We start from the raw sequence: 144,179 nt of genomic DNA, 5'->3' as shown, positions 1-144,179 counted from the left end.
TGAAAGCCAACATCAGGATTAATGACTTTGTTTAGGCTCCTATGGCGATAATCCCCTTTACTGCTTCAATAGCATTACCAATTTGAACTCAGATGGGGAACACATTGTTCCGGAAAAAAGGTGTCTAATAAATACCTCAGGCAACACACCGTCACCCCTATTCCAACTTCCTCCTCATTTTCTACCCATTTATCTTGTTTCATGCCCAGTCCAAGCCCAGTTCCACACCTGTTGCGAGACATTTTTCCCGGAGCTCTACCTAAACAATGGCAGACTTTCCCGAGCTCTGACAGCCAGACATCTGGAAAAAACAACTAGCTGGCTGTTGCCCCCCTTCTTCAGCGAATTTATAGTGGCATGCCATCAGACAGGCTAGAGCTTCTCTGTGAGGGATGTAGAGACTGAACGAGGTAGATGGTTATATGTCACCTTCCAATGTATATATCGGTAGGTTTAGTATTTAGTAGTATTCTAGAGAGTAACACTAATAGTTTTACTCCTTTACAACAATTGAGACGGTTTTAGGAATAGTTTTGTAATTAATATTAATGTCAGCTTAGTTAACAGGCTTATTGTGTAAGCAAAATAAAAGAAATGTGCTGGTAAAGGAAACATTCAACTCTTCTAACGTGAAACATGATCATTTTGATAATTAATGAATTAATGTCCGTAAACCCACTGCTGGTAATTTTGTGATCTGTTTGAGTTTGGTTACTTTGTCTTAAGCTTTGTGGTAGCAAACTGCACTGCAAAAAACATCTTCTCTCCATTTTAACCAGTTATACATTTTCTTTGTCAAGAGAAAGAAAGAAACATGAAAAACTGCTCTAGGACTAAGTGAAATTATCTCCCTAATGGCAAAATATTAATAGTTTTAAGAAAACAAGTCTTAGAGTGTGAATATGAGACTAAATGATTTGTTTTCCTTTGAGAGGGCAGCATTGTTTTATTTGATTTGAGTGTCAGTGGGCTGAAGTGCTTAGTCTTAGGTTTGAATGTGGCTCATGACCTTTGCATGTCATTCTTTCACACTATTATTTACTATATTACAAGTCAAAAACACTTAAGAAAAGTACAAGACGGAACAGCTGGTGTTGCTTGTGTTTGCAACTCTCAGTGGTGTCACATGGTTTGAATGAGACATGGATCCTTTTTCCTGCCAAAGGCGGTTGTTCATTGTTTTACCTCATGCGAAGGAAAAGTTAAAATAGCATTTGATAACACTTGAGGCAGACCTGTGGGAACAATAAGCACAACAATATGACACCCGCCTGCTGTCTAACACAGCACAAGGAGCATTTATTTCTCTAGATGGACTCTTAATACATTTTGAAAGGAGGTGAATGAAAAACAGGCTCCACCTGTGCGTCTGGGTATTTATAACCATTTCAAGTTTAAAAGATATATTCTTTGTCTTCCCAGTTTGCACATGGCAAACTCGCTTCTTTTTCTGGACATGAAAAATGTGCAGAATAAGAGAAAGGCTTTATCATCTGCAGCCAAACTATGCTTATTGCCTCGAGCTGACACACATGCTTATAAGCTCAGGCGCAAAACTAGAGCAGATACACAAATAAACCCATGACAGCATGCACATACACATATACATGCACACGTACATAGACACATGATAACAGTGCTGGGTTTTTTTCATACTATAAATACTCCTCGGGTAGAGCCTATCCCATTATAGACACGTGCAGCCTCCTCCCCGCACTCCCCCCTCTCAAACCCTCATATAGCTTGAAACCTTAAAAGATATGAAACGTCTCTCCTCACAGAACACATCATAAATACAAAATGTGGCAATCCATTTCACAGAGACATGCCTTATGTTTAGTTTAAAGTGGCTTTTAACTTTTTTAGTGGCTTGTTAATTTCAAAAACTTGCTGTTTAACTGTGACCATGAAAGAGTTATTACTTCAGAAGTATATTGGTTGATTTAAGCAGCACTTCAGGGTGTTTAAATTACAACAACCTCAGTCTAGTTTTCAGTAGAGATGTTTGTTTAAAACTTTAAAGCAGTCAGCTACACTGATCTGTCAAAAAAACTGAATTTTTCTGACAGATTTCTGCCCCTTGAGTTGTCCTGGTATGTCAATGCAATGGCTGTGACAGACAGAATGATTGGTGCCCTGTAGCAGTACTACATTAAAGAAAACAAAGAATATATTTTGAAACTGCTGTCCTTTTAAAACTACAAAATTATCACCCAGCCGTTGGCCTAATCCTTACTGTGCAGAAAACTGATGGAGGCAGATACGTCATCATGCGCCTGGAGAACAGACATTGTTGCATCCATTCATCTTTCATTAACACTTGCAGGATGCTGCAATACTGTCTGGACAACAGACATCTGTCATTTTAAAAATAAACATAAGTCACTGAAGGAATGAAATTGCCTGTACCACGTTCAGTGACAAAGGAAAAAAGTGGTTTGTCCATCTTCTACTTCTTACTGGTTCAGCAGCAACGTAGCCTGCAGTTGAACCCTTACCTGTTTACTCATTGCTGGTCTACTTAGATAAGAGTGTCAGCTACATGTCTAAAAGTAGTATGCTTATTGTATTTAATATGTAAGGTAGACGGTCAATAAATTCTTACACGTGTCAGCTCTGCAACTCCCTCCAGCTTTAAATAAGCACAATCTGAGCTGAGCTTTTGGGACCGCCGTCCTTCCTGCCATCTAGTCTCTGTTGAGAATAAAACTTCCAACTAAAACCACTCTTTCTCTCTCTTTGTCTCTCAGGGATCCACGCAGGTGAGGTGAGGACAAGGACAAGATCTGCATCTGCCCCATCTGTCCGTCAACGGACCAAGTGCCTCGGTGCCGGCCACCCTCAGGTCACCTCAACCACGACGGGCGCCAAACAATAAAAGTCTTGACCCAACGTCCCTCAGACAGCCTGCACAAAGCAAATATTTGAGGCCATTATATCTAATTTCTCCAGGCAGCCGTCACTGAAAAGATCAACAGTGAAGAGTGTTGTTGGGAGACAGAAAGAGAGAAGAAAAAGTGGGGGAGGAAAAAGTAACCCTTTCAAAGTGCACCCTGCCTGCTATTTCTGCTTCGCTGTGGGCAGGCAGCGTCTCATTTGGGAGTGCACTTGGCTGACAAAAAAAGGACTTCCCTCTGCCCTGCCTGCCTATCCGAATGCCTGTGTAAATACTGGATAGAGATATCAATTTGTCTGTGCTTTAGCATTTCCCAACAAAGAGACTGTAAGCTATCTATAGAAAACATTACAGCAAACTTGGACTCTCTGGTCTCCTGAATTGCTACCTATATTACCCCTCAAGGAAGATTCAAGAGCTTTTCTACGCTTAGAAACCTTTACAAACATTCTCACTTGGTTTAAAATTTTAACAGGGCCAACAACTGCTCTCTGGGGGACACCAGAAGCTGTCAGTCATTTTGAGGCTGCAGTTTTGATGTCTTTCCCAGCTCTGTGAATCAACATGAAGCCCCTAACGCCAACTGGATCGCCCTCTCCTCTGAGGCTCCTCAACAAGGGTCCAGACTACCTGCGCAGGCAGATAGATGGTGGAGGCCATGGCCGCTCAATCAGCGCTGTGGAGAGGCTTGAGGCAGACAAAGCCAAATATGTTAAGAGCCAGCAGGTGATCAACACCAAACAGGAGCCTGTACTTGTGCCCAGTGCAACCCCACCACCGCAGCCCCGGCGAGCTGTTGCTATTCCCGGTAGCCTGACACCTCATCTTACCCCACGCCGTTCATCCAACACTCCCTTCTCTACACTGTCTGGCTCCTTCACCTCAAGAGATGAAAATGAAAATGATGACTCCAGGAAGGAGAACAGACGGACTTCTGTTGACGTTGAGGCCCATAACAGGAGCAATGTAAACAATATAATGCCTCCCAACCCCAGGACTCCTGGAAATAACACCTTGGTAGCGCCACACAGTGCGCCTGTACTCAGAAGAAGCACGGGCAAACGCATGCTGAGGCCGGACTCTCTTGTCATTTATAGGCAGAAGAAAGAGTGCAAGAGTCCCAGTGGTGCAACAGTGGGAGAGAACAATAACATGGAGGTGAAGGGCTACAGCTTTGTCCGTCGCCTCTTCCAGGGCTCCATGAGGGAGAAGAGTAATGGGGGAGTCCAGAAGATGGTGATTGGTGAAGAGAAAGCACCATCACGGGATGGAGACTCCCGCATGTCTTGGACCAATGACAAAGACATTACAGATGGTGGACCAGGGAGCAGGAGGTCTAGTAAAACTGATCAAGAACGCAGCCCAGGGTCTGTCCCCAGCCCTGGGTTTAGCTGTACGCTTGAACGGACTAAGAATGGGATTACAAATGGTACCAGTGATGGAGTTAACAATGGTATCACCAATGGCAACCACTCAAGTAACCATGATGATGAGAATGACCCATGGAAACGGGCGTCACCACTACCAGCACCCAGAAGGCGGTTTGGGGAGTTGCAGCGCTCCAAGTCAGACCTGCGTCTGCGCTGCTCAGTAGCGTTATCAGAGCAGGAGCATTTCTTTGACTTCTGCGGGCTGGACATGGACATGATAGAGCGTCTAGGTCGAGACAATTTCCTGTCCGGTGCCAGCTCCATAGACACGCTCTCATTGGCCCTCCGCAGTGTAGGTGGGGATGGCTGTGGCGGCTCAGAGCCCAGCGAGTTCTCCCGGCACTCAGGAGACGGGCTGTTTCAGGAGGAGCTGGCTGAGCAGCTTCCCACTGGTGTGTCAATCATTGAGAGAAACGCTCGTGTCATCAAGTGGCTTTACGGGTGTAAGAACGCTGCTCGAGAGGGACCCAAAGAGTCTACTGTTTAATATAGGGATAAGGAACCATGTGCCGCGGAGTGGAGAGAGTCTGAAGGAGTTTTTCTTTCCTGATAAAACAGTAACACCAGGGGATCCGTACATCCTTACCCCGAGAGAAGGAACTAGTCAGTGAAATCATCTGGTATAGATTTAGCTTCTGCAGACCTTTACCCTTTGTGCAGACATTTGCTGCTGAAATGCACTACAACCCAAAAGCATTGAATCATCACTGAATTTCAAAAACATTCAGTATGGTCTGTGATTAGCTAACAATGCATCATAGAAGGAAAAAATAGGGCTTGGTTCTATTTTTGATCAGCAAGCAGCAATGCAGCCAGGAAAATATGATTTTTCTTTTAAATTTCAGTATCATTGACAGTCAACAGGTTTTGTTTCAGCAGCTAATGTCTGCAGATAGAGTTAGCATTCCATGGCACACGATTACCTTTAGTCCCTTGCTCTCTCTGACTCCAAAGAGACTGTTTCTTCAAATGAGAGGACAACTGGACAACTGTTACTAGTTATCTCCTGTCAAATTGATATATTGTATTTATGGATCCTTTTGTGTGGGTATAGACAGACCTTACTGGCGAATGGAACTATTTCTTCCTGCAAAATGCTTTGGTATCTGTGTGTGTGAGTGTGTGGCTGTGTTCAGAGTAGACATTGCTGTCCTCTCCATTTGTAGCTTCCTTTCAGTTATTGACTGAACTGGATTCAGAACTGATCTGAAATCAGCCCCTGTGACCCCTCACAAGGCACATAAGTGTTTGTTAGTCATGACACAGTGGACACAGTCTAGTGTCCTTGACACCAACACTCTCCCCTAATGACTAAATTCAAATGGAAAACCACTAAGCTATGTTTTTTTTTCTAAACTGGAAAGCTGTTGTGTGAGTGTGAAGTGAACCATGAGTACCTCATTCCGATCTGTCCCAGTTTAGTTTGTGTGTTGCTTTTTTTTTACTCCTTAAACGCAGGCGTTGGAACAAACATGCGAGACACCCCTGTGGGGTTGTTAATGCACTGAACTGGACAGAGAGAGAGGAAATGAAAGATAGATTTAAAGCTTTTACTCTGTGCAGAGATTCATCTCATATAACGTTAAACACTGAGCTGGATTCAAAGGAGCACCTGCAACGTGGAAGACAAGGACCAGTAATTTTCATAATTTTCATCTCATTTTCCAAACCCTAAAGAGGGTCAATTATCACACAGTATACACTGTCTAATAATCATGTGTGACACATTCATTGATTACCACATCTAATGGTTCATGCGTGCTCCGTGCTCACAGCTGTGTAAGCTATAGAGTTGCAGACATGATAAGCAGGGAGAAATTCCCGTGAGAGCAAAACTGGACTTTTGCAAGCAAATATATAACACAATTAGAATTTAAATCTCATAAAATAAGTTTCAAAAATGAAGAAAAATTCATAAAATAATATATTCACCTCCAAAAGTAAAGGAGCTAAAGTTGCCAAACCCTTGCTGCGAAATGTTTCAGGCTGTCACTTTTACCATCTGGCAGTTTGCAGACGTTTAACCTTCCCAGCTGGCTCAGACAGCCCGTTTCCCATCAAAACAAGCAGGGGAGGCTGAAGCCGCCCTGCTTTCTCTGATAACCAGAGATCCTACCTCACTTCATCCATCCTTCAGTGATTCTCACTTTATCTCCATGAAAGGTCATTTCCATTGCTTGGCCTGGAGGATGCCACTGAAATATGAACTGGGGGTCTGCTGAGGTATGCAGAGGTTAGACTGAGAGGCATTCTGGACTGAAGTATTATTGAACCCAATGGCACGTTACATTTGTACATGTGATAAATTAACACAATTACTTGCATCTTTGATATGTTTTTTTACTGTATTTATCATCAGCATGGAACACTCCTGAAAGCCCGTCAACCTACTGGACTTTTCTTGTTTTATATCTCCCCATTAAAAACAACATTTGGTTGCATGTTTACAAAGTGACTCCATAAAATTCTGAATCTCTTTTTTATTAGAAATATATGAGAGATTTAGTTTTTATTCCAAAGAGGTTTGTGTATGATGTACACAGCAAATAAAAAACACAAAGAAATATTTGTGTGAAGGTCATTTATTTGTTGTCTTTGTTGTGTTTTTGGTGATTTTAAGTTAGAGTTAAAGTTACTTTGATTGTCTCCCACAGGAGAAAACTGTCTTGAATTAAAAGAATTGGTGCATCAAAACCAGACATTACAGTAAAACACATTCAATAAGAACACGCGCAAACGTTCATCACAAGCAAGCACATTTTACACAATTCACAGTACCAATTACTTTATAGCACACATTGCAGTTAAAAATAAGCTTTTCTGCATAGATCTGCATACTTACAAATTCTAACATTGACTAGTCAATTAAAATCCTGTAAATATTCAAGGAATTATATAAGTATATACAAATATTTAATTGATAATACATTAAAGTAGAAAAGCTTAATATAAAAACATAGAGAAAAGGCTGTGTCTGAGTTGTTCTCTAATCTTCTTAGAGGGTAACGGTCGACTGAGTCAGTGTTGTGACGGTGTCTCGTCCTTGACTCTTTGTTGCCTCCCTCCACAACATCACGTCTCATTTTTCACATTATCTCAAGTGGCTACGCGCTAATCCTTTTAGCATTCCTTGCATAGTACGCTTTTGAGTGAGTTGCAGCAGGTTGTGTTTATAGACAAGGAGGCCTCTGTGTGGCCTGATGCTATGTCTACGCCGTCCGCCGACCCTCCACCCTGTCTGCAGACTCCTCCTGACACTCTTGGCCTCTTCTCTCCTTTTTAGACCTGAGTCAGCTTTTGTTTCCACCTGCATCAGCTCACAATGTTTTCAAATCTTAAGGGGAAAAAAATCTAAAAGTATTTTTATTTTACGCTGACAAGTCTACCTAAGCTGGAAGTCAGAGCTTGAATCTTGGAGTGAAAATATCAGGTGACACTTTTAGAAAATGTTCCATTGTCAGTAAATTGGTGACTTTTGGTGACATTTTTGTTTGAAGAAAAGTTTTGAGAAATATGCTTATTCACTTTCTTGCCGAAAGTTAGAAGAGAAGATCAACACCACTCCCATGTTTGTCCATCGTGTATGGAGCTAAAGCCAATAAGCAATTAGCTTAGCTTAGCATAAAGACTGGAAGCAGGACAGTTAGCCGCCCATCCCAGCCACTGTTCACCAAGAAATAGTTACATGTAACTCCCGGTAGAACCGCAACTTGTCGTGTTTAGATTTCTGTTTGTGTACAGATGAAACAAACAGGCTATGTTACATGCTTTATATGCTGAGAGGCAGAGAGAAGCTAGCTGTTTATCCCTGTTTCCAGTCTTGCTAAAGCTAGGCTAATTGCTGACTCTCATGTCTGTTGCTACAGTCAGCAGCCGGTTAGCTTAACCTAGCACAGAGACTGAAAACGGCTAGGGAAACTGCTAGCTGTCAGAAGGTAACAAAACCTGCTTCTAAAGCTCATTAACTAACACCTTATATGTAAAAATTAAAATTCAGCATTTGTTGCCAGGCAACTAGTGGAAAATCCAGGAAGTTGCTAGTCCCGCTAACAGCTAACTGTCGTTACACTTCAGTTTTTATACAGAGATGCTGCTAGGTGGATTTTGTCTTAGCTAATTGCTAACTTGGCTCCAGTTACTGTGCAAACATCAGACTATCAATCTTCTCATCTTTCAGAAAGAAAGCGAACAGGCCTACTTCCCAAGATGTCAAACCACTGCTTTAAGATACCTAAATTAGCTTTATTTATTCCTAGGCCTTACAGATGTGAATTACAAAATGTCTCCACATCCCAATAAAATCACCATGTCTGCTGTCGGGCTACAAGTTGTTCCATTATTCACTGTCCATGGAGCGGCTCCAGGGATTGTCTGAAGATGATTTCATCAGCTATTCAGCTTGAGGAGTGACAAATTCACAAAGGGAAAAAAATATGTGATTTCTATTTTAGGACGGACTTTCCCTTTTAAAGAAGCCCGGAATGGTTTGAGGACATTTAAGCATACAAACATCTGACACATTCCCTGGGCTCTATCATGCAGACACTGAACACAGTTTTGTTTTTTCAGATAGCTCTAAAGTCTTTACAGCACCACATGCAATGTAACTACACACATAAGCAAACACATACACATCCAATTTCTCCATCCCTTACCACACTTCCCTTTCCCTCTCTCTGTCTTTCCCAAAGCAGAACAAAACAATAGCCCTCCTGTGTGCCTGTGTCTATGTCAGTTAGTCTGACCGGAGGGCCTGCTGTGACATCCTGTTTTGGGTTCATAGGACAAGGTTTAAACATATGGTCATGTTTTGGGTTTGGCCTTTCTTCATCAGTCTGCCTGGAAACAAACAAGACAACAGCTGGCACAGTAGAGGACAATTCAGATCTTATTACTACAGGAATGACGGGGGTTTATGTTTGTCTAGCACTGAGCTTTATTTGGGGGGGAAAGTCGAGCTGGTGTACCTGTATGTGACTTTAGCGTGCTTGCAGAAAATGCCTGGTAGTTTTAAAAGTGGATGGTAAACTGGCAGGGATCCACCACTCCAGGCTTTGATGCTGCTGATGTGGTTCTCACTCGCATTAAAAAACACCACAGGGGGTCCAAAGACCTCCTGCTTTACACTTTTGCCCACCAGCAAATCCTGTCCAGCAAAGTTCTGACCCAATTACGACTTGACAGTTCAGAGCTTTTGCTGAATAAAGCATCTCTTGGAACACAAAGCGATAGCAATTTATATTTTAATAACCCATAAATGTACAAACTGTTTATAATTCACACAAGCAGTTGTGAGTTTACTTGGTTAAACTTATAAGAACCTTGCTTAAAGGTCCCTACTGCCACAAAAGCATAACACTTATTTGTAGGACAAGAAAATGAAAATTGGATTCCCTTTTTGCCTGGAGTTTTAAAGTCACTGTGGTCTTGAACGCTTCTGGCAACTGTCACATCGCACAGACAAGAAGAACATGAGCTTCTTTTGGGATAAAAACCTCCAGTCCAGCTGTTTGACAACAACTCAGGTCAAATACTAATATTTTTTATGTCCGAGTGGCCTCAAACTGTGATGCATTTGTAGCTGGAATTTTTCCTCCCTGCTCTGAGAAGCAATAATGTGTGTCAGGGTTAGCATGGGTTGTGAAGTGTGTCAAATCTGGCCTAGTTCTTCTGCGCCAGCAGCTTCAGCAGACTGTGGATGTCTACGGTTGAGAGAAGCTCGGTTCATGACTCAGGGACAGAGAGGCTGAACTCGCACAAAACTAGCACACAGGTCTGTAAGATCTGCCGGGACAAGAATAAAACACGTGAGCCAATTAGCAGCTGTTACCAAGGCACGGTTTCATCAGTGATCATCAAACATCAAAAAAGCTACAAGCATGGGGGACTTTGTAAAGCAGTGGTGGGCTGTAACTGAAGACACTTGTGAGGCCAAGAGCTGTGTCCCAGTTCCATACTACATACTGATTCTGACTAGTTTTCAGTATGTAGTCTCTAAACACTCGAAAAGCAGCTAAACCAAGTATACTACTGCTATCAGTATGCAAACTAAATGTGCTTGATGTTTGAATGTGCTGGTGATGGACACTATTGTACCACATCGCAATACTAAACTAGAAACTTGAGGACCCACGATGAACGGTAAAGAGAAGGATCCAGTATCCCAAGCATGTAGTATTACAGAAAAAAACATTTCATCATCATTTCAAAGGAAAATATCTTGTATAATTATTTTGAGCAACAAAGATTAGTTGTGTGTAGTAAAAATTTAATATTCAATCTGTAATGACCTGCTAGAATTCAAAATTCACTGTGTGTGAGAGCAACAAGCTGTCTGATCTATTGTGCGCCCTGTTGCTCTGTCTCTATTATCTCTTAATTGTCTCTTTTCTAACAGAAAAATGGAAAAAGTTGTGCTGAGCGGATAATCATGACACTAAACCATGTTAGAAGTAATGTAAGAAAGCATTTTGGATTCAACACCATAAATGGAAAAATGTGGATAAATCTGTTTGCTGACTTTTTTTTTAATTCAACTGTCTTGCAGTAACATTAGCTTGTCATTCAGAGGCAACGTGAATGAAGACGTTTAGGATAAGGCTACTACAAGGCTGTTATATGTGTTGTGTTCAAGGTCTGGAATCAAGGGCACCCAAAATGATTTGATACAGTCGCAGATTGATGTCTGTGAGATGAAAATAAAGTCCTCACAACTGAGTCCAAGGAATGACTGGAATGATCCAAAACAGCAGCAGTCGAATCTGTTATGTAATAATGTTCCAGAATCCAACAGCTGGTTTACATCTGGGCATGCAACCTACCAGAGAATCTGTCAAAAAGAAACGATTACTGTGTTGTACCTGCACACCACAAAGCAATTTCAAAATCCAGTTTCACCATTTCAGCTACTGCCCCTTTGACTCTGAGTGCCAAGCCTCTCCCTCTAAATGGCTGAAATCTTAAACCAACGTTGGCAGGAGGTGCTGGGGGAAGTTGCTTTGGTGTACCCCCACCTCCGTAACAAAACCATCCCTGAGCTGAAGGTATCCTATAGCTGCGCCGGGTCATAAATCAGAGAAGTGGCCCTTTTCATTCCCCTCTCTCATGCGTGACCTCTGCTTCCCGGGGGGTCAGGGAGATGGGCTGAGCCTCGGGCCTGTGAGAAACCTGACCAGGAGCCATGCACCCTCTTCAAATAACTATCTGACGTCAGGAGAGACTACAGCAGAACAACGGCAGGACTGCCGGAGGGGCTCTGGTTCAACCCCAACTGAAACTTACGGGAAAAAAAGAGTTTTATGTGTTCAGTGAGGTCAGTCGACCCTCTTTGTATTTACAAAGGCGAGGACTGACTACGCCTGGGCTGAACCGATACTGAATATTGAACAGCTTTCATTCAGGGGGTATTGACAGTTTCCCGGTTTAGGTGTTATATAGGTTGCTTTAACATTTGCAGCCTTGTGAACGAGTCCACATTGGTATGAATACACAAGACTATGCTTTTATTCCGGTTCCTCGTTGAACCACTACTAAGATCCTTCCAGTAACTAATAGCCAGCTAATTTCTGCAATCTTCTTGACACTCTGACAGGCTGCATTACTTGTCAGTAGAAAAATCTAATAATCAGATCTTTCTGGTCTTTTTTCCCCCAGAAAATAATGACAGAAATAGATTAGACTGCCAGAAGTAGTCTAGTCTATTTCTGTGCATGCCAACCAGAAAGCAAAGAGCAGTATGTTTGCATGCTACAGTAATATCAGAGTGAGTAGTAAAGCAATTTTAACCAATTCTTAACCCAAACTAGGTTTCTTGGGTGAGAATACTCAAACTGAATTCGTTGTACATGTACTGGCAGGGCAAAGGATTTCTTCATAATGAAGTCTTAAACACAATGTCCAGCTCTATAATACTCATGCCAGCTGTGAAAATCTACTAATGACATTAGCAAAGTTAACGCCACATTAGCATGCTAAACATTTACCATCAAACATGTCACATAAGGACAACTAGATTCTGACTAATTCCCTGTTATTATAGAGCCTCTGTTATATATTTGTTATACTGTCACAGATATGACAGAAGAAATGTAAACGGGTTGGTAAAGAGGTCAGCCTTATTATAAACATGGAACCCATTAACATATTGTGGGCAGCCACTACCATATAGCACGCTAACGTGATTACCCAAAGGCTTTTATTTGTTGTGACAGAAAAGAGAGAAATCGAGGCTGAGCTGGGCCAAATGTGCAAATAATCCTCTGAGTTTGTTTCACCTGCAAGGAGTGCAGATAAGCAGGGGTTACTGCATGTTTCACTATGAGAGGTTGGGTATGGATCTTGTGGTGAATGGTTTAGTTCTGTTTTGAAGAACATTAGAGAGGTCAGAGAAGATCTACAAAGACTTACATAATCATCATCTTGAAGATGATTGTTATCTGCTGTTATATGCTGATATTCAAAAAGCTAGTGACAACAACTGAACTGCTAAAGTTCATCAGATTCCCCTGCTTTCTTGTCTCTGTGCTGATGTGATTTCACGACAAAGAAGAGGGTTTCCATTCAAAGCTTTTCATTCTCTACAACCTTTATTCAAAAGACTATAAATAATGTATCAAAATTAAAGCCTGAAGACAGTTCTTCTGGCAGTATACCACAAAATAAATCTGATTTGTTTCTCTTGCTGTCAAATATGGCATTGTAAACACTAGCATACTCTTAGTGATTCCAGGTTCGTTAATTAAAAGTCATCCACGCTCGTTGGAGAAATCCGCAAGTCACTTTGAGAGCAGATACTCTGAGAGCAGATGTTCCTCAAAACAGGAAGTAAACAGGTTTATAATAAAACTCTGGAGGTAAATCAAAAATCCACAGTCTGCCACAACATGACATCTTTGTTGCAAACTAGTATTTTAGCTGCAAGAATACACAAAGTATTCTGGCATCCCTCCAGTCATTACTGACATTAATTGTTTGTAAAGTTCAGTATTTTCAACAGTGACCCAGTTTGAATGTGGGGTGACTCTCAGAGCTGCTCTGAACGCTTCGATCTTGTTACTTTTATCCAATGTCGTTATATATTCCCTTCCAATGAATTGACTTAACATACATAACATACATATAGTGCATTTAGCTGCAAATACTGCCTGATATCTGTCTAAAAGACTTGATGACCAGCTGTTGGTGCAAAGGCAAATAACTATTCAGGATTCCAACTTGAGAACTTGCTGTTACAGAGCAGACAGGCTCTATGATTACCACCAGACATACCACAGAGTCCAGAAACGTGTGAAAAATTCATGATTTCCACTCTTGTCAAAGAATTAAGTTGAAAAATGATTCCAATTTCAATACGTTTGGTATCCAAATCTATCCTACATCTTTTACAGTAACATTCTGCAATGTGGTCTTCACTGTGAAAACATTTTGGGCCACTGGGTAGTGAGAAAGCAGCCTAATCACACAGTCAGATCTATTCCCAGTCATGTGGGCACAAGAAAACATCAGGTCGACAGCTGGCCCTCGCTACCCGTCCGTATCCATGAAAACATTCATCTACACTTCCCCAGCTCTGATATCCGACTCCCACAAGGGCACAGAGTTCATAACTTAAACGCCACGATACAGTCCCTTTATTGGTCACTTTATTGCACCCCCATGGTTTTGTTTACTCTCTTTCACTTTCAGCTCTTGATGTTTTCACCAAATAAGATACCATATGTTCACAATATGGCCTGGATACAACCAATGACAGGCCCTTTCCTTTTTGGATGGCAGCTTTGATGTGTTCCACAGCCAGTTATATTTGTTTGGGAAAATGTACGTTTAAAAAGACAAATCATCCTCAACTTCAAATAGTCTCCCTCAGCACCTCCTCCTCCTCCTCCTCTTCGACACACAAACCTTCAGTGATGGGATGCAGTTATCTTCAGGTCAACAGCATAGAGGTTTGCAGACCTCATGGATTTCAGAGGAAGCAGCAATACTTTTATATGCAGGTAAAGTTCACTTTAACAGAGGCTGGTACAATCACAATGGGTCAAGCTCCAAAACCACTCAATCCTACAACTCCCACAATGCAATTCGATAGCATCTTTTGTAAGATACCAACATCTTTCAAACTCTACATCCCCAGTTTGTAACAGAGGCATTCTGTTAAAAATAAGTTGTTTCTGAGCTCAAGTCATTGACTATTTTCTGGAGTATAGTCTATTTTTATACAAAATGTCCACAAATTTTCAACTGTTTCATTATGGCAAACTTCATATCAGCTAATGCTGGCCATATTGTATGCCTTGTTGGAAGCAAATATGTCAATAGCAGTATTTTACTTCTACTACTTACTAAATTATAACTAGATAAACACAATGTACTATTATGTATTTTTCAAGGCGACAACAACCCCTGTAAGACATGTTCTGGAGGTTAAAGTGGAAATATTTTACAGATGGATGTTGACTGCAAATGTTCCAGCGTCCCTAATTGTTAAACAAATTAATTTCCTTTTGCTGTTTTTTTTGTTTTTTTTAGACATTTCTGCCTCAAGCATATGGGTGAGAAGCTTTTTTGCAGCACAGATTTTGAGCTCAGCTACAGACTGAGTCCAGGCTCAGACTGTAACCTTCAGACTGTAGAGAGAGAAAAGCAGTGGCAGACACTAAGACAGGCAGGACTGGAGAGCAGATCACCGTCTGCTCCCCATGTCTCTGTCTATGCCATATCGCTCGGCACATATGCCGTTTATAATAACGGTGGCAAACTTACCACTCGAAATGCGTAGTTATTTGTTAAACAACAGGTATTGATTTCACACACAATTAAGCAAAAGAAGGCTTCTCATTTTGCCAATTTGGTTGTCTGAAACACAGTCTTAGCGACAGTCGCTAGCAGATTTTATCAGCTGTAGCTAGCTAGCTAATTAATGCTAACTCCATGGGTTAGCTGAAAACTGCGTCTATAGCATGACTTTTTAATGTTTCTAGCTGAGTGGTTTTAAAACAAGAACAATATGAACGATCTTAAATATGCACTTTATGGCTGCTATGATGGAAATGAATTGTCCCAAGAATTGAATTAGTAGTATATTTGTTCTTCAATTTCAGTAGAGCTAGTTAGCCTTAGCATTATTGTACAGTATTATAGTAAATTATTAGGCTACATGAAAAATGTAGTTAAAATGTTATTTTGTTCTAACATAACCCTGTTTGGGTACTACAATATGTTTCACTTATATAACAGAAAAGATTCCCCAAATCCAATAAAGAGCAGGACAAGCTGTTAACATTCATCTGCACTCTGATATAGTAGCATCTTCGCTCCTACACAGTAAATGTGTTGGTCCTGAATGGGTCTTTTTCATTACATTAACTTGTAACCCCACATGGCTTTGGAAATAATGCTATGTTACTACTGTAAGTAGCCAGTTAGCAGGGCATGCTAACATTTGCAGCTTACGTTAATCCATTTGTTAAACTTTTGTTGTTGTGTTTTTGGTTTTAAAATAACTGATAAAAATGTAGATACTAAGTATCCCTCTTATTAAACATGCATGTAAACCGCCTTGGCATGAGGAGAAATCCAAGGCTTGCCAACTGTTGATGCAGGGGACAATTTACTAGATCTCACAGGGCAGGGGTCAAGCTGTGGCACACTGGAGGGGTTAGGTATCAAACTGCTAAAAAAGAAATGCTGCAAAACGTTTGCACAGGACACATGAAAACGAATGGTGACCTTGGACTAATATTTATGTGTCCCTCTCAGCTACATGCACATGAATTAGCTTGATCTCCACATGCATGTACACAACGGGAGCAACATTAGTGACCAGCAGCACTTGATCTGTCCTCTCAGGGTCTGTCAGGCTCCAGATGAAGAGCGTCTGTCTGCTGCTCTCTCCAGCCTCCACCATCATCAAAGTAGACGAGCGTTTGACCTCGCCCTCGTCTCCACCACAATTCTGGGGTTAGTCTTTCCTAATTTAACCTCGGTCTGGTTGCCAGGGCGAGGGAAGGCCCATCACCATGGCGCCACACTGGGCAGGCCCTCCCCTGAGGATTCGCCCAATGACCGCCCTAAAAACCACAGAGGATCCCCACCTGACATATCATCCTCTGAGGGATCTAATTGTATCGTACAGAGCCTGTCAATCATAAGCGGTGTGGGAGGTATCATTTTTAGACAGTTATTGCTAGGTTTTCAATCCGACTATTTTTTGTTTTTTCTTTGTCATGAATAGTTGGATTTGTTTCAACAAAGTGACTGACCGACTGAATTGACTATTTGGTATCTCTGCATACAGTAGCCCAACTATAACATTGATTTCAGCCTAAAACCCATCATAACCTGTCCCTCTGTCCCATTTGTTTGATTGGTTATCTGCTCTGGAATATCTCAAAACATTGTCTTTTTATTATTTAATTTTATTACTTATGGTATTACTTGAAAGTAGAACTAAAAGCAGTGAAAGTAGAAAAACAAAAGTCAGAGTGGCACCTTGTGTACTATCTGCTAGTTCATTAAACACTGGAACAAAGATTGTTTCAATAGTATTGGGAATAAACAAGGAATATCAAACACAAGAATAAACTCACTGAAGTAATTACTTCCGAAGATAACTATCCACAATGCTGATCACAACTGACAGATGAGAAACTTGAAAACAAATTATCTGTCAACGAATTACATGTGAACTGCCTGCTGACCAAGTGAAGTCTAATGTGATCTAACGCAGTCTGTTTCCTCTAATTACATTCTTCAGTCCGTCAGCATGAGCTCTCATGACTTATTGCCAAGATCCTGACTTACTGTGCATAGTCCGGTGAGGAATGCAGCTCCATGACGTACATAAAGCAGAATATTTAAGTTATGGAAAAGACGGTCTCCATTATTTTGTGATTATTATTCACTATAGGCAGAAAAGCTAAGAAGTCGAAGCAAACTCTGCAGCCATGTACAGTAGATCTATTTATGGATAAACTGTGCTTTTTTTTCACTGAAGCAAACTTTAGTCACTAACTTATAAATAACATTCTTATTAATCAGACTCACATACAGGAGTGTGAATCATAGAAGTAGCAGTGGTGCGGTCAAAATTACACATCGACTGTGATGTTCAACTTGTTTTGAAGTCAAAAATGCAGAAGAAATCTCACAAAGTGGCCTGACATTTTCCTAGAAACACAAGGAGACTGCTCTCTTGTGTAAAGCATTTAGCTTTAAACTGCCTCAGGCACAGCGCAGCGATACATGAAGCTCTGTAACATCTTTCACACTGCACGAGTGAGTGAAGGCCACAGCTGAATCTGAATTGAATCGTCTAAAACATGATGCGGCACTTGTATCTGACACCCAGCTTTGGGACTGGGTCATGCCCTATGACAGCGGTGTCTCGTAGAGGGGAACAGTGAGGGATCCAGGTGTTTAATTGGCCAATTAGTGTGTCACTCACACAGGTGTAAAGGTCCTTGAAAGGAACAATTAGTCACCCCATGAAAGGAGCTCCCCTGACTTCCAGAGGAGTTGAAAGAAAGGATTAGGCCTCCTGTAATCTCCTCTGAGTCTCCACAAGGTTTCTCCACCTGTGCAGACACAACAGACGTGACGCTAGACAGACAAAAGGCGAGAAAGATTTTCTCTTGGCATCAAAAGTAATTACATAGATTCGATTATATTAAAACTGTTTCCACATTGGAGAATCATTTTCAGATATTTATGTTTAAATCCATGGATCTCATATAGAGCAGTGTCCTGGAATCTAATCAATAACATCTATTCTATATACAGGCATTGGAGACACAAACTAATATGTGTACCGATTATTTTATGTTTTTCAAATTAACTAACACATTTTTGGATCACATTGACCCAAATACAAGATGGTTGCACTTGATTGATAGTATTATGAATCAATCCAAAATGCAGCTACAAGTTATGAAAAAAATTCTGTAGAAATATTTTTAGAAATAGTTTTTACTTTTTTTTTTCGACATTTATTTAGTAGTTATTATATTATTGTGTTATTTATCCAGTTATCCACTCAGTAATTATCAGTAAAATATGACGTTTAATGTAGAATATATGCAAAATTGATATGTGTATGGATGTGCATGCATGTGGGTGTGGGTCCCACCAGCCATCAGACATGCTTTTGTTTGTTGTGTTTATTTAGTTTCACCAAGAAATGGCTTGTGCTTGGATGTGTTGGCTGACTATTCAGAAAATAAAGAAATATTGAGCAAAAAGTGACGTTTTTTTAACCTGTTTATTTCATTTAGTTGTTTTATGTCCTCCTAAATGCCAACTCCCCACAACAGTGTCCCACAATAGCTTGGCCTCCTGACAGCCTCCGTCAACTCCTCATCAAGTGTCACTGTCTATTCCAGCACATCTCCTCACCCACCACCTCTCCAGCCAGACAGGCTGTGACACCCCAGATTCCCATGTCAGAAATAGAGATGGACAGGAGGACGACAACTAGAAAGAGAAGCAGCATGCACAGGAACGCAGGAATTTCTGTTGGGGGGGAAAGCAAAAGAATGACCAGCCGAAGGAGAGACGGAGGGGCTTTAATCACATCCTGATGACAGGCTGGATGGGGGTATGCAAGGCTCCTGCAGGAGCGGAGGAAGAGAAGGGTGTAAGACGAGCCATATGAGCTTGTATAGCTGTGAATAGATGGCTGCCCTGTTACGCTCCATCCCTGCATGTCTCCATACCTGAACTGATCATACATGATGAGAAACAGGAGCAGTGAAGTCTCCAGCTGTGCATCAATGTGTAATTTCCGACTTGGCTAGTTATGTCACGGGCCACTGGTTCCTCCAGTCTCGATTTGCTGGGCATGGATCCACGATCAGCCTGTGGTTACTGATGTGGTGGAAAAGCCCTGCAAATATCATCTCTTCGTTTTTCTTTAGATTGCTTGAATGTAGCTAATTTCATAGGCGTTGTGAGTACAACTATAGAGGGTTCACTATGCTTGAAATGAACTAGGTCGTAAGACATGTCGTCAGAGCACGTCTCGAGGTAAAAGTGTTTATACCTGTTCCAGACGGCCACGCTCGAAGGCATCTGCTGTCATAGCTTTCTCCTGGCTGCATTATTCTGCATCCCTGATCTGTCTTCAAGAACTCTGCGTCTTTGTCTCGATGCAATTAATCGTACAAATGGTGACAAGAGCCCACTGCCCTTCAGACTGTCTCTCCTCAAAGACTTTCATGGTGTTTCACAGAAAGGAGACAGAAGTCGTTGTGTTAAGAGAGAGAGCTTGAAAGAAAAGTTTAAACCTTTAAAGGAATGGTTTGGAAAATATGCTTATTTGTTAACTTGCTGAAAGTTAGATGAGAAGATTGATACCACTCTTATGTCTTATGTAAATAAAAAGTTGGTTAGCTTAGCTTAGTTTAGCTTTGCGTAAAGAATGGAAAAGGGGGTGTTAGCACTAGCCTGGCTCTGCCTGATGGAAACAAAATCCACTGACCAGCACTTTGAAAACTTGCTAATTAACGCATCCTTTAACACCTCCGCACATCTAACCAATTGCTGCTTCAAGTGGGCTTTGTTATTGGATTGTCCGATTCGTAAAGTTAGAAAAATGTACGCCATTAGACAATGACAAGCACTTTGTTTTAAGCGTACTAAGGTAGCAACTGGAACTGCTGTGCATTTGGTTCAAAAACCTATTAAGTATCTCAGATGGCAAAACGTCTTCTAGATAAAACAGCAAACCCAGTTACCTTTGACTTAAGTAGTAGTACTAGTAGTAGTAGTTGTTGTACTAGTAGTCTGACCAGTCGTAGTAGTAATGCTTCTCGACATCCTACTGGATAACAGAGAAGCTTCATATACTTCGGCATTTTGAAACTCATCAAAGCACTTTGATCAATTAAGAAATTGCAGTACAAGAGTTTTTGTCTCCATCATCCTCAGTTGACATACATTTTTTGAATGCCTTCTCAGTGTCTTGCTGGAGTCGGTTGGTTCTCACGGTGAGCTCTGTGTGTGTATGTGTGTGTTTCTGTGTGTGTGTTTAGGCTTAGAGGTTGTAGCTGCAGGTCGGGCGCAAAAGCAAAGAACAACAACCCCTAAACAGCTGTAGCAACAGTAACTTGAGCCTGACAGGGACTGTGGAAGGCTAAAGAATCGATTAGCATTCCAGCAACCACAATAGCCAAATATACAACCTAAAGATATCACACACACACGAGCACTTTTATTGTCTGAGCCACCACAACAACCAGTGGTCCATGACAACAACCTGACAATCCAGCTTTGAAAAGCAGAATGATTGATGAAGAACTGTAACCCTCTGGCATATCGCTCCCTTAAAAATAACTACAAACTATAATTTCGGAGTCAGAAACATCTCAGCTGCTCAGTTATATTTTCTATGTCATGTATGGAAATGCCAAGGCTCATGTTCTATAGGCTCAGCGGTCCTCTTGGTAGGTGGCCCCTGTTATGTGGAAATGATCAATGCAGCCAACAAATACAAACATGAATCGGGACAAAAAAGAACACACATATTGACTGAAAATGTATCGACTTGTGGTCATGGGACAATCCTTTTAACCCTGAGCTCTTGTTAGAGAGTCAATGGCTGTTGAAAAATCAATCTATTTACAGCAGACAGACCTACATTTGGAGATGGGTGATCAGATTTCAACAGAGATGGAGATAGATGATGGGTGGCACGATGTGTGTGTGTTTCTGTGTTTGTGTGCCTTGAGTTTTTGGTGGGTTGCGATGTGGCCAGGGGGGTGGCTTAGCAGAGAGATTACCCCTCTGCTGGGAAACAGAGGGAGTATAGGAGGCAGGTTTTCCTTTCTAAAGGGAGATTACAAAACTGAGATTGAGCCCGTAGATTAGAGGGATGAAACGTCCTGTGAGAACCTCCTTAACGTGAGGTGAGGGACTGAGGATTGTGGGTCTTTGAATAATTCACCTCCCTGCCTCCCTTCTCCTCCTCTGAAACACTATAAAAAACCTTTCAGAGAGGCTCCACAGTGGCATGCCAGTTAAATAATTACCACCACTCTTCCAATTGAAAACCAAAAGACTGACTTTTTTAAATATCTTGTGGTGAGTTCTCTAAGATGTTGTGGGAGTAAATCCAAATAATTTTCACTTCCAAATGAGACGTCCACCATTAAGCATCATTATATGTTGTTATGAACAATTTCAAACTCCGTAACTTCAAAATGGTCACATTTTTGAGGATTAATCATCCCGCGTCTGAATATTAAGTGACAAACATTTTGTTAAATTAAAGTTTAAGTGTGCCTTTTAAACCAAACCATACTTAGACAGGGATCCGCACATTATCACTTGAGGATTAACAAGGCTACAGGTTGCAAGACAGAGGTCATAATAACCCAGTAGAGAGTTGGACTTACTTGAAAAATCAAGCTGCCTCCTTCTTATCTGTGCAGACACACTGCAAACACTGGAGATTAACACTGCCGACTGCTGTGGCTACAAGCTGTTTGGGGGATCTCCTGCTTTTAGCTGATAAAACTATCAGAGTGTCGTCTGGTGCAAAGTTACAGCTAATCTCTCCCTCTCTTCTGCCGGAAAATGACCTCTGAGCAGTAACTGTAGTTGTGAAATGTCCAATCAGTTAAATATGACCACATTACTTTTGAGACATTTGTATAATTACTGTAAACAAGAAGAACCATTAGAGAAGAGATTAGCAGCCTCTAGAGATATTTCATATTGAGCGCCATGTTAAATCTAATAGAAATAAATGGACATTGCTTAAAAATGCTGCTTGTAGCACTGTTTAAGACGTTGAGCTTAATCTTTGAATGAAAATCAAAGAAGAGATAAGACTAATGCGAGGTTAGCCTTGTGTGTATCCTCGAGGCCTAATAAACATGACGAATAAACTTCCCTCCTCATTAAAACATTTGCAAAGCTGATTTTTGGAAGAATTTGAAATCTACATCCAATCTTTACATTCATTTTTGCTAGCTAGCAGACTTTTTCTACCTTGTCTTTGTTGGTGCATTGCTATATTTGTTTACTAACAAAACGGGAACCGACTCAAACATGGCTCCATAGCACTAGTGGTCAAAAACTTCACAGGGCTCCTTTAACTACAGAATTTCTTTTCCTTGTGGTTGCGTAGAAGATTTGTCTCTTGGCTGGTCTCAGGATTAGATGTCAGGAATCATTTCAGTTACATCATAGACTTATATCTGCTGGTGGATTATATGAGACCACATTTACAACATTTGTGTTGTCTCTGAGGAGTAGGACAATTGGACATATTTTGGTTCGTTGGCTCTGTAGTCCAGCACATAACATCTGAAATGCTTGCGGTCACCTTTAATTTGAGGGTGTTTATATCCACAGCCTTTTTTTTAGCAAAAATGTAAGAATGTAATATAGCTATCTTGTTTATTGTTTGGTGTCAAACTTCCATGGCAATGATCTTCTAGCCTTGTACGGCAGCCATCTTCACTTCTTGTTGTTTTGAGGAACTTTTCCCTTCAGTCTCAGCAGGCGAAATACTGACTTAAAAACATTAAACAGGCCCTTTAAAAACTCATTGGTTGATTTGTTTATCTAGAGTCATTGTCCTGGTGCATTGTCTTAAAAATTGGAGGCTATGTATAAACTACACAGTTCGCCCAGTAAAAAGTCTTTCTACCTTCATAGACATTTCATTTTAAATCAAATGTGCTGGAGGGGAAACAAAACAATGAAAATGTGTCTTGTTCTCCTCCAGTATTTTCAGACTGCATTGTATGTGTTTGTGTGTTTGTATGGTTTCCTCACACTAGTTGCCGCATTCTTGCCTCAAGCAGGTGTGGCAGTTGTAGGCAAGTATCTGAAAAGCCTTAGACACTGTTTTTGTGTACATCTTTGCACCGGCAGGTTGGTTTCCAGATGGGACTGCTGCTGGAGTGTGTGACTCACCAAGTCTGTTGAGACGCCCGCCGCACCGTCGTCATACCTGAGTGCTACCAGACATGTCTGTCTGGCTTTCATGTAAGAAATGTGTGTGTGTGAGGTTTAAATTCAAATATCACCTTTCCTGTTTGCTTTTACAGCCCCTTTTCCATAAGTTCACCTATAAATCTTCTCTCCGACTAACTTCTGATCTCAGATTTTACAGACAAAACAAGCTGGGGGCCGACGACGGAGAGACGACACCTCCAAATGTTTATGCATGTTTCTCACTGACTAATTTCATAAGCTTGACAACTTCGAGATCTTGAGCTGTAATCTTGAAGACAAACTTACCCAAACCTGGCACAGTCCGCTCACTTTGGCTGCATAATTTATGACTTGTGTTGGCCAAGAGGAGTCACAAAGGGACAGAAAATGCAACATCAACTTACAACATAATCATATGGTAGTTTGACCCAGATTCATTATACTGCACTACCCTCTAAAATGATTCTTCTTACATTCTTTTTTTTTTAGCACACCAATTGACAAAGGAATGAGTTTTGTGGATAACCATATTTCCCTCAGAGGATTAAGAAAGCATCTATGTATAGTTTTAATTTTTCAGCTTGTCTAAACTTATTTTAAACTTACATTTAGATTGAAAAAAACGTGATATAAAAGCTCTAATCAGAGCGCCAATTACCATGTATCATAGCCATACATCATCATAATTGCAAAGGTAAAAAGACAGTCAGATTTAACTTATCTTCTCTAACCACCTCCTGTCCAGATGAGCCAGCAGAAAGAAGGAAAAGCGTTGTGGGCCATGTGCAACAATTACAGCAGGCTCACACAACTTTGTGGGCTGCTTTTGTTTGAAGTAATTACAGTGTGTGGAACAGAGCCCAGGGCAAGGTGTGAAGCAGTTGAGTCATCAGCAGAAAAAAGAAAGTACGGCGTCACAATGTTTTTTGTGTGTGTGTGTGTGGGGGGGGGGGGGGGGGGTAATGTTTGTGCTACACCAAGAGCCAAAAGTGAGCCAAATGGCAAAGGCCACTGTGAGAAAGAGGGTGAGACACACACCTGTTTGAAAAGACTACAAATGAAGTGTTAGACAGTTTGGGGGCAGTGTGTGAGCATGTGTGCATGACAGAGTTGTATTTATTTATCTATTTTATAGTTTTATGGTTAAAAAGCTACTAGTGTTGGTGGTTCGATCCCCGGCTGCTCCTGACACAGCTTGTCCATGACACTGAATCTTAAACTCGCCCCTGATGTGTGTGTATGTTGGGGAAAAAACTGTAAGTCACTTTTACGTCTGCCAAAATGAATGTAGTGAATGTAGGTAAAATCATGTGGCTCTCATTCGGTAAATATTGTTTGTTTATATTTTTGTTTGATAACTGCACGGCAAAATAAAACAGCAGAGAAGAAATTATGTTGTTTATGCTGTAGTGAGTGTGATAAATAATTTACAACATGTGGAGTGCTGTAGTTAGCCTGATAGCCATATTAGCTCCTGCAGGTTATGTTTACAACCCTACCCACGTTGTTCCCTGTCCCTCCACCCTGCTTTTGGCCACACCACAGGTGTAAATATTGCCTGGTGGAATTCAGTTTGTCTGCACCATCGTTGAGATGCCAATCAAGCACAGCTTCACACAGTCCTGAGATGAGGTCTAATCAGACAGATTAAATGAAAACACCTGTGGGGGTGGACGAAGGGCATTTAGGCCTTCAAGATGGAGACACACTACACAAAAGGCTGATTATAACCCCACTTTAGCCCTGATAAGTGATTTTTAAGATGCTGATGAAGCTCTTTTTTAGACTACTACTGTGTAACATTTACTTGGTCACAAGTGGTCATTGTGAAATGGCTCAAAGTTATTAGGCATCCCAACCATAACCATAAAATATTACGAAAGCTGCTTCATTTAACTTGATTATCTTATCTTATTATCTAATTTTATCTAATTTCTTATTATCAGCATGACTGCTGCTCTAACTGATATTTTCATGTCAGCAATGGATCAAATTAGTGTAATGTGAAATGGAACATGTGGAACACTCTCCTACATTACCCAAAACGCAATTCAACCGCCAACACTCGACTATGTGTTATTCTAGTGGCAGCCACTGTCACCTCCTGCTGCTAGCCTCATGCAGAGATGAGGAGCGAGCGACAGAGATCTGATCAACTCACTTCTTTCTTACTCCTCACACCCAGATTTGTTTCATTTTCCAACTTGTAGTCACCAACCATTTATCAGACTTTACGCAGATCCGCCTGCAGCCACAAAAGCCCATAAACAACTTTATATCGATATTTCGCTCAGGAGTTGACAGAGACCAAGTGGACAAAAACTCAATTAGGCTAATTCTGCTTTAACTATTTCCTCTCGAAAGTAGTTAGGTATGATACTTAATATCTACTTAAAAAAGCAACTCATTATTTCAGAGCACCCTAAGACATATTTTGAATGTAAGACACGGCAGACTACTCATCCATGCAGTTGTATCTCTCTGCACTTTCCACCACAGTCTTCCCCTGCACAAACTGCCAACCATAACTGTGAAGTTTCTGATCCTTTCATGCTCCACAAACCCCATTTCAAGTGTTGCTCACTTGGTGCCATAAAACGGCAATATGGACCTGAGCACTGCACACAAGCATCAAATAGTCAGCATGCATCAGATTTAACCCAAACAAGTCACTCTCATGACCCCCAACCAACAAAACAAAATCAGCTTTTGTGGAATAGATTTCCATCTCGAGCTTGTTTTATGGTCTCTGACACAGAAACTCGGTGAGTTAGATAAATATGTCCAAAAAGCTGAACATGTCGCTGAGTTGTGAGCGGGGAAAGATCTGTTCTGACTCAAACAGCGACTGACAACTGTGGAAGTCTGGACAAAACTACTGAGGCTCACTGACTTTCACAGGATCCATGATGACAGCCTGAAATCTGACTGACACTGGAAACACATGGAAATAATGAAGGCCGCTCAGCTAAAAACAGCATGAACTCGAGCTTTGGGTGCATTTGCTCACGTAATCTTCACCTTTTATTAGGGTGTATTGTCAAATTCAAATGGAAATGTCAACAAACGCCCCTAAATTGAAAAGGAAACAGTATTGTATATGAGGAAACGTGGCACAGTAAGAAAGGAAACGGGTGTAGATCGGTGAGAAAACAGGAAATAAAAGAGAGATCAGAGAGGAGCATTTAAGTATTATTGACAGAGAATATGACCAGATGTATTTAATGGTGGCTTCTGTGTTGATGTGATCAAGAGAAGGGAAGTCAAACAAGGTAGAAGAGAGGAGACAAACGTTTTACAGTCAAAAGGTAAGGGGAGCCCCCTGCTGGTGAGAGGGACCACAGATTAAAATCATGCTATGGCATTTCTGTTGATTTTGCCCCAATTTAAATGTTGGATTAAAGAGCCAAATTACAACTTTGACAAAACTGAAATGGCCCAGAGCAAACTCAAGAAAAGAAAAGAGAAGGCCCTGGGCCAATTATGTAACGGCCCACTGGACAGAGCTTCCCCCAAACTAAACAAACCCAAAATAAATCCTAAAAATAGGGATACCAAAAAAAGTAGCTTCAAAATAACAAAGAGGACTTGGTGTTTGCAGGAAGCTGGTTTCACTCTCCTCTCCATCGTTCCTCTTTCATAACCTGAAGAATCAATCGGCTCGGGTGCACCTTATTTGTCTAGAGGTCAAAGACCAGCATGGGAGTGCCACATAACATATGTTAGCCCCTGTGTATTTTTATGTTATTCATGTTTTGTTTTATTGCAATGTGAGATGCCCACATACACTTACACTTGAGGACAAATTCATCCATGTTTTTGAAATATTATGTGCTAAATGTCAAGAAGCAAAGCAAACTTTTTACAATGAAACCTTTAAAATGGAGTAACTGTGTCAGTATTTTTTTGCTACCTTACAGTAAAGCAATTTCCGATTATACAGCTGATACTGTAGAGAGACTTTTTCCTTGAAACACACTAATTAAGTGAACTTGGTTTTGCTACACCCTGATGTTGGAGCAGTTCTCTTGTGACGGCCCACCCATCGGGCTTCCTGTGCTGCTCTGCTGTTGGCTGGAGTCCGGTTGGGTCGTCACAGCAACTGGCTGTACCTGAGAGGTGGGAGTGGCAAAAGACACAAAAAGGGCTGCTCTCCCAGGCTGAGCTCTCTCTTGCTGGATTGTCTCAGTATCTCAACACAGCTTTGTAGTTTAATTTAGGGTTTACATATATTACAGCGCTCACACGCATACTTTCATTCACACCACCAACTCCTTCCATAGCTCCACACCCCATCTTATTTGCCTTGTTAACTGAATAAACCAATTTGGCTTTTGAAACTTCCGTCTTGTTACAAGCCTGAGCCAAGTTTGTTACACTCTGGACAAGAAAATGAGTCCCTCAAATCTGTTAAGCGGGGCTGGTTCACTGTTTTTCTCAAGATAACACATGCCTGATGGGATAACGCTTGTTGGACAGATTGTAGGTCAGAATCATTGAGTTATGGATATAAAGTAGATGGTCCATGAGTCTGTTTCACTGTTACTGGTATTCATTGTAAGTGCATCTGTCTGTAATTCTTGGCTGATTTGATTTTCTTTAATAAAGCTGCAAAAACTGGTCAGATCTTTCCTCACCTATCCTCTGTTAGTGCAACGCCTATGTGTAAAAACTTGTGCATCAAACTGTTTTGTTCTGTCCTCATGAAAGCATTAACTTGTTTCTTGCAGTTTTGGAAAAGGACTGATTGCACTAATAAGAAGAAAGAAAATGACAGTTGCTTATTCATGCTTTGTCAGAACTTTTGGTGCAGCAGTCTTTATTGTAGCATACCAGAAAACAAAACAGAATAAAACATATAAGATCAAAACCAAAATCTGAGATGAAATAATATTCAATATTCATTTCTTTCATGTCACAAAATCAGGAATGTTTAAAAACTCACACTTTGCACATGTCAGTCTCAGTCACAATCAGAAAATTCAAGTCAGTGAAGTCATCATGTCAGTGCACCTGACGCTATCTCACCACACACACACACACACACATTCATATTTTACACATTTCATATAGTTGTGCAGCACAATTGCCCTTCCTGATGTCTGAGGAGAGAAGAAGCGGTTTATAAATGCTCATATTATGTAATAGTTATGTCGCCCGGCCAAAATCTCTTACTGAAATCCCCTGCCCTCTGCACAGGTTAAGTGAGATAATCCTCAACTAATCCAGCTATCTCTGCCTTTAATCTCTTAATCCAGTTTTTGCTAAACTACAGATTAGATCATGTTTGACGACAGGTGTGAAGGCCCCTTTTTGTGGTTTAAAAAGTACTTTGGGAAAGTAGATATCATCGTACAACCCCTAGAAAGAAGACTGTATTGTGTAGCCTACATACCAGGTTATAAAGTTATAAATCTCACCATCAAGCTGATCACTTGTTACACTTGTTGGCTACATGCTGCGTCTCAAGCTAGTAAAGAGACAGCTATTAGCTCTGTAGGCAGATATGCATAGTACACCCAGCTCATCTCCAAGGAATAATAAACAGTTTCAGCACATAGCGTAACTCCCTTTTAGTACAAGCAATTCTAGAAGTCCCCTTTGTGAAGTAAAGTAGTAGTATGTATTAGTATAGAGGGAACTTTGTGTCTGTAGGTGTGCAGACAGGGATATTTCAGGTTTGTAATATGCCATCATTCATAATATAGTCCCTCTTTGATCTTGCTCCGTCTAAAATGGGGTCATGGGTAAATAAAGGTTTAAAAGAAAATCTGGTTTATTGTAACTTCTGTTGTTCATTGTGTTGTGGTTGTAAAAAGACATTTATTGGAGACGGTGCATAAGTTCAATAGTTCAGAATGAGATAAAAAGGGACTTCTACAATAGCTGTACAGTGTAGTTACAGGACATCCTGTGTAAAATATACCCTCCTCCTAAACTTCCTCCACACTCCTACGTCTAACTCCCCTTCGTCATATTGTTTATATTCTCCAGATTCCTTCATCATGAGCAGCTAGTTGCCTTTGGTCTTCAGCTCGGCCAGCTTGCTGGTGACAAAGTTCCACTTGAAGGATGTGTCCTCGCTCCCTCCTCCCAGCGAGACGTATTTAGAGAAGCTGTTGTTGCTGCTCCGTCCTTCTCCTCCTCCTCCTCCACCTCCTTCACTCTCCCCTCCCTCAGTGATCTGCCCATCCTGGCTCTCCTCCCCTCCGGCCTCTGTCACCCCCTCCTCGCCCTGCCCTGCTGTCGCCTCGTTTGCTGCAGCAGCAGCGGCTGCAGCTTCCGCCTGCTTCTTGGCAGCCCAGTTAGCCGCAAAGCTATCCCAGAATCCTGAGCGCCTGGTGGGTCGAGGAGGCTCCTCCGGCTTCACTGCAAGTGGACTGAGAATTCAGAGAAAGTTGTGGGGTTTATTTTAGGAGTCAAATATATTCAAACAAACAGAACTGCTCTGAAGACAGAAACAATGAAGATAAGTTGGCAGACACACAGGTTAAAAATAAAGTTTGACTGCAGTGAAAAAGGGTGAGAGAAGAGACAGACTCAACCAGTTCTTGTACCATCTACCATCTAGTCTAGATTAAGGTAAAACTGGACTAAACTGGAAATTTTAACGGTTAAACATCAGGCGTCTAGGTAACATATAATTATTGTTTCAACCACATTTCAGTAACTATTTCAGTGTGTAGTGAGGAACCACTTCACATTCACAGTTTGACTTTCTTGCTGTTAGATGAGAAGATCAATATCGCCTTCATGTCTGTCCACTAAACATGACGCTACAGCCAGCAGCCGGTTAGCGTAGCATGGCATAAAAGTGGAAACAGGGGCAAACAGCTTGTAGAGGTGCTGGTCGTCGGATTTTGTTAACTGTTATCTCTTTATGCTAAGCTAAGCTAACCCACTGCTGGTGGCAGCTTCATGTCTAGCGGACACAGAGTGGTATTGATCTTCTCATCTAACTGACAGCAGGAGAGTGAATAATCAACATTGACTTTTCAGCCAAATTTAGCCCAGATTTGCACATCAAAGTTTTGCAATTTATAGTTTTAGTTATATTTTGATCAGATCTCCTTTTTTGCCATTCAGTTTGTCAGTGAGCTTCATTCTGCTCTAAATGTAACTTTATCTACAACAGTATTTGCTGAAGAAGTGCTGTATAATTAAAACTCCAAAAGAGATTTCCACTCACTGGTCGGCGACTGGCGGACTCTCAGTCTCCTCTAGAAGCTGGTGTTCATCGTCTTTGTTGAAGAGAGATGATAGCCTGTTCCAGCTTTTAGTCCCGGCCCCCTGCATCTGGACACACGACCAACCACACACACAGGGTCAAAGGCCAAAATAGGTATAGGTGGTTTCAGAGGATCAGTTGAACAATGGTCCTCTCTCATCCTTGACTTTACGACCACTTGTTATGATATTCCTCATTACTGACGCAACACTGAAGCTGTGTGGTACTTAATAGCTGCATGACCACATAATAAACTGCATTTGTCTTCTAGGGTTAACTTAAATACTTTTATCATGAAGCTTAAGTAAGAGCTGTCACTGTTCACATACTTTCCTGGCCAACTGGGATACAGCGTTGGGTCCCTCATCCTCCTGCACTGGAGTCATCATATCATTCTCCACCTCTGTGACCTGCAACAGCAGAAAAAAAAGACAAAATGGGTGTACCTTACCTGTCCACCCAGCAATGTCCTGAATTTCCTGATTTTGCCACAGATGCATACGATTTGTGCACATTAGTCGCCATCTAGTGCATATTGTGGATACTACAACCTGTAGGGACATTTTCTCTGAAACTTATCTTTTCATATTTCCAAACATTTTTTATGATTTGTTTTTGGTTTGATGTCATGACTTGAACAGTATTTCCACATCAGTATATGTTCTGACATGAGTTCACAGTAATACACTATAGTCGTCTCGTAATTCTCAAGTACATGTGGAGCAATGTCGACTCAAATAGCAACGATGACAACTCTGCACCTCCATCTAAATGGAAACTATCCCTCCAAACACACACGGTATTCCCTGTCGTCCCTGTAGATGCCCTGGACTGAGTACACCCCCAGGCCCCTGCTATCTGCCTCACCCCCCCACCCTGTCAGTCTGTCGGTGGAATGCCAACTAATCTGTTTGTTCAGCTCCCGTGCAGGATCGAGTTTCTCGGCCCTCCAGAGATCTGGGTCAACTCAACACTGCCTGTTTCTTTGGTACCAAACCCTGGATGGAGTACAGGTGTCGCAATGAGGCCATGAAAACCAGAGGTGGAAGAAGTAGTCAGATACGTAAGTTAAAGTACCAGTACAACATGCAAAATACTTCATTACAAGTAAAAGTCCTGGGTTCAAATTACTATTACTGATTTAACAGAGTGTAAGTAGCATTTTACTGTTGTAGCTGGTGGAGGTGGAGCTCATTTTAATAACTTTATATACAGTTTGGTAGTTTAATCTAGTGGTTCCTAACCTAAGGGTTGGTCCCCTCCAAAGGGTCACAAGATAAATCTGGAGGGTCGTGAGATGAACACAAATTTCTTTTAATTTTTCTCTAATTGTTCTCTTTTTTGGTGAATTGTTGGACACTTTTACCTCTTTGGGCCAAATGTTATTCAAATGAAACCATAAGAGGAGGTTACAAGGAGAAATGTCACTAGCCAAAAAGATTGGGGACAATTGGTTTAATCTTCAACAATGCACTTTGTTTTATAAATTTATCATCCTAAACTATTAATCTGAAAAGTAACATACTATAGATAAAACTTAAGATAAAGCATTGGAGGAAAAAGTGCAATATTTCTCTCTGAAATGTAGAGGAGCAGAGGTATAAAGTAGCAGAAACTCAAGTAAAGTACAAGTACCAAAATTGTACATAATTGTACACTAATGTTTCCCTGATTTACTTCGGTTACAAGCTGCTTTATTGGTTCTGTGAATACATCTGATACTGGGTTTCATCTTTGACACCAGAAACAGAAGACTTCACAGAAGATCTGGATGCCAATATTAACAAACACAGTTTTATCAGTTATTAATTCAGTCAACATTGACAAAATACATAAGGGGAACAATTTTGTAGGCCTAACTTCTGCCCTAAAGTTCCCTTTGCACAAAAAAACAAACAGCGAGTTCATCTGACCCTGTGATGAATAAAAAATGATCAGCAAACAAAAACCCCGGTGACTTTCTGACACTTTAATACATTTGAATCCGTAAGAGGAGCAAAGATGGAGAAGGTTGTAACTTCTGTACCTGTTCAGCCGTGTCCTCCTCATACTCAGGGTTAAGGGTCTTCAGCACTTTGCTCTTATATACCTTCCACATTGGATTCATACTCGCAGAAGTAGATTCTCAACACTCAGGGCAAGACCTGTGAAGACCTCTTTATGCCTCTGTGGTCCACCCTCCACCAAGTCTCCTCTCCCAGCTTCAGCTCGTCTCAGTTGTTCCAACTTTGACCTGTTTCCATGCGTGAAGTTCTCAGTAGCTTCTTACGGCAGGGAATCTGTTCAGCACCGAGGCCCTCACTGTTTCATAGCGTTTCTCCTGGTCAGATTATGTCTGTCTTGTCAACAGGATTGACAGCTGCTTTCGTCCCCACAGAGTGTCTGAACAGGTAAAGCTAGGAAGCTGTACTGCCCGTGCATACACCCACACACACACACACACACAGTAAATTCAGCGTCACGGTTGAGAATCCCTGCCTTGGTTACCTGGAAACAGGTGTAGATTTCCTCATGCATATTTCAGGGGGTCTCTATCCCAGAGCCAGAGTTCCATTGTCAGCCAGTGTTGGTAGACTGGCTCCTGTAACCCAGATGCACACACATACACAGTATTGACATGTTTATGTTCAGAAAGATAGATTTTTATGTTACAGCCGCTCAGTGCCTTGATCAAGTTCCTGTTTCTTATAACTGAGGATAGAACCTTCCTTCCAAATTAGCAGTTTCAATAAATTCTGCTTTATGAACCCCAGGACACAGAATATTAAAAAGCAGGAAGGCATTTCAGAAACATGCATTAATTCCCTGATCTGTAATTACCTTAACTACACATGCCTGCAGTTTATTTATGGAAACACACATTTAAACCATTTCACCAAACAACTCACTTATCTTCCACTGTTACCTGGCCACTTCCTTGCAAGTTCAAGTTCCTCCCTCTGCTCTCATTGGCTGCTCCAGCGTATCAGTCAATAACGCCAATCAGATTCAGGTGCACCGCAAAGGGTTTTTGTGACTGGGTCGCTTGGCAACCTGAGAGGGGCCGGCGAGTGTCACGTAGATAAAGAGAGATGTATAAAGCTTTGATGACTGATTGGGTTTCAGCAGGCACCCACAACAAGACAGCCGACCACAGAGATGCACACTGTTTTGCTTATTCGCTTAAACATGCAAGCAAGAAAATCTCTTTTATTGCAGCAATGATTATATTGCAAGAACTCTATACTGACTATAACAATGTAATATAGCACTTGTCAGCTTGCTATACATTTATGTAACGCTATCCAGTGTAGCCTCGATGATAGTCTTGATTATACACCAGAGAAATTCAATCTAACTTGTCCTATAGCTCTCCTGTTCCTGGTTTTGATTACCATACAGAGTTGGACAGTAATGAAGATGTAAGGCCGGGCACATCCATAAGATCAACGTAAATTATGAATGCAGTTCTATGGTCGGCGCGTCTATGCACACAGCCTGATGGATGCTGGTGATTGGAAGAGCAGCCAGTTTGGTTGTGGCCGGAGCAGCTCATGTTTCAGACTGGAAAAGGACACACCCAAGTATTTAACACACCAAGGCAGAGGATTGTCATGGAGGCAGCACGGCTTCTTTAATGACCTACATACAGTATGTCTTATCATAAACACAAAAAGGATTATATAATAAAACCGTTAAATAATTGAAGACCAGGGAAGGTTTTATTATTAAACTAAACATGCACAACAGTGAGGTTTTAAAGCATTATGCCATAGTTGATCACAGTCAGTCTGCACAAACCTGCAGGCAGTGGTGGAAGTAATATTTGCATCTTCTTCTTTAGTAAAAGTACAGAAGTATTGGCAACAAAATGTACTTGAAGAATCAAAACTACTTGGTAGTACACTTTCACAGTGTTATATTCATGTATATCTTGTATTATTGGATTACTATTATTGATGTATTAACATGTACAGAGCATTTTAATGTTGTTGCTGGTTGAGGGGACCTAATTTTAATCATTTCATATACTGTTGCGTAGTTTAATCTATCACATTGCCTCATTTTATAGGATGTCCATTATTGTTTAGTATGTAAAATCTGAAAGTGTAAAGTAACTATAGCTGTCAAATAAATGTAGTGGAGTAAAAAGAGCAATATTTCCCTCTGAAATGTCATGGAGTAGCCATAAGAAATCAAAAGTACCTCAAAACTGTGCGGTAGTACGGGATTCAGTAAAAGTACTTAGTTACTTTCTATCACTACTTCCAGAGTGTGTGAATGATCATGTACATAGTATGTGAGACATTTACAGACATAAATTAAAACATCAGTATAAATGCATGACAAAGTTCTTATCATCAAGTCCACTTTTCTGGAACTTTTGGCCATTCTACGTAATGAGCGATGTACTAGCTCAGATGTGGCTGAAAGCTCCAGAAAAATTCAAGTAAGTGGACCTTCAGATAAGAATTCTTTTGTCAAACTGCTGTTTTCAAGGTCAAGAATGAACCTTCAAGCTCAGTATAGAAATAGAATAGAAATATAGACCAGCAGAAAATGTCATTTTCACAATACATGAACATATTTTAAAATCTGTCATACCAAAACAGAGGGGTTCGATATATGATGGTATTAGAGAGTAGGACTACTGCATTGGAGCAAGAGACAACTATTCTCTCATTACTTTTTTTCACTTCATACTCATTCATTAATTGTCTTTGTGTGTTTTGATGCACACCCCTCGCTCAGATCTTGAGTTCTCTAACCTTGAAGTTGCCACATCCTCTTTGTTTATATCATTATTTCCATTCTGCTCATTTCAATGAATAATTCATTCATTTAATCTATTTTTCAATCTCTGCTAATATTGCCTGTCATGATCTGGACGTGATAATAGCATGCTGCATAAATAAAGACCTTGTACCAGTAAATCTTCCATATATCCTCCTCTTTCCTGGATCCTGTTTCACTCTCACTGATGTTTTTGTCAGATAAAAAGCAAATACAAAAGAGAAACATACCATAAATTTGTTTCAGGTCGTAGCCTTAGATTGCCACAAGGTGGCTCAAGAGTCCTTTACAGGGTTGAACATCTGGTTTTTGACATTGTGAGGAAGCAGTCATGTCTAATATTTCAAATGTGCAGTGATTATTAATATGATTTTATTGTCATGTAGCGATCTGCTAATGCTGATATAGCGTAGTTAGGTAAACATGTAATAATTTAGATGATGATGATGATGTCACAAGACAATATCAACAAACACACCATGGTTGTAGCAAACAGATCTGAAACAATGGGCTTCAATGATCATAAAGGCTTCATTGCATGGCAGTTTGACAATATCCTTTGTACATGTAGTTGCTGAAGTAATCTGAATTGTGATTACTTTGTTTGGTTTGATTTAACTTGATGTTTCTTGACAAAGTTCATCAAAGCTAATTATCATTTTTATTGCTGTAATCGTACTGTCTTCTGTCGGACAGTCAACTGTTCCAGTTTTGTTTTACAGTATCCAGCAAAGACGTGTCGTTGCTTGAATACCTGCAGTCCAAAGGTCTCAGTGAAACTGGGTCAATACCTTTGTCTCACAGCAGCACATGTCTTCATATCCATCTGTGCACGAGCAAACTATTTGTATTTGAATGTTTCCTTGAGTACCTTTTTGCTCCAGAAACTGGCAGAGGTGGGGAATACAGGCCGTACACATTAAAGCGCCCTCCTCATTATTATCAGCCGAGGATGTGATCGATCTACAATGTTCTCAGTGCTTCCTCTGCATGACCACTAATCACACAAAAAGAAAATAATTATCTGGGGTTGATTTCTTAACAACCACGAAGGATTCTTCTTTGGTGCTTACTTATGTGGACTTGAACAAATACTTCCCTCCTTTCCACCATTAATATGCACCATTAATAAGTCCATGCTTATGTCTGAGGGTGTCCATATATGCATGTGCATCGTACGCATGCAATGCATCCTTTTTTGGAGTTGTGTTATTACCCATGCCTCCCTTTTTTGACCACTAGGGGGTGACAGTGACAACAACCAGATATGGGACATACTGTACAGAACACAGTGTACAAATGCATGACTCCGTATTGTTTATCGCATACATCCACACGTGCCATAGTGTCAACATGCAAACTTGTTCAAAGTCGTCTGAGAGATCAACACCGCGTGTATATGAGATAATTTGAATGTTAAAGCACATGTGGTTTAAAGCAGATTCTGGTGTGATGCACAGAGATAATGAAGATTTTAGTTCAGTGAAAGCTAATCCTGTGGACAAAAGGGAGGTGTCCCACACATGAAGGCTGAAGCGAATCAATTCAACCCCCTTTTTTTACAAGCTGACCTCCCATCAGCACAGGGAGGAGAGCCGGATGGAGGGGAGTCTTTGCTGACCTCTCACATGGCAGACGGACTCTCCTCATCAATAAATCGAGACCAGCAGCCAAGAACAAAACCAGAGGAATGTCATTAGATAAACCAGGACATTGTCACATGAGTGTTAAACAGACACAAGTTATCATTCATTGAACTGAGCTTTGTACTGGTGTCTCCCACCAAGCAGCTCAGTGCCCATCAATGAGATGATATCAGCACTAATTTCAAGTATTGATCAACATGAAATGGTGAATCATACATGGAAACTTTTATTTTTGTAAAGTTCGTTCTCAAACAAACCTGTTGTCAATGATATTCAGATCTTTACTTAAACTAGCAATATAACAGTAGTTGAAGAATACTGAAGTCCAATACTTTAAGTATGAAAAATTACAAAAAATATTATCATATATTGTTTTAGCCCATATTACTGCATTTGTTTACTGATGTATTTACACATCTATGGTCGAATCATGGAAATGTTCACATCATTTACGTAAGTAAAGTAACAATACCAAAGTGTAAAAGTACTTTGTTACGAGTAAAAGTCCTGCATTCAAAATGGTACTTATGTTGTAAAAGTAGTAATATCAGCTAAATGTACTTAAAGGAACAAAAATAAAAGAACTCATTATACAGAAAGAAATGTGCTTTAATGTGCAAGAAGCATTTTAATGTTGTAGCTGGTCGAAGTTGTTATAGATTAAACTATATTCTTGTATTTTAATCTGTAACAATGCACTATATTTTACGTTTAAATTGAAACAAAGTTGATATTTGTATGTAAAATCTGAATATACAAAGTAACAGCGGTGAAATAAATGTAATGAAGTAAAAAGTACAATATTGCCCTCTGAAATGTAATGGAGTAGAACTACAAAGTTGTTCAACCTCCTGCGGCGACTTGGACTGGACGGTGAAATTCAGGCGTGTGTTGAGTGCGTGTGGGCTTCATAAGGTTGATGCATGTATAAATGCTCATCAGTCAGAATACTTCCTCCCCAAAATAGACCTGAATGTAAAGACAGAGCCATGGGAAGATGAAAACTGGCTGGTGTTCAAACACAATATTAGCCACGTGTTGATAAATGGGTTTGACAGGGAGCCTGCTGAACTTTGCTTTGAATACTCGGCTGTGTGTAGTGTCAGAAAAGTAAAATACTGTTTAGTGTTGAACGTCAAGGCAAACATGACTCGACATTTCAGGTTAAAAACATTCACTCTCACCTATAGGTGGATCGATCAGTTTGCTGATGCAGTGAAATTTCAGTATGTAGGTCAGTAGGTCAGACTGTCGGACAGCTGCTTGGTCTACTGTGCATGTACAGTTTGTCCTTTGGCCAATGTAAGACAGTAGATGAAAATAATATTATCCATTTCATAATTAAGGTAGAAATAATCGTTGTTCTCTCCAATATTCAGTGTACAGCAGAACAAAATTGCGTTTCTTCAGTGCTACAGTTCACACAATAAGAATAAATACAAGGCAAAGTGCAGTAAAGTGCATGTAGTATTAAGTTTAAAGAGTTGCAATCTATAATAATCTCAACCAGTGACAATGAATATGTCCCACACTTTTTCTTGGCCAACCGCATTTTGTTACTTTGGACAGAGCCAGGCTACCTGTTTCTACCTGTTTCTATCTTAGCATGGCCCGACTGCTGGCTGTAGATCCATATTTAACCAAAAACACTCTGTCCAAAGGTAACTTGGCGTCGGGCCAAAACATACACATAACCCCCTGTAAAACAACAATTTAAACAAACGAGATATCACATGTTAATTAGTGAGCTTTAGAGGTGCTGGTCGGTGGGCTGTCAGCACTGGACACAGCAAGATTAGCCAGTTTCAAGTCTTTATGCTAAGATAAGATAATTGGATGCTGCCTGTAGCTTCGTATTTAACAGAGCAACTTGAGAGTGGCTGCTCACATGTTGAATACAGCATATCGCTGAGCTGGTTGATGGAGCGTTTCATCTGATCAGCTGTTAGAGGCCTGAAGAGGTCAACCTTTCCAGTATTAGCAAAGATTAGTCAAAAGTCAGAGAAAACATTTAATTTAAGTAGCATAACAATATTTTTCTTCTTTAATGTCGTATTAATCATGTTTTGATCTCTCAGACTTATTTTCGTTCCTCCAGTGGATGTAAATATGACGTATTGGGGCAGTGCTGCAGAGAAATATTCCCCTCCGTGGGATTAGGACTAGGGTCATAATCTGAGCCCAATGAAACCACCAAAGTCTCTCCTCAAAATTTCAGTTCGTCCAACAACAATAAAACCTTTTAATTTGTGTTTGTTAAAATGGTGTCATGTCTTAAAATGAGTCAGGTGAAAGTCGGACCACGTGCAGTTTCTTTATGCAAACAAAAACATGGCCTAAATGTAAATGTCACATGTCACATGGCTTGTTGGTGAAGTGTGGTGATCTGCATCAATTTAAATAACAAAGAAAAGTCCCACTCAAAAAGTAGTAAATTGCCACACACTTGCTAAAACTGTCCGGACTTGTGTGTAAAGTCACCCAGAGAAGTTACCTGTAAATGGAATAACAGACATGAAAAATGGCAGATTAATATAACCTTGCCGTATTGGAGAACAGAGGTGCATTTGTACGTTCACGTGTCTGCATTTGTTTGTCCCTTTGTGTACACATATGCATGTTTAACAGCAAGCTGTTACATGATGCCATGCCGTGCATGTTGCATAAACACCTCTGCTTGCACGCATCACACATCCTTCTATGTTCTTCTCATGTTTTATGAGGCCCTGCAGACGTGGAAGTTTCGGCATCAGAGCTTCCTTTCGTGCCAAGTGCTGCGCAACACACAATAAAATGCCCGTTCACAGCTCCTCTCACCTTCCAAAACAGGATTTTACTGTTGTTATATTTCCATTTGCATCTTGGCTTCAGCTGTTTTACATAAGAACTCTCAAGGTCATTAGTCCTCTTCCAGTTTGCTGTGGTCGTTGTATCATCATGCACTACAGTGTGCATGCAGTTTAAGAAATGTACTTCTTAAATAAACAAATGTTCTCATTCTCTGAGCTCTTGAGATTGTGACAAATAAAACTATATAACTATATGTATGTTCTTAAATATATTGTCCCAGTGCATGCTGGCAGGCCTCTAATTGTTTTAAATGGAAATACTGATCATTTTAAGACTCTATCATTATTCCAAAATAGGCAATGATGAACCAAGCTGTCATTTCATACATGCACACATTTCTCTAGTTACTGTGAAGTATTAGATCAACAACAACCAGCATCACTAAAGTCTTTGTTATGAGCCTTAAGTCCTGACCTCTGCGTTGTGTTTCAACACACAAACTTGTGCACACAAACAAAACTTCTCCTCACACACAGGTCAGACTTCCAAAACATGCCACGACGAAAGGTTGATCTCTCAGTAAATAGTGAAGCATTCCAGTGACTGACTGGAGACACTGTGGTCTAAGACAGACGATTAAATCACCAGTCCACTGACCAGTTCAAGTCAGCTCAGGCAAACCTGTTCTTATCTTACCTTAGATCAGATGATTAAACACTGGAATTTATCAAACGTTAGTTATAGTGTTATAGTCAACGTTGACAGCAGGACAAAAAGTTGTTTCGACATGATTCATTATCATCCCATGAAAGTAGATTTAAGATGACGAAGTAAACGAAATACATTTGTTTCTGCTTTTGAACCTGCAGTTTACCAGGCCTGAGAGTGATAGGAATATATTCAGACCTGCTGTTGCTGTGAGGTGTTGAACTCACTGACCTGACATACTGTAAGAGACGCTCCTAACGCACTATAATCAAATGGCATGCAGTGGTCTCGTCAGTTCAAGGACTATCACATTGGTTTTACATGTTTTAAACATTACTGCCATTTTCCAAAGCATACCATATATTTTTGTTTGAATTCATTACATTTATGGAGCCATTGGTCAGCAACTATTGGATGCCATGATTTTGGCACACACATTCATGTTCCCACACAAGATTGTGTGATGACTTCTGGCCATCATAAAATGAAACTTAATTTGTTCAATATTTTAGTAATGACCAAATTATTGACCAAATACCTGCAAAACTAATGACATTCCCAACAACCTCAGCGGTACTTTGTGTTTAGTAAATGTTGTAAATGTTGGTATGCTTACATGCTAAACTAAGATGATGAACATGGTAAACATTATACCTGCTGAACATAGGCATGTTAGCATTCTCACTGTGAGAGCCTGCTGACGTTAGCATTTAGCTGCCTAATTGCAGCCTCACAGAGCCGTCTTGCTGTGATACAAAAGCTCTCAGTTAAGACTGTAAGTATCAAATAATAAAAAGGACTGGGCGAGCCCCCAAATTATGTTACGGCCACAAACACAAGATATTTGGCTCAACCTTGTGACCAGCAACATATTAAAAGGACGCCATTCCCGAGGTTCAGTTGAAGCAAAACATTTACATTTTATTTACAATAAAGATATTGCCACGTATTAACCAAATCTATGGGAGCCTTGAGGCCTGGCCAAACATATCAAAAGAATGGGGGAAGTCTGGGCCAGCCACCCAATGGGCCATCGGATCCAGAGCTTCCAACCCTAAACTACAGAAATGGGTAAACTAAGATAACGAACAAAAGCAGCGAAAACTGGACTACCAGACCTCCATCCTCAAAACAAGTAAACTCAAAACAAGGAGCAAAAGGAACTAAACACTAAGGTCGTCAGAGAGATTTCCTTCTCCTCCAGCCTTCTTTAAATAGTGGGCGCAGGGCCATCCACTGATCGCCAACCAGGAGCACCTGAGAGGGAGAGAGGAAAGGAGAAAAGATGAGAGAGGGACACAAGGAGGGAGCACGTAACTCCCTCTTGCTTTCCAGGACCAAGCTATATCCAAGAACGCAAGGCAGCAGTGCGTTGATGTCTTCATGTGAGGATAGTTCTGCTGTTGCAATGAAGTACTTGCATTTGGGGGGATAAGATTCCAGCAACATGATACAGATGGGTTATTTTGGAGTGGAGAATCAGGGGTCACACAGGTTCACAGATAAGCAGGGATCCTTATGAAAGCTGCTTGTTAGAGAATATAAGAGACAAATAATGCATTTACATGTGTTTGTGTGGTTGCTTGTGCACTAGCTAGTATAATTATACAGTCACAAAGTCCCCTGAGGACACTAAGGAGCTCTTTTTAAGGAGGTGCCCCTTCAAATTCCAACCCCTTCCTTAAACTGTATACGCGGTTGTGTGCATTTTTTTTTTTTTTCAGGATTTAGCCTGTTCAAACCGGCTGTGAAGCAGTTACAAGCAGGTTTTTTACTGCAAGGCTGGAGGCAGTTACCCAACAGCAGGCCTGCTGTTTCACTCAACAAGAATTTGAAGTTCACGATCAAGAAGAAAACACACATACAGGCTCACAGAGAAGAGTTTAAAACAGTGATGTTGTACGGATGTGATAGACTCTGATATTTCAAGCAGATATGAATTTCAAATGAAAACACAGGGCTCCATCTACACAGATCGCCAAATAACCGAGTTAAGAGCACATAGAAGCACATGCACAGTCGACACACAGGTAGATTTCATGGTACCTACAGTAAAAAGTTAGTTCGTTTCGATGATCGAAGGTCATAACAAAGTAACATGAACTCCTAGAAAGAAATGATCTTCATTTTTATTTTAAAAACAACACAGACCTTGTGATGTTGACTTTGACTCACTCACAGTTGACTTTGTAAAAACCCCAGAGCAACGTACAATAAAAACACCACACTGAGCATGCTCAGTAACAGCACAAAACAAAGACGAATAATATCAGAGAAACAGAGAACGTCCTGCAATGTAGCGCACAATTTACATGCATGTGTGTGTTAAAACAAACACGAGCATGTTCTGTGTCATGTAATACATGTATGTATCTGTACTTGTGTGCATGAACATGTGAGCATCATGTGTGAGCATGTTGGCGAGCCAACATGGGAAGTGTACATGACAGAGCCGTGAATCGTTATGCAACATCAGTCAGTTACTGTAACATGCAACCTCTCATCCTGCTTTATAGCATCAACTGTTGCTGCCATGATGGAGCACGCACAACTGCTTCCTCTCATCCTCGCCAATCCTCGAGCTTTGCCCTTAATATATCGATTAACGGACAGCTTTTTTGACCAACCGAGAGCCACTTTGGTCCAGAATAAAGTTTACGAGCTATAAAGTTTTTGGTGCTGAGATTCCTGGCAGTTCCAACTCGACGGCGTTGCAAAGTTTATGATCAGCATCCATATGAAGCTGCCTCAGCAGCCTCTCTTGCAAAACTGAGTCTCTCAGATATCCATTCACACCTGTCTTCATATGTTCCCTCCAGAATTAACCAACCTGACCTGATTTATATGAGCTAAGAAGAGAAGGGGCTGCTGCCAGGGGAAGATTAGATGGAGGGACGGAGGGATGCTATGAGAGGATTAGAAAGTAATAGATATCATTCAACTCTGCTTTCTCTTTATAGCAGTCTTGGGTGTGGAGGTCTGGTGTGGTCAGCTTCTGGTGTTGGCGGAACTTTTTCAGGTGCCAGATGAGTTATAGATACAGCAGTGACGGATGGGGAAAGAGGAGTAGATAGAAACAGTAGAGCAACAGAGCAGTTGGTGTTTCATTTGGAGCAACATGTGCGGCAGCAAACAAGACATTTGTTTAATGTAAGCCAAGTTACAACTTCTTTTTTAATTTGCTATGTGTACACACTAAATATGCACTCTAGCATGCAGGTGCATATATAAAAGCCCACAAAGATGCAGGTATAAGCAGGCCAACATGCTGACACAGTGACACCACACATTAGTAGTAGTGTTCAATACAGGCCCCACATCTTTGTTTACCCTCACTCAGCAGTTAGAAGCCCAGCAATGTATGATTCTAGGAAATCGTTGAAAATCTACATGGAGTCTGGTGTACCAAAACGTATCAAAGGTTACACAACGTGACTGAAAGCTTAGATACCATATATTATTTGTACATGGTGAAGTTCCTGGTTCAAATTCCTCAACCTACTGGGAAACATCTGGGCAGAGAGAAGTAGTAAGTAATACCTTTCCCTTACTCAGCAGCGTGATCAATTCCTAACAAGGTGCTCCTTCCCTCAGAAGGACAAATAACAATGACGTTTGGGTCAGAAATCTTTTGAGTTCTGCATGGCTGTGGAGAAAGAGGCAAACGTGTGTGAATACTGGGGATGTTGAAGTAAAATGGAAGGTCAAAACTGAACAGAGATTAAAAAAAATTTATAAAATAGTACAGGAGAGTTACACAAAACTTCCACAAAACTTCCCACACACACTTTTGTCCAACACAATACCAACACTTGAAGCACTCAAACAGACAGAGGCATTATTCTTTATTCTTTTTGTACAATTTCCCCCCGGGGATCAGTAAAGTATTTCTGATTCTGATTCTGATCTGATGAATCTGAAAATCTGTGAAAACACTTTACATGTAACCAGTTTGTTCAAGGAGACCATTTCAAAACAATTTCTTAATCCTCTCATGACAGAAATAACTCTCAGAGGGCAACAATGATGAGAGTAGTCAGAGTTAAAAACTGAGGGACTGAGAGTCTATTATTCCCAAACCACTGCCTATTCCCAGCTCTGGCTCCCACAGCCGCTTCTATTCTCACAAGCATTCCCCACCAATATAGACAGCAGGAAATCAGCAGCTCACTGTCCCTGCTCCCCTCATACAGCAGCTCAGCAAAAAATGTGCCCATCAAAACCACGTGTGGTGTTGAAACAACATTCCCAGGCTGTGGATTTTAATTTGCAACAAGAACGGTCTGAACTCAGACTGAGTGATTTATGTGAACCCTTCAAATAAGCTGAATTACATTGGAAAGTACTGAAACTACTATACTTCTCTATTACTACTTTTCTTACTTATTGTAAGAAAAAGCACATTTCCCGACTGGAATCAAGACAAAAAGAGTTGTTTAGATGCTCGCTTTTACATACCAGAAATAGACCTTAATGATAAAACCATCATCTTTATATTTATTTTGTCAAATGATTAATGTGTAGTAGGATGCTGCTTTCCATTTTCTATCCCCTACAGGCTGAAGGATGACGTCCATCAGTCAAACCATTCAACATGATATTAAGATTCTTGCATCATATATTTTCACTGTGCAGGCACTAATGTGCGTGACAGTGCCCATGTGGTTTAGCAAGTCACAGCTTCCTCCTCCACTGATTATTAAGTTTTGCAACAGGTTCTGCAAATGTTTCCTAGTTGCACAATGAAATTTGAACAGATGGCAGTGTTATGTTGTGTGAGCATGAATGGTTGTAAGATTTGAAACAAAACACCCTGTTAATAAGGTTAGAACAAGACTAAGAATCTACAGCCACACTAATGCTAATGTAAGCATGCTAACACACGCACAATGACAACGTTTACAAAGTTTATCATGTCTTTATATACAGTCTATTGTGTTCTCCATCTTAGTTTAGCATGCTAACATTTGTTTATTACCACTACACACAGCTGAGGCTGACATCATTAGTTCAGTAATGCTGTAAGCATGGCTAAAATGTTGAAATATACTCGATCCAATGTTATCTAAATCTGTACAATATGTAAAACACACTTAAAGTCTTAAAATTGTACTTGTTTGAATGTAGTTTTGTGTCTGTGGTGGAGTGGCAATACTAGTTAGTACCTTTGTTCTGTTTTCATAATATTCATAAAATAAGTGACACTACATTCTCACATTAAACCGTTTGTTACAATGCACAGTACTGAATAGTCTCTGAATAGTCAGAGTGTAAAATCCACATATTCAAAAAGAATTCAACAGTTTTGTCTGATATATATCGCCACACTCTCCTTTTTCTGTTTGCTCCGAATGGATGACATCAACTAGCAATAGTCACGAAGCAAAATGATCACAAACCCTGCGGGGAAAAACCTTTGAGCCCATAAATAGAGAAACAAACAGCCTTCGAGTCCAGAGATAAGCCGCTTTACAGTAAATCCTAATGAAAAGGGAGCCATAGGGAGATAGAAAAAAAATCAGAGAGAGATTAGGAGACAGAACATGGCGTCCCACATCACTGACCTGGCAGGTTAAAGGGCTGAGATATTGAGGTACTAACAAGCTGTAACAAACCTGTAAACTACAACTTTATAATTGTATAGCATTTAGCTTTTTATACTTGTTTATTGGGCAAACAAGACAAATTTCATGATCACTGAAAAATAGGCCTTTCATTATTAGAAGGGCTTTTTAAAAATAAAAGTCTATTTTTTAAAGATTGGAGGCTTTGATGTAGCAGCATATAAAAGCGGATGCTGCTGATTGTGCTGCAGGGCGGGGGTGTCTGGGATCTGAGATACATTGTGTTCTCTGCAGTCTGCACGTTGGACGCCAGTCACAACAACGACTCCCTGGGCAGAGGCCACCCCAGAGTGAACCTCCATCCAGCACATGCTCCAGCCGGGCACGTGCACGCCGCCGTCTCCTCAGCCTGACTCTGCCAGGGATGCTGAGATGTGACCTGATGTGGTCTGTGCACATAAACAGGACTGTGAGCTGCTTGTGCTTGTACATTTTGTGTGTTTCATACATTTCTGGAGGATGTCTGAGCACAGCAGAGGTTCACATTCTTCATGTGGGATTCTTAATTATTCCAGTATACTGTTTTATGAGCCATGTGCATAAACTATAAGGTGAGAAAGGAGTCATGTTTAAACTTGTCTCTGCTCTTTTTTCATTTGTCACTCAACTATTTCTGTCATTTGTCATGTGAACAACCGAGCGCAACACTATGAAAATGTGCGGCATTATCCTAAACAATATAACCACACCGGGTCTTCAGTCTGCCTTCGAGTGTGGCCGTGTTGGACAACGCGTCGTGTGAACTACCACCAAACTCTGTTTTTGTTCTCACAATTGACACAGCTAGAGGCCCAGAAATGTAAAAAAAATGGTTGTTAAACATTAAACCAATAATGCTCAAGGCGACAGGAAAATGCACAACATATTTTTTTTTAAAAACAACTGACAAAACCAGCTGACGATGGAAACAACAAAGAAGCAATCTGTGGAGTGACGGAGCCTGGAGGTGTAGCTAGCAAAATTAGCTACCTCGCTAACAATAACACTGCTGTAGTTTCTTTTGCTTCTCTGATGCCCTTGTTGTTGTCAGATGAACGGAGTCTAACTTTAAGCAACATGGAGATTAAATATGTGAGTCTCCTTCATTTGTCACCTTTAATCATTAGCAGCGCACTCACGTGAACTTGAATGGTTTGTTTTAAATTGATTTCTTAACCCAGCCCTGAAAGTACATACAATGAAGTTGAATATGGACTAATGTGTGTGACAATAGTTTATAAAAATACAGAGCAAATATTATATCTTCATGTCTTTATTTAATATAAACAGCAGTAAAACATATATTCAATATGTTCACAGGCTTCATAAACTGTGTTTGAATCAGTTCAAATATCCAAAACAATATTTCTTCATTATTATACAACCTGTCAAGCATAAGGTCATATTTAATATACAGGATGATACATACAGGAGCAACAAACCCTCCCACTGCCATGAAGATTTATCGTGCACACACAAGTTGAGCATATTTCTCATAATTTCTCTTCTGAGAGACTCAGTGATTTTGAATTAAAGGTGACATCTGAGAAGGAGCTTCACAGTCCTGTCGGTGTCTCTTGTTCACACCTGTAACTCCAAATTCCCCCCATTCCTGGAGTAATTGTTTTTTTGTTTTGTTTTTTTTCACAAAAAGCTTCCAAAAGGTCTTCACAAACATCTACAAAACCACCTCGTCTTTAAAACTTCACTTGGTTTTGACGGTTAAGGCCACCTCTATTCGACTGTAATCATACGTCCCTTTGTGAGAATTGGGTAAATGTTAAAATAAAATGAAGAGAGTGGAGCCCCCAACCCCATCCCAAATAATGATCCTCCCCCACATTCCCCACCAATGACCTTATCCCCATCCTTTTGTCTCTGGGGCTCAGAACCAGGCCGATTTTGGTGACGCATCACCAGTTAGCCAATGGGCGCCCTTCGTTTAGAGTTATGTCCTGGGCCTAGCATCACTGAGACGGCAAAGTGAGATTTTTGCCCAGTGATGTGCGAGGGGGACGGGATGGGGAGGGCGATGGGGAGGAGCTAGTGGTGTGGGCAGAAGGGCACGTGGCGCCCAACGAGGTCTCAGCCTGTCACAGGGCATCACATCAGACTCCGAGCAGGCATGCGCACTTTCTAAACTCCACGCCCCGCAAGAGAAAGGGAGAACACGCAGAAAGGCAGTCACCGATCTGCCTCAAACCTGTCTGTGCTGCAGGGTGTGATGGCAATCAAATGCGCAAACATCAGGAAATCTATTTTGTCTGGCCAACATGTGAAGTTCTCTCACACTTACTCATGTACCCAATGTTACTGAGGAAATATAAATCTATAAAACATGAAGCATGCTCCATGATGAAATCAATTATCCCTTTGAACACACCTTCCCACTTCGTTTTCCTCAAAGCTGCCATTTAAGCTCCAGTATAGAAGACATAGAAGACTTCTTGGAACTAAAATACTTGTTGAGCATGTTCCCCTTACACTTTAATGTTCATTCCTCACTCGCCTATTGCCAAAAGAATATCAAATTCCTTTATTACATGGACACTCAAGAGAAGCCATCCCTACACAACCCCATTTTTGCAAATTCACTATAAATTTGGGCTTGCGTGCGTAGAGGGCACAACAGCGGGTGGAAGAACCTCGCTTAAAAAGAGACATAACGTGTGCATCAGCCTGACCACTTCCTTCAGCATGCACCTGAGACAACAGATTCTCCGATACAGGAAATACTGTAGCTCTGCAGCTTCCAGTGCCAACTAAGGAACTGTTCAGCGATGGTTTTGATTTGTGGTGTTTTTGGATTCATCAGAGTTAGCTTTCAATCATTTTAAAACAAGACCACTAAACATCCACTGCTCATCTCATTCAAAATATTCACAGCTTTATTAAATCATTACAAAATAAAGTAATACATTCATTCATCAATAAAAACAAGACAGACTCATGAATTTTGCTTTGATTAAAAGTCTGCACACCCATGCAATGTTCAGTAAAGTTAAATGTTTGCACTAACATGTAGTAGATATTGCAGGAAGGGTTCTTAACCAGGGTGCTTATCAAGGTAGTCACACATCTTATTAACAGGACTTCATAGGTTTATGTTAAAACAGTGAAATCACAGAAAAAAAACAAAACAAAAAAAAAGGTAGTAAGTAGTTTTAAGTCCCTTTGCAGATCTGTTGTAGTATTTAAAATAATTTCTGCACTTTTGTGCAAATATTCACTGAATCTGACAGATACATTTCACAAGTATATATATGGAACACAGCTTCCGATCTGTTCACAAGGTTATTTAGTGAAGGAAAAAAAAAGAAGTACAGAAAACCTAAAAAAAGGGTTGAACTAACTTTTCATCCCTTTAACCCTGTTTTGTTCTGCCTGCCATCACTTCGTTACAAGGTACATCTCAATTGCAGTCAGCCTTCCCTTAAACGGCAATATTATTCATATTATTTAACCCTATTTGGACAAGCTTTGAGCACTGGCAAAATTCACAGTTATGAGAGCCCCCCCCCCCCTTTTTGTAGCTCAGAACAGTATTGACGGCATCTTGCAAGCATGTACCTTTGTAACGACTAATGTGCAGACACAGTTGGCCGTCAGCTGGTTTTGATTACCCACCCAAACCAGGCCATAAAACCAGTCCTATCCACGACCAAGTGAGCCATCCCCACAAACCCCTCAAGGTCCCCGACAACAGAAAGTATAGAAAACACTTTGCAGCAGCCCTGAAATCTCTGCGCAAGGTGAGTGAGGGATCTCAGAAATTCAGTGTCTGAGTGTGACTATGACTGTGAGGTGAGAAAAGTGTGGTCCTGGAAGACACTGCTGTGTCTCTGCTTCTGCCTCCGTGCTCCACCTTCTTCACTTCTCATTGGTTCATCCATTATCTCCACGATCAGAGTAGTCAAGTCTCTTCAGGGCGCAGGCTGGGCCTGGACCTTCTCCGTCATCTGTTTGGCGCTGTAGTAGGACAAACTCAGGCCCATGATGGCCAGCATCATGGCTATCTGGTTGACGGCACGGTCTTGTGGCTGCGTCTGCACCTCACCGGCGACTTGCCTCTGCAGAGACAAAAACGAACAGGTCAGAGGTGAGCAAACAGTGGAAACAATGGGCCATTCAAAATGTGTTTCTTGTCAACAAAGATGCTAAAGGCAATGCGTCCTCCGTAAAACACCTAACATCTGTAGCTTTAGCTCCACAGCCCTCTGCCATGTGACCAAACCTTTGGCAAGAGCAGTTATCAAACATTTAGGAGGGGAAGCCACTTTCGCAAAAGGGGAACACATTGTTCTCAGTACAAAAGTAGAGAATAAAGTGCACCCACAATCAAACAGCTTGTATTGTATAAAATGACTAACATTAGATCATGCCTACTGAATGTGGTTTCTAAATGTACAGCTCCTCCTTGCCCTCTATGACCCCTGTGGGGTCTGGAGCAGTGACATAGGAATGTCAGCATTTTAAAAGCTCAGGCATCTGAGACAGCTGCCCACGACCCCCTTCATTTAAAGAAAGTATACATACACACTATGTCAGCTAAGCAGTCTGTCCTTACGTGCAAAACTTAAATCCACTGAAAAAGTAGCCCTTGGTGGTAACTAAAGCATTAACAAAGAATAATTTACTGTCCCGCCAATGTGTCAAATCTTATGTAACACCAGTCACTTTTCTCCAGTCTGTTGAGCTTTTGAGTCAGTGTAAAGCCATGACGGGACAGCCTTTGTTTCCACATTAGTGTAAATATGCGAACAAAGACTTCACACAACAGCGGAGACATATGGAGGGTCGGGTCACTACTGATGAGTGGATTATGATGACTGCGGGAGGAACAAAAGAAACCAAGAGGAAATTATATCTCAATGATTAGTGTCACCCCTAATTATAATGGTGATGAAAGCGGATTGTGGGTCACAGAAGAGCACTGAGCCCCTTGTCTGAAAGCAGTTCAGATTAGAACCAGTGCCTATATAAGCAAAAGGATAAAGAGAAACTGACAGACAAGCTGAAAGCAAAAAAAATTTGTATTTGATGAGTTCAGTGTCATTTGTAAACTGTGGATGAAGCTGCACATACCTGGAGGAGGCGAAAATATCCAGGGGTCAGCCTGCCCAGTCTGATGATCATGGCTGTTGATGTGGTGTTGTGGTGTGACGTGGGTCGAAATGGAGATGGGATGGCTCTCAAGACCTGATAAGAAAAACGCAGAATTCGCTCAAGTAACTGCAAACGCTAACCAAGGATAAAGTTACCAACACAGAAACACACTAGGAAAACTAACCAGGAGAGACACGGAGTTGCATCTCCAAAACATGTGAAAAACGTAAATAAAAGAAAAAAGGTGAATTTTTAGTGATGTCTTAAGGGACATGAATCCAGGCATTGCTCAACTTTTATAGAAGCATCAGATACAAATCAACATTCCCTGTCGAACTTTCAATGAGTTTTTGAAAAGTGCAGAACGTTACCGTTTGCTCGCTAATAAACCAAAACCATCTGATCCATGCTTGAGGAAGGAACATCTCTCGCCTGCAGCCATGGCACAAAACTATGTGCAGACCCAATATGAAGCGGAGAAACCCAACATGCAAGTGCTTATATCAGACATTTCACATCTGGAGTCATTTTAGATCTGACCTACTTGGCACCATTTCTACCTTGAATGCCCCTAAACCCCTCTTGTTATTAAATTATCATGTTTGAACCAAAGCAACAGAGCCTCTATTCATGCTGCGTCATAAAGTGACGCAGTATTCATACATGATCCATCTGTAATTGATGAAGAATGTGGCATTTTACATAATTGTTGGACACCAAAGCCAAGCTTATGTGGGGATGGATGTCCGTCCAATCATGACTTTAAGAACAAAAAGTACCCAACAGGGAGATGCCAAGTTCTAACCGCTTTCAAAACTGTACAAAGTGGATCGTCTTTACTGGTGCAAGGATGGGAAAAGGTCATCTCAAAAGGCACCCCAGAAAGACCAGATGAAGCAGAAGAGGTAGTGCATTACAAGACACAAACCCCGAGGTGTTGGCTTCATAAACGACAACCAGAGAAGTCACTTTCAGCTGGGATTGATCACCGTATTTGTGATCAAGGTACCAGGGAAGGTGAGGAAGAGGATTGTGGAGGAGGTAAGACATAATGTGAAGCATTAATGTGCCAACCTGGTTAGAGTTAAACCCCTTACGAGGAAAAAAAAAAAAATAAGAAATGTAATCCAAGCTTTCAAAGTTGCTCCTTGTGTTAGTCTGCCTTATTCGTGAAAACCAACAACTTCCTCACCTTGCAGAGGACCTCTGATGGCTGAAAAAAAAAAAACACCCAAAACTGACCAGTGGGACTCTACTTCTCAGTCACGCTGAAAATCCTAACAGATGCCAAACAGAGTGATGAACTTGAACTACTGAGAGGGCTTCTGCGCTGTGCTCCGCCTTTTTATACAGCCCCACTCTCACCCAACCAGCTCTGCGAGCTCGCCTTCAACACACGCCCACTCTAAAACACATACACACCGCTGTCGAAATGCATTACTCACAGTGGGTCGCTCTCCCCAAAACACACCCCTTCCCACCTGCTCCCAAAACAAGAAAAACCCTTTATGAACTGTGGGATATGGACTTGCAGCTCAAGGTAAATAGAAATAATACAAACAAAAACAACACAGCGTGACAATGAGTTCTTAAAGCAGCATGCGTGTGAAGTTACATAACCAGCATGATGTGTCCATTTAATCTCATACTGGAGCAGAAATGAAATGTCACAGACGTCAGGACTGTCCATAAAGAACCTGACAAACCTCCAGATTTAAAACATGGGACAATAAGTTCCTCTTTTATACGCAGTTATTGGTTTTCATTGTGAGCCTTAATTGCTCCGGTGTTATATAAAGTTTCCATTTCACTGAACAAATAGTTGCAGTTACTCTTATGGAGACAAGCCAATGTTTTCATCGTGCAATTGGGTTCTTTGTTCGAGTGCTGCAACTGACAAAGCATCAAACAAGGCATTATCGGGATATTTGAGCTTCTTACAGTGAAGAGCTTAGTAAGCAGATACAAGTCACACCTTGAACAAACAAGAATTTGGCTCCAAATTAGCGTCCGAGTCACACCATCAAGGAGTTATCTAGGGCCACTAATTTCATTGACAAAAAGAAAACATAAGCTCATTGTTTGATGTCCTTACAGCACTATGATGAAGAGAGTAAGTCAAAGCTTGGTATATGACTCCAATAACACAATAATTTGATCTATGTAGCTTTCTGGTGGTTTTATAGTATAAGAAGACAACATGTCATAGACTGCATTTCTGTGTTTGGAAAAAACGGCTTACAGGTTACCCAAGGCTCTTAAAACTATCTCAAAGTCATCAACTGGCAGTCTAACGGGAGATTGGGTTGGATACCTGCAATGTGCCACACTACCAGCAACTGTGATTAGAACCGGTGATGTGGGCCCAAGCAAGCTGCCATATGACAGGGACAGCTCAGGGAATGGTGTTGCTTCATCCACACTACATCAAGCGCTTTCACCTTTTCTGTGTTTTACACTCAAACTGAAAATTGGCTGCTGTGCAACGTACGAGTTGCTGCCATTCAGACATTTGTTTTACTTCTACAACATACGGTTCCTCATATTCATCTAACAAATATACAAGCTTCCGACCTTCACCTGCTGTGAACTTTTAGTTTACTCGTCACAAGGACTCAGTTGGATAATGTCCACTGTAGCTCTAAATTGAGTTTTATAAAGTTTGAAAAATAAACCTGGTGTGAAGTTTGAAAGAAGGTGGCATTTAACACTTGCTTAAAAATTGTTTGAATCACTATTGTAATAATCTTCAACAGAAAAAAAGATGGAAATATTGTCCTTTTATTCAGTATCAAACAAGGACTGAAAGTGAGCTGTTCAGGTTCATATTCTGCAGGATTTCCACTTGCTCATGGAGTCTCAACTGTTTCTAGCATAACACGCCAAGATGATCTTAATCGTCATGAGCACAGGGGACGAGAATCACAAGTCGCCAGTCTGCATGTGGAAGATCCTTACTAGCAGCTGGTTCAGTAACCGAGTCAGTGTTTAGGAGTGGTTCACTACATGCTTCGGCAGGAGTCCAGGTGAATCACCTGTCAACTATTCTGGTTTATCTGAGGCCCGACATGAAAGAAAGAAGAGGGCGTTTCCCCATTTGCGTATCACTTGTGTCCGCATTCAGAATACCAGCTGCATACAGACTCAGTGAGTGACTTTGTAGGTAATGCAGACAACAAAACAGGTTGACACATCTAGGACTGACGTTTGCGTTCTGGCAAAACTATTTCCTACTTCTCTCAAATGAAAAAAGTTTTTTTTAGTTTGAGCAACACAAAACTGATCTTGATCCAATTTGTAGAGAGAAAATGCAGCAACGGCAGAAGAAATGCATTGCTTTTCCATCAGAAGAGGCTGTGAAAACCCCAAGAGGGTTGAATTAATTTACTTCATCGCTCCCACAGAGATTGTTAAAAAAAAAAAAAAAAAAAAAAGTCTGTCACTCAGCATTAGTGTCACATGTGCACTATGCCTCTAAACATTTACTGGGTACATTGTGTACTTAACGCCAAACAGCCAATGAAATATCAGCAACATTCCTTTCCTCCTCTCTTGGTCCCGCCTTCTCCCCTCTGCAGCCCATACGCCTACAGCAGGGGATCTCCTGTGTGAACGTGGACAATAGCCGCGCGAAAGATGGAGGCATCAGTAGCTGCAGCAGAGCCATCGACAAAGTAAAAGAGCTCCTGGCCGGCAGCAGCAGCTCAGGATTACATCATCAACATGACTGACTAGTCGTGCATTCGCTGTCTGAGCATCCTCTACATTCATGTCTATGGCATGTACGCTACCGTTGCCATGATTCGTCACCAGGGTGTGCACAAGCTTTTGCGATGTGATGTTGTAACCGGCATCTACTAAACAGAAGCCTATTCATGTCTGTGAGTTTTTAAATGAATATTAAAAACTTCAAAACCAAAGTCCATCATTGTGTGGCTAAACACTATTCACACCCACAACAAACACCAAAAAGTCAAGCAGAACTCTATAGAAACGCCTGTCACGAGATCCCAGAGCCTAATGTGACATCTTGTTGCTTGTGTTTTTACTTGGGGGGGAAAAGAAATACCTACACAATTAATCTATTTATCTATCAAAATAGCTGATTCGATGAATTTTCTTTTGATCGACTAATCGATTCAGCTCCAAATCATAATGCGCATGACATGTTTCCATTATAGTGCCATGTGAAAGCTTCAGCATGTGGCTGGAACATACAGGATACAGGTTTTTGGTGTACAATGAGGGCAAAAACCTTTCTACCAGCTAGTTAAAAGGGACAATTCAAGTTAACGTCAGGGTTCATACGACTAGAAAGACAACAAAATGGGACGTCCATTTAAAATACCACATTAAAGATAGCTTTCTCAATTAACTTGCATGTAACAATTCTTCATTTTAAAGCATGCTTTGTGTGTGCATGTGTATTTATGTGCATGTGCCTGAAATGATTGTTATTACTCAAGGGGTACGTGACAACGAAACACAAGCCGCGGCCTCCATTTTGGGCCCCAGCTGTGAAGGAGCCAACATGGCTGAAACAAAGGAAAAGTTGAGTTTGGGAGATTAACAGATTGAAGAATAAGGCTTTGTCAGTGAAATGAGCCAGACCTCAAGCTTTTTAATTAGCATTAAGCTTAAGTGTTTGCCCACCTACTGTTAAAAGCCACCCACTAAGCCGATACATGTGTAAATCTAATCAGGGAGGGAAAGTGACCCAAAAGTCCAGACTCTAATCCTACCTGCAGTGTGCAGATGACAACAGCTGACCAAACAGTGCTGGCAAAAAAATAATAATAATAAATAAATAAAAGCAGGAAGTAACATTTATGGGTTACTGTGTCATTTGAAATGCCTTCATGTTAAACATCACAAATCTTCATCCACACCAGATTAAAAATCTAAATTGAATCTACATTCAACTGATTCTCACCCCCCCAACTCAAACAGGCTGCACTTCCAAGAAAACACCGTTTGAAAGGAGAGAGACAGTGTCTGTTCCAGTGTCTATAGTGTCAGAGTACAAAATGTACAGAAACTAGCAACACAGACAACCTGAACACAAGTAGTAAACAGTCTTTTACGAGGAGTCAAGTTTTAAAATCTGCAGGATTTTTAGATGCAAAAGCAACAAGACAAAAGATTGTTAGAAGCTCACACTTGCAATGGTCACAACGAAAACCTGACAATAAAGATGAAAATTACACAACGAAAATGTTTCCTTACAGACATTTTAAAATCACTGTATTGGTACCAAATGAACAGCCACACTGGCCGATTACAAGACAAACATGCCTGTTTTAATGGGGGGGGGGGGGGGGGGTCTGTACATGGACAATTTGTTCAAGAAATCTGAAGAAATAACAGTAAAATGCTAATCTTACATTAGGCCCCAGTCAGCTGCAGAATATGCCAAAACAAACTCAGTCATGTCTTTTCTTACTTTTGAAAACATCAATGAAACCAGTCGCTCGACGCAGCTCTTCGGTGCGTTTTTCCCTTTAAATTCAAAATTTTCAAAAGCCTCACGGGCCAACATCTTATTCATTTATTATTTACAATTTAAAAAAAAAAAAACTTTGCTATATCAATAAAAGATCCCTCCTACAATCAGCGATCTACAAACCAGACGAACACAAACATTTTTGATGTTTTGTGATGTTTAAAAAAATTGAGGGGGGGGGGGCAAACAAAAACCAGCATTTACCCCCCAAAAAAACCCAATATATCACTTGTGAACACGTGGTTAAACAAAATTCAAGTTTTAAATGACAAAGTAAAGCTAAGAAAGGACAACACAGAGACAATAGGACACTTTTCTTTACACCGGGTGCTAACTGTTGCAAAATCAGCTGTGGACGCGTCTTCCTCGCCGGTCTCTTGTTTATTTATTTATTTATTTATTTATTTGTTCTGTAAAAGTAACAAATGCAAGTCTGAGCGCTTACCTACAGCTGAACTGGGCCTGGACAGTTTTGCTGACGGTCAGTCTGCGATGTGATGGATGGTACTCGGTGTTCGCGATGTAAAGTCTTTATAGGAAGCCGGCACACGTTCTATATGGACGGGGGGTGGGGCACTCCGAGTCCCGCGGCACACGCAAGGCATGCCGGTGTTCATGTGAAATGCATAGACCCCTACGTCGGGGAGAAATGAGCTCGTCCACTTCTTGTGCTGTCATATTACGCGTGTGTTATGTTATGACTACCTGGAGGCCTACATGTCATGTGTACACTATGAAAGCATGGCTTACAGAAAATGCATTTGTTATTTAACAAGACACTAATTTGACAACCTGAAGATTTCGGTTGGTTAGTCTTTGGAAAAACAGTCATGAGGCGTTTTGCATTGCTTGGCTACTGATTATTGTGCTGTTGGGACTAAAAAAGGCATTGTGCAGGCTCTAGGAAAGTGTTTGAGGTTGGTTATACTTGCAGATGTAGAGAAGTGTTTGTTGTCCACATTTGATATGAGGAACATTTCCTTAGTTTCCACAACAGTTTCCTCACATTAGTTGAGATTGAAAGTCCATTCTTGACCTTCGAAGCAGTTGCAGATAAAAGCAATCTTTAAAAGAAGGTCAGTTTTGTGGATGGAGCTTTCATATCACACCGTCTTCCTCGGCAGAAGGAGTTGCACGGTTGTCAAAATCCTGTAAATGTTCTTTCTATCAATCTCAACTTTCAAGCCAATATGGACGAGAAGTCCTCAAAGTGATTAGAAAAAAAAGGACATTTATGTTTGCAATGTATTTTTTGTAATCCTGATTGTCCATACTGTAAATGTACCATGTTGGTCTATTCTGTACACATGACATTTATTGCATGTCTGTTCCTCCTCTGTTGCTCCTCCTGAGGTTTCTTCCATTTTTTCCCTATTAAAGAAGTTTTTTTTGGGGGGGGGGTTTGTTTTTCCTCATCTGAATCGAGGATCTAAGAACAGAGGGTGTCGTATGCTGTATAGATTGTGAAGCCCCTTGAGGAAAATTTGTGACATGTGATATCTGGATATATAAATAAAATTGACTTGACTTGACATTTCCAAAATATAGGCTATCTAAAAGTATAGGATAGGATTGGCAGTTTATTCGTGGAAATGTAGATGTTCAAATTTTTCCTCCATGATTGAGATTGCAGATCTGCGTCTACGTTTCCATGACAACTGGGTGCTGGGCTGACAAACTCCATCTAATGAGGAAGACCATGTGACTTGATCACCCACCACCCTTGTGGAGAGATTGGTGAGTCAATCAGTGTTTCCAAAGCTGTAAAATTGTACCTTAAAAAAAGAAAAGAGAAGAAGGTGCAACAACTTTATTAACAAAACCAGAAATACAGAAAAAAAACAGAAATTACAGAAAAAGAAAGGGATTAAATGCCAGATTAATATATCAAAATAGGAAATTACATCTAAAACCAAAAAAAATTTGAATTGTGTCAATGACTTTTTGTAACATTTCCCATGTGTCTCAGACAACCTTGACCTTTTTGGCTAACTCTTACCTCATTGTGTATTGCTTATTTGGAGAATTTTCACCCATATATTATTGTCACACCTGAATCTTAATGTTAAATAGTCTGGTCAAAGGTTTCAAAACAAAACGCATCATATTTGACCCAGTTTCACAGGCTGTACAAGTTTAAGGAGAGGGAGACCCCTGCTGTCTGGTACCCTGCCTGTTTGCAGTGATGTGGCACCGCCCCCTACTGGTACTTCTGAGCAAAAACACTGAGGCTGGAAAGTCAACAAAGCACTTTAACTCAAGCACTGATTATTATTGAGATATTTTCACCTGAATATTTCAATTTTGTGCAACTTTATAAATCCACTTCACTTTTTCAGAGGGAAACATTGTACTTCAGCATCACTTCAGTCATCTGTTGGCACATACAGAGCATAAAATGAAAAGGTAAGTTCATAAAATATGTGCATTTATTAACTACTTGACAACACCTGTTGTTAAATTATCTCTACTGTAGTTTTACCACAGTGATGTTTCAAATGCAAGACCTTTTTAAAGAGGTTTACATTGTGATTGTTTTCATGTGGTTAAAGGATTTATATAATTTCCAGGACGGGCTTGTTTTTTTAATTTCAAGTCAACCTGCCTCCAGTCAAATACAATTACATTATGACAAAAATGATGTTGTCAAAATATAATATCAACACATCAGCAAGTTGAAAATAAAAGCTGAGCCTAGCGCCACCAACCTCAGTGGTGATAAGGAGAGAAAAAAAAACCCTGAGGTGAGAATTATCTTAAAATGGATGTCCTGCCAAGATGGAGGAGCCTGCAGTGGGTTTGGGATGAGTTGTATCACTACATGAAGGGACACTGCGATGGCCACTGTGTATCTATATGAAACAAGGCTACTTCCATTTTTCCTCGGATGAGGTTTTCATGTCACAACAAAGAAACGCAAAGAAGACATTTTGGACATTTTTAATCAAGAACATTTAGATCAACCACTGAAGTCAGAAAAGCTTCCTTTTCATCTAACAGAAACATAACTTAACATAACTTTTCATCAGATGACCAGGTTCACATCATATGTGTTTTTGGGATGTATCAAACTTTTGACCTAATAACAGTATTTTTTCTGTGGCATTATCAATGACTAGATCTCATGTCAACATACAGTGTTTCAAAGCATTTGGTAAGCAATTCTTTATTAGTTCAACATTAAAATACAAGGATAAAGGATAAATTCCTATTCCCCCTAAAAAAAAATTTAACAATATGCTTTAGCTGCCTTATAATGTTTAAAATCCAACTTGTTCGAAAATATCTATTACTCAGCAGTTTAAAAAAAAAAAAGAATTAGACAAACTAAAAATGCCACGTCTACAAGATATGGACGGTAATCATGTTTGAATTGATATGAATGTGACAACAAGGTTTTGTTACATCAAGTGCAAGCCCAAAACAAAACTATAAATGACATTTGTAATATAAAACTTGGTAAAAAATACTTATTTAAAACTGTACAATCACCAAGTACACAGAGTGAGCACATCAACCATTATTCATTTGGCTTCAGCAGCTTCAGCCTTTGGCTCCTGGGGACAGAAAATAAGAAAGCAGCACGTTACATGCATTGCTTATTTTGGCAGTACGACAGTAAATTCCCCTCTACTGTGATCATCATCATGTTATCATTTCATCCATTTCATCTTAGTTAGTATGCTGCAGGGTGCCTACAAGTTTCATGAAGTCAGACACAGCCTTTTCAGGTCCCATTTAATAAAAAAAAAAAATGGAAAACAATTTACCAACATTGTCAGAGACAGGACTGCATTTATTGACCAAGAACCACAACTTCAGACTTTAATCAAGAGGACTTGAACGTTCAGACATTTTCAGAACTTGCAGACACCTTGTGTTGATTTTCCTGAGCATTCGTTTGATTGGTAGTGTGTTTATTTAGGTTATAATTATAGGTTTGGCTCACAAGACCATGAATTTTTCTAATCATCAGATGCATATTATCCAAAGATCTCTGCATTTCTTCTTACACAGCCTCTAATTAATGTTAAGTAAATCCTACAAAAGGAATTAAAGTTACATCTCTCATGGCAAGCTAGCAGCTGTGTTTTGGTATAGAGAAGTAAAGTAGGAAACATATGTACAGTAGTCAACGGCGAGACACAAACCATTGACGATCCTACAAATACTGAGTTAATTCCTTCATATTAATATAGTTAGGTTATCAGATTCATAACATGTGTTCTTGTCCCCTCAACACTCTTATGATAGGTAACATAACTAAAAACACTGTGCTCTGATAATTTGCCGACATTAATTATTTATTAAACAGCACAAATTACCTGCAAAAAAAGAAAAGAAAAAATATGTTGTGTAAGATGTGTGGCAGAAGCTCTTTGTCATGAAAGAAACAAACCTCAGCCTTGGTGTTCCCATTTTCAGCTTGTTTGGTCTTCTTTGCTTTGGGTGCCCTCTACAAACAACACAACACTCAATTACTAACAGATTAGAGCTTTCCAGATAGTTACAATTATCACATGCTTCAGAATAATGAACAGAATCAAGTGTATGAAAACATCTAAATTGTTTCTCAAAGGTTTTCCCATGTGCCCTGGAACTAGGGCAAACTTAATTTCCCCTCAAGGAACTGAAGGCCATGAATAAGTTTCACATGTGACATACAGCATACAGAGATGTTCTGTTGAGATCAGCTTGTGTTATCAATCAGTTTCATACTTTTGCAACAGCCTTTTTCTTCTCCGCTGTTGCAGGTTTAGGTTTCTGCAAAACAAGGAGAAATATATTTTAAATAGTATGTAACAGTAGATTACACAGCAGAAGAGCATGGGCGACGGTGAAAAATAATGGCAGGTGACAATGAGCATGTTTGTAGTTCTCTAGTTCTCCATCTCTTTGTTTTATATTGTAATCAGAAAAGGTAATAGAAAAACAAGTACGGGATTTTGGTAAATTGATATAGAATGTAGCATGTATGTGCTATGCAAATAGACAGACAGTGGGTTTATGCACATTTCAATTTCAAGGTTTAAATTAATCCCCAGATGAAGCTGGTGTTGGGACACATACGTTTTGGATGAGGAACAAGATGAATCAAAAAAAGAGCAAGAAAAAAGCAAAATAGCAGTCCTTAAAATTAATTGATTGACTGTCTTTCTAAGAACTTACCCTTGCTAGACGCTCGGAAATTCTTCTCTCCTATTGAGATAGTAGGGGGGTAAAAATCAGTAATAATTGCAGTTGTAACAAAATATGATATTCACATGGGCATCGGATGACAAAAAGAAAACCACAATCTACCTAATATTACATTAAAGCAGCATTTAACCACAAATCTTAACTAACTATTCATCTACTGAAGTAAAATACAATCTATATTAATTCATGAGGATGTGCAGGTGTCCAATATTCTTGCAATAACAGAGCATTAATATAATATGAATAATGTAAACAAACAAGTTTTACAAACCTCAGGAGGGACAGTTTTCTGAAAGACAAAGAATAAAGAAACAATATTACAATTTGAGTATTATACATGACAACTCATAATAACTCAAAACAACAATATGATCTTAAAATCAATTACAATTACAACCATTTGTGCAGAGATGGTCTTGCACTGGCAGAAAAAAAGAAACTCAAGACCTAAAGACTAATTAGAAAATTTAATTAATTTTTTTTTGAACATCTTCCCGCCCATATTTGAATTCAAATTTAGGCTGTCCTGTCACCATGACACCGCCTTGGCGCCCTGACAGCTTCCTTTGTTTTGTATCAGTGCGCGCCGACAGACAGCTGTTGGGAAACTGATAAGATTACTACTTTACTAATCTGTAGCTACCGCCATATGATAGATGCAGCCAGACGCAGGCCTGCAGAGATTGCAAACAATTTACAATTACATTTCAGTTGTGCTTTCATAAATAAATCGTTTTTATTTTTTTTATATACATTTTTCAAAACGTCAAATTGCTATGTTTATAAATAGCACACGCCGCTACAGGATGTGTAATCCGACACGGAAAATTAACTTTAGTCTTAATCAAACAAACTATTCATAATTGAGACAAACCATATTAAATATTTCGCATGGCTGCATTTGTTCATTTACTGAAACGCACTGGTATACAGTTACATTAATTACAGCAGAGTTAGATGTTTAAAGGTCATTGTTGATTTAATTCCAACTAGATGACGAGATATTAAACCGGTTCTGAATCAACATGCATAAACATGCCTGACTTTTCTTATTCAAAACAGAGTAAAAAAAAAAAAAAATTAAAATAACTCCCCCCTCCCCCAACTCCTTCCTCAAATTTGCAGGTTGTGCTTGAACTTATTTTGATTGCTACATATCCACGCAGCATTAGTTAATTTAGATCACAAGTAATGCATTCTTATTAACCTGATAGCTAACTGCACATTTACAGCGCTTATCGAAAAGTTTGCTGTTGGGGGGTTAACCTGTCAAGATTTCCCCCCAACCTCCTGTCAAAGAGGGAAAAGACGAACGGTCAACGGTGCAGTTTTGCACAGCGCAATGTCAACGGCTGCACTCGTCAGGGCTTTGGCGCAGGACGTGAAAATATAATTATGTACGTTCTTCTTAAATCGTCTATAACGGATTAAGAGATATTTTCCGTTCCTGCCTAGAAAACAAACTTCGACAAATGGGAGGGTGCCTGGACAGGTCTCTGCCGTCGGACCGCCATGGCTGTAATGTCTGTTAGGGATGATGACGTTCCTCTGATGCAGAAATATCAAACGCAGCCTGACGTTAACCTCAAGTTAACAGCACGACCCTAATGCATTTAGTTAAAAAATAAAATAAAATAAAAATCTTACCTTCGTTTTGCCCATGTTGTTGATAGGAAATGAACAGAAAGCTCAAAAATATAACCGTAAAAACGGGCTTTTTTTCGGAGAGATAAGGGACGACAACCGACCAGTTGCCGAGGAAAATGGCGAATGTATAATGCAAACGAATGTTTTTGTAGTTTATACACTGAAATATAAGAACGAAACCGGTTTGAACCAGTTTTGTATTTCGATGTCTGTCATTGGATGCAAATACATCACGTGCTCCCAGGCACCACCCATTTGTTAAAGAGGCAGGAAGTAGACTGGGAGATACTGACCAATGCCGCAGGGGGGCGCTGTATCGAATGTTTCTGATCGATTAAGGTTGTGATCGAAAAAGAGCAGTGCATTATAGCTAATGGTTGGTCCAGTTCACGGCTTTTCTTTCAGTGGTGGGAGGTAACTAAGTACAATTACTCAAGTACTGTACTTAAGTACAGTTTTGAGGTATTTGACTATTTTCCATTTCATGCTACTCTATACTTAAACTTAACTACATTTCAGAGGGAAATATTGTACTTTTTACTCCACTCCTTTAATCCAACAATATAATATATGTGATTCTGAAATTGACCATTATTGAGTGTTTTTACCTACTTGCTGCTAATATTTATGTGCTTTTACTTGTAATGGAGTATAATTAAAATGTGGAAGATCTCAACATTCCTTCATTGTATAAAGGGGACACTGGCTGTGTTAAGATTGCCTCTTTACTTCAGTTACTTTTGTTAGAAGGCTGTCCCCAATGGAAGGAGATTTTACATCATGAGTAACACGGTCAGAATCAAGAGGAAGAATACAATGAATACTTGGATTGTGCTTCTAAAATGTAAGTTTTTTCCCTCTATACTTGCTTATTTATATTTTGGTATGTATGTCTTTCTTTTCTTTTTCTTTTTTTTAGCAGTACTGTTGTATTACTGGTGAACTGATTTTCCCAAATTAACAAAAGCCAATAAACAGTGTTAAAATGTGTTAGATCACTGACAGTGAGTCATAGTTTACCCACCTTTATATGTACATTACAATTACTAGCTTAATATTTGCTTTGAACAAAACAGCAACTCTATACATTCATATTAATTTAATATATGCAATAAATAACCTAATCTGTATATTTACCATGTCAATTAGTGGAAAGGCCCAATACTTCAATACTTAATCCAACAGTTAGTCGTTGAAATGTAATTTAGTTGCAATGGCTTTGTGGGCTGAAAGCTTTCCAGTTGTAGAAAGACCTCTAATCAAAGATGCTATACACACCAGCAGCATGGACCTTACAAAAGGGATAATTCTCTGCCACACAAGTTAAGACATTAGAAACCAATATATCAAAAGCCAAATGGAGGCAGGAACTGGGGTAAACTGGCAAAAGACAGCAATAATATTGACATGTGGTAGGTAAGTACAAAGGATTGAATCACACATCATTTCATCATATCTGACATATAGTTATCACTTTATTCTGTTTAAGAAAGCTGGTCAAAATCTAGTTACGTCATTAACATCACACTCAACAAACATCACTTCCCTTAGGCCTCAACAAAAATGCAAAACTGGACTGATTTATATCAATCTGGACGACTGCTTTGGAAACATTTCCAAAACACAGAGTCCCTGGGTTTCACTCATATAATGTGATCTTCCAATCAATGGCATGCATTTGACAGACAATTTACACAATTATTTAACTACATCTTGACCAGACATTTCCACGTATTAGACTTTTTTTTTTTTTTTAAATCTACAATCATAAATATCAATTATTCTACAGCCCCATAGGGGTAAAATTTCCTTATCATCTTGTACAAGTCAGTAACACAATGAAACCGTTCCCTGTTACTTTTCACTCTTCCCTTTTCCACTGAAGCCCTTTTGAGAAGAGGACAGGAGAGGTTTCATCCCCACTTCAACATGGGGTTTGTTCTTCAGAGCCTTTTTAGGCCAAGATGGCTTCGCTCGATAAGTCATTAAAGAAAGAGTCCCTCTTGTGCTTCAGTGCGTCTAGGAAGTCCTGAATTCGTTCTTCCCGGCAGGTGGTGTAGTGCAGCAGTGCCTCTTGTCTTCTCTGGGCGTTGGCAGGCTTTCCATTCCCATGATGCTGCAGGTGCTCTGCTACACATGCACGATCTGCCTCCAGCTGCAGTAAGGCCTGATGATCTCGATGGAGGTCTCTGGCTTTCTAAAACACAACACACATTCAATTTCCAGTTAGTCATGTAAAGTAGGAATTGCTTTAATTTAAAGAAATTTGTCCTTATGTGTTTTGATGACAATAATGTAGATGTATATTGAAATCACAATACTCACATTACATGCATAAACATGCATAACAGACAGTACACGTTATGTGACAGCTGATGGGTGATACACACTTACTAAGAAATACTGGCCCAAGATATTTACCTTGTCTTTGAAAAAAGTGGCACTGCTAAATTGACTCATTCAGGGTTTATTTGGTATAAATATTTAGGATATTTGGTAGTAAAAAAAAGTCTATGCTGAAGCCATAAAGACGAGGCAATAAGGTTATCACAGCCTGTGCTGCTTTGTAACAACACATGCAATAGTTTTTAATTAAAAAAATAAAAATGATTTGTGCCAGAATAAACGATAGTGTGACATGCAGTGGTTGGACAAAAAAAACACCATATAATACAATAACCCTGCAGTAAATATCCATTTGACAAAGCTGGCAGTGCTTGTTGAGATCTGTTGTCTGAGTTGTTGATTCAGTCACTTTTGAGGCAATACTTTGATATAACAAATCCCCCATTAAGTATCTTTCAATGATGTTGATGAATACATCTGTGTCCAGTTATTCCTCATTTGCCAAAACAGTTTTCCTGCATTTCCTGCAGGAATATGTTCTCATGATTTTTATGTGTCTCTTCCTTCTACATTGCATAGTTTTTTGTGATGAGCCAACAAGTCGCACAGCCAATACTTACATCGTCATTATTACAATAGTAACAAAAGAGTCCTGATTGGGATTGGTACTGACCATTTTTATTGGTGAGTTTTCAAATCAACATATGACATCCTACTGTGGTTCAAGGAGGCCAGACTCAGGAGACAGAGTAGGCTACTGGCTGCACCACTTGTAAACAATGCAACATTTTAAAAAGTGGCAAGGGAATGCAGTGTTCATGTGTTAGCATATTGCAAAGACAGGAAAACTGCAATGGCAACAGGGAGCTAAAGTCACACAGATCCTCAGCTACACATTTGCTTTATTACACTACAGTCTCAGAAATGACAGAGTTGAATCAATCCCTTTGGCAGGGTCATTTACTGAAAGGCACTGTATTCTGAGATGTTCTTGTTATTCCTATTCTTCCTGTATACCCTTTCAAATGCAGAGTCCTATATTAGTCACAACAAACAAGTTGCGCCTCAATATCAGCCTCACCTGAATGGATTTGTGATTTAGCTGAAATTGAAGAATGGCCTCACACAGGTTCCAGAATGAGTACTCCGGCCACAGAACTGACTGAAACACTAGACAGGAGTGGGACGTCTGCAGAGTGGAAGATAAAAGAAAATCAATACAAGTCTCAGAGGAGAAGCTGGAAAGTGTTTGACAATATGATCAAATCATTAAAAATGAAGTCTATTTGGTTAAGACTGTCTATCATAGATTGCACCTCTAGTTTGGTGGACAATACTTTGTTGTTACAGGCATAAAAGCAGCAGTTTCAAATGTTATGCGATAGTCAGCGTTTCTTAGAGAAGTCTTATGATCTAAAGTGTGGTTGATATTAAAGAGAAATCCCCAGTTTCATTACTGTCTTAATAAGGTAAGACAGCTGAGTGAGATATTCTTTGTTGGCATCAAAGACAAATTTGGGGCAATGTCTACATAAACTAAAAGCCTTGTTTAAAAGCATGTTTGCAGGTGAATACAAGCAAAATAACCTGAAATACAAGTATAACTGCCAGTATTACAGCTGCTGCGCCTGTTTCAGAAAAAAATGTAATTACTCCAAACATGCAGTGATCACCAAACACTTTAGGGTTTTCAAAGTTTAAGTACAATCCCTCAAGGGGCATATTGAAGACGACTACTCTCATCTTCAATTGTGGTCATTTTTCCATGCAGTCATTTTCATCCTCACCTGCCAAAGAAGGAAGTCGCTGAGGCGCACCTCTCCAGAGGTGCGGATGAGCAGATCAGGATTGGGAGAATTATTGCTGTACAAACACTCACTTAGCAAGGCCTCTGAAACATCACTGAGCACAAAAAAACAACACAAACACAGCTAGTTAAAGCAATAGCTCCCCAGGTTAACTTCTTATAGTCTATGTTGCATTATAGATGTTGGTAGGACGTCAACAAGACCGACTCAGTATTGTCTTGGTCGTTTTTGCTACCTGGCTTTGATCAGGCCCTGCTCCACTCCCCAAGCCATTTCTCTGACCGCATTGGTGATTTCATATCTTGACGTGTAGGCAAAACACACATTCAGGAAACATCTGCAAAACAAGCATTTGTATATCTGTGGTCATTTATACTGTATAATATAAAATCTGTTTATGTCATATGGATAGTATAGTGGTAAAATTGAGTCACTAATGATGAGGGTCAAAGAGGGAGGCGTACAAATTAATAAAACACATACTTATTGTGCGCCTTGGTTGTGACCACAGCTTTGGCAATAAGTTGCTGAAGGTCAAGTGGCAGCATATTCAAGTCACCCAGCACCCGGATACACACACCATGCTTCTCCAGATTGTCCCTAAAGAAGGTGAGACGCAAGAGAGGTATATAGCGGAGTAGAAAAGTCAAGAAAAACATGAAGAAGAACAGGGAGAACAAGGAGACTAGTCCATTCATACAAGGCTGCTGAAACGTGTCCGTCTGCATTTCGCAAAGGTGCCAACACATAGGAATTTCCACTGAGCAGTCAGTGAGTACAGTTTCCCTGAAGCAGTCGGCAGTCCAAAGTCTTGTGTAAAGATGGCTTGTCAAGTGTTGGTGTTGAACACAATAACACTAACCACCGTCCATCATAAACCAATGGACAGCAACCTTGTAGTGTCTTGATACACATATTGAAAAGGTGAAGTAGTTACATAAAATGTTATCGGTATCAGATTATGTCCAATATGTCACAACAATATGATGATATATTTTCTACAGTGTTACTGATGTTGAGAAATTTTTAATTTTGGTAATTGAAGAACAGAGATGAGGTGGGGTGAGTGGCAAGCACCAAAGCATCAAGCAAATATATTCCAAAACAAGCCTAAATTTCAGCCTTTATATGTTTTTAACAAAACTACATACTAATTGACATGAAGAACTGTCTGACAACCCAAGAAAAATCTTTTCTTGCACCAACATCTAGTGGCCATTTGTGGAACTGCGGCTTAACGCGCCTCCATATTAGCTTTAACACTCACTGCTTTAACACTGTTGATTGATTTAAAGTGTTTTTGGACATCTATACTTGCACCAAGGGCCATAATTACAGTATTATTTCAGGCAAAATCTACAGTTGCAAACTAGATATTCTCGTGTAATCCTCAGTAAAATAGCAATGGAATCAATTGATATTGTGCACTCCTATTTATAAGTCCGCTTTTCTTCCTCTTGGCCATTCTGGCATCAGTCCACAGTGTATCTTCCTCATTGGCCAATGCAGTGGTGTTTCTGTGTCAGTGTTGTCAACTGATGTCGTATCCAGCTGCAGCAAAAATTCCAATATTTCCTCAGTGGAGATCCTTTGAAATGCAACTGTAAACTATGTTGATTTAAAACCATTTAACAGCCCGTTTGAAAAAGTTCTTGTTACAGTGGGTTACTTACTACCCTTCTAAAGCCCAGTGCCAGACCTGAAATCGAAACACGTCTTGCAAAGACACCTAACTTACTTTGACTAACCAGCAGTGCTCAAGCACTGCATTTGGTTCCTCTTTACTTTAAGGAAGCTATGAATCATATGATGAATAAACTTGTCCCACAAGCAACAGCAAAGCGAAAGACTAATTTTTACTTTTTTCCTTTAGAATCCTTAACTTGAAACTCACCGTTCCTCCAACAGCCGCTCAAATTTCTGCTTGGCCAGCTCAATCAGCCCAGCCACCTCGTCTTTAGAGCGCTTGAAGTTCTCGATGCTGAAGGCGTAAACTGTCACCTCTTGGATGTTCAGATGCTTACACCAACGTAATGTCTGGTGTGGAAGGGGCAAGGGGTTACACACACAAGAGCATCCTATTTTATGCCAAGATTACACGTGTTTGAGAAGACAACGCACCTCTGCCAGCTTGTTGAAGCCCTGCATATGCCCTTCCTGGCGCTCCATGTTTTTCTTACGTGCAAAGCGACGGTTACCATCCATGATGAAGGCCACATGTTTAGGCATGGGTCCAGCCTGGGAGACACAGTGCAGATCAGAGGAGTCAGGAGAGATGTGGGTTATACTGACAGAGACATTATAAGTAATATTAATAATACAGTTGTATAGAGCGGAAATGATTAATTGATCAAGAGAAAAGTAATACGGCAACATGTGAAGATTTCCTTGTGTTTTATGATAGGACACTGATTATCTTTGTTAAGTGTTAAGTTTCATTCTTGACCTTAGCATTTTGAGCAAGTAGGACTTTGAAAAACACAAGGTCCATTTACAAGTTTTTTCAGAGCTTTCAACTGCATGTCACGGTCTTAATGAGTGGATCAGCCCTTCAGTGGTGCCGATTGTCTTTGGGTGAAAGAAAGCAGCCCTAGTTTGTACCTCTCATGTAATGCCATTACATTCAAGTCACAGGGCTGAGCATCCGTATTTTTGAGAAAAAGAAATAGCTGGAGATCTTTGAAAAACCCAGAACGTTGTGTAACCACACGTAACACTGTTCTAGAGGTATTTCCAAAAGACTCTTCTACCTATAAATGAAAGAAATATTCCATCTGCAGTATGATAATAACGGCTTTTAACCCAGAAGAAGAAGAATATAGAAGAATATAACCCATTATCTTCTATGACAATATAAAATAATACAATGCAACATCAATATAGACAAATATAACATATACTAAGAACTATTTTGTTTCAGGTCGTACAGATTGTGCAAGGAGATTTCCAGCTACTATCTTTGTTCAAATTTCGAAAACAGAGACACTTGAAGAAAGACACAATGAAAAATCTTATTTTGCAGTGAATTTAATATTTCGCCATCTGGATGGAAATACCTCCAGAGCTGCGGTAAGTGTAGTTTAATGACCATTCTTTTCAAACATCTGTAAGTATTTCTTTTTGGATTTGAAATAGATGCTGTATGACTCAGTGGCAAATACAAGAGAGGCAAACTAAGGCTCGTCAAAGAGGTATATAAGAACATACAGATTTAGGCTTACCTTCAGGATATTCGCTGAAATCTTTTCAAGCAGGTTTAATTCACCTTCCCTTATCCACGACATTTTCGGACTTTAAACGGTCTAAAAATAAACGATCAAAATGGCTTTAAAAAACGTTTATGACTGTCAACCTTACAACCCATCCTACACTTGACAGAAAAAAATACCAAGTTACTGTTTATACGACAAGAAAAGCATCCGAATGTCTTTTTAACGTGTCATTAAAAAATACATCTCATCTTAGTAGCAGCAACTGCTGGATTTCTCCGTTAACTGTCAGCCTGGCTCACGAGACATGCAATGAACTTAACAGCTATGAGGCTATAAACGCCTGAACTTAACCACACATCGTGCAGAAAACACCCACTGTTCATGGAAACTGCTTTATTCATTCAAACTATTGAAGCACACGCTGTACTACTCGCAAAATTACTATAATTTTATCACATATCACAGACCTTCCAACTCACAGCTTTTACGATGACGATCGCTTCCGCATTGGAGTAAAGTGACGCAACCGCACGATGACGACTTCCTGTCAGAGGTTGGTAGATTTTTAAAGTATGTGGATCTGCGCGTTCATTCTGGTGTATATATATATATATATATATACATATACAAGTAAAAGTCCTGGATTTAAAATCTTACTGAAGTAAAAGTACAGAAGTACTATCTGCGAAATAAAGAAACAAAAGTAAAAGTACTCATAAAGCAGAAAAACTCGTCCTGTGAGTGTTATATTAGGCCTATTATATTATTGCATTACTGAAGCATTAATGTGCACGTAGCATTTTACTGTTAGCTAGTCGAGGTTGAGGTAATTTTACTACTTTATATTTTGCTAGGTGGTTTAATCTTTAACAATAAATCATATTTCATCAGTGATTATATGTTTTTTGTGTTATTCTTCTTTCAGTAAACTAACTACCAGTCAAAGTAAAACGGTACAATATTTCCTACTGAAATGTAGTGAACTTGAAGTATAAAGTAGCATAAAAATGGAAATACTACTCTGTACTTATGTGTGGGTGGATAACTCTGTCATGTAAAGAATGTGTGCAGACAAACAGTGTATGGTGACCCAAAGTGTCAAAATGAATTAGACATTATAAAATAAATAATAATATGAATTAATACTGAAATAAGTACTCTATTAATCGATTGATGGAAAATGTATCTGCAACTTTGATAATCAATTAAACTTTGAGCTCATTTTTTTCAAGAACATTCCCCAGTTTCAGCTTCTCATGTAATAGTAAATCAATAATCTTTGGGTTTTGGACTGTTAGTCAGACAAAACAAGCATTTGGTTTTAACTGGGGCTTTAGGAAACATTTTTTACTGTTTTCTGACATTTCGTAGACCACAAATTAATTGATTCTTCAAGAAAAGAATCTGCTTATTAATCGATACTTGAATTTGATGATTACCGTCATAATAAATAATTAAAAACTCAGCTCATTATTATGAAATGCTATTTCATTCTGCTTGTTTTAGAAGTTTATTGCATTTATTTCACCATGTTATTTTACTGAAGAAAGTTGATGTTGATATCCAGAAGACAGTCATTGAGGTCTGTTAGTTGTTGTGATTATTAAAGCCCAGGGGACAAATAATCCCCTATGAACCCCCTATTATCCCCTACAGAATAAAAAAAAAAGAGTGTCATTAGCATAACAACAAAAAGAGAGGTTGCGTTTTTGGGTAATGTGACGTAACAGGAGCATATAGATGAGACCAAGTATAGAACTTTGGGGAGCAGGAGGTGAAAGTTGAGGGTGGGGCTGAGTTGCTAATGAAGACAGTGAAGGATCTGTTGGATAAATATGAAGAAAACCAGTGTACCATCTATGGACGTCAAAGGTTGCGCTGGGCTTAGGTCTAACAAGAAAAGTTTAGTTTAGTTTAGTTTATTTGCACACACAAAACATAATGCATGAGAGGATGTGAGGATAGTGCCAGTGAGATAAAAAAACAACAACAACAAAAAAATGAAACACATTAGTTAAACAAAAAGAAACAGAAAAAGTCATACGACTGGTTAGGTTCATCAAATAAGCTTCAAGCTGCAATTACTGACCTGCAATAGACTCTTATACAAATTTAAAATATTCTGAATTGTTACACAATGTTATGGTTGTATGTTCTGTGTCTAGTTAGAATTATTCCATAAAGTCTTGTCTCTTCATCACATTTTGAACTCGCTGGGTCATAACAGAGAGCCTGCCATGACACTTGTCCATATTTGCATATCTGCAGTGTAGTTCCGCCTTTAACCTCTGGGGTGTGACAGCAAGTTCATCAACAGTTCCTTTGCACTTTTTAATGGCAAAGAAGAAGTTTCAGATTTTTTGGGGGGGTGAGGGGCTGGCCTTTTTTTTGTTCCGCTGGAGAATCCTGTTTGAACGGTGAGCAGGAGCACAACAGACCGACAAGAAATCTCAGCGCCACGGACAATCGGCGAAATCACGGTGCCGGGAGGGACCACACTGCCCCGCGAAGGAAGAGTGTTTAGAAATAAGACACTATCTCCCCCCAGCTCTGTTACTAGCTCCAGGGTCAACGGGCAGATAAGCAACTGCCAGCTATCGTCGTTAGCCTCAACTCCTCTGCGGGTCTGGGGGGGTTCTGGTAGGGGCAGGGGGCGGGGGTACACCGAGAAAGGAGTAGACTACACGCCGAGAGGAGGGGGCTGGAAGTCTGAGACGCTTCCAGCCTGAAGGGGCCGGCGGTTTGGCCACAGCACCCCGGACTAGCTAGCTTGTACCCGCGCGGCTAAGTGAATGGGATGGAGCCGGGACCGTCTGGCGCTGGTATGTTTATTTTTACTATAGTGGTTTAACATGCTATGAATGCGTATTCCCGAGTTATGGCTGCAGATATAGACTGCAGTTGAAAAAACGGGGTACCGTAGCCTGGCCTTAGCGTCAGGGGGATGCACAGGGAGGCTTGGTGACAAGCCCGTCTGTTGCATCGCAACGTTTACAGAGGAGAGAGTGGGAGATGGAGGGGGTTCTCTTGCAGTCTGCACGCACAACACTTTGCAGGGAACGTTATTATTTATCCAGATTTATAGCTATAGACAAGCCTTTTGCAGCGCTGACAATATCCTCAGCCATGCGCGGGGGCAGGGAGGTCGTGGGAATCTTGGTGAGGAGGGACGAGGTGAAGCCCGCCTTCAAGCAGCAGCAGCTGGCTTCACCCCGTACAGCAGACCTGCCTCTCTTTTCACTGACAGGTTATGGTTGCACACACTGTTCGGGTTGTCTAAAGAGTGCTTAACACCTATACTTTACATGCGCACGTTAGGGACACAAGCACAGGCCTAACATCTGCAGAGACGGATGAATTATTTATTTATGTGGAACCAACCAAAAATAATCCTCAATTGTGATGTCTGCACATGTTAGAGTTGACAGAACCTGTTTTTAGACTTGGAAAGAAAGCATGTGCAGTGCATTGCATTTTTTTCAGATTTACAGCTAGTGCTTATCAGTGAAAGTGAGGATCTTTATTTGGCAGTTTTCTTGGATGAGGACTGAGGTGTGGAGGCAGCCAATTAAAACCCAAACTAGGTGGTGTTTGACTTTATGCCCAGGTCTGAAGTCCACCTTTTGTGGAAAATCTTGAACCCTGGCATTGATAATCCAGCCTGGGATCTTTATTTTACTTTCGGAAAGCAGGGTTTATATATTGATAGCAGATTTTTTTTAGGATGGGTGAAGGGCCCCTGGGGGCCCCTCATCACAAAGTCTGCTTTTGTGTTTGAAGTGTGATGATTCAATGTGCTGTTTTCCTAGATTGAGCTGATTGCCATGTTTAGCTCATGGTCAACAGCCAATTATTCAGAGAGCCAACTAGTTTGGCCAAAACAATTGATGCATAATTGGCTGTTCTTTCTCATTCATGTTCTTGGTCTGTTGTGATCTCCTGATGAGGGAAGGGGTCTCCCAGTAAACATCCGCTACTGATCCTTATTTTGAAATTTTAAAATCTTATTTCATTGTAATTTTCATTGCAAATTTCATCCTTTATCATTGGCTATACTGGAGATCTGCTATTGCCGTCAAAGTCAAAATTAAATTATTCAAAAGCTACATACTGAACTCTAACTTTAAAGTAGTCATTCCCATGTGACTTGGGGTTCTTGTATGTTACATCATGGTGAAGACAGTAAGTAGTGAGTAGTCTTCATGTTGTGATGCAGCACCGAAGCTCTGCTTTAAGTCTTACCGCCCGGGAAAGACTGCTATTGTCTTGGGATATGTGAGAGCGCTGGCTCCGCTTCTCACCATCTGCCTTCACTGGCACGAGGGCGACGTGTGTGTCATTGTGTGAGTGTGCAACGATCACAACTCACTCTAGACACTTATTCTCGCACATACATGCTTTCTTGCACATAGAGTATGTGCGGTCAACACATGCCTGGTGTCTGTGTTTATGGTGTTTGTCAGACATGTTGTAGTGAGGTGTGAGTCTACACATAGATACACACACACACACACACTAACCACTGAGCATCTTTCTATGTTTAATAGCTAATGGCATTTTCTGAAGGCTAAGTGAACATATGATTGAGTGGTATGTTTGACCCAAAGATCCCCGTAGCAGCTATTTAAAGCAGGGCTTTTCCAGTTTGGGATACACAGGCGCCTTGGCCCGATGTGGGAACATGCTCAGTGCGGGACCAGAAAGGCCAAGGTCTCTTCAGCATGACCACAGCAGTACCCTGCCTCCTCCCACCTCCTCCAACACCCTACACACACACACACACACACAGGTCCCCTGATATCCATGACAATGCTGTGTTGCCGTGGTGTCTCCATGGTGAGGCTGGGAATGTAGAGGGGGCCCCCTGTGTTTGTGTGTTATGGGTGTGTGTGTTCACCGTAGCAAGGGCGCTCCCTCTGTCGTACACCCTTGTATTTGTGTGTGTGTGAGTGTGAGACAGAGGAGCAGGGCAGCTGGGGTCTTTGTTGTGGTGGAGGAGGGCTGTTCTCTGGGGACCCAGAGGTTAAGGCACTGGGCCCCTCACAGGCAGGAGTCACAGCTAGCCTCACACCAACACACAATCTAGGACCCCCTCTCTATTAGACCTCCTGACTGGTTCAAACTTGTTTTTAATACATGATACTAGTGTGGACACTGATAGTCACTGATCACTGAGATTTAAGTTGTATTCTGTGGATTACTGATGTAATGTAATAACTGATTTATTACATGTGTGTTGGACAAAGACATTTTCAGAAATTAGACTTATTTTGAAAGTGCAAAACATGTTTAGGGCTGCAACTAATGAGTATTTCATTATCGATATCATCTAAAAATAATTGTCTCAATTGATCTATAAAAGGTCAAATGATGGTGGAAAATGCCACGATAAGTTCCCAGAGTCCTCTGTAACATCTTCAAAATGTTTTGTCAGATCACCAATCCAAAAACCTCAATTTACAGACAGAAGCTGGAAATCCTCCAATTTTAGAAGCTGGAAACAGAAACAGATGTTTACCATTTTTGTTTGATGAGTTACAATTAATGGATTAGCATAATTGGTGGTCATCTGTATCAGAAACTGTTTATTGCCAAGTAACATACATTACAAGGAATTTGATGGTGCTACATTTGTTTTTTAACATATGATCTTGACATGTATAGCAGGGATGTGATCAGAAGGACAACAAAATTGTTAATGTGATAAATGAATGGGAGCTGAAATTCATTTTATATATCTTAAAAAATCACTTTTTTTCTAATGCATTCCTTTTCTTCCCCCGCCATAATTTCCATTGTCCCCCTCCCCTTCTCTCCCTTGTCCATCCTCATTTGACCTAATCTGGTTGTTCCTCCTCCTCCTCTTTATGCCTTGTCAATATCCTCCTCATCACCCTTTTATCTCATCACTTTCATAACATACCTCTCTCCCTAAATGCACATTTTGCTGCTTAACTGTTCCATTCTCATTGTTTCTCTCTTTTCCTATCTTCACTCTTCCTCTTCCTGTTCCTGCCACTCACTCTGGTGTCAACCTATCATGTCCCCCTGGCCTCTGCCTACGCTTCCTTTCCGGCTTATGCCACATTTCTCGCCCTCGCTGCCCTGTCCTCTGCTACTCACAACCACTTCCTTTGCCACCTCCTCATTTAACCGTTCTTTATCTCTTGTGTGCCTGCTTTGCCTATGAACTTCCTCTGCTTTGACTTGCTTTGTGCACATCCACTTTCCTCATTCCACTGAACCCCCTCCCCTCTGTCACCTGTCCTTGTCAATGGCTCCCTATCCCCTGTCTGTCCAGTGCCCATGGGGGCCTTCCCCCCACCCCTGCAGCAGGTGTTCCATGCCCCCCGCCGGCCAGGCATGGGTACCGTGGGCAAGCCCATCAAGCTGCTGGCCAACTACTTCGAGGTGGAGATCCCAAAGATGGATGTCTATCACTATGAGGTGGACATTAAGCCCGACAAGTGCCCACGGAGAGTCAACAGGTAATAGAACATGTGAAGTTTCACCTTCATCTGATCACAGTCACAGTGTTTCCTGTATTTATTGTCTGTGATGTTTCACATTCATCTGAAAGATCAGTACCTGTCAGTTGTCATGTGTCATAAGCAGTTATTAACTTGTGACTGCATGGCATTCATTTTAAGAAGTCAACAATCAGCTGAAATGTCTGCAGAGTGGAACAGTTTGAAATTGGATAATGAAAGCCCAACAGTCACTTGTAATCACTGTGTTGTCAGCCTTTTAGGAGGCAGCAGTAACGGCTACTTTCAACATGACCAATGCAACTGAGATTTCAATGGAATTCTTTGTAGCAATTATTTTGTGTGGGGGAAAATAACAAATAATTCAGTCTGCTCAGAACTCTTGAACTCTAAAGTATGCCTTACCTGGATTGATCTTACGAGCTTTAACATGCTTTATGTTTGCACCATGCTGCTCTTTTGTGTAGGAAAACAAATATTTGATTGGGATGCAGTATAAGTAGATATTTAGTCATAAATTACTCAAATTTGGGGAAAAAATACTTAACTTGTGAACTGCTTCTGATATTTTCAGCCGATGAAATGTAATTTCCAAACTTCAGATCACATTATATGCTTTGCTTTATATAGAAAGCAAAGCTTCTGAGAAAATCATGCTTAGTGTGACTCCTCCTCAAAAATTAAACACTAAGTATGCATGGGTTTCAGATCACATTAAGCAGTAGGAAGCCTTCTCCTCCTGCAGTAGCTGTGCCCGAGTGACCGGACTGGACAGATGGTGCAGTCAAAAGTGAATATAACTTAACCAACCCTTTCACCTTGGCTGGTGTTTATACTGCAGAGTGTGCTCGAAGAAACCCTTGTATTGGATAAAACATGTCAAATGATAGAAGTCACTGATTTGAGGGAGGATCATAAAGACATTAGTGGATAGAATTAAGTACCAATCAAGAGTCTTCTTTGGGTTCACTCAAGAAATAAACAGGCTCGCATGGATTGCTATGTGCTACATTCAATATTTTTTCTAATGGAGCCATTAGTCCCTAGACAGTTTTTAGTGGCCCCATCCAAATATTCTTTTCAGCTGTAACAAATTAAAAACAAAAAAGAGCTGCCACGACTGTCATTTGTCACATTTATTACTTTAATCCAAGCAACAAACAGTACATAAATTACAAAATTCAGGGGGGAAATGTGCTGCCTGTCTGCCTTACAGACTTTTGTCGTGGGCTCTCCAGAGAGCCAGTTCCTTTATTAAAAAAAAAAAAAAAAAAAAAAAAAAAGACTGTCTTGTTTGCCTTTGATGGGAAATGGCAACATGCCACACAATACATATGTTTGATCCAGGAGAATTTATCTTTCTATGAAGGCATGCATGTAATTCTCCCTTTTACTCAGCTTTCTCTGCTTTCAATTCCAGACTGAAATTGTAGCGTCAGCCATGTGTCTATGAGGTGGCGGTCAACAAGATATGACTGGCTATCATGTTCCACAGTTGTGTTGTGTTGTGCTGTGTGTGGAGTCATGTGTCAGTTATCAGGGACAGGCTAGAAGCAGGAATATCGGATACATGGGCTAACTTTGCTTTTTGTCAGTTTCTTGGCACTAGCCCAATCCGTGAACTCTCAAGTTTACTTTCCCAGTGTGGCTTACTAATAGCCTTGGGCCTTTGGATAATCGTCAATAATCATTTAGAAAGATAGGGTGTCAGAATCTGTCCTTCAATCTAGAAAATCTTGATAAATATTCTGCGTTTTTATTTATTTATTTATTTAACAGTCTAAACAAATAGCTACATTTCATCAGTAGTCCCTGGGCAGGTAAATTCAAAGAGGAATTATGGCATCAGATGTTATAATTCAGACAATTCTTTTATTTCTGAATTATGATAATTTTATTTAGACTTTAGCAGCTTTAATAAATTAGCTGTATTATTTCCTCAAAACCAATTAATGACTTTTCTCAAACTGAAAGGAATAACTTGACTGATTTATTTCTGTCTAGAAAAACAGCCCTGACCCAACACAAGTGTCCTCAAATAGCGTTCTGTTTTTGATTAAACAAACTATCTTTTGTTCAAATCCTTGAAGATCTCTGCAGAAAGACAAGGCTGTCCGGAGAACACTCTAGGAGAGTCCTTGAGCTTTGGTGTCTTCCTAATTAAGAAGGATATGAACAGAAACGGAAACAAATGAACATCCTATTTGTAATTAAACTAAGAAAACCTGAAATTCTAAAGAAGAATCCTTGAACATTGCATGTGGTAGTGCCACCTTCTGTAACACTGAGAGAGGGTCTTTGAGCGTCAGTCTCTTTCGGTGTGAGACAAAGGTTTCAAGAAGGCATACAAAGGTCAAGCCCTTTGACCTCTTTCTTTTCAGAACAACTCCTCATCCCCCACACTATGAAGGCCAAGGCACCATGCATTGAATGGTGGCCCCCTGGCCACACCCTCACTCTTTTTGTCCTTGCCTCTCCTCCTGTGACCATGAGATATTGCACCCACCAGCTGTATCGTGCTTGATCAATATTCTATCATCTTGAGTACTGCCCCCCCCCGATCACAATAGAGCGATGGGTTTAATTGGCAGGGTCTCTTTCTGTTTCTCTGCATGTTAATCCCACATTGTGTTTGTGTGTGTCATTTCCTACAGGGAGGTGGTGGAATACATGGTGCAACACTTCAAGCCCCAGCTCTTTGGCGACAGGAAACCAGTGTATGACGGCAAGAAGAACATCTACACGGTGCTAGCGCTTCCTATTGGGAGTGAGAAGGTAGATGTTTGCAGTGGTATTGCATTACACTGATACACCATGCCACTATTACCATCTAATTTCTCCTCGAGGATCAATAAAGTCCATTTTAATCCCTGTACAACTTCACTGGACTTGAAGACAAGCTGAGGTCATGCTTTGAATTCAGTCAAGTAATTTTACACATTCATCATTTTCACCTTCCCACCTCCTCCAATTAGGTACACTCTAGTGGGCTGCTCATTTTTCTCCCCACCTGAAGGATGCTACCACCCACTGGGTGGGGGGAGGGAAGTCTGGTTTGGCTTCCACCAGTCTGTGTGCCACACCAACTAACTTCTCCTTAGGGATCAATAAAATAAATATCAATAAAGTCAAGTCCCTGTTAGAACGGGAATTACACTATTTCTCTAGGGGAGGAAGGGTTATCTGAAAAACACTGAATAGAAGGCACTGCAGGCACTGCAGAGCACATATGTCTATCCGTTTATAAGAACCATAAACACCTACTGTTTTATGGAACACTGTTACTGTCTGGTTGGATGCTGGACTATTTGAGCACAAAGAGTTCTGCTTTCTGTTATTTCTAATCTTAAAGGTGTAGTTTGACATTTTGGGAAATGCGCTTATTTTTTCTTTTTTGCAGAGAGTTATATAAGGAGATCAATACCGTTCTCATATCATTCTGGTAAATGTAAGGCCACAGCCAGTTAGCTTATCTTAGCATAAATACTGTAAACGGGGAAATAGCTAGTCTGGCTCTGTCCAAGCGAGTCTCCGCTGGTTGCTTGGCAACCGCGCGTTGATGCAAAGACTGCAGGAAGTCACTGCTCCTGGCCAAGAAATAGTCCAGCCTAACCTAACCTAACATAACCTCCTCCAAAACTGCATTTTTACACTTTTTGATTGAGCAAATTAAGCATATTAAACAAATGAGATATAATGTGTTCATTAGTGAGTTTTAGAAGTGCTGGTATGCGGATTTTGTTACTTTCGTACAGAGCCAGGCTAGCTATTTCACCCAGTTTCCAGTCTTTATACTGAGCTAAACGAATGGGCTGCTGGCTGTAGCTTCATATTTACTGTACACACTTGAGAGTGGTATTGATTTTCTCACCCAAGTGTATGTGTATGACAATTTCTTTAAGGATTTAGAGCCATTTACTATGACATACAAAGGAGATACATATTTAGGAGCTCATACAGCAGTGGAAACAAAAACATTAGGAAAGCAAAACCTTGCAAGCTCATGGATTGTTGTAATGTAACCAGACTGTAGGCTGACTTAAGTGATGTGTAGTAGGCAAGGTGTTTTTAACCACCCTTTATAATGTGAAATACCTTCTTGAATTATGAATCCTATATGAAATTGTGTTTCCAGTATACAGCGCAGCCTAATTATTTGTTTTTCAGACATGTTCTTTACCTCTCCTCTCCTTTTCTGTCCTTTCTGTCTTCTATTCCTCCAGGTGGATTTTGAGGTAACCATCCCAGGTGAGGGTAAGGACCGAATCTTCAAGGTGTCCATCCGTTGGCTGGCCAAAGTGTCATGGCGCCTGCTGCAGGAAACTCTGGTCAGCGGCCGGCTGCAGGTCCCCCTCGACTCGGTTCAAGCCCTGGATGTGGCCATGCGCCACCTGGCCTCTATGAGGTACACCATATGAACCTTTTCTCTCTTAGTTACACCAGTACAGACACAAACACACATATGTACACATACTGTAACACCCCTACTCCTGTCAAACCGTCTGTTTAGTTAGATAATGTGTTATATGCATGTAAATCTTAAAAGCAGAGAGTCATGTTTTTTGCCACGTTTTGTTGACATAACTGTGCAGCATAGTAAGGTTAACTGGGTTGTTCCATTCACTTGCATCATAGCTCCAGGGGTCAGAGTCACTAAACAAAAGATGCTTGTTAGTTGAGACCTGTGCGAAAGTGCCCACTGAACAATGCTGAGCTGGAGAATAATGATAACTGGCTTGAGGACTTGACCTGAAAATGGTCAAAAAGATGACATGAGACGACAGCTTTACTGGACATGAAGTCACTCTGAGATCATGCTTTAAATTCAGTGAAGTCATTTTGCACATTCATCATTTTCACTTTCCCACCTCCTCCAATTAGGTACACTCCAGTGGGCCGCTCATTTTTCTCCCCACCTGAAGGATACTACCACCCACTGGGTGGGGGGAGGGAAGTCTGGTTTGGCTTCCACCAGTCTGTGCGCCCCGCCATGTGGAAGATGATGCTTAACATTGATGGTGAGTCACTGAAGACCTGCTCACCAGAGTGTGTGTAGTCAGTCAGTGATCTCATTGTTTTTTACTGACAGTGCATGACTAGGCAGAAACAATGAGACAGAAATGTGAAAAGTAAAATTAACTCTGGAACCAAAGAAGATTTGAACCACCAATCATTATATTATTTATAATTATGATATCATAAGTACAAGTATAGGCTTATGTTTTCCTTTCTATTGGTCTACTGCTTGTAACATTAATTTGGTTCTGATAAATGCCTTAAATGGTGGCGTAAAGGCTCATAAAAGTTGTGGACATCTATGCACCTTTTGTTAAGTTGCTCTTCTCTGACTTGTATGGACTTATTGCTGCTCACTGTCTCCCTCTAGTGTCTGCCACGGCCTTCTACAAAGCCCAGCCTGTAATTGAATTCATGTGTGAGGTTTTGGACATTCGCAATATCGACGAGCAGCCCAAGACCCTCACTGACTCGCAAAGGGTCCGCTTCACCAAGGAGATTAAAGGTGGGCTACTGTACTGGCCGTTGTGAAAGTGCCCTCCAAAGACACCATGATAAGCACTCAACAAGAAAATACATTTACATATTCATGCCCCTGTCTAAAGATTGTTTGCTTACTTCACACCTGGCAAATGCATTTCAAAACTCTTCCTCGACCTTATACATAAGTTACTGCCTTTGGTTATCAGGGACATTTAAACCTTTTAACTTTGTGATTGTGGTGCTTTGTCATTTCATGAGAAGCTCTTATTTTGCTTTCAATGATCACATCTCTCTGTCTGTTTCTGTTAATGCTTGTGTACCCCACCTATTGGTTGCATTACCAGGCCTGAAGGTGGAGGTGACCCACTGTGGCCAAATGAAGAGGAAGTATCGTGTATGCAATGTCACCCGACGACCTGCCAGCCACCAGACGTAAGTATGCAGACAGTATTAAATTACATTATGTTACATTCATTTAGCAGCTGCTTTTGTAAGTGACGTTACAATAAGCAGGCAACCACATGCATGACGGCTATGGACATGAGGTCAAACACACCCATTGTTTATCTTTATGCATACATCAACATTATTAGGATATGCCCAAATTGGCTACATAGATCTGAATAATCTACGTAGATATGAATAATAAGTTTGCCATAAAGATAGTCTTGTAGCTTGTTTTGACCAAATAGTGCCAGGTGAGCTGCAGGAACACATTTCAGGAACTAAACTACGAGCAGTGAATTCCCCTTTACACATTCCTGTTTGCGTTTCCACCGCATCTGAAGAACCATGAAGATAAGACAAATTAGAGCATTGACAGATTAAATTAACGATGGTGGTGTCTGAAATGCATTTTTTTCACGTGAGGAAACAACAACACAGAGCCACCCTGTTGTTCTCTGTAGTCAGTGTTGCATGATTCTGATGTTTGAATGAATGAAAAGGAGACATGCAGAGGTAGAAAAGGACACTGAAACCTCCAGAATGCCTGTCTCCAGTTCAGTTCGCTCTGCTGAGTGTTGGTATTTATTTTTGCTAAAGTTTTGTCTCTCTTGTTCACTTTCTTTGTTTTTTCATTGCCACTCCCTCTCTCTCACTCACTCACTAGCCCTCTCGACTGCCTTTCCCCCTGTCTCTCTTTTATCTGACTCTTTTTTTCTTGGCACTTTCTCTGCACCGGGAACTCTCCTAGAGGAACTATATTAATCCGTAGTTCCTGCAGTTGAAACGCAGGTAAAGTTCCAGATTTCCTCAAAAGATTCTCGGTCCCCTGGGAAGGTTTCTGCGGTGGAAACGCCTCATTATCCTCTTATACAAACAAGCATTCATCAGTATTTTATCAAATTATTTATTGTTAGTGCTGAAATGATACGGCATATGTATTAATAGTTTGGCATATTTGGCTCAAACAGTGAAAACAAACATTCTGTTTATAGCCTGACAGAAAGTGAGAGTTGCTTGCTCTTCTTTTCTTTATTTAATATCATAAGGCTGCTTTTATACAACACTTTGGAATCTGATAAGTTGTGGTTGGCCTGTGATGCACTGAAATGACATTTGTCACTGATGTCCCACACACTCTAACCATGCAGGGGTGTATCCACTCAAAATCTTCATATACCTTAACAGCAAAGGCAACTTCTACATCTTCATTCTTTTTACCAGATCACATAATAGTTCGTTTTTTGTTTTTTCTACCAGGTTTCCCCTCCAGCTCGAAAGTGGGCAGACAGTAGAATGTACAGTAGCCCAGTACTTCAAGCAGAAGTACAACCTGCAGCTAAAATACCCCCACCTACCCTGTCTACAGGTGGGGCAGGAGCAGAAGCACACCTACCTGCCCCTGGAGGTGAGGAAGGGATCAAGGATGATTTAACTGTGATACGATAACTGATTTATTTATTTTTATTTAATGATTTAACCAATAGAGTGTTCATATGTAACAACACCATGTACACTGACTATTTTGAGATGCATCCAGTATCAGTACATGTGAGTAACCACTGTTTACACCCTAATGACTCTGGATTTACTTGTTCCAGGTTTGTAACATTGTAGCAGGTCAACGATGCATCAAGAAACTGACTGATAATCAGACCTCCACTATGATCAAAGCCACAGCTCGCTCCGCACCCGACAGACAAGAGGAGATCAGCAGGCTGGTGAGTTGTAAAGACAACTGGTGGGTAGAGGCCACACAATTGATGCAACAACAGTGTGTAGTAGTACAGTGTGTATGACTCTGTGATTTATGTGAGATGTGATGAATGTCCTTCACTGTCCACAGATGAAAAACGCTAACTTCAACCTAGACCCATACATCCAGGAGTTTGGGATCAAGGTGAAAGATGACATGGCTGAGGTGACGGGCAGGGTGCTTCCAGCCCCTATCCTGCAGTATGGAGGACGGGTAATACGTTGTTCATTTATTATTTTAAATATCAGTTTTTGAAGTAGGGACACTGCAAACAAAAATCCTTGAGTTGCAGTTTTTCACACACAGTACTGTACATATTTTTGCTGTCGATCTGACCTAATTTGGTTCACACTTTATGTCCTCTGGTCCTCTCTTACACAGAACCGTGCCATAGCTACACCCAACCAGGGAGTGTGGGACATGAGGGGGAAGCAGTTTTATAACGGCATCGAGATCAAAGTGTGGGCGATTGCCTGCTTTGCCCCCCAGAAACAGTGCAGAGAAGAGGTGCTCAAGTAAGTATTAATGAGTAGTAACAGTGGGAATTCATTTTTGGGAGGGAATTAAGTACATTTCCCCACAAGATTCTTGCATTTGATAGTCATTAGATCCTTAGATCCTAATTTAGCTGCTAGCAAGAGATCCACAACGCCATATTTAGCCTACATTCAATAATATTTGCTTATGGCAGGGATACAGTGCAAGACAGCAGTATGAAAAACCTTAGCCTTAGCTTTAGCTTGCTGAGTTTTACTACTCTGGTTTCCTCTCAGGAACTTCACAGACCAACTGCGTAAAATCTCCAAGGATGCTGGGATGCCAATTCAGGGCCAGCCATGCTTCTGTAAATACGCCCAGGGAGCGGACAGTGTGGAGCCCATGTTCAGACACCTGAAGAACACCTACTCTGGACTGCAGCTCATCATCGTCATTCTGCCAGGAAAAACCCCTGTCTATGGTAGGCTATGTTATTTTTTTCTTGTTTGTCATGATGAGAGTCATTGTTTTTGAACAAACAAATAAGTACTACAAGAAGAAAATGTCTAAAATAGTCATCAAACCATCTAAAGACATACTTTAACCTGCTGAACTTCTCAAAATACTACCTCAGCTTTTTAGCTTCATGTCCCATTTCCAAACTGTCTCCTTTAGCGGAGGTAAAGCGTGTGGGAGACACCCTCTTGGGCATGGCCACGCAGTGTGTCCAGGTGAAGAACGTGGTGAAGACGTCACCTCAGACCCTCTCCAACCTCTGCCTCAAGATCAACGTGAAGCTGGGAGGCATCAACAATATCCTGGTACCTCATCAGCGGTGAGCCTTTGTTTGAATTAGAGGACAACAGTGGGAATAATTCGGCTGTCACATATGAACGGGTGTCTGACCCTTGTGTAACCATTCATGCTAGACCACAGGTGTGTGTGCCTGCCATAGAATTATACCCTCCATATTGTAAAAAAGTACATTTTATATTGAAGAATTTATCGACTTTCAGTCAGTGCGGCTCCTACAATATTAACACCTGAGATGCACATTTTGTATTGTACTATTTGGTCTCCTATTGCAACAACTTGCACGTCATGGTTTAAGTTTATGTATTTGAAGCCCACAAAGTCCTGCTGGATGACATTACTGTAGCCTGTGACGATAATACAACTCCTCAAAAGCAACCCAGTACTGCCTTAATGAGCAAGTCTAATTTGCATCTCCTCCTCCATTTGCTCTCTCAGGTCAGCAGTGTTTCAGCAGCCGGTTATCTTCCTGGGAGCAGACGTCACGCACCCCCCTGCTGGAGATGGCAAGAAGCCCTCCATTACTGCTGTAAGTCTCAGAAATAACGCCTTCATTAAATAACACAAGTTGACCTTGAACACAATCTCAGGAAAAGGAAGGGAATGTGCAACTAATGCGTGTCACAAAGTCAAAGTCAGGCCACTTGTCAGATTCGGGCGTGCTGGTTAAGCCCATGTGTGGGGGACACTTGAGTGCTTTTGGCTCTGGTAGCTTATGACAGACATTTCTTCTTATTACTTGTAGACTAAATGATTATTTGATTAATCAAAACAGTCCAGGTTATTTGATAATGGAAATAAGTGTTAGTTGCAACAGTAGATCATGTAATTATTGCCAGTCTATTGTTTAAAGATCATAGGCTGTAGAAAGACAACAGGTCTGACATAACCCACAGGTTTCGGCAGGGATGTTTTAAAGACTGGTCTTGGGTTTTCTGTTTATCGCTATCTTTCAGGCACTGGAGCCAGAAAATCCAGACTTAGGTACTATTTTGTCTAAGTGGATTGGCTGCAGCACAATATTTAAACATACTTGTTATGTTTTAGTATAACTCTAAAACTGTCCCCCAGACAAACATTAGAAGAGAAATCAGCTTTTGAGGCCCTTGTTGGTGAAAAATATTGTCTTTCTAGTTCAAGAGAGAAGTATTTTTCTTCGACTTCAGTACAGTCAGGGTTTTTTTTTCTACAGTAGTGGCCATTATAACAGCAGCTTAAGGCACTAGGCTGCCACTTGGTATAGATACACCAACAAGTAATTAATTTTTATTTTATTTTTTTTTATTAATTTCTTTTTTAATTTAATTTCACAGAATTGATCAGCATGATTGTCAGGCAGGTTCTGTTCACTGCTGCTGTTAGTGTTGGACACAGCAACCTTTTAAGAGCAATGGATAAGGATTTGAACCTTGGTCTTTCTGGTGGCAGTTCAGGTGCTAAGTTGGCAGGGGCACTCCTTTTTGTATAGGCAAATCAAAAAACAACAAGGGCATGTAAATAATGCAAATGACCTCAAGGTGTCATAAAAAAGTAAACGCACACGGTTGTGGTTGCTTGGTGACAGTGGCCCTGGGTGGCTACGGTGCACAGCAGGGCTGGTAAGAGAAGAATCCCACAGCCATAGATAGTATGTTTGAGGCAGAAGAGCTTTAACACCTTTTTAATCTTGAACACAGACAAAAAGTTAATTTAAACACTGTAGAGGAAACGTCTCTACATTCTGCTCATATGTGAGGATTTGTTATGTATTTGACTGTTATGGTAACATGAATGAACAATAGAAATGGGGAATACGATTATGCTTTTTGACTGTTGGATAGATGAAATTAATTCATCACCTTGGACTCTGGTATCTTGGGGTGGGCATTGATAATTCATTTTGGCCCTTATTTACAGCTTTAGTCAGTATTGTGTACTCTCAGGCCATTCATAACACTTAGCAAGAAATTAGGCTGTAGAAATGTTTTGGCTGATCAGGACATTTCACCAACACTCTTGTCTGATGCATTAAACCAGTGGTAAATGCACAGACGCACCCTGCTTTGAAAAGTCTATTTCATGAGAAACGTCTGCAGTCAATCTGACTTTTGGTTTAGACTCGGATACACAATAAATTAGGCTGAATGAAGGAAAAAGTAGCAAGAGAGGAGTTGGTGAAGGATAAAGGGAAACAAATGGCTCATCACTGACTCACGTTCAAAAAGGAAATGACGTCAACCCTCGTCCGCCCTTGACCTCAGCTCCGCTGTGGTTGGTTGTGTTGTTGCCTAGCAATTATGACAAATGCTTGAGTCACACACAGAGAGGATGGGAGAGGAGAGTGGGTTTGTCTTGAGCCTCCTAACTGAGGAGAAAACTGGTGAAACATTATGATTGTAGTACAGTGTAAGACGGAAGGGGTTGAGATTCCATGAAGAGCACAACAGACTTCTTATACTCTTGCTAACTCTTTCCATACCTTTACTTCATTCAGATCACAATATGAAAAATACTATTTAAAAAGATGGTACTATTTTGTGTGACATTAACATTTGACGGAAGAAAAACTAAAGGGGGATGTTGAGCCTCCCACACTTCCCAGTGGAAGCCTCTAGAGGATGCTAATGTACAAATATACTCACGACTCATAACAGTGAAAGGACAATGAGAGTGTTGCCGTGTGAATCCTGTTTTTTTATTTTTATACTTTTCTCTGGAACATGTTTTGTTGTTTTTTTATGCTTCTTTTTATGTGGAAATGGCTAAATTTATAAAATGCAGCAACTGAAGAATACTAACAAAATGTACGCAGAAGTACAGATTGAGTCCTACTCAAAGACATTAAGTAGATAGATTTTCTACTAACATGGTTTTCTTTGTTTCTCCATTATACATTTGATTAATTCCTTTATGCAAAGCGCCATAATATAAGGCACACTTTTTTGCATATGTGTTACCAGTGCAAATCAAATCACTAAGCCTGTTTAACTCCCTTCCTCCTGTCTCTTCCAGGTGGTAGGCAGTATGGATGCACATCCCAGCAGATACTGTGCCACAGTGCGAGTCCAGAGACCCCGGCAGGAGATCATTGAAGATTTGTCTTACATGGTGCGAGAACTGCTAATTCAGTTCTACAAATCGACCCGGTTCAAACCCACCAGGATCATTTTCTACAGAGATGGAGTTCCTGAGGGACAGTTGCCACAGGTAATATGGCATCATGGTAGTTGAAACCGATGGGACTTCTTTGATGGTTGACTCCACTGAATTGTCAAAAATATGTAAAAATGCACAATTTCTTATTACGTAATTTGCATAATGATGTGATGTTGGCTAAGTGCATTTTATCATTTTCTATGAATTTAACTATATCAGCTTGAGTGCTAATAAACAATGTTCTTGTATGTAGATTCTGCACTACGAGCTCCTGGCCATCAGAGATGCCTGCATCAAGTTGGAGAAAGACTATCAGCCAGGCATCACCTATATTGTGGTGCAGAAACGCCACCACACACGCCTCTTCTGTGCTGATAAGTCTGAAAGGGTGAGCTTTCTATTTTCCAACACATTTGTTTTTAATCTGGTCTCTTTTCATACTTACACACTTCTTTTCATATGTTTAATAATTATCATCTTGTGTTTTCTTTTGATAGATTGGGAAGAGTGGGAATATTCCTGCAGGGACTACAGTGGACACCAGCATCACTCATCCCTTTGAGTTTGACTTCTACCTGTGCAGCCATGCAGGCATACAGGTAACAACAACAGAACCAGAATGTTTTTGCGCTCTGTAATAAAGTTTTTGAAATCCCAGAGTAGATTATAAGGCTGAATGACCCCAAAACCCTACATATCACATTTGGTTGGTTTACATAGCCAGTTTTTGTACACGTCTCATCTCATTTTATTGCCTTTTCTCCGTCTCCAGGGTACCAGCCGACCGTCACATTACTATGTCTTATGGGACGACAATCGTTTCACGGCTGATGAGTTGCAGATTCTAACGTACCAGTTGTGCCACACTTACGTGCGTTGTACCCGCTCAGTGTCCATCCCTGCGCCAGCCTACTATGCTCGGCTTGTGGCCTTCCGTGCCCGCTACCATCTGGTGGACAAAGAACATGACAGGTTAGTGCGGTCATGAAAGATATAACACAAGATTTCTCATGACCTGGTTTTGGGTTCCCAAGCTTCTTACAACCCACAGAGATTTAAACGTGACATAGGCCTTCTTCTCTATTCTGTTTTTAGAAGCAGTAAAATATTTAAAACATATTTACTTTCCTTATCACAAATATATCAAATGTAAAGTCCATCAGTCTCAATATAAGTGTTCTGCCACACTCTGCATATGAAGTGACCCCAAGTTTGAGAGACGGTGCCATTGGTTATTCCAATAATCGCATATGAAGTGTCACTGATCTTTGTTTCCCGTCATCTCTCTGCAGTGGAGAGGGCAGCCATGTGTCTGGTCAGAGTAACGGTCGGGATCCCCAGGCTCTGGCGAAAGCTGTTCAGATTCACCACGACACCCTGAGGACCATGTACTTCGCCTGAGCTACACCACCCATCACCACCATTGATCCCTCCCACCTCATTTCTACCTGAGTGGGCACGCGGCCCACCACCACCACCACCTCATCCCCATCCCTTATTCCCAATGACTTCCCACCACACATACTCCACCTGCCAGTCATTCACTCAAATCCAAGAAACATAAGGCCCTTCACCTGTAAAACACAGGCAGACTCTACAGCCTCATGCACTCAAAAGGTTTTGAATATTATTATTATTATTATTATTATTATTAATGTCATTTGTTGTTTTTACTTTACCAGGACTATTTCTCTTTTTATGTTGAATTTTTAAAACTTGGGTATTATGTAATTGTATTGAACGCTACCTTCACACTCCTGTGTATGTAAGTATGCAATATGGATGGGAGGAAAATAGGCGATGAAAAGGAAAAAAAAAATCACAAAAAACTTTTTTAACTGCCACCACGATGCTGCCTCTTTACCCATCGGAATGCCGGATGCCAGTGTTCCAAGCCCCTTAGTGTGGGGATCCTCCAGAGGGGTGGTACTGGGCACGCACACTTACATGTATCATTTTAACGTTGTCATGAACTACATTCATGTTTTTAATGTTTTTGAATAATGTTATTTTTTTAAACAGCCTTGAGGAGTCTGAGGTATGGTACATTAGCACTTAGTGTTAGCATGTAGGTGCCACCAGTCCTGCACATAAGAGTTTGTTAGTACATGTGAGGCTAGCCCTCTGGTCTTTTATTAGCAGAGACAGAAAGAGCAGGTGTAGCATATCGTAGATACAGGAGAGAAGTCCTGCAGCTCTCTCTGTGCTGGTTGGCCAGTCCCTGAGAGATTTAGCCTATAGAGGCAGGCTTAGCATAACAATAGAGGGACCATTTACATAGAGTGTATCAAATATACTTGCACCCCATGCACCTAAACCAGCATTATTAACCAGCCAAAAGTGATGCCAACCAATGGAAAAGGGGCACTTAAACGGGAAGATAATCTTTTATTCCTGTATGCGTTGCTCTTTTAGGATTTACGAGGCACTTTTTTTTTTTATTTACTTATCGATTTATTTCACTTCAAAATGATGAGACTTGTCTGTCCTGAGACTTGACCACTTTGAAGTTTTCACATCATCACTTGCATAGCTTTCAGAACAAAGAGGTAACTAAGGCAATAGGCAAGGTCAACACTCCTCTGAAGATTTGAATGCAGGCAAAAACAAAGTCTGTGATCACTTAAGTGCTGCAAAGCTGAACTCGAATTCAGCAATTGACCTTGCTCCGATCATTCTGCACATTCCAACATGTATCAGTGGAAATTACGCCACACTCTAAACTTCCACCCAAGCACTTCTTTGCGTACCTATACACACCTATCCCCATTTTTACACAAAGCTCTTCCCTCTGCAGGCATTTACAACTCATAGCCTGGATAGCAGAAGCACACACATCTCTACCCTCTCAGTCTCTTTCTTAGCATGTAGAGACCAGCCTCTTTAAATGCACTTGTCCTCTTATTTCCCTCCAAGCCAAACTGTCACTCATCACCCTTTCCATCATCTCCTTATATCCTTGCTGTCTATTCTCACTTTTAACATCACACACCTGCAGCATCCCCTGCCCCAATCCCCTAGCTTGTGTTAGCCAATCCCTTTTGGTGCTCTGTGTGCATGGGCGGCACAGATAGGGGATTGATACATTGGACAGGATGGGCCATTATTACTACTACTTAATATGCCCTGCCTTTACATCTAGTCACTTTCTGGAGTTATGAAAAAAATGCATGTAATTATTTTTTATGACTGGATATTCTGAGCCACCTTATTTTGGTTTCCTTAGAGGTAGGAGCCTTGTGCTCACCACTGCCTGTCAGTCGTTTTGCCTCGATTGTGTAATGGTTATAAAGACTGCTTTTTCCTTTGTCATTATTATTATGAATATTGTGACTAGTGTCAGAGTGTATCCTGTAGAGGGCACTGTGGAGACTGTCTCAAAATTCCACCTCAGTTGCCCTTTAAGCGCCTCAAATCTTGTCTGATGGTCAGAGCCCCTTTGAGCTGAAAGGGATCAAAAGATAAGAGATCAGATGAGTTTGATTTTTAAATCATGTTTATTAACTTGCATAATCAATATGCCTTTGTACACCGTTTTACTGATCCTTCATTGTGTCCAAGGTGATTTGTATATATAAATATATAATATTAACCTGTTATGTATTTTGGCTCACCAGTTGCCGGGCCTTTCACAGTTGGGGCCAGTGTTTTATCCCTCATTCTGTGCTAAAAAAAAAAAAAAAAAAAAATTCAGTCTGGGGACACTTCCCAGCACCACTGAAACCAGATGCAGTTCTTCACTCACTGAAGCCACAAAGCACCTTGCAAAGGGGGAAGACGAAATGGCAGTCACCCTGGAAATGCATCATGTGGACAAGGGAGAGTCCACTCCTCTCCACACAGCCTCACTGTCTGACTAAGCAATATTGAAGCCACTGATCAAGAACAGTCCTTGTCATAGCACTTCCCAATAGATTTGAATGAAAGGACATGGAAGCATATTATTTTGGCTCTGTATGTGATAGTATGGGAACTCTGTTGGGGCGGGTTATTTTTTAAAGAAAATAAAATTGTTTTTTATTACGCCTGTAGTTGTTTGTTTTTTTTACTTGCTTATAACTTGAATACTGCATAGTTTACTGTATTGTAGTTTAATCTACACTCATAAACTCATGATCCAGTCAGAACAGAAAATAAAATGGAACTTGGCTGGGTTTACACACTTCACATTACAACAGAGGAGATGTAGCCCTGAACTTTCAGTCTTAACACAAATGTAGCCAATAATTAATTGATTCTGGTGTACGATAGCCTTACAAAATACATCTTTTATCCACTAATGTATTCATAGTATTGTAAACGTAGGGTTACCTTTGGGTGAAGGAAGGCGGAGTTGATTCTTCTGACGTCTGGTGACACAGAGCCCACCTCTTCCTGTCGGTGTCAGAAAGGCAACTTCACCATATTTAGCTGGCTTGCCGAAGCCCCGCAGAGTTGATCTGTCAACCAGACTGAACATCTTGACACTTATCGGCGGACACTGTCCGGTGTTGACAGCTTTATTTTAGCACCGGGATACAAAGTACCGAAGACGACGTCGCTGGGATATGGAGCTTCGGAAACGGGGCCGTGTCAACGGCTGTTTTTAACGCGATAAAAGTAGCCATCGTCTGTCAGAATTCCAACTATCCAACAGCCGAGCTAGCCAGAAAGCTAATTACTGTTGCTACCCCGACACTCGCTGTGCACTAGATACGAATTTATGTCTCTGTTAACGTTCAGCTATCGGTAGGAATTCATTTGGACTCGGTGACCCCGCTGTGATGATGTCCTGACAGCTCCTCTCGTTCGTTCCAGCCACTTTCCCAAGCCTGGCTAGCGAGCTAACTTGGCTAACTAGCAGGTTTTCACTGCCACAGCGTCGCGTTGAGCAACCAGTAGCTTTCGCCGTGGCAGTGAAATCCGATTGGATACGTTGACTGTGTGCGAACGGCGGTGTGCGGGGGCGCCGAAGACCCCCGGCCGGTGAAACGACTGCACGGAAGGGCCCCCTTTGACAGTCCGCAGAGAGAGGAGCTAGCAGAGACCAGGACACTTTGCCATTCAGCGCTGCAGAGGCGGTGCGCAGCCGGAGGAGACACCGGATTGAGCGGAGGAAGAGTTCCAAACGTTTGACACCTGTGATCCGGGAAGTGAACCGGGCAGGGACCTCATGAATGGAAATCGGAACTACAGGTAAATTATTCCGTAATGCTTTTTTAGTAAGTTGTTAATTATTTTACAGTACATGTGTGAGTGGAAGTTACATTTCCTGAGGATTACATTCGCTAGTGAGATGAAACACCGGGACGATGATGGGGCTTATTGCAGCTGTGCTTGACAGCCCTGGGTGAAGCTTGAGGGTGTTGCACTATAACCAGTTAGTCTATCATCCTCTGCTGTTATTTTGCCTAAACATGAGTCACAGTTGAAAGGGTTTCATTGAATAACTCTCCCCGTCATGCGAGACTGAGTAACACTTCTTCTTTGAACTCAAAAGTAATCATTTTATAAGTCAGTCATTAAACAGGTGCTGAGGTTAAGCCTGGTATTCCCCTGCATTATCAGGAAGACTCCCACAGTACTAAGTTGTTTTATGGGTTTTAGTAGTGATGGTGCTGAATGAGATGTTGTGTTCAGCTCAGACCTAACATGGCTAGCCACTTTAGAACTTGTGACAGTGGGTATACTTTCTGTCCTTTCAAGGCCCCCCAGGTCTTGGTCACCCACTGACCCCAGACTGACCTCACCATAATTTAGTAGTAGATCTCCCACAGCAAGTACAGTCTGAGATTTACCTGTTTTGTTGTGCCCATGCTTTGTACATGAAATATTTAGCCAGGGCTGTTTTCTAATTCCTTAAGAGTGAATAGTTTGGCAGTGTTTTTCTTAACAACATTGACAGGTTGTTTTTTGAACAAATTTGCTGTAAGTGTAACCTGTGAAGTTTAGTTTACATGTTTGTTTTTCCAACTACACACCAGCCTGAGTTTTAAAAACTACAAAACATTTTTACTGAACATATTTATCTACATCAATAACCTCATGTAACCTTGCATATTGCTGTCTAGTCCTGGTGATACAAAATTGTCAACCTCTGCCATGACTGGTTTCTTTCTTGGTCATGGTGGCAGTTAAACAGTCTGGACCGCCTGGCTTTGTCTCAATTGTAACGGAAGCTTTCCACTTATGTGGACCATAAACTGAATGCCAGGTACTCTTGATCAGCCAGAGACACATGATACAGCAGTTGGTTCTTAATCCACCCCCCTCCTCCCCAAGAGGAGATCCCTCTCTGCTGCCTACTGTCTCATTAGCCTCTCTGCTCCTCTCAGTTGGGATACTTCCCAACGCCGGTAAGCATAAGGGAACACAAGGTGTTTTCCTAGTAACCAAGCACCTATAGTAATGTCAAACAGACTAAAACAGTTACGTGTCACCGTTGGGGCAGGTGTGCAAGTTAAGCTTACAGTATACTCTGAACAAGATTACATCTTTAACAGACCATGGGACCCGCCATGAGTGTATAGGTGTTTGCTTGCAGCACAGTCTTCCACAGCAGAGCACATCAAATGCAGTTTCATGCAGAGTGTACTTCTAGCCAGCCTTACGTTAAGTGTGTTAAGGAGTGTGGTTGATGCTTTCACTTTGGAAGACATTAATGCATTACCAGTCAGATACAGGCATGTTTTGCTTTTGTCTGGCTTGTCCATGTAGGTTGTTGCATGGCCTTGATATTGTGTGTGTTGGTGTTGGTACTGTATCATTTCCCCCCGGGGATCAATGAAGTATTTCTGATTCTGATTCTGATTCGGGTTCACAATCACATATCACCAACCACCACAGGCCAACCAGTGAGTCCTGTGCCTGGATGAATGATTAAAAGGGGGGCCTCTATTAGTCAGTCGGTGGCCTGGAGAGCCCGCTTAGAAACTGACTCACTCTTCTCCCTGGTAGTGGTCTAAGCAGCAGCAAGTGGAGAGCTTAGCACTAGCGATATAATGAGTACAAGGCTTTGGAGCCTTAAGTAAATCAAAACCATTTGATGTGTTAACCCCAAGGTATGCCCACAAACAGCTTGTCACTTGATACTGATGTGATGTTACATTATGGCAGAGTTGTGAAGCCAGAACTAGTCAGGAATTTCAAATGATGGGTTTGACCTTGTAAACATTACTGTAGGCCCTTAAATGGAGAGATACATATTTTGTTACATAACATTTTTGACTTATACACAGAATGCAGTTATTTGTAAGTCATGCATGTTTCAGCGCCAGGCCAGCCTTTAAAGGAATAGTTGACATTTTGGGAAATACGTTTATTTGCTTTCTTGCTGCGAGTTAGATGAGAAGATCGATATCACGCTCATATCGGTCTGTTTAATATTAAGCTTCAGTCGGTTATCTTAGCTTAGATATAATGAGATGTTCATTAGTAAGCTGGTAGGTGGATTTTGTTACCTCTGGAGAGAGCTAGGCTAACTGTCTTCCCCTGTTTGCAAACCGTCTGCTGGCTGTAGTTTCATATTACAGACTTGAGAGTGGGGTTGATCTGCGAATATTTGTAGTAATATTTGAAGTGTATTTCCCAAAATGTCGAACTATTGTTTAAATTACATCACTGCCCATATCAGGTCGTTCCTCTCCCAGCTAAGCAGTATGGATGGGTAACCTGTGACCCAGCCAAGGCTTTTCTTGTCATCATAGAAACCTGTTTCGGTGGCGGCAACAACTGTACACATAAACATAATCTGCATATTGAGAGATGCAGCTTATTGGAAGGCAATGAGATGGCAGGCACAGTACAACAGGGGGGGCTCCACCACCCTCCACCTATCACACCACGCTTTGTAACCAGGTGGGATTTGAGTTAGCTGGAGATGACTCAGCTTTGTGTGAAAGGCAGCCCTGGTGGAGGTGGGTTTTGCTGTCCATTAGCACGACACTTGGTACTCATTTCACTGAGGGTTATGTCTCTTGGGGTATTTTTGATGTCTTACTCGTGGTCTTCTGCCAGTCTCTCTCCCCTTTTATTACCCCCATTCTTTCTCACACTCCCATGTTTCCCGCTCTTTTTTGGATTCACAGACACCCCCCCCTTCCCTTCCTTAGTTGCTGCTTCTGTTTCCCTCTCTGTGTCTCAGTGGGAAACTCTCCCGTCGCTGTCATTCTCCTTGTAGGTTGGTTCTCTGTGGATTTTGTACAGACAGTGGGGTCAGCTTTGAGGGGAGGGCTTAGCACTTGATTTGTAGTCTTGCCCCATAATACTCAGTTCATTCAAGCAGCCCATTGACAATAGACAACCCCCATCCGCAACCCCAGCCACCCATAAGGCGAACCATAGGCATATTGTTGTAGGTTTCTATGGAGAATGCAGTTTGCAGTTGCTCTTTAGGCTCATTGTATTAAAGAGAGATTTACCCTTGCCTTTATTTTATTGCAGAAAAATAAATACCCCCTTTAGAAGTTTTTCATGTGTCATGTGCTCTAATGAAGTGTCAGGGACCAGAATCTACATAGTTCACTTCTTATTTTAACAGTTAATGCTGTCAATGATATTCAGTATTGTACGTTGAACAGCAAAGGCAGAATTCCTTCATGTATTCAATTGTATATTTTTCTTAGTAATTATAGTATCCCTCTTTCCAGACTTTCTTGGGCAGGTAAAGAAACTTTAGTAACCTTTTGCCATCCTCACTTATTTTCATGTTGAGCCAGATGTGCCTGCTACTTGAATTACCACAAAATATGACTTTGCTTTGACAGCGTTTACAAATAGGTTAAATAATTAAGTGTCATTTTTTCATTTATTTCATTCTTATTTTGAAATCCAAAATGGCGCCAGAATTGAACCTGGGCAGGTGCTGCGTGACGATCTCCACTGATGCATCATCATTCTGTTTTTTTCTGCTTTCTGACATACACAAAGTGTTTCAGCTCAGCGCTTTCAGTGTAGTTTTTCTTGATTGGAACACAGTAAATACCAACAAGTACATGCTTCAAATTTGCTGTCTAAAATGATTTTCTGTATTGTATTGTGAATCATGTGGCCCTGTGTGGAATATATCTTTCTCATGTTGGCTAGAAAGTCTTAATCATGTGTTGATGTAGTAGACTGGGAGGCAAAACTGCTGGCTGATACATGCTGTTGTCAGAGTATGGGGCTGACAGCAAACTCCTGCAAGTGGGCTGGGTAGACGGAGGGGTAAGTCAAGGGATGGTGTGTGTGTGTGTGTGTGTGTGTGTGTGCGTGTGCGTGTGTGTGTGTGGGGGGTATAGGAGTAGGAGTAGGAGGAGAGGTGGAGGGGGAGGAAGGCTGGTTGTGATGTGTCACAGAGATTTGAAGCCAGAGCAGCCAGACCACACTTCTTTTCCACCTCCTCCTCCTTCTCCTCCTGCTTTTCCCCTTCCTGAGATCTGTTTTTTGGGGGAACTAAAAGGGGCTCATTTTAGGGGGAGGTTATGGACAGGAAGAAAGGGAATTGGAAGAGGAAGTCTGTGTGTTTTATTGGGAGGCTCACTGGAGGACCGACAGAAGTCAGTCTGTTTATCAGTGGCAGAGAAAGATTGCAAATATCTCTTCATTATTCCGTACAGTATTGAAATGAGGATTGTTAAAAGAGAGTGTAGTAGCAACTACATTTTCTCACATTTAAAAAGAGACAATCAGTACTTTTCTACCATGTAAATTAAAAGGTATATTTGCATATAATTGAAGAGTTTTACTTAAATGTTTCTCAGCTGATCGTAATTAAAAATGTAGCTCTGTTTTTACTCCCATGTTTAGGAGACAACGTCTCAACAGCAACAAACAAAAACCAGAGATATTTAAGAGGCTAGTGATTGTCTTCCTTTCATCCATCTGCTAAAACAATGCGGCTGTCTCTCTGCCAAAAAACAAGTGCACTTTACCACAATGAGCACACTACTTGAATTTCTCAATACCATCACATTTTAGAGAAGAGGTTGTTTCAGTGAAGCTTAAAGTTTGCTTTACACAGCTCCGTCTGTCTCCGAGTTGTGTTTGTCTCTCCTCCATTCAGATTGTAGACCATTTTGTGTATGCTTATAATAAACAAAACCCAATCTATCGTAGAAAAACTTTGGAAGATCAGCTGAAGAATTAAAATGAACAATTTTTGTGACAATTACTGATGTGGGAAATAGTTCCAATGAAAAACTGTATGCAGCCAGTGATGAAGACTGTCATTTTTAATGTTATGAGCATTACACATGAAAAGTTACCTTCATTGTATCAGGATGGTGACTGAGGTGTCGGCAGCAGATACCTCAAAACCTCTGCAAATAAATCGTCATTGCTAATTTCCACTTGTTCTGATTTGGGCAAACTAATGCAAGTAAGATGTTCTCGCTAAGACGTTGACATGACGGCTGTAGTAATCTGAGTATTACCTTGTTTTGGTTCTAATTAATTTATTATTACAGTGCATGTAAACTCTCAGAGTGACAGAGCAGTCATCCTGCCCAAGTCAACATAAAAAGTCAACAACCCCCTGGCCCCCGTCCACTGTTCCACTCAGGCTGGACTAGCAAGACTGTGAGGACAGAAGGCTCCATTTAACCTACAGGAGTAAAATTTCCTGGTCAGTTTAACAGAGCTGGTACTTTGTGTGTGTGAATGTATGTGCGTGTGTTTATGTATCCGTCCATCACCTACCTGTGTCAGTAAGACTGTTGGGCCTTCCATAATACCACTGAGTCAGAAACTGGCTTCTCACTACAGTTGATTCTTAACCCCCTCCAAATCCCTCTCTGAAAATATTTCTCTGTCATGTACTCTCATTCACTGTCTTCATTCTCACGTGTGCACTCTATCACTCTGCCTCAGGTTTGTCCTCGGGCAGGGTTCAACATTTTTGCATGTTGTTGTGACTGACCAGGCCCTCTTCAGCCTGTCAGTATGTGGTTGCCTGCTGGTGTTCTGTGGCAGAGAGTGGCATGGACTCCAATGGGTGCCAGATGCAGGAGGCAGGAGGAGTCTGACTGTGTGACGTGTATCAATCCTTCCTCGCCAGCTATCAATCTTTGTGTGTGGTGTGTGTGTGTGTGTGTGTGTGTGTGTGTGTGTGTGTGTGTGTGTGTCAAGGTTCTGCCTGCTGTGACTGACGCTATTGTGCCTGGCCACTGAGCACTCACCCTGTTCCCACAGCTCAGCCTCTCTGGATTAGAAACACAACAGCTGTATTGTGTGTGTGTTGGTGTGTGGGTCTGTATATGTGTGGACGTGTGCACTCATTAGCAGCGTGGACGTTTGTGTACTGGGGGGATGTGGCTGGGGGGGATAGCAGGGACTGTACGTCAGCCTAGCTTCTCACTAGTTATTCTGGCTCCCAGCCCACTGTGTAAAGTGTGACTGTGTTGTGTTGGAACAAGTTCACATTTGCTGAGATATTTCTGCAAAATATGCTAAGAAAGGCGTCACAATTATTGGTGTGTTCTATTTTATTAATTTGATTTACTTGTTCCATGTTGAGTATTGCAGTGTAGTGCTGGAGCCTCACTGGCTGAATGGTATCACTCAGCTTTGTTTACAATTAATTAACTTAACTTAACTCTTGTGCTCGCCATACTTTCCGTTGATACAAATATGGCTGTGCATACAATAGATTTGGGAATGTGAATCTATTTGGTCCTGATAGGACTAATGAAGAATGCATCAATCCTTAGGGAAGAGAATGAGACTTTCAAACTACTAATATTAGTGCATTTGGATCAAATTAAACAAATTCAGAAAAATGCTGATGATAATCATTAATAAGCTGTCAGACAGGGTTACAACAGCACAGAAAAAGCCCTCTCCAATCTTGATTAGTATATTATGTGTGTATGTTGGAAGTTTGAGGTTTGCTTGAATTGCAAAAGACGCCAGCAACTCTTCACATTGCCAGTTGACTTGTGTAAAACTGATCCACTGACAAAAAGTGGCGGAATATGTCCAAAAGTAGGGTTGCCAGCTAACCGCACAAGCAACATACAAAATCAGCTCAGTGCACAAGCAGCAAACTGAAGCTGTGTGTTCAGCAAAAAATTGGCAACAATATGAGTGTTTGGAGCATATTGGGCATGCTGTTGGACAGCGGGAAAGTGGATTATGTTTCAGGACTCGTAGGAGTAGTTTGAGAAGTTTATATGGATGCCATGAAACCTGCCATGAAACCATGCTACTATTGGAGTACAGTGTATGTGACATCAATTCAAGCTGGCCACAGCAGCTGTTCTCTGAAAGGAGAAAGTACCAACATTTAAGCGCCACCTTTCCCGCAGGGTTTAAACTTATCAAAGGATAGATTTTAGTTGGCATATCCCTTTAAAGTTTGTAGAATATTGGCACAATTAAACATGAAATTACTGCATTTGGCCCAGAAATACGGAAACAATGATTCTAAATATTAAGTGAAGAACATAACAAACACAGTTTCATGAAGATTTGTGTGGCTTACTTCACCTAATGTGCATCCCTCATATTTAGTGACAGTTATTTACTTAATTCAAAACCCACACTGCTTTTAGGCCTGAGATTTATTAATTTTTATAACCACCTGTAACAGTTTGTTTTTTAGTGACAATAAATGAAAAGAAATATAAATATATAATTCAAACCTCTGAGGGTAGCCTGTTGCTGAATCTTAAAAATCAATTGCATATCTTCATGAAACAACAACTTCATGCAAAGCCAGTACCTGAACTAGCTTATAGAATGAATGGCTTGCTGCACAATGAAGGGTAACGCTTAAGCTACTCTTTCAGCAGGATGCAATAGGCCCAAGGCCTTCGTGGCAATTTCCATCCACACCATGACACAGAATTGTTGCACTTTCACTGAAATACACCAATGGAATTACTTTTATTCATGATCAAGAAGGGTTATGCCTCCTTAGTCGCCTTTCACCGTCTGAATGTACAGGCTCAGGAAGTGAGAATCATACTGATAGACAGGGGGAGGATTAAATCTCCCCTTTTCTGTTTGTTCAAACATGTCCTTCCTGTAATTATATGAAAGCGTGTGCACACACACTCAGTGCGGCATTTTTCAACTCAACAAGGGGAGGTTTCCTTGAACCCTTACACTCACTGTACAAAGAGTCAAGAAGCCTTTGATGTGTCTGTGTAGATTTGTGGTTGTGTTTTCACTATTTGTCATAACCAACAATAATACGTCACCTCCAAACAGCAGAGGTCATTGTATCCCTGACATGTTCTTCATTAGTATTCTGTGTTCAGAATTTGGATGTTCCTGTAAACGCATGCAAGCGTCTTTGTTAGGGTTTGTACATCATCCCACACACCTGACAAGCCCCTAGAGTGGCCATTTTGACAGTCAAGGTCTTCATCATCACGTAACAATAATGTTGCTTATGTGTCTTGAACATTCGGTTCTCAGTAATTACTGCATTGCCTTAGTATCCCTTTGTATTTATTGCGAGTGGTAGTAGGTAATTATTGGACAGACTGACTTAAATCTGTAGAAGCTTAAGACTGAAGTACTCTCCCAGTCCCCCCACCTCCATTCCCGGCTTGAGAGTTAAACCTCCCTCTCTGACCCCCTCCCCAAGTTTGTTATGTCTGTTTGTGGAGGGAACAGAGACACACAGTTCCCAAGAAGGGCAGATAGGAGGAAGGTATCTGAAATGTTGCTGAATGATCAGGATCCAGTTGGCTATTCATGCCTGGTTGATTTTCAACCTCACAACATGTTGACTGCCATGTGCGTGACGTTGTAAGGTCCCATCTGTGTTCACCGCAATCACCACAGATGAATGCTGAGACCAAAGTGAATTTTGTTAAGTTGTAGGTTTCTCCAATGGCTGCTATATGCTGTTTAAAAAAGAAAATCAAACTGTGCCACATGACAGGAAAAATCGTCCAACTTATTTTTTTTCCACACAAGAGATTTTGGTCTCACCTGTAAAGAAAGAAAGTACAAGTCACATTTTATTCAATTTTAACCTATTACATTTCTGTAACTTTTCACCACATGGAGAGACATTTGCCCTTGAAGAAAAATGAACAGCTTCTTTGCAACCACCATTTCAGAGAGAACCTAAATATACCAACATCACAGTGTCTCAAAGCATTTCTGCAAGTGACAGTCATTATCGCAGGAAGCCAAAGAATGCAGAGACAGGGTAGCCAAATATCGTGGTGACGTGGCCAGTGTTTTGATTAGACCCACACAAAGTGTTTGTTTTGATTCCTGTTTGCATCTTGTCAGATACCCAGCAGCCAAACACAAGTCATGACTGCGGGTGGTGGGTTAGCCTGTGCGATCAGGCATTTTATTTTGGATGTTTGGCCTTGGAGATTGCGCTGTGTCAGGAATAATTTGTTTGTGTGAATGTGAGAATTTAGAGCTGTTCGTCACTGTGTGTGTGTGTGTGTGTGTGTGTGTGTGTGTGTGTGTGTGTGTGTGAGAGATGTGTTTTTTGTTTGCTTCAAGTTTTTCTCGCTGTAAGACCCCGTCCTTGCTACTGTAGTTCATCCACTACTGACTCCCAAAGCATGGACTCAAGGATGCTCCGCTGTGTGTTTCTCTGCCCGAGGTGGCTCTGTGACTCATGCTGAAAGGAAGCCAGTTCCTAGAGGCAGATGAAAGCCGGAAAACACCAACCCTGCCCACTCTCTAATCCAGCCACTCCCTGCTATCCTCCTTCTACATGGCGATTTTACCAGGATAGGACAGAATAATGGGACAGAATAATCATAGGACAGAATAATGTACTTAATACTCTCTGGCAGACCCTCTTGAAGTTTGTTTCAAGGACTTCTTGAGTAAGTCCTGTCCTGAAATTGACTGAAATAGGACAGATCTCAATCTGTGGTAGAGAAGCTTATTTCTGTAGCCTTAATGAAGATTTACCAGAATATCTGTCTTCCTTCTTTTCGTCACTCTTGTGTGTGTGAAAGTGGGCTTACCTCACAAGTTTCACTGAGGGCCCCAAAGGAATTACCATAACAAAAGTTTGTGTGCACATGGTTTGGTGTGAGAGGGACAGCCGTGGCAGGAATTCCAGACTTTCCATTTTTTTTTCTCCATCATTTTATCCCAGCAGGCTATTTCAAACACGAGGCCTCCCTCCATCAACACTGTTAGCCCCCACTCCACAGCCCACCAGAGGAGAAAGAGAAAGAGAGTAGGGTAGAAAGCACATACTCCCAAAGCCCGACTGTAAACAAACAGGATTGCTCATGTTGTCTGCTGTTACAGAAGGTTTCTTTTCTGTTGTGGAGAGGTTTTTATGAACTTCCCCTCAGCAGGGCCCTCAACCCCAACATCACCTACACATGTGACCCTATGAGTCAAATCGGTGATGAATCACACTCAGCTATGACTCTCATTTATCAATGACACATTTTGGGCAGTTTTTTTAGTAGAAACTGGAGAGTTCTGTGGAGACAAAACGAAACAGTTGAATAAAATTGAAAAAGAAAAAAGCCCATGGGGGTTGGAGAGGAGACATAAACAAAGTAACACTTGCCAGGATGAGTCTCATCTGAGTTTTTGTATAAAGATGGCTATTGCATAACAATAGCAAAATGCATGATAACATCATACATTTAATCCAAACATTGTATTGGCACATCAGCACAGCCATTTGTTTTGTGAAGTATGATGCGGAAGGCAAGCCTCAGCAGACCCAAAAATAGCACTGACATGAGTGTGGCACATTAAGTTGAACAGAACTCACTTTTTCTGGATCAAAGTGACTCATGTTGAAGACATCTCTTGGTCTTTGTGTGAGTGTGTGTGTGCTTGCAAAGTCATACCATTTTTTAGAACAAATGTGAGAACTGTGAAACCCTGTAAGTAGCACTACACAATTAACAGGAATTAATGTTGCCCTGTATTGGTCTATTGGAGCGTAGCAGTTTTTTTCAATTTAATCATTATACATTGATTCTTGTCTGCTGGTCCTAAATTGTCCAAAAAATTGTCCAGACAGGTGGTTACATCATCTGAAATGTGAGTGAAACGTTATCTTTCAGTCATTTTCACAATATGCCGTCTTAGCGGGCCACGTTTTTTACTTCCACCTCAGTGAAATTAAATAGTTTTAGTGGTCACATTATTCAGCGGTTGTGTGTGTGTGTGTGTATATATATATATATATATATATATATATATATATATATATATATATATATATATATATATATACACTACTCACAAAAAGTTAGGGATATTCAGCTTTCACATGAGGTCGATTCACATTGAGCAGAAATGAGGAATGAGATGAAGAAATTAGCATTGCATGCTTCTACTTAAATGCCCTAATTTCATGATATAATATCACTGTAGCATGAACTTTTTACATTTTCCATAAATTTCACCCGAAAGTCGAATATCCCTAACTTTTTGTGAGTAGTGTATATATATATATTTTTTTTTTTTATGTGATGGTCACAATGTTTATGGTATTATTTGGATGGCAGAATTGCTGTATCGCCACATTGCGAGCATTTGTCTTGCATCTGCATTTATTTTATTGCCATCAGTACTGCTTCATTTGCCATTGATTTGCCAATCAATGTACTTCCTGATTCAGATGCTGCATATATGATCAATGCACCTGAGTTGCCTGTGTGTGTGTGTGTGTGTGTGTGTGTGTGTGTGTGTGTGTGTGTGTGTGTGTGTGTGTGTGTGTGTGTGTGTGTGTGTGTGTGTGTGTGTGTGTGTGTGTGTGTGTGTGTGTGTGTGTGTGTGTGTGTGTGTTTTCAGTATACCTGTCGGCCCATGTGTAATGACTATGTGCCATTGTTTGCTTTAGTGTTGATGCACCATGAAACACTCTCACTGCACGTGTAGGAGCATTTACCGTCCCGTTTTTTTCATCATGGCCGTGTGTTGTTCATTTTGAAAGTGGTTTTATTTCCCCGACACATCTATATCTTCTCTGTACTTTACTCACTAGGTCAGATCAAATTTGAAATGAATGTTAGATAGAAGTGTGACAGTATGGTTTCACTGAGAGTTTAGTGGTTGTTTGTGTTGTGTAATGTTTCAAATGTTGAAGTTAGATGTTTATTTTTGGTGTTTCCGCTACACAGCATCTTATCTTGACATTTGGAAGTTTACTGTTAATCTTTTTTGTCTATAGAGTCCAACCAATAATATTTTTTTGATGTTCACATATTCCTTTTATCCATAAACAAATAATGTATGCAAATTGTTTTGGGAAGGATTCCTCAAATGTGGTTATTGAATTGTTGGAAACTGAAAATTTAATTAAAAAATGTTAAACTTGAGTTAAAAAATAATGTATATTGAATGTACAAACTAATAGAGACCCTTACAGTATCTGTGATAATAATCAGTCTGTCTATGTATCATGTTGAATATAACATGACCCAGCACATCCTCACCCTGAATGACCTGAATCAGATCTACACTAAGTTTTCTTTTCACTTATCCTCCCCTCCTTGTTCTCCTCTCAGGAGCCGTTGGGGCCCAGTCCCTGTTCTCCATGCCACGGCGGCCTGGCTATGGCACCATGGGGAAGCCCATCAAGCTGCTGGCCAACTGCTTCCAGGTGGAGATCCCCAAGATGGATGTCTACCTCTACGAGGTGGACATCAAGCCTGACAAGTGCCCACGGCGAGTCAACAGGTAGGCTGGACCCTCTGAATAGTATCTTTAAAGCTCCTCCTACACCTTTCTCAGGTACTGTATTTACATTTAGAAATGGGTAACTATTAGCTGATATCTAGTAGCATGCAAGTTCACGTGGTTACAGAGTCTTGCCAAAGGAGAAATGGCTGTTGATGGACATTTAAACACTATTTATGAAGTCTTAAATATGTCAGCATTTTACTACCTACAGTATAACTGAAACTGAAGTTTGTTTGTTTGTGTGTGTTGTGCAGGGAGGTGGTTGACTCTATGGTGCAGCACTTTAAGGTGACAATCTTTGGGGATCGTCGGCCAGTCTATGATGGAAAGAAGAGCCTGTACACAGCCAACCCACTGCCTGTGGCTCCCACAGGGGTGAGCTGGAAAAAACACACAGACACACATTTTGCTTCAGGGCAACGTGAATGTAAACCATGTGTGATATGTAGTGAACATACTCACACACAAACAATCTCAACAGCTCACCATTACCTCTGCCAAAACACACACAGCCCATGCATACACACATGCAGACACACCTACACAAAATCTTAACAACTACTACTTGAAACCTGCCCTCACTAAATGCACTCTGCCTTGATCTAACCTTCTGTCCCGCCCTCCTTCTTTCTTTCCCCCCTCAGGTGGACCTGGATGTCACTCTACCAGGTGAGGGAGGGAAAGATCGCCCCTTCAAAGTTTCCATCAAGTTTGTGTCTCTGGTCAGCTGGCACATGCTCCACGAGGTGCTGACTGGCCGCAGCATGCCTGAGCCCCTGGAGCTGGACAAGCCTATCAGCACCAACCCAGTACACGCAGTAGACGTGGTGCTGCGACACCTGCCCTCCATGAAGTGAGCTACTGATGTTTTTTATTTTGCCTGTTGTTTCATGACAGGTTCAGACTTCTGGGTTCACTCTTTTAAAGAGTGACAGCTGGAGCCCAAAATAGATAATTTATTGGTCTTTGTCTTTGACAGCAGACCCTTACCTAATCTCCCTGCCTTCATCTTCAGTCGGCATACAAAGAGTCTAAAGACAGAGAACACATTGTAAAGAATGCTCCCTCTGATACTCATAGCAAATACTGTATGTTTGTTTTGTCATAGTGACAACAATATCAGCACTGTGATCCCCACGGAAATCAAACAAAGCTTATATGGGCTCTCATGAGGTGCCACATTTGACCTCATACCATCTTCCACTAGATATCACTTTCCTAAGCCCCAGCAAGAGCACAGTCGAACACAATATCACCAGTGCTTTAATGAAAATCCTTTTTCAAAACATTATTAAAAAGTGGTTATATCGACACCTTTCATTTAGCTCTGTTCACAGCCCCCAGGGGCCCGGTATTGCAGTGGCATCGTGACACTTTGTCAGTCCAGGATTCACCAAGACATGTAGCCCATGTGCAATTATTAATGTGTCTCCTGGGCAGAGTCATAAGAGGTCGCTGGGTCCAGGCAGTGTCACCACCCTCTCATTTCACCGAGTTTCAGGCCATATTGAAGAGCAGCTGAATTTGACACTGTACAAACACATATTGACCTACATTCTCAATTCAGGACGTGTGAACTAATCTTACATTTCCTGTCATCTCCTGCACTCTTTTCATCTTGTCCTTTTTCATGACCTTTGGCTGTTTTACCTCCCCATTATCTTTCATTCCTTAAATCTTTTAGGTCTTTTCTTATAATTGCTACTTTTCTCCATCTAGGTACACTCCGGTGGGTCGATCCTTCTTCTCGGCTCCAGAGGGCTATGACCATCCCCTGGGAGGTGGGAGGGAGGTTTGGTTCGGCTTCCATCAATCTGTGCGCCCTGCCATGTGGAAGATGATGCTTAACATTGATGGTGAGAACCAAATTCCACCTTGCATTTCTTTTGCTGCACTGAAATGCTGTTTTCATTGCTTACTGCCTTAAACACAGGTAGAGTTATCTTTGCCAATACAGCTGTCCTTATTTCAAAATGTTCAAATATAAAGATATATATCTTTGTAATTCAATCCCTTTAAATAAGGAAAATAAAATTGCCTTCTCTTTCTTGTACAGTCACACATAAAATGTTTTCTCTGTTCCTCTTGCGCAGCTGGGGAAATGAGATTTTAATAATTAAACAGATTAGACTGACATGGAGCCTCCATGATACAGGCTATTTTTAGGGATTTGTGCATGATCAATTTATTTTCAGTGATGTTGCATTTGAGGAAATTTAATAGCTGTGTTTAACATAAATCTAACTTGACAATGTCAGGCTCATGTGAATACAGTTTCATTGGAGCTGAATGAGGTCTGATACTCGCTTTTTCATCATCGTGGAGGTTGAATATATTTTTTATGAAGCATCACACCTCTTTGGGGTTGAGTGAAACTACCAGATATGTTTGTTTTATTACGTTATTTAGTTACTAATTTGTCAGAACGGAGCCAGTTCTGCTGGCTGAGAACTGTTTTTTTGGAAATTAATGGAATGGTTCGAGATGTAGGTTGGTAATTGGCTTTAGCATTAGCCTCTTGTCAGTAGAATAACTCTGTCTGATGACCTGGAATAATGAGCTACAATTTCAGTCTGTCATTATTTGTGGAAAATAAGTGGCAGAGAGGGTGGTGGAGAATGTGTTTTGCCATATGCACACTGCAGGAGGTTGTTGGAGACCAAGGAACTTGGAGGAAGGTGGGTTCTTGGCTGGGTGGGAACTGACGAATCGGTTGCTGTGGAGACAGAGGGCAGCTAGTTTGTATGTATGTATGTATGTGTGTGTGTGTGTGTGTGTGTGTGTGTCTGTGTGTGGTTGTGCCTTAATGAGTGAGACTGGTGGGTGTTGCTGGGGTCAGGAGGGTAGCTGTGTGGAGCATTTCCTTGAGACAGCCTTTGTTTTGCTCCAAGTGCTTGAAGCCTCTGTCTATATTTGAATCTTTCCCTCTCTACTCTCTTTGTCTCATTTTCCCGCCCTCTCATCCTTGGAAATCAATTGGTCGGCTCAAGTCTCTTGTCAGCTCTCCAACAACGAACTAGAAGTCCAAGTGTTTGCAAAGCATTTGTTTTCTAATTCCTCTGTATGGCATTGTGTATTGGCAAAGAAAACTATTAAGCCTATTTGAATACATGAGCATGAAGGCAACAAACACTGCTTCCCACGCTCTGTGTCATGAGTGATCGCATGTACCAAATAATTGTAATTACAGAGAAATGACACCATTAAATTACACTTGCATGAATGACTCATAAACACTTCCAAACACACAGAAGTTAAACGACAACGTGTGGGGAGGACAATTCGGGGTGATGTCACTTCCTGCTGGTCGTGAAAGGCTCTCATGTCTCACGAGGCAAACCAGAGGTGTAAGAGAGAATGTGTGTGTGTGTACAATCCAGTCATCTGCCGTCTTGTTAGGCATCACTCATGGATGTGCGCTTGCAGTGCTTTCATCAAACACACTGAGAGAGGATTCTTACATCACGACAGCTGAACCAGATTGTTCGTCAACAACTTCCTCAGCCTCAGCCTCAGCTTCACCTCACTCTCTCTTCATTTCTCCCTGTCCATTTTTGGATTTCTTTTTATCTTGCTTTGTGTTTCTTGTTTCCCTTAGGTTTTATTTTCTGTGTGATGTCTTGCTCTGCCGTGTCACCTATCATATTTTAATTTCTCAGTGCCTCAGTCTTTCCGTTAATTGAGAGAAATCATTGTACCAGAACAAAGGCAACTCTGTGCTGCATGAATTCCAGTGTTCCTGCGACATTTATTTAGCATGGTGGGCTGACTACACAAATATTATGTGATAAGCCTCTTCAAGAGCTTCATAGTAGATACACTGCACATTCAAGATACATACAACACATATTTAATCTCTGTGTTACAATTCATCTGGCATTCATGCATTGCCTTTGTTACTAGAAGCTGTGTGTCAGTTTGTTGTGTGAAAATGTCAAAGTTCAATTCTGAACACATGATGTTCTGAAGGAGTTACAAACTGGTGAAAAGTGTTATGGGAGGTCTTAGGACAGCCTTTAATTTCCCTCTCACAGTCCGAGTCTTGCACAATGTCAAACAAAGCCTAACAAAATCTTTTTACTGCATAACAGTTTTACATTTCTATTCAGTTTTTCCTTTAAGGCAGACACTCAACATGTATATCATCCAACTTAAACTGTGATGTAATGGCAGCCAGTGGTTTAACGCTGTTGCATTACAGACTCAGGTTCAGTATAGTGTTGTAGTATATTATGTTGATTTTTTTGGTCTTAAATGACTCTTGTCCTTGCTTTGTCTTGCAGTGTCTGCCACCGCCTTCTACAAGGCCCAGCCAGTCATCCAGTTCATGTGTGAAGTGCTGGACATCCACAACATAGACGAGCAGCCTCGCCCTCTCACAGACTCGCACCGGGTCAAATTCACCAAAGAAATCAAAGGTGAAGACGGGGGTGTAAAATGTGCCTGCATGTGAGAAAGAGAGTTCAGTCAGATGAACAACATTACATTATGTGTGTGGGGGCCGAAAGAGAGTGTTTGAGCAGGAACAGGGAGAGCACATGTCGCAGCCATTCACGCACAGACACATTCTTAATGCTACTCCAACACTTTATATTATTCACCAGGTTTGAAGGTGGAGGTGACACACTGTGGAACCATGCGGAGGAAGTACCGTGTCTGCAACGTGACCCGTCGGCCTGCCAGCCATCAAACGTGAGTCAGCCTCCGAGCGGGCGAGGGAACAGGAGACTCTGGGCGGAGTGTACAGATGGGATGGGGGTGGGGAACACGGATCACAGAGGATGCGATCACCAATTCACCACCAAACAAACCAGATAATGGCTGACTCATCTTACAACCATGCGGTCAACATTAGTCATCCGTTAGTGAAGTAGCCGTAGTGTGCAGCTGCTGATCTTCAGTGTTTGTCATCCAGAATAGAGTACCTCGCTGTGTGTTATCCTTTACATGGCGTTAACATCACCATATGGCTATTAAAAAGGTGTTCCATTCCTATGGCAATGTGCCATTTATCGAAATGCTGTTAGAATATTAAGGATAAGAGTGAAGTTATGTAATTATATTTCAATAATGATTGCTACACACTTTTTAAAGTGTTGTTAATGTGTGCTATGGCTATGATTTTATACATAGTGATTGATTTACATTCAGTTCAGTCAATCTAATTTAGTTGCTAATTTAGTCTCGTCTTTGACATTTGTCTTTCTCTGCAGGTTCCCTCTACAGTTGGAAAATGGCCAGACTGTAGAGCGCACTGTAGCCCAGTACTTCAGGGAGAAGTACAACCTGCAGCTTAAGTACCCACATTTGCCCTGTCTACAGGTGGGCCAGGAGCAAAAGCACACCTACCTTCCCCTGGAGGTGAGAGAAAACAAGTTGCTATTCCTTTAGTTTCAATTTAAACACAACTCCAAGTATGATGAAATCTGCACTTTATGGTCTGCTGGGAAGCTCCCAGCTGTGCCTGTGTATCAACTGTATAAATAAGAAGCAGGGCAGCTGCAGAAAAAGATTAAGTATGACCAGAAAATCCTTTGCTGGCTAAGTAATATAAAAAATATATAAAAATACAACCTTTGTTCAAACTTTTTCCTTTGTTTTCTTGCAGGTGTGTAACATTGTAGCTGGCCAGCGGTGCATCAAGAAGCTGACAGATAATCAGACCTCCACTATGATCAAAGCCACAGCTCGCTCTGCACCCGACAGGCAGGAGGAGATCAGCAGGCTGGTGAGTTGGGGACACCTGCTGTATCAAGATCGCACCTCTCACTCCACAGACACCCTGTTTGAAAACTGAATTGATATTGAGTGGCATCTGTTGACTAGTAGAATGTGGATGCCATACTATAAATTCAAGGCTGTGACACTTATTTACTTGCATACTTTTTTGAATTTTTCTTTGAATGACCAGGCACTTGAAAAAGGTAGTAAGGTTAACATTCTTACCGTTATGGAATATATTTTCTTACTGATGGTAAAAGTTGAGTAACAGAAAACAACAGCAAATAGTATTTGTGCATCATATACTGTCCAATTTTTGTCTAGTAGGCATAACATCTTATTATGTTGTACAGTGCCCTAAGCATGCACCATCATTCATGTGGTTAGGTCTAGGCTATACTGTACATTGAAGATTGAAGGTTAGAGCCATTGATGGGGCTTTAACGTTAAAGGAGGTTGGTGTGAAAACAGCCAAAGACAAAACGCTGTCTGGATGGCTGAATGCTGGGCAAGAAAGTCTCTGTATGTATTGAAATCAGTATGCTGAAATCATGAAGGACTATATAGAATATTTTAGCCTTTAGCAGTTTATTTAGATTTCAGCTACAGTTACATTTGGATAGCCATTGAGTTGGACACACATCTTTATGAAATGCCCGCGTTGCTAAGCTTACTAAGCTAACACTTGGTTGCCATGCTGTTCATCTTGATATCAAATTGTTTGCTTTGTAATCACCTCTCCCAGATTCTCATTTTATATTGTTAACGGAGGCATGTCTGCTTGCTTGTCCATTGAATTTGGCAATTACTAGGCCGACCTACCCAGGGTCAACAAATGCCAGAGTCGTAATGGCTTTAGTGTGTGTGTGTGTGTGTGTGTGTGTGTGTGTGCGCGTGTGTGTGCGCGTGTGTGTGCGCGTGTGTGTGCGCGTGTGTGTGCGCGTGTGTGTGCGCGTGTGTGTGCGCGTGTGGGTGTGGGTGTGTGAGTGTGGGTGTGGGTGTGTGGGTGTGTGTGAGGCTGCTGTAATGTCTGCAAAGTATTGTTTATGGAGATTGACAGACTGCACACTGCCTCTGGCCACCATCAGATTAGCAATGCACATTTAGTACCTGTTGTTACCTTATTAAACCACGTCTCCCTATCTCTTCACTCAGGAGCAAAATGACTGGACTTGCTTACAGTGATAGACATCACTGTGGTGGCGTTTTCATTTAGATGCACGGTTGCTCGAAACTGACAGGACAGTGTGGGTGGAATAGCAGAGGTTGAGAGACAGAAAAGGACAAAACAAGCAGATAAGCTGTGTCTGTCAGAAGTACATAATGAATTCTATAATAAATTTGGATGTTGTGCCAGCTGGGCTAATCATGTACACTGTGCTTGCAGTCATTTTGGATTAGGGTGCTGGCACCTGACATTTTGTGGCATGTCACCAATTTACCATTACATTTTTCCTGTCCACCAACATCTTATAAAATAATGAAAACAATAACGAGGCTCACCACAAAAAAGAAATCGTATAAAGGATAACTAATACCCATACACACGCCAGCAAGTACAGAAAAGAAAGCAAAGCCTCATTAGGATAACAAGCATAAGGTCTAAAACAATGATGGCACACGCCCTTGGCACAAAGGCAAGCATTGTAGACATCACAGTTTTTAATATAATGCGTACTGAACTACTGCTGTACTTTGACTTAATTCTTGTCACTGTGTCACTATATATACTAATTTTGTCGTACTGTTCAACATCCACAAAATAATTGTCTACACTGGTAATTCACAACAACTCAGTGGAGAAAGTCTTCGAAATTTAACTGATGCTCTTGAAGGAATAGTTTCACCTTTTGGGAAATACACTTATTTGTTTTCTGGCCGAGAGTTAGATGAGAAGAACAAAGCAAGTACGCTTATTTCCCAAAATGTCAACCTATTGCATTAAGTAAAAACAGCCACAGTGAGTGAGCAGGTAAAGGAAACTTCAGTAAAACATATGGCTATATACCATAACCTTTCAGTACTGCCATTGTCTGTACTCATGTCTGTCATTACCTACTGGGGCCTGACCTTGTGTCCAATCTTCCCATCCCCTTTCCTTGCAGGTACGCAGTGCCAACTACGAGGCAGACCCTTTTGTGCAGGAATTCCAGTTCAAGGTGCGCGACGAGATGGCCCACGTGACGGGGCGAGTGCTACCCGCCCCCATGCTGCAGTACGGCGGCAGGGTGAGCACAGAGCACTTTATGGTACCCTTCCTTTAAATCACGCCCATTCTCTCTGTTTGTCTGACACGCTCTCCCCTTCTCAGCCTTTAGTCCACTGTCTCTAAGGGGAACTAACTCACTGGCTTCTGTTTGTACTTCATGGTGTCAGTCTTTTTGGCTTATTTCTTTGTGGTTGAGTCTCAGTAGTGCAAACTTTGATTCTCCTAAAATTTAAAAAAGAAAACCCAAATCATGATTGAATAAAGTGTGGATCATTATGGCAGATATAGCCAAAAACTTTGCCAGCATTTGCCTAATGTTAATTATTTTTGAAGTCAAGAAGAGGGGGGTTGAAGAGGTTGCTAAAGAAACAACTTACTGAGACTGAACCACAGTGTTTATTAACATTTGTCTGTTTATCTTCTCTGAGGAGACATACCTTTACTATTGTACATTTGTGTGTGTGTGTGTGTGTGTGTGTGTGTGTGTGTGTGTGTGTGTGTGTGTGTGTGTGTGTGTGTGTGTGTGTGTGTGTGTGTATTACTGAGAACAATGACACCATTATGCACAGTATGTTGCGTGCAAGACACACACCAAATTGCATCTTTATATACTATAGATTCCATCACACAGTGTATCACACTACTTTTGCAATAAAATTCAAGGTTCACATGAAAACCACTTGATGATATTTGTTATTCGATTTGAAAGTTCTGGTGCAAATGCATGTTTCTTTGACTGACATTTTTTTCAAAGTGTGAATTTATGTAAAAAAAATGAGTGTTAATACATTTTGGTATGGATGAAGAGTGTGTGTGGGTTCTGTGGGTTTTCAGAAAGTAAGTGTGTGAGTTTGTGTGTGTACGTGAGCGTGTGCACACTTGTGTTTCTGCGTGTCCAAGCGACGGTCTGTATGAAAAGTATGAACGTGAGTGTTTGCCCACATAATCATGAGTACATGTGGTGAGACTGCAATGTTGTTTCAGAACCGCACTGTAGCCACGCCCAGCCATGGGGTGTGGGACATGAGGGGGAAGCAGTTCCACACCGGGGTGGAGATCAAGATGTGGGCCATTGCCTGCTTCGCCACACAGAGGCAGTGTCGGGAAGAAATCCTAAAGTATGGTTATTTGCACATGCTTTTTTTTTTTTTTTTTCCTGTAAAGGTTTCAAAACTCTTTTTTCTGAGATTCTGTTGTTACTCTGCTGCAGTGATGACGCTCACTAAAGCATATTCATGATCGTTCAAAAGACATTTGTTAGATTACTATTCAAATCATTTTCCTTAATCACTTAATCCTTCAGGATGTTAGAGATGATTTTTATTTGTATATTTTTGTCTCCATAAATTGTAATCTGGCATGAATGAGTGATTTCTGTTTCAAATGATTATTAAAAGAAGGGTAGCATCTCTTATCTCAGCAGTTTGCAGATGGCCGTGGTGTTTCTACAGGGAGCCTGACGATTTCATTATATTTTATATCTGTACTTTTCTAGTTAATATCAGAGGAACAGTGCACATTCATAAAAAAATAACTATGTCAGAGGTAGATAAAAGGATAGTTTTCATCTGTAGTCCCTGGCCAGATGGCCAAAAACTGAAAACTGCTTTACGCTGCATTGCAGAGATGTTGAAAAGAAAGGTTCTGTAACTGACGTGGAAAAATGCAATGATATAAATAAAAACATGCTCAAACACATTCATTTAAAATGTTAAACGTTTACTCTAGCTAACACATTGTCAAACATCCTTGATACACAATCTTCTGTGACACAAGGAACAATGTTTTATGTTGCGCAGTCATTTTTTCAGGTGTCCATGCTTATTTTATTCCAAGCAAAAAAGCCACAAGCTTGCAGCTTTGATTGCAGTTGACTTCACAATTCTAATGACTCTTCATCGTTCTCTCCTGCTTCTTCCTCGTGTAGGGGTTTCACAGACCAGCTGCGTAAGATCTCTAAGGATGCTGGGATGCCCATCCAGGGCCAGCCATGTTTCTGTAAATACGCCCAGGGAGCGGACAGCGTGGAGCCTATGTTCAGACACCTGAAGAACACCTACGCCGGACTGCAGCTCATCATCGTCATTCTGCCGGGAAAGACTCCTGTCTATGGTTAGAAAACTGCTTAAAAATAAATACTATATTAGTCCAGCAATATGCATGTGGTTTGGAAACACTAATGCTATTCTGGGACTGAGTGCTGGTGCAATATTCTCTCCTCCTCAGCTTCCCAAATGTATGTCAGTGAAAGAGCCATATTGGAGAGAGTGTACTTTACCCTGTATTACAAAATATTCTTTCCATTGTATTTTATATGTTTTATCTTTTGTATATTTTTCTAAGACTGGTCGTACCTGTTTTTTTTTTCTTATAAGCTTTGATTTAATTACGGATCATAAATTGAAAAGTATTCCACTGCACACTATTCCTTAATCTCAATTTTGAGGGCTAGATTTTGAGAACTGACACCAGCACCATAATGCCTGTGCTGCTTTTGCAACGATGACATTTTAGAATTTTAAAGATGATCAAACGTAACTTTTTTTTATGCTCACGTTTTGTAACCAACCAATAGCGGAGGTAAAGCGCGTGGGAGACACCCTCTTGGGCATGGCCACGCAGTGTGTCCAGGTGAAGAACGTGGTGAAGACGTCACCTCAGACCCTCTCCAACCTCTGCCTCAAGATCAACGTGAAGCTGGGAGGCATCAACAACATCCTGGTACCTCACCAACGGTCAGTCACGCTCTCCTTCTCCTCACATATGGCAGTGCTCTACTGCAGTGATGCTGGGTTAGGGATGCTTTTAAATGGCTTCTAATAGAATATGACACATGCACACGCATTTGTCTAACATATTTACAGACATAAACAAACAAAAAAACACCACACACCATAGTAATAAACATGGTACCACGCGATGAAACAATTGATATATTGTCATATTACTCAGTATAATTAATGTCTTTGTTATGTCTCTCAATCAATAGACCATCAGTGTTTCAGCAGCCAGTTATTTTCTTGGGAGCAGATGTTACACATCCACCTGCTGGAGATGGGAAGAAGCCTTCAATTGCAGCCGTGAGTTTCTTCTTCATTTTTACACCTATTGGTTGAAATTATGAGCTCATCATCCCTGTATCTGACATTCACTGCTGATTGACATTTCTAACTTAGTCTTCCTTTCTCTCCTGCACTTGCAATCTATCACCATCCCCCCTCATTCATGCTCTGTCTATCCTCCCTTCTCTCTTCCAGGTGGTCGGCAGTATGGATGCCCACCCCAGCAGGTACTGTGCCACTGTGCGGGTCCAGAGGCCCAGGCAGGAGGTCATCCAGGACCTCGCCTCCATGGTGCGGGAATTGCTCATCCAGTTCTACAAGTCAACCCGCTACAAGCCCACCAGGATCATTTTCTACAGGGATGGAGTTTCAGAAGGCCAGTTCAGACAGGTCAGCTCCCACTTTCTTTCACAAAAAGCTTGGTTGGAGTCAGGGTCTGAATTGAACACCAGCCAAAATTCAGTTTATTTTGGCTTTCAGAATCTTCTTTATTCTGTTTTACGTGTCATGATTTTGATGTTTTAAATAGAGACCGTACATTTGGGTAGTTTTTGGCTCTGTAGCTGATACTGGTGAAGATGTATTCGTGCAAACTGGTAGTTCACGTCAGAATATTCCAAAATATTCTTTAATCACAGATGATTTAATGTTAATGTTTTCAGACATTCCTATGTTTTCTTGTATTTTAACTATGAAGTTAATATGACTGGTTGCACATGAGGCCTGTAGAGAAACACAGCTAAATATCCATATCATCCATATATGATAGGACACCATGAAACTAAACTGACGCACATAAATAAGGGCAAAACAATATGTATTGTGCAGTGTATGGAGCACTTGGATAAAGACCTTTTTTTCCTTCTTCCTCAGGTGCTGTATTATGAGCTGCTGGCCATTCGTGAGGCCTGTATAAGCCTGGAGAAGGAGTACCAGCCAGGCATCACATACATTGTTGTGCAAAAACGCCACCATACACGCCTCTTCTGTGCCGACCGCAACGAGAGAGTAAGTCCCCACCACTCACGCACAAGCACAAGCACACACTCTTGAGTATGACACAGCGATGGTACCCATTAAAGTCAGTACAGTGTGTTATGTGTTAGTCCATATTCTTTATTATGCTGTGTGCCAGCACGTTAAGTACTCGAAATGGGTCTCCTTAATTACCTTTTGTTGTCAATTGGACTGTTCACCCTCCTAACCCCTGTAATTACCTTCGATTAAAGCATTAGGGCCCAATTCAAACCAAGAGCTCTGGAGTGGCACTCAAGGCCCCAAGAGTAAGACTCAGCTAGTAACAACCTTATTTTCAGTTCAGGCACTCTCATACAGAGCATTAGGCTCTCTGGAGCATTAAGCTTTTAATTGGTTGATTGGGAAGCACTTGGTAAACCTTTGGTCCATCAACTAGTTCTTTTTTCAATGATTAGAATTTGTACTTCCTGACATCATGTAGTGCTTTAAAAGCTTTGTTTTCTGCTGCTCTTTTCCTGCATCTTCCATTTTCTGTTCTAGTCGTTTTTGTTTTCATGGTGAAATTTGAAAAAAAAAAAAAAAACAGTCAGGGCATTAGTAGGGACAAACTGACCTTAACTTTGCTTTTGTCAGGTTGGACGTAGTGGAAACATTCCTGCTGGTACTACCGTGGATACAGACATCACGCATCCCTACGAGTTTGACTTTTACCTCTGCAGTCACGCTGGAATACAGGTTAGACCAACCTCTTCTCTGCCCAGCCTGCTGCCTCTATCAGCAGTATTTCATCACACTCCCTCTCAAAAATCTTAACATATGAAGACCGTGTGCTTTTACACAGCTGTGCATTGTTGCAAATAGATAGTAAACAGGATTAAAAAATAAAATGGCCCTAAGAGAAAAGAGGAAATACTCCTTTTCAAAAGCCTTATCGAAAAGTGGCTATTTCTCATTCTGGACATACTCATTTACGAGACTCTTCTTTTTACTTTTCTTTTTAAGACAGCTGAAAAAGTTTTCTAGATCATGGGAAGGTGTGATGCAATTTATCGAGGTGGTATCGAGAGCATTCTCACCTTTGCAATAACTGCGTGGAATGGCAACACCTTAGCATGATACAGTAAACGGATGGACAAAGTGGTGCAAACTGCATCAGAATCATATGCGAGGAGCTACCACATTACTGAAATTTACACCATTTGGTTGCAGAAAAAAGGGACAAAAGATTCTACAACACTCTTGTCTTCCAGCTAACCATTTTTTAACTCCTTTCTTCCTCTTTTCTTTTAAAAGACTGAAAAGTATGAGAACTAGGACAGCAAGGATCTGCAACAGCACTTAACCCAGAGGCTGATTGCATCTGTAACTCCTAAATCACTATTGAACTACAGCGATATACATCATAGTTGGTTTGTGGTGCTGATAGCATCCCTGTGGGAATGCCTGTTTTATGTACTTATTCTATATTTTATGCAAAGGTTTAAATTGTTTGACTGTGGTCGTTTTATGTTTTTACCACTTGTTTTATGTCTCAGTGTAGTTATGTGATGTCCTTAGGTTTTCTTTCTATTTTATTTGAGTATTGTCTCTTAAATCTTAATCTTAATACAAATGTGCCATTTAATTCCCTTCTCCCAGGGCACCAGTCGGCCCTCCCACTACCATGTACTGTGGGACGACAATTGTTTTACCGCTGACGAGTTCCAGCTGCTCACCTACCAGTTGTGCCACACCTACGTGCGCTGTACCCGCTCAGTCTCCATCCCTGCGCCAGCCTACTACGCCCACCTGGTGGCCTTCCGTGCCCGCTACCATCTGGTGGACAAAGAGCATGACAGGTGAGGAGAGTAAACAAGAGGTTCTTCCTTTCTTCTCTGTAGAGAAGTGTTGTGATAGCAGGTGTCGTGTATTACTTGCAGAATGTGCCCAGTTTTCCTGCATGCATGCCATTATTGTTTGTCATCCATCATAACGGGTCCTCTCCACTCTGCAGTGCTGAGGGCAGCCATGTGTCTGGTCAGAGTAACGGTCGGGACCCCCAGGCGCTGGCCAAAGCTGTTCAGATTCACCACGACACCCTGAGGACCATGTACTTCGCCTGAGCTACACCAACCCTCCCCAACCTTTGCCAACCTTAATACACACAGAAACACACACAGACAGTCAAAGGAGTCCTCATATGTGCAAGTCCCGCCCCCCCACCCCCCCACCCCCCCCCATACACCTAGTCAATCCGGACCTGACACTGTGCAGAGGAAAGCAGGGAGGAGGGAGGGGAGGAGGCACCCCACACTGGACTGAGGATGCAAACGCTGCTTTAAAAACAAACAAGAGAGAAACTCAGCACTATTATGCAATATTAAACCAGCCAACTAGTTTATTTTTTCCCTCATCAGGCCCCCTTTATATTGCCCCTCCTATCTGTTCTTCCCTGTTTGTCTCCTTTACTTGTGGCCTAGTGGGTGTTTTTCTTGTTTGTTTTTACTTTTCCCTTCCCTTTGGCACAATTGTTCTTTATAGTCTACTAATCTGCTCCTTTGCCATCTACAGTACCTCAAGTCAGTCTGAACAGCAGCACTTTTACATTCTGTCAGTTTTACTGTAGTTTGTTGTTGATTCTCTCCAGTGTCAGAAATGAGGGAGCAGAGAAGGAAGGGTCAGACTCTGGAGTTGTTAAGTGGGGTTTGATTTATTTTGGAATATAGTTAGTTCAGAGGTTCAGTTGCCACTTTTATTTTTCCTTTTTCCTCTTGTTTCCTCTGTTCTGTCACTTTTCACTAGTGTGTGAAATCACCAGTTACTTGTACGGAGCAACATGTTCTTTTGAGCACACTGCCACCTGTTGGCGACGAGGTATAAATGCCCCCTTAAAGTCACAACAAGGAGTTGTTGTCTTACAAGGTTTCAGATCAGTTTTGATTTATCTTTAGCTGTCACGTTTAAACAGGGGCAGTTTGTATTGGCTGATATATCAATTGCGCAATTGCAGCCATCTATGGATTTCATTTTAAGTATAACACTGTTATTTAATTCTGGTTTTTATTTTTCTTCTACATTATGTGAACCATTTTATGATTCTAAACTGTTTTTTAATCATTTAAGTCATGTACGCTTATGTTTTTAATCTTAGTAGTCGTCATGCATTAATTTCCCTCAGTGCTTTATCTCACATTTCCCTCTCTTGAGTTTGAGATGGTGGGTAAATAGAGATCACGTCGATGGTTTCCTCTAGTGCAATAATCAATTGAAACGAAGGGAAGAGGATTTTAGGGGATTTAGACGACTCAAAAGAACCGTTACACATTTCATTTAAAAGGTAATGTCCTCGAAAGGAGAGAAGTTTGCCACTTACTAGGCACTTTCATGTATTGCTCCTCTGTGAGACGATTGATCAGCAAACTTTTATGAGTTTGCCCTTGCTGTTAGGCAAAGATGGTGCAACTGCAGTTTTGGTGATGTTTTTACTTGAATTGAAGGATGTTATGCGCCTCTGTGATTTGAGAATACTTTGTCAACACTGGGCCTAATTTCATAATTCCTGAACATCATCAGTTTGCTAATGAGGCTGATTTTCTTAATTCCTAAGAATAACAAAACTTTTCACCTGACTGCAGCAAAGTGGAGCATAAAGGCCATAAAGAGGTAGTATTCAAGTGCCTGGTGGAAGTTACGTGTTAAATGGTCAAAAGCTGCATAACTCATTATGGGGATCCTATTTCAGTGGGGTAGAATAATCTAAAAGCATATTCCAACAAATGGACAGCATAAGATGGTTTAAAGCAAGAAAGTTTCACCCAATGCCTCTTATTCTTCTCAACAACGTCTACTGACTTTTCTATACATCTCATTCAAATCATTCTAAGATCAATGTATTTATTGTGTTTGCCTATACAGCAGTGTTAGCTGTTGGCTTTGCTTCAGAGCAGCGTTCAAGCAAAGCGAGGCCGTGTTGTCTTTTTGCTTAATCTTCACCAGACATGGATCCAGCTGCTACAGTGTGTTTGTACCTAAAAAAAAAAAGGCCGGCTTCATGGGCATGGAGTCACCCTCGTCGTAATCGAATTCTTTCAGTAGAAAGTCCAGGACTAGGTTTAATTCCATGTCCATGTAACCGGCCTAAAGTTGCGACTGGCTTCAGAGCAATGCGGAGAGTTAAGTTGGCTGACTGTTGATATGAAATGTGTGTCTGGATTATAGTCACCACTTAACTCCTCTGTGCCGCTGACGACCTGGAGCTCGTCTGGGGGGTGTTTTTAAAAGTTATCTGCACTAAAAGAAGCTGTGTTTTGGGACTGAACACAGGCGTGGTGCTACTCTGTCTGAACTAGAATCAGAAGCTAAACCTCTATATGAGTCTTTAGATGAGCAGGTTGGTAGGGTAGAAGAAGACATAAAACGGTAAACCTCACTCACTCAACGACAGGAGAAGGTCCCACTGCTGTGGTTTGTGCGGGGAGCTCTAGATTTCGGATGTCACTCAGTAGTTGTGATCAGCATTGAGAACCTGTAAACGGTACAATGGCAGACGTTCCCTTGGACAGTGAGGTATAATGTACGGTCTCTGTTGCATTTGACTGCCTGTCATAGGCTAGCCTTCCAGTGTGGAAGCAAGTGGATTTGAGCCTTCGTGATCTCACTAGTGTCTGAAAGCCTTTTTAAAAGCCAGATCGAAAGTATATTTGTACATTTTAAATTATGTAATGCACACCACTTATTTTTGCTAACAGAAAACAATGTAGTCTAATTATTAATCTTAGTAATAAATGTATGATGATAATTAATGGTTAAAAAGATATAATAACAAAGTTTTATTATTGCAATAGACTGTTGACTTGTTCCTGTGTCACTATAACGTATAGTGTATGTGTGAACAGTGTTGGGGTTGTTGAAACTAGTGACGTGTGTTTGGACTGTCATACTGTTATTGATAGGGATGTGGAATTAAACCGCCTCTTGCTTCGATGTTTGGGGGGAAAAAAGCTGCAAGATGTTGAATGCTTACTTCTCTCCCCTTTTTTGTAGATGTTGGTAGAGTCGGAGATTTGTCGTAGAGGAGAGAATCTCGAGCGAGAGAGGGAATATTGCATACTGTTCTCCGAAAGGCTTTGTATTAAGACATTACATACCTATTGTGACGACAAACCGTAGAATAGAAGAAGAGTCGGTTGATGTATTGAGCAGAGTTTCTGCTCTCAAATGTTCTCGGGTTTTCTTCAACTGGTGCTGATGCCTGCTCCTTTATCAAGAGGGAGAGTGAAAAGGAATGGGGCAAGTGGTTTTGAAAGTGTTGTTGATCCATTTCAAGGACACGTGTGATCAAACAATATCGTAACAAGGGGGTGGTAGTTCTCCATTCCTTTTGTGTTTAAAGCCTTGGGGGGTTTTACGTCGGATTGCAACCTCTGTTGCTTCCCTCAGACTCCTCTCTTTACCCGAGCCACTTCATGTGCTCACAAATACAAAGAGTTAGCCTCCCGGTAAATCTGCGGTGTGACAAAGCCTGTAATCTTATTGTTGCTCTCTTTCCCCTTTTGCTCCTGAACATTTACTCCCCTGTGCCAGAGGACTACATTCCACGGGCCGTACCCTCCGATCCCCCTGGAAGAGGCGTAAGAAAGATTAGAGCTGAAGGACAATAGTGTGGTCTGGTCAGTAAGATGTAATGGGTTCTGTTATTCATTCAAGTACATGTGATTCGGAAGGAATCAAAGCTGAGCAATGATGTCTTGCGGCAGGTGATGTTGGAAGTTGAACAAGTCTGGAGGTTGATTGCGAGACTTAGAATCCATTTATAACTCACTATCTGCTGTCTGTAATGGATGTTCAGTTTGTGTATAAAGTACACTCTTGAGGGCAGTTGAACACATGTTTACATAGCAGATGTGTTTGCCTCGCTTACAACTGAAATGTCATCAGCTCTGCTTTGCAAAGTAGTAGTAGAGAAGCAACCTAACATGAGCAAGACCATTTGGGGCCTGTGGAAGTGAACGCTTGAAGGGATGCGAAGACATTATTTATTTGGTCCATTTTTTCTTCAGCTGACATCTGTGTTATACGGTAAGGAGAATAGACTTGTTTGTCCTTCCAGTCCTATTAAAATGACTTGTTAGACTTGAAATAAAAAGGGTACACTCAGCTCACAGCTTGCAGCTAGCTGTGGCCTTTGGCTCTCAATTAGGATTGCTAACAACACAGACAAGTCTTTTTATGGATGCTGAAGAACACACATCTTACCCATGACCTGTCTGGTGAAGGAAAATTAGCCAAATAAATTTAAAAAGGTCAGTGTCTCTGTTTTTTTTAATGGAAGTAAAGGTGTATTCCATTTCGAGTAATCGATCAATATCCCTGATTTTGGTTGCTCTCTATTTGCAGTGGAAGGTAGCAATGGAGTGAGAAAAAGTCCACAGAAAGTGCCTTTCCTCTTGATGGTGCTGTAAATTGAAAGATAAAATGTAAAGTCAAACAAATAGAATCTCCTTTTCAAGAACACATTGCAATGCAGGAATTGGCTGCATTTCCACACACTCACTGTTTGTTTTTTAGTTTCTTGTATTTAGATATTAAACCTACATAGAAAATAGGATACATGCCAAGTATATGGTTGTGGTTGAGCTTTCGCTTCCTAGTGCATTTAGTGTCTTGGACCAATGGTGTTGTTGGTACAGTGGAATGTGCGTTTGGGTGGGTGGGTGGGTGGGTGGGTGGAGGGGTGGTTGGGGGTCTTAGCTGACACTAGTGTGGTGTGACACAGCCCAGCCCACGAATGACAAACATAGCACAGCACTTTAGAGACTGCCACTCTCACTCAGACACATAGCCAGGAGGTTTTTTTTCAACCTCTGTCCCTCTAGCCCCCTTCTTCCTCCTGAACCAGGAGAAGGAGGAGAGGATCCAAACCTCAGTGTAAACGAGGAGTCGAAGGGATGTGTGTTCCCAAACAAAGCAGTCGGTCATTAAAAGTGTGCCTCATGCTCTCGTGACTTTGTTGGTGGCTCCGATGAGTCAGCCTGCAATCGGGTGGTGGTTTTTCCCTCTGGAACTGCCGCTCAACACTTTGTTACAGCTAGGGCTGGGTGTCAAAACATGATATCAGTACCTCCCAGATTTTGGCATCAACATTTTGAAGCATCCCAAACTGTTTTTACAATAGCAGATTCTTGCACTGAGGAATCAAGGTTTTCTTCTTGAAGGGCATTTTTACTAAATCAACATAAGTAGGATCTAAAATGTCTTGAAAAGGCAGAAAAAAAAGCATGAATGACATAAAAGTTTCATAGTGAAGTGTGCTTTAATTCAAGTGTTATTTTACAGCAGGTATAAAGATGAAATCAGCAGAACCAGTGTCAGTATTTCAACTTTTCTCACGATGCCCAGCCCTAGTAGCAGCCCATGGCGTTCTTTCATCTTAGTGCAATGCCCTGCCATGTGTCTTGTCCCTGACGGAGGGAATGTGTGCCCAGCAGTATCCCTGTCTTGAGCCGGTAGGGTGTCGACTGAAAACCAAGGGTGGTCTGTAGTTCTGTGGGCACCTTTTCAGTCCAGGGGGTGAAATTCTTTCTATTACAAGAGATCTCTAAAAACACTGCACCTCACTTACCTTGGTATGCTGCATATGTTATACTACATGAAAGAAAACTGCAAATTGCTTTTATTATGACATATAATGCTTGAGTAATGCCTGATTGCGATATTCTTATACGGTAACTATTTTAGAGTCAAAATAAGTATAACTGTAAAAATATTCTCTGTTTTGTCTTAATACTTATCCGATTTTGAAAAATTGCTCTTGAGCCGACTTTTATTTTGTTGTCCTATTTAAATGTGTCGTTCTTTAAATTTATATATGAAATATATATATGCGGAATATTTTATGGTGTATTTATTGAGTGTGCGTTCAGGCGGCTGGAGTCTCCGCATCATATTGCAGCATGGTGGGGGCGGAGCCAGGAGGATGAGGCCTTTAGCCCCTCCCCCTCCATGTTGACGCCTTATTCTCCTAGACACGCAAGCACAACAATATGGAGGGGGGTGCGAGGTGGAGGAAAGGGAAGAGGTGGAGTTGACCTGGTGAGACAGAGCCGTGTATCAGGTTCTGGTTGATAATTACGGGTCAACTCCCCCTCCTCCTTTTCTTGATGTTCTTTACCCTCCACTCTTCTTTTGCCACCTGAGGAGGCCAAATGCCAACCCCCACATGTTGCAGCTCATCTCTGACGAAGGGAACCATTTCTGAACCACACTGACTTGAGTGTCGAATAGCTGACTTTTCTTTCATCCCAAGCTGCTAATTGGTACGTTAGCCATGTAAATTACCCGAGCCAGTAAATAGCAGGTGGGAGAGCGTAAAAATCAAAAAGCGGCGGGGGAAGGAAGGAAAGATGTTGGAAAGACTAAATTCTTTGGATCATGGTGAATATTTTAGCGTAGGCGTTGCTTCTTTCCTCTTAAATTTTCTCCTGTCAAGTTTTTTTTTTTTCTTGTGCCAGAATATTTTACAGCAGGAACAGGTCTCATTCCACAAGAAAAGACATGCCTCAGCCTTAAGTGCGTTCTTACATAATCGTCAGATTTCCATGTGACGTTGTAATGCCTGTGTTGGGTGGCCTACTAAGAAACAAAGCCTACATACTTGATCTGCCCTGATTCCCCAACCGGCATCCTCGTCTCTTCTCATTTCTCACGTAAACCACTAACATTGCTACAGAACTTAATGAACTCTGATGTACAAACAAGTGTAAGCTTTCGAAAAATTGCTCTGTCCCACTTGTATTAGTGTCGGAACAGAAACCAGGTCTGGGTCAAACTGCATGTGGAATCAATTCTTGGCATTTGCTTGAACAGGATGAGCAGTGCTTACTGCCTCAGGACAATTCAGATATCGTCATGTAAATTCTGAATGACATGAAAACAATTTGACTTCTATACACTTCCCTGTGTTTGTGTGAACTTACTCGTGGTCATTGTATTGTCACTGACGGCAAATCCAAAGAACAGTATTTTCAGATACAGTTTGACCATGGCCTGACAGGAACCAGGAGGTTCCCCAGAGTGCTGGATTACAGAGACCTGTACCTGTATAATGAACCAAGGATGAATTGTGTTGTGATGAATTGCTGTTCTTTTCTATTTTTATTTCTTATGTTGGTTGTCCCTCACCCCATCGGAGGATCAGAGACATGGAGCTTTTGAGTGTTGTCAATCCTGTTCCAAATTAAATTAATCATTTAATAAATGTTTACTTTAATGTTTACTCCCATGGCTATCAGATGTTTAACCTGTTTTCATCCCATTTGCATTCCAATAATGACTTTGAACCAAATATTGCACAAGAGATTAGGCTCCTGATGCCGTTTTTCCCTTGTATACACATAATGGCTTTGAAGACAGATCTTTGACAGTGGCCAAGGATTTAAAACATTTTTTCTGTGTACACTGATTGTTCAGATTGTCGTAATTTTTGTCAATGTAGCACCACTCTTGTGTCAGTTTTATTTCAAACTAAAGATCTTGGGCTCTGATACCTCCTGAGTGAGGCACCAGCAAATGGATGTACATGTTGAACAGTGAACCTTCACCACCAGATGATCCATGTCTAAGTCTCTCTGTATGTTGCAAAGGCTCTGTTGTACCAACAGCTCTATTCCTTTCAATTTTAAATGTCTCTTTCTTTTGTAACTCTCTCTTATAGGTTGTTGGCCTTTTAGTGTTGCTTTGCTTCAGTTTGAAATGTATCTTTGACTAATACTTGCAATAAAATGCTTTGCTTTACCTTGGATGTCTGGGTGATTGTTCGATCGATCTTAGTTATTGTGTTAGCATGGCAACATAAACCAAAGTCACATTAACGTCATGGTGGCGCTAGAGGGAAAGTTAGGATTCATCATCTGCGGACCATGAATGTCTATAAAATTTATTGGCACTCCCATCAAATAGTTTTTATTTATTTCAGTCCAGACCAAAGTGGCGGACCAACCAACCAACCAATCGATTGACATTGCCATCCCTTGATCCCCACTGCTATTACGGCTAGCAGTGGTTGGTTGTGTAATTTCCTCCCGGGGATCAATACAGTATTTAGAAGAAATGAGAATAAAATGAATGTAATAAATTACATTTATTGGAATTTCTTCAAAGAAAAATGTTTGTCAGCCGCTCTACCTGATATCTTTATCTGTGAAATGATGGCCACATGAAGAGTAATGTGTTAAAAATATGAAACTTTCAAAAACACTGTTGTCTTTTGTGGCACATGTCTACTAAACCTTGAATAACTGAGCAGAAGGCTAACAAACAGGAAGATTCAAAATGCATTGTGGCAATGCCAACTGAGTGAACTGCCTCGGAGTTAACTCAAGTACTTGCTGCCAGATTGTTTGACGCAGTTCCTAAATGGATTTCAACACAAAATCAAGATACTGTTTGTAAAATTGGCACTTTACATTATGTTTGTTACAATCCCGCAAAGACAGTGACACAAGCTACTACTGACTGTCAATAGGAATACTTAAAAAGGATTAACACATGTGTAGAGGTCTTTATTTAAGAGGAGGTTTCACTACGCACTTTTAAAAACACTTAAAACACACACACAACTTTCAGAAAGTGAAGGTTTTGGACCACATCCAAGAAGGCAACCGCTGTGAGCCGTCAGCAACTGCTGAACACTTTACAACCAAACTGACTCACTCTGCTCTGCAGAGCTGTTTCCACTAACGAGCTGAAGTGTTTACAGGTGAGATACGTGGGGTAGAGGAGAGGCGGGAGTGAGGGGCTATTGTCAGGCCTGTCTCACTTAAAGCCTCTCTACGCAGCCATAGTTATCTTACACAGGTGTTTTCACTTATTTTGCCTGATTTGACCTCGTTGACCGTGTTGGTGTGTAAAAACTGTCCTTCCCTTTGTTGAACCTGTTAGAGTGTGACCTAGCATTCTTGTTAGCGCATGAAGTTGGATTTCACATAATTCCCAACAAAGCTCCACACACACGTCAGTTACCACTTCAGACCTCAGTTACTGGACACTGAGCAACTCCTTTGCAGTCACTTTAAAATGGCAATGGCAATCCCCATTTGGTCAGTTTCTGTTGGTGCATGTCGTCTGTCATTTTATGTCGGTACACTTTTGTGTCAAGTGCTAAAATAGTGCTCTGTCAAAAGGAGTGTGGAATTGTGACTTTCTGCTGAATTCATGGCCCCTCTTGTATCAGTAGTGGTTTACTGATTAACTCAGTTGAAGCAGAATAAACCTGTTTTTCTTTTTTGTGAAACTGTTTCTTCACTTTTTGCAAAAACTAGGGATGCATTAAGCTACAGCACAGAGTAATGAGAGAATAATAATAACCAACAGCAAATGATCATTGCTGAGCATCATTAAAAACATGGAGAGATGGATGCTCCGCGAGAAACCAGATGCTCTGCAGGGTGGGACTCAACGCTGATTATGTTCACATCCTAACTGTCATAAACAGCTCGGTCCCCCTGCGCCCAGCTACATCCAACTGACAAAATGATGGTGTTCATTTCCATACATCATTGAAATAAGGGAGAGCCTCTGTTTAGTCAAACAGGAGTCCCTCTGTGGACCTAAATGCAGATGTCATAGTTTCTCGCAGAAGCACTGTGACCAAACCCACTGTTAAAAGCTAAATCAACACTTAATCACATAAAACACAAAATGCACTGCTTTGTGATTATATTGGCATGATGTTGCCATTTACTTCGATTTTTATTTTTGTCCAATAAATAGTAAATAGCTGCACAACATCCAAGGCCAGGCATTTGATTAGAAGGGTTAGGCTTGGGTTTAACTCTAACCCTAAATCTAGATCAACAACCTAGAAAGACCAGTTACAGCACTTTGATAATAAGTACTAACTGATTTGGTTTTTCTGGCTACTTGGGGGCAGCAGAATGAGCTGTAAACGCAACGCTTTCAAAGTATTGCCTTAAAAAGTTTATATGACGAGCCTGTTAGCAAACTGTTGCCTATTTCCTGCAGACACCGAGCAACATTAGCATTCATTTGGAGTCGTGCTTCTGGCTTCCTGGCTACCTGGCTATTCGGTTACATACGGTTCCTTATTCAAACCATAGAGGAAAAGTCAAAATGTGTGAAACTTTTTCACTTGTTTAGCAGCAGATTGTATCTTCAATTGTATTTTTGTTATCTTACTGATGTCTACTGTATGACTGGTATAAGTAAATGTGTGCCGTGTGTGAAACCAACTGTATAGACAAAGCAATGTGACTGAATTAGTGGAGCACTAAGGTCACAAATTCGGCTAGGTCTCCACCAACTCCTGAGGGAAATACTGAGCTCTTCAACTAGCAGGTAAATGCTCTATATGTTCACCAGCTAGTTGCTAACTTTGTCTGTCTTCTGTTTGGTGCTGGGTGAGTTACGTACAATGAGCAGTGAGACTGAACGGGGTGTAAAACTAAAACAATGAGCTGAAAGATGCTAAAATGGTCCTTAGAGCTAAGGGGAACGGCTCGCAGTATCACTGTGAGATAGTGATTTTCACGCGAAATGCCAGTAAATATTATGTTCTGTCTGGTACAGACTTTGACAAGTTGTTCTTTGTCTTGTAAAACAGCATAAGATACAATATGTCAGGCTGGAATTTAACAAACACTGTCAACAAAGGATTGTGCTGTTTAGGGACAGGAATTACTATTATTATTTATACTGTCAGAGGTGTTAGTTCAATAATTTCTGAGGCTTGCTGAATTGTTTAGCAGATCCCTTTAAAGTCTTAGAGGATGTAGGGGGATCTGTCATGTTTGTTTCTCCCTTGCCACACTACATCATTTTTTCAATTCAACTTTTTAAGTCAACTATTGATGCACCAGCAATTCAGGCAACCAACACTTTATCATAATTACCACAGCGGCAACATAAATGGTTCTAATTAAAATAAATACCAACTGAAAGTATGTGTCAGTTTTAATACAGCTCTGAATCACCATTTTTATAAATGAGTTTACAAGGAATGTACAAACAGGTCTGATAGCCGCTGCCTGAACTGCACAGGTGCTTCTCATACAGCTGATCAGGTGAATGGGATGGACAGCCACATATTCTTTCCATCTATTGTTGTATCTTTCTTCTCATTAAAGGTTGTTTTGATGGAAGATTTGCATTTCTGAAATTAACACAAACACTGTTACATGTGACCTTTGTTGGTGCTCATTTGTTCCCTTTCTTCTTTCCCTGTCGCTTCTTGCTGCCATCTCTGCAGGTTTCCTTGATTGGCTTATTAGTGGTGATTAGCTGCATCTGTCACACCTTGACCTTATTATATTGTTATAAACGGAAGGAAAAAGGAAAAAAAAAGTGCAGTTGCAGTTTAGTTTTTTAAAGTTGTGTTGGAGGTTTCTGTTTTAAAAACAAAACCAAAATAAAAACATCAATGATTTTGACATACCTTCTGAAAAAAAATGTTATGCCAAAAAACAAATGCTTTCACTCAGGACTTTTAAATTCACAGACATGCAGCAGCAACTCACATTTCTGAGTGACGGGTTGTGGCTTCACAAACAAAACACAACTTCAGTTTAAAATCCAGTGAAGAGGCTTCGTCATAAGCGGGGCTCTGAGAGGACCTTTGGGGGACCCAGTAAACCCACAGTTTGATGATTACACCAGGAAGTCTCCTTGGGATCTGAGTTATAAGAAAGGAAGACCTGAAAACAATTTACATATACTATACAACAAGAAAAAGTCATCACACTCACAGACCTTTTCATTAAAACAATCACAAATAATATTTACAATAAAATAGAAGCAGGTACTGGTCTTCCCAAATTCAGAATTGGTATGAGGAGTCACCAATCATGGTGTCATGATTGTTCATTTTAGAATGAGGATAATCATTTACTGAGTATGTGGTCCGTCTGTCTTGTTGGTGTTACAACCATCGACGGCCGGGATTAACATATCCCCATGCAGTTTCACCTCTCACCAGGAGAAGGAGCAGTTCACCAAGAGAAAGTCTGGTGATAAGGAAGGAATGAGGTGCCGTGTCCTCTGTCAGGGCTCACGTATGTTATGTACAATAGGATGTAAAGGGTGTGTCTGTATTTTGGGAGGTGAAGCCTGAGGTCATGTACCAGAGAGAAGTTACAATGAGGGCTGAACTGGAAACATTAAGGACCCAGAAGGACAGAAGGATGTGTGGACATGTTAGATGGCAAAGATTAGGCTTGAAGGCACGATTCCCAAAGTACTTTTTCTTTTACATCACAGGATGTTGACATCTATATTTCAGTGCAGTATCTTGAGTGTGAGGTTCTTATTTTACCTCTAACCTGCACCATGACTCACAGGCTGCACACCACTATCTCCTCTGCTGCAGATGACAAATGACTTGGTGGTACAGGCAGGGAATTATCACAGATGTCAACCTGCAAAAGAGGATCCGCCAGCTCCAGAAGGCCATCCCAGCACAGGACTTGGCATCTGCTGGGCACAGTCAGCAACAAATATTGAATAACTAATTACCACAATCTTTGTGTATGTAAGCATAGTTTGTGATTGACTGGCTGCTGAGTGAATATTTGGCTCTTTTTAAAGGTTTCTGGGAAGTGATGAAGTAACCTAGAACTATTTTGATGCATTGTGACATTTTGGGAAATACACTTATTTGCTTTCTTGCTGGGAGTTGGATGAGAAGATCTATACCACTCTTGTGTCTGTCCAGTAAATATATGACTACAGCCAACAGCTGTTGCCAGATTGGGCAGTTTTCCAACAATTTGTATGGTGTCCACTTACAAAAACATATTAAAGGTGTAAAAATCTATTCATAAGTGAAAACTTTTATTGTTTAATTTAACATTATTTAAAAGACTAAAGAAAATTATATTTAATTACTGTGATAATTAAGATCATATCAAGTAAATTCCAACAACACAATATATCTTGTTTGTACAAAAACCAAAGTGTAAAAAGTTTTACATGGTGTTATGTGCAGATTAGCTGTTTCCCCCTGTTTCCAGTCGTTATGCTAAGCTAAACTAAGCTAAGCTCACTGTCTCCTGGCTGTAGCTTCATATTTATCGTATCAAACTCTCGGCAAGACAGCAAATCATTTCCCAACATGTCAAACTATTGCTTAAAGAGCCAAGAATTATGAAATGACCAACTCTGAGTCTCTGACTATAAATAGCTTGTCATGTTGTTCTCTAATCACACCCGACCACCCATTCTCCTTTTGTTAGCCCTTCACTGGTCCCTATCTGTAAACATGAATACGTATAGTTCTGGCAAGGAAATCCAGCTGTGATAAGAACAACACGGCTGGAATGCACAGACAGACGTTGAATAATTTGGAGTCAACGGAGGGAAGACCGGTGGCTGATGTTTCTCATGGATGTCTCATGGATCAGTGCACTGCTCTTTACAGCTCCAGAGTACAATGTAACCCACAAACAAAAATCTGAATCTGTGAATTGGCTATTGTGTGTGTGTGTGTGTGTGTGTGTGTGTGTGTGTGTGTGTGCGCCACTGAGAGCAGAGATGGTGATAAGATAATATTGAGCTGTCAAGGATCAGCAGGCAGTCTTTTCTATTTTATGGACTACATGAATTATGATGGACCACTCTAACAGCTAGTCCTTCCCTGCCATCCTTCAGTTACTGTACGACTCAGAGTCGGGCAATTTCTCCCTAATTCAGTTGATTATTTACAGACAATTTTGATGGAGATATTATGCAAAATTAAAAAGAATGTTCCCACTCCAGTCTATTTTTAACCAAAGACAGTTAGTTTATAACACATTATTATTATTTTTAGCCATGCTAGCTGGCAGCCTTCACTTTGGTCCAGACTGACCTATTGAATTGATTGCCGTCTAATTTTGTTCAAACTTTAACTCGCTCGCTTTAACTTGCTCAGAGGATGAATCCTAATACTTTTGGAGATCCCCTGACTTTTCATCTAGCGCCATCATCGGGTCAGAATTTCAGTTTGTCTGATACTTTATTACCTGCAAAACTAATGACTTTCCCATCAACCTCAGCTGTGCTTTGTATTTAGTGCTAATTAGCAACTGTTAGCATGCTAACATGCTAAACTAAGAAGGTGAACATGGTAAACACTGTGACCATGTTAGCATGCTGTTGTCTCAAAGAGCTCACAGAGCTGCTAATGTGGCTGTAGACTCTTAGTCTACAGAAGCTTTGTGGAGTAATTTCTGGGTCACAGAGTACAATCATGTTTGATATTTTTGACCTTTTCTCTGCAGACAGCTGGTCTGGGCCACAATCTGGCATGGAGTAAAGATAATTCAGCTACTTTTGGACAAAACTGACAAAACATTTGTGAGAAACACAGTTCAATTGTTGACTTTACATTCAACGTTGGTTTTCCATTAAAGGATAAGGCTGACATCCTATTTTCTTGTTATTGTCAACAAATCCCATGAAAAGACCAAAAACAATGAATCCATCTCTCAATACCTCCGGACGTCCCTACTCTCTCTCTGTGGCACTCAGCCCTAAGCTTGTTTGTTCTTGCTGAATACGAAAAATCTTTAAAAATGGCTGACTATATACTTTCATTTTTTTTTCTTTTTTTACAAAATAGGCTTAGTGATTTCCTGAAAGAGCAGCAGCACCGTGGCTTTTAGCAAACATTACTCAAACAGGAGTTAATATGGTATTTGTTTTCAGCCAGGGATTTGGTGCTCTGTTTTATGGCAGCAGGATGGTACATAATGGACTGACTCGAAATAAACTACAATGGCTGTGTTCATCATGAAGAAGGTGCAACGATGTGGCTTGGTAATGTAGTTTTAGGACAACAGTGGAGTCCTATGGTATAGAAGAATAAGCTATATCAGGCTTTGGCTACACAGGCAATACTTGTTAGTAAGAACAGTTGTTGACAATAATAAGAATATAGAATATCACCAGATTTATCCTTTCAAGATGATATCTTTTTCACTCCTTTAAAAGATTTCTCGACAAACGTTTTTTTACATCCAGCTTGCGCCAGCTTCAGAGGAAGCTCTGCGGCTTGCAGGTTCAGCTCCACATGATGGATGTGCCACTCCAGCACCTCCATCTCCTCTGTAGTCTGATGGGACGCATGTGAATGCAAGGGAGCACAGGGTAGACTAACAACACAATGGGAGCAGCGGTAATGGACTCGCGGCAGGGGGGATTTTGGTACGGATCTGGGTGAGGGTGCAGGGATCATCTGCACAAGGAGATGTATGTTTTATGTATTACCTATATTTGCAAGTTTACAGACTCACATGAAGCTTGTTACGTATAGGACAGACGTATTTAGAGGGTGTGTAGAAACTTAGCAACAGTCTGACTTCAGAAGTGGGTGATCTGTATTCCACACCTTTCACTCTACAGTTCTCATTCCATTTTCATAATATTTCATCATTGTCTTTTCCACCTTGGGATATAGCCTCAGGGAGCTATAAGCTGTATCTACAATTGTATCAGTTTTAAGGTCTGGCAGTATTGAGGACTTGTAGCTGCAAATGGAGCGTCTTTCCTTTGATACATTTCAAATTATCGGCATAGAAAGCAGAAACAGTCTTTGGCTAAAACTCCCAGAGGCACATCTAAACTTTCATGGCAGATGTTCAATTGCTTTTTCCTCCCACACCCTGATATAACTTGTCCTGCCTTTAACCTCTGGCTCTCTGGTCCTGTTTCCTCCATGTGGTCCAACATAGCTCTACCGACACAGCTATAACACTGCGGGGGGTTGGAGGGTTCATTTCTTATGCATACTGTGAAAGTTAACATTGCCAGTGTGGATGAAAGTGTGTCCAGAGTGTAATCTTTAAACACACAATTTGCAGTGTCACTTTAATGAGAGGGGAAAAAGGGATCCCTGATAGATGTGCCCCTAAAATCGCAGAAAGTGAATCCACAGTGGGTCTGGACCATATTGAACTGAAACCAGAACATATCAAGCCACATTTTAAGTCCCACACTAAATAGGCAACAACTGATCAAATCTAAAGGATTTAATCTGTTACATGTACATATTCTACAGGAACCTGAATTCACCAAAACTATTATTATAGTGCTGAAACATCAAGAAATGTTCGGATTTATATTCCCATTCTTGCAGGTGTTTTGTATACTTTCATGTCTCATATGCATGTTTTGTCCATTACTGAGTGATGCAGACTTGGTTATATTCACTGGCATCATAAGAGAGACAACACTGTTTCATGATTGTTAACTTCCGTCTTCCACCTTTATTGAAAGAGTGTTTCATAGATCTCGGCACAGCTGTGCACCTACCCGCATAGTGAGGGCATCAGATTAATCCAACATCTAATAGTAGATGAAACAAAAGATAACAGAGATTACAACTCCATCCTCATGAACAAATAAAGCGGCCTTTCTTTTTAGATTTATTAAAATAACTTGCGAATCGTCTGATTTTGTCACATTCTGTGAAGGGATTTTATTATGAAGGCAATATAGTACATTTCAATACAATACACAGTTAATACAAGCTTACAAAATGATTACTTTTTTAAATACACAGTGTCAGGTGCGGCCAGCAGGAGGCAGTGTAAAGACATCGCTGGCACTTAAAGCTGAATATCCATTTTAGATATTCTTTCATGTGTTCACTCTTCACATTGTTCCAAGGCAATGTAAAGTCACACTGCTCACAGGACAGGAAGTTCCTTCCTCACAGTGCAGTCCATTTCCTGTTCTCCTCTCAGACCTCTGAGCGTATCTGAGGCTTGCTTTTTAGATGGTGTCATCCAAATGTTCGTGCAGCCTCTCTCCTCTGTTATTGTGCCTGCGTCTCCTGAAAAGAAACCAAGTGTCCAATTTAGATCAAACAGCAGTGACAAATCGCACACTGGCTCGAGTAAACATGACAATTGTTTTGTCAGGAGACACAGCCTGGCCTGTCATTCCTCATGTGTTTCACTTATCATGTGGGAGGACACTAGCTGTGTTGCATTTTGCTGTTTTCATTTTGTACCCTTAGTTTTTTTTGGGTCCTTTTTATAGCAGCTCCTACCAGTGTCTTATTCTCTGTCAGCGTGTGGCTTTATCATCAGAGCATAGCCTGAAATGAGATTTGTGTTTGTGCCTGCCAGTGTATATGTGCATTACTGTACCTCCACAGCAGAAAAGCCAGCACTCCTCCAAACAGCAGCAGGAGGACGAGACACACTACAGCCACTGTTGTCCCTCTGCCCTCTGTCTCACAGGGTGCTGTCAACCAAGAAAAAGACACCCGAGGAAGAAAAAAAAAAAACACAAGTCATCTGACATGTCTGCCCCAAAAGGCCACAAAGGTCCTCTGCAACAAGTCTGCACACTAAACTGACGGGAACAAAGAGCTAACAGGAGGTATCTTAAAATACCCTGACTGTCTTTGTATCATCACGCCTCTTGGCAGATACGGAGAATTGCATTTGTCTCGCCTGTTTAGCAACAGTGGTAGCAGCAGTAGCAGTAGAGGCGGTAGTGATTTATTGATCGCGCTGTGGAAAATCCTTTATCACTGAAACACCACCAGTGATGCAATACATACAACAAAGTGCAATCAGGACACGGCTCAAGATAGACACAAGGCACGGTAGAAAGGAGTCTGATTTCTGAATATCCATGACACAACACAGTGAGCTGACTTTTAATAAGATGTCAACAAGCATAGCCACCTTTTCATAAAATCTAGCTTAGCAAGGATTAAGCTAGTTGTACTTGGGGGCATTACAACAAACAACAACATGGACATATTATCACATTCAAAAGTTTCTATGGAAAACACTATTATTGTCCTATTTACACTTCCAGCGGCATTATCATTCATTTGGAGTCGTGTTTTTGGCCACCTGGCGAATGTAAGTCCAATATTCACCTCCCTTTTAGCTCTGTTTTTGGTCTCCACCAGCTCCTGAGGGAAATATCTGGCTCTTTAGCTGCTAAATGCTCCACAATTTTCACCAGCTAGCCGCTAACTTTGTGTGTCTGCTGCTTGGTGTTGGGCAGGTAGTGTGTAGTGGATTTTTTCAGGGCGTTTTTGCTGACAACAGCTGCCTGCTGCTGGAAACAAGGCTAATATGAAGCTGTGAGAGTGAACCAAAATAGTAAAGTTGTGGACTGCAAAACCGAAACAATGAGCTGAAATGCAATCTGTATAAAAACATTGATTAGTGCAGCTTTGAATAAGGCAAATAAATCTACTTTACTATTGCCATACGTACAACAGTATTATTTGTTTCACTAACAAGAAACAGAAAGAACAGAGAAACAATTTGGTGACAAACGTACCTGCAGTGTAGGTGGCAGAGCTGTAGCTCAGCTTGTTGCTCACCATGCAGGTGAAGTGGCCACAGAGTGGAGTCTTGGTCACAAACAATGTTGTTCCATCTTTGGAGACACTTCCCACGGTGTTGGTGATGGCGACTCTCTCATGAAACCAGCTGAAGTGGGGGTCTGTCCCCCAGGCCTCGCCACAAATCAGCGAGGAGTGAGACACATTGATGCTGACTGAGACGTGGTGCACTTCCTCTGTACAGACAGATGAAAGAAGGTGAGGATGAGAATGAAAAGAGGTGAAAATCTGAGCCGGATAGAAACGAGGAGATGTGAAGTGCTCAGCCGTGGGCATCTATCTGTTATAAAATAAGAATAATGGCACATGGCTGTCCAAGAGGGTCTAACACAAAGAATCATGAGAGACGTTTAATGCTGTCAGGAGAAACTGGCTCAGTTTCAGAGACAATAATGAGACCGCAGAGTGAGGCATAATGTCGGAGAATGGGATGATGGAAAACCCTGGAAGCTTAGAGAGCAGACGTGGAGAAGAGTGGAGCTGATGAATTGATACTGTTAGAGGAGACGGATGAGAGTAAAAGCAAAGAAGCTTTGACAGAAGACGAGAAAGCTACAACGAGACTGGAAGCGCAGAAACAAAAGGAAGACCCAGAAAGCAAAGCCTATAGGCAAATTTAATTTCAAGTGTTTCATTATTAAATGAGACGTCCACCATCAGAAAGAAACGATGCATGCTGACGGGAAATTAAAACACATTCATTATACTGTTGGTAATTGTTGGAGTTAACACTAGAAAAGCCAGGACATAGTCAGCTGATGAGTATTTGAAATATGTCTGCTTTCATATCATTACTCTGAGATTTATATAAGACCAAACTCCTCCATTAACTACCTCTGTAAGCTTTCCAAAACGATACAGGAAGACAGTGTTTATGTTCACTTCTCCCCACTTCAGCTTTTCATCTATAATATATAATCATCTATAATTAAGGCTGCAACTAATGATTATTTTCATTAGCCATTAGCATATCAGCTTATGTTTGCAGTTAATCAATATTAATTAGTTAATCAGTCAGCAGAATATCAGAGAATAAGGACGAATGCAAAGGGATTCAATGGGGATTGTTGTTTCCAATGTCACAAATTCATGCCAACGTAGATAAGGAGTGCTCAGAAAAAAATGGGCATCTGGGCATCTGTTGATAAAGAAAATGTAATATGATTGAAAGCTACTAAATGGACCTTGAGGTGAGATTGGTTTGTCGACAAAAGGAATTAAATTGAAATGAGATAGAAAAAAAACTGAAAATCCTCTAATTGGAGAAGCTGGAACCTTCAAACGTTGTTTTTTTTCATTTGAATAATGAATAACTTAAAGGGCAACATCACACTCCAGCTTTAGCTTGAACACGCCCCCTTCACAAATTTAAAAAAATGCATTCAAGATGAAGTTGCCTCGTACTTCGGGGGCGTGTTGTACCAGCTAATGTCATAGATTTTTTACAGATTTTTTTAAGGGTCTTGAGGACAGAATTGCTGTGAAAAGGAAAGTGACTTCTGCTGTAATGAACACTACAGAATGGAACCAGGATCAGCTTATTGTTTAATAAAGTGGTTACTCTTTAAAATGGTTAATCGATTATTAAAATTGTTTAATCTATGATGTTAACTAAAGACTGCATGACCACTGTACCATATATCCTGACGATGCAGTGTGCGGTGGTCTTGGCCCCCGTGTGATCCGTCACAGTCACAGCGTAGACGCCGCTCTCCTCGCCGCTGTATCCATTAATCTGGAGTGTCGTCTCCTGATGCTCCACGTTTGCGCGGACATTTGGCCTCGTGCCCGCACACTTGAGGCTTCTGCCCGGGCACGTGGCCAGCGTCACTCTCTTGGAAGAAATTCCAGTTTCGGGGTCCCGCTCCCAGGTTACCACAGACAGCTCTTCCAGGGGTCCCTGCTCGATCCGAGCTTTCAGAACCAGGCTGGAGCCGGGGATTACATGCACGGGCTCCTCATTGAGGATGTGCACTGACATACACTGGAGCCCACATGGCACTGAGGACAGAGATTGGACCATTTGTTGCATCGCACAGTTTGTTATTCTGTTCAGATGACCAGCATGACCCACAGTATTTCATATTCATCAGTTTTGACCTTTTGGGGGGTTTGCATTGTTTGGGCAGAACGGGAAGCTAATAAAACAAACAATGGCATAATACTTCATCTCCGTCCTCAGCATGTACTTTATGAATATGTATGGCTGCTTTCTGTCAAACAATGTCAAGCAGTGATTTATAGCGCATGACAGCCATGCCTAATGTGATATCCATCAAACCACATCAACATCCTAAAATCTGTGTCAAAGCTGCAGTGGACCTGGTAAGCCGCTGTGCATTTCCCACAAGGAGTATTAATCACGCGTCTTAACATGATGGGCAAAGGATGAAGGAGATGTAAATAATGCAAGTGTGGGCATTAATGCAAAAGGCAGTTTACAAGAGCTCTTACTTTACTTTTGCATCGCTGTCAACACTGCCGTGATATTTCTTTGTGTTCTCAGAGAATGAAATAACTGCTGCTGTCTTATCTTGCACACAGGAAAACATTAAAAATAGAGGGGGGAATATTAGAAAACATTTTGCTTTTCTTCCTGTGGTTTCAAGCAGGTTTTTTAAAACAGAGATCATTAGGATGGTGGTTACAACAAAGAGCCTTACTGAAGAGAAGCAGCAGGGCAACTCTCCAGCACAGGAAACACTGCAGATCCATAACACCTGCTGATGTAGAGAGAGAACAGAGAGAGGAATTTGTCCATGACCTCAGCAACAGCACACCATTTCCTCTGTACTTATGCAGCAGGGGTTGCCACTACAGCGAGAATAATAACACCACCTCCAGAGAAAATGTGAAATTAAAATGAGAGGCAAAAAACAATTAAAGAATCGTGTCCCGCTACTCAAAATGTAGCCCAAATGTTTAGGGTATTCTTTTTTTTCTTCCTAATTTGTTTGTGAAGTATCCAAAGAACAACAATATTGGCACCGCAGACTGCACTAGAATCAGAACTTGGAACAACATAGGGACGGGTCTACTGCCAAAACTAAAATGAACCCCCTCAAGCACAGCTGCTACAACAAAAACACAGAGAGAGGAAACACTGATAGCTATGCAGGAACACAACCCAACCTGCATGCATTAAATATAACCTGGAATTCCCTTTGCTGTTTACCTTGAATTTATCCGCATCAAAAACCCCTTAGAGTGGGACTCACCTGCCTCTCCAAAGTTGAGACAAACAAAACAGCCGAGCTGAAGCTCTTCCACTCTTTTCTCAAAGGTTAAGGTGCAGCGCAATTCACTCTGCTCGAGTACATTTATGGCCCGAAATAAAACAATATCTTCAAAGCAGTTGCCATTGCATTGCGAGAAATAATCTGGTTAAAGATGACAGTTGCTAGATCTACAGCTGTTACTGCAAACAGCACCAAACGAGGAGTAAAGCTAAATGTGTCAGGACTTTCTTCTCCGCTCTCTGGCCTTTTTCTCTGCTTGTCAGGTCCAGTCAGTGAGTCACGTAGGCGTCACCTTGTTTTCAAGCAGTTTCCTCCCCCCCTCCGACTCCCCCCTCTTTCCTGTACAGTAAAAGCATCTTTCTGCTTTGTGTTTTAAATGAGGGAACTTTCCATTGTAACACCCACCCCCCCTCCCCTCATTCCCAACGTCCCCCCTCCTCTGACCTGTGTCCAAGCATATGCTCCCACAACAATACATGTTCGATTTGGATTTTCACACCACTGTTGTTGCACTGTTTGTAAGCAGAGATACGATGCAGTAGTATTCTTTTGAAGGGAAATCAGTGACAATGTTGGAACTCAGTCTTATGAAATAGGCTTTGTGCTGCAGGCTTCTTATCCTGCACGAACACTATTTGCCCTGCAGACACAATACACTGTCTTAGCTTTGGATTGTAAAGAGGAGGTAATACATGAATTACTCTATTCTTATTTTTGATTTTTCTCAATAATTGTCTCTCGCATGCAACTGAGTAAACACCTTCAAGCACGTAAAGGGGATTGCAGACGATTTTATTCTTGTTCAGTAGTCTCTCTCAAATTCAGTCTGCTTCATAGACAATACATGGAAGTCACATAAAGTTCATATTCCGGCCTTTTCTAACACACACAAGTCAGACTTAAACCTCAGAACTCTCAGAAAGAGTCTTCCGTCAAACAAGACATAATAATATAATCGAAAGCTCCAGAACAGCTACTAAATAGACCTTGAGATGAGATTGTTTTGTCAGCTACACACATCTTTCACACTACTGAAACATAATGACATCACTTATTCAGGCGTCAGCTCTGCAGCTTCTCACTTTATGAAACGCATCCAGGGGCACAGATGTAACAAGTGATTTTAAACTGATTATAAATCCATTTGTATTTGCAGAGGCTGTATAAATAATCATGGGAATCACAGCTGTGGCTCCTACTGAGTTCTTTGTCTTCAAGAGGAGTGCTGTTAGATGGAATTAACCAGTGGGTGGCACTAATACATCAGCTGGAAAATATCAACACTTTGCCCTCACTTTAGCCTCTTTTTCTTCATCAGACGTCATCATACGCTTCTGGTTTCATGTGCAAAATCATTTGTTTTGCTTCACATTCATCCATATCATTGCACAAGTGGGTAAATTAAGCGAGGAATCGAATGTTGAAAGATGTTGTTACTTACTTTCATCAAACGCTTCATCAGATCATTGCTGCCATGTAATACTGTAACCAGGGCAAATACAAATGACCTTCAATCATAGATGTCAAAAGGAGAACAATCTCCATGTTGAGAAATTAAAATAATGAT

General features: G+C 40.9%; 6 protein-coding genes and 1 long non-coding RNA gene across 8 annotated transcripts; 3 read left to right on the top strand and 4 right to left on the bottom strand.

Annotated features, from left to right (window-relative positions):
* The first annotated feature begins 3,460 nt into the window (after positions 1-3,460).
* fam110d (family with sequence similarity 110 member D) lies at positions 3,461-4,813 on the top strand. The gene is made up of 2 exons (XM_070912704.1): positions 3,461-4,263; positions 4,333-4,813. Exons 1-2 carry the CDS (start codon positions 3,461-3,463, stop codon positions 4,811-4,813), a joined length of 1,284 nt encoding a protein of 427 aa, XP_070768805.1.
* Positions 4,814-29,281: 24,468 nt separating this feature from the next.
* Positions 29,282-32,603, bottom strand: LOC139290846 (uncharacterized protein C1orf232). Its single transcript, XM_070912713.1, has 4 exons — positions 32,523-32,603; positions 30,826-30,906; positions 30,458-30,564; positions 29,282-29,648 (listed from the first exon to the last, which is right to left on the bottom strand). Exons 1-4 carry the CDS (start codon positions 32,601-32,603, stop codon positions 29,282-29,284), a joined length of 636 nt encoding a protein of 211 aa, XP_070768814.1.
* A 26,946-nt stretch (positions 32,604-59,549) lies between these two features.
* On the bottom strand, positions 59,550-63,659 carry LOC139290487 (uncharacterized). Its single transcript, XR_011597538.1, has 6 exons — positions 63,472-63,659; positions 62,096-62,113; positions 61,795-61,824; positions 61,345-61,389; positions 61,025-61,081; positions 59,550-60,182 (listed from the first exon to the last, which is right to left on the bottom strand). It is a non-coding gene; the product is annotated as an uncharacterized lncRNA (long non-coding RNA).
* Positions 63,660-64,934: 1,275 nt separating this feature from the next.
* Positions 64,935-70,909, bottom strand: dhdds (dehydrodolichyl diphosphate synthase). Its single transcript, XM_070912404.1, has 8 exons — positions 70,847-70,909; positions 69,747-69,863; positions 69,520-69,662; positions 68,109-68,225; positions 67,861-67,962; positions 67,605-67,719; positions 66,899-67,006; positions 64,935-65,668 (listed from the first exon to the last, which is right to left on the bottom strand). Exons 1-8 carry the CDS (start codon positions 70,907-70,909, stop codon positions 65,426-65,428), a joined length of 1,008 nt encoding a protein of 335 aa, XP_070768505.1. The 3' UTR covers positions 64,935-65,425.
* Positions 70,910-73,634: 2,725 nt separating this feature from the next.
* ago1 (argonaute RISC component 1) lies at positions 73,635-90,891 on the top strand. Of its 2 annotated transcripts, none has more exons than XM_070912363.1 (19): positions 73,635-73,659; positions 77,139-77,325; positions 79,980-80,100; positions 81,549-81,730; positions 82,207-82,343; positions 82,712-82,846; positions 83,169-83,256; positions 84,529-84,676; positions 84,870-84,989; positions 85,115-85,237; positions 85,406-85,539; positions 85,798-85,982; positions 86,177-86,336; positions 86,753-86,843; positions 89,306-89,500; positions 89,703-89,837; positions 89,947-90,048; positions 90,222-90,421; positions 90,742-90,891. In XM_070912363.1, exons 1-19 carry the CDS (start codon positions 73,635-73,637, stop codon positions 90,848-90,850), a joined length of 2,577 nt encoding a protein of 858 aa, XP_070768464.1. In that variant the 3' UTR covers positions 90,851-90,891. The 2 variants fall into 2 exon arrangements, with proteins under 2 accessions (XP_070768464.1, XP_070768466.1); XM_070912365.1 differs by lacking the exon at positions 73,635-73,659 and adding an exon at positions 85,329-85,346 and having other exon boundaries at positions 77,192-77,325; positions 85,115-85,240.
* Positions 90,892-94,124: 3,233 nt separating this feature from the next.
* Positions 94,125-121,928, top strand: ago3a (argonaute RISC catalytic component 3a). Its single transcript, XM_070912292.1, has 19 exons — positions 94,125-94,624; positions 106,882-107,053; positions 107,311-107,431; positions 107,701-107,909; positions 108,776-108,912; positions 111,340-111,474; positions 111,661-111,748; positions 112,270-112,417; positions 112,665-112,784; positions 114,883-115,005; positions 115,971-116,104; positions 116,914-117,098; positions 117,562-117,721; positions 117,976-118,066; positions 118,244-118,438; positions 118,922-119,056; positions 119,660-119,761; positions 120,665-120,864; positions 121,020-121,928. Exons 1-19 carry the CDS (start codon positions 94,606-94,608, stop codon positions 121,126-121,128), a joined length of 2,583 nt encoding a protein of 860 aa, XP_070768393.1. The 5' UTR covers positions 94,125-94,605; the 3' UTR covers positions 121,129-121,928.
* Positions 121,929-137,255: 15,327 nt separating this feature from the next.
* Positions 137,256-141,335, bottom strand: LOC139290104 (uncharacterized). The gene is made up of 5 exons (XM_070911799.1): positions 141,329-141,335; positions 141,009-141,287; positions 139,310-139,549; positions 138,151-138,247; positions 137,256-137,831 (listed from the first exon to the last, which is right to left on the bottom strand). The coding sequence occupies exons 1-5, from the start codon at positions 141,333-141,335 to the stop codon at positions 137,771-137,773; spliced, it is 684 nt and encodes a 227-aa protein (XP_070767900.1). The 3' UTR covers positions 137,256-137,770.
* Positions 141,336-144,179: the final 2,844 nt, after the last annotated feature.

The sequence above is a fragment of the Enoplosus armatus genome, chromosome 9 (genome assembly GCF_043641665.1).
Source record: "Enoplosus armatus isolate fEnoArm2 chromosome 9, fEnoArm2.hap1, whole genome shotgun sequence".
Taxonomy (NCBI): Eukaryota; Metazoa; Chordata; class Actinopteri; order Centrarchiformes; family Enoplosidae; genus Enoplosus; species Enoplosus armatus.
The sequence above is the reverse complement of the archived record's forward strand: the minus strand, read 5'-3'. Positions and strand labels throughout refer to the sequence as shown.

What these genes read in the sequence shown, in the direction of transcription:
- LOC139290104 (XM_070911799.1), bottom strand. An exon ending in CTGCATCGTCAGGATATATG is followed by an intron (nt 139,550 to 141,008) that starts GTACAGTGGTCA and finishes CTGTCTGTACAG; the next exon opens with AGGAAGTGCACCACGTCTCA. An exon ending in CTCTGCCACCTACACTGCAG is followed by an intron (nt 138,248 to 139,309) that starts GTACGTTTGTCA and finishes CTTGGTTGACAG; the next exon opens with CACCCTGTGAGACAGAGGGC.
- dhdds (XM_070912404.1), bottom strand. Translation starts at nt 70,909, where the DNA reads ATGTCGTGGATAAGGGAAGGTGAATTAAACCTGCTTGAAAAGATTTCA. An exon ending in ACAACCAAGGCGCACAATAA is followed by an intron (nt 67,963 to 68,108) that starts GTATGTGTTTTA and finishes CTTGTTTTGCAG; the next exon opens with ATGTTTCCTGAATGTGTGTT. An exon ending in GCGACTTCCTTCTTTGGCAG is followed by an intron (nt 67,007 to 67,604) that starts GTGAGGATGAAA and finishes TCCACTCTGCAG; the next exon opens with ACGTCCCACTCCTGTCTAGT.
- ago1 (XM_070912363.1), top strand. Translation starts at nt 73,635, where the DNA reads ATGGAGCCGGGACCGTCTGGCGCTG. An exon ending in GCCGGGACCGTCTGGCGCTG is followed by an intron (nt 73,660 to 77,138) that starts GTATGTTTATTT and finishes CTGTCTGTCCAG; the next exon opens with TGCCCATGGGGGCCTTCCCC. An exon ending in TGCCCACGGAGAGTCAACAG is followed by an intron (nt 77,326 to 79,979) that starts GTAATAGAACAT and finishes CATTTCCTACAG; the next exon opens with GGAGGTGGTGGAATACATGG.
- LOC139290846 (XM_070912713.1), bottom strand. Translation starts at nt 32,603, where the DNA reads ATGAATCCAATGTGGAAGGTATATAAGAGCAAAGTGCTGAAGACCCTT. An exon ending in AGGAGGACACGGCTGAACAG is followed by an intron (nt 30,907 to 32,522) that starts GTACAGAAGTTA and finishes CTGCTGTTGCAG; the next exon opens with GTCACAGAGGTGGAGAATGA. An exon ending in TATCCCAGTTGGCCAGGAAA is followed by an intron (nt 30,565 to 30,825) that starts GTATGTGAACAG and finishes TCGTGTGTCCAG; the next exon opens with ATGCAGGGGGCCGGGACTAA.
- ago3a (XM_070912292.1), top strand. An exon ending in ATTCACCAAAGAAATCAAAG is followed by an intron (nt 111,475 to 111,660) that starts GTGAAGACGGGG and finishes ATTATTCACCAG; the next exon opens with GTTTGAAGGTGGAGGTGACA. An exon ending in ATCCTGGTACCTCACCAACG is followed by an intron (nt 117,722 to 117,975) that starts GTCAGTCACGCT and finishes CTCAATCAATAG; the next exon opens with ACCATCAGTGTTTCAGCAGC.
- fam110d (XM_070912704.1), top strand. Translation starts at nt 3,461, where the DNA reads ATGAAGCCCCTAACGCCAACTGGATCGCCCTCTCCTCTGAGGCTCCTC. An exon ending in GATCAAGAACGCAGCCCAGG is followed by an intron (nt 4,264 to 4,332) that starts GTCTGTCCCCAG and finishes AAATGGTACCAG; the next exon opens with TGATGGAGTTAACAATGGTA.